The sequence below is a fragment of the Choloepus didactylus genome, chromosome 13, assembly GCF_015220235.1.
Source record: "Choloepus didactylus isolate mChoDid1 chromosome 13, mChoDid1.pri, whole genome shotgun sequence".
NCBI lineage: Eukaryota > Metazoa > Chordata > Mammalia > Pilosa > Megalonychidae > Choloepus > Choloepus didactylus.
This window is the reverse complement of record NC_051319.1, coordinates 38,582,343-38,718,097: the sequence shown is the minus strand read 5'-3', so window position 1 is coordinate 38,718,097 and position 135,755 is coordinate 38,582,343. Positions and strand designations below refer to the sequence as shown.

The window sequence follows — 135,755 nt, the reverse complement described above, 5'->3', positions numbered from 1 at the left end:
ACAATGAGGTACAATTTCACACCCACTAGAATGGCTACTACTTATAAAAATTGGAAAATAACAAGTGTTCAAGAAGATGTGGAGAAATAGGAATAGTTTTTGTTGTTGATGGGAATGTAAAATGGCACAGCTGCTGTGGAAAACGGCTTGGTGGTTCTTCTGAAATTTATTTACAGAATTATCATGTGACCCAGCAATCCCACTTCTATATACCCAAAGAATTGAAAGCAGGGACTCAGGTGTTTACAACCTGATGTTCTTGGTGGAGTTATTCACAATTGCCAAAAGAATGATACAACCCTAGAGTCCATCAATAGATAAATGGATAGACAAGATGTAGTGTATACATAGAATAGAATTTTGTTCAACCATAAAAAGGAATGAAATTAACTTGGATGAATCTTGAAGCTATCATGTTGAATGAAACAACCAGATACAAAAGGACAATATAGTATAATCTCACTGATAAGAAAAATTAGAATATGCAAATTCAGAGTCAGAAACTAGAATACAGTTTACTGTGGGGGTTGGGAATGCTTAATTAGTACAGAGTTTCTGCTTGAGGTGATGGAAAAGTTTTGGTAATTGTGCTGGTTTGGATGTATTACATCCCTCAAAATGCCATGTTCTTTGAAGCAATCTTGTGTGGGCAGACATTATTAGTGTTGATTAGGTTGGAACCTATTGATTGAGTGTTTCTATGGAGATATGACTCAATCAACTGTGGACAAGACCTTGATTGGATAATTTCCATGGAGGTGTTACCCCACCCATTCAGGGTGGGTCTGAATTAAATCACTGGAGCCATATAAAAAGCTCAGACAGAAGGAGCTCACTGCTAACTGCAACTGAGAGAACATTTTGAAGATGGCCATTGGAAGCTGTGAGTGACATTTTAGAGAGCAACTGAGAGTGACATTTTGAAGAGGAGTTGCAGCTAGGAGAGGACAAAATGCCCCAAGAACAACATTTTGGAGAACACCATTTTGAAACGAACCTGGGGGCAAGCAGATGCCAGCCACTTGCCTTCTGAGCTAATAGAGGTTTTCTGGACACCAGTGGCCTTTCTCCAGTGAAGGTACCTGTTGTTGATGCCTTACCTTGGACACTTTATGGCCTTAAGACTGTAACTGTGTAACCAAATAAACCCCCTTTATAAAAATCAATCCACTTCTGATATTTTGCTTAATGACAGCATTAGCAAAACAGTAATGGATGGTGGTGATGGTAGTACAACCGTGTGGATGTAAAACACCACTGGATTCGATATTTGAAAGTGGCTAAAATGGGAAATTTTAGTTTGTATGAGTGTTACCAGAATAAATTTAAAAAAATCATAGAACTGTACAATACAAATAGCAGACAGTAATTTAAACAATGGGCTAGATCTCATATTATAATTATAATAATATTTTTCATTGATACCACACTAATGCTTAGTATTAGAAATAGGAGAAACTGTGTGAGGGAGGATATTTCTCCCATGATTTTTCTGTAAACCTACAAATTCTGTAATTCAAAAAAAAATGAATACAAAGAAAAGATGGTAAGACCAAAGTGGAAAAAAAGTGAGTAGTTTAACAGACCTGTGACTCTCAAATGAATTACTTTTTATTAATCTTGGTGTTCATTTATTTACATTTTTGCTTATTGAATTTTATTCTGGAAAAATAGTTACTAAATATGTATTGCTATAATCTTAAATAAAATGTTTATATTTATGATGCACAACTTTGGTTCAATATGGCAGGAAACAAACAAGAGAATAAAAATAGCCTCTATTGTTTGTTTATTTGTTTAGTTCCTTTTAAAGTCTCATCAAAGGAAAGTTTTCAAAGCCTAAATACTTTGCAATGGGTTATTTGTTCTGCTAAGTAAGAGATGTCTTTACATTTATATTCTTAATTAGACGACTTTGAAAGCCTGCTGCAATTTGTTTGAAAAGCCCTTGAAAGTGTCGCAGCTTATGCTTAGTCCATCCTGAAGCTATAGATGTGTAAGTACCTATTTGCACAAAGGGCTCTGCTAAGGACTGTGATCCATGTACCTGATGACCCCAATTATTAGATGATGTCAAAGAGAATCACCAAACCAATTACTTGGAAAAAGGAACAGAATAATTTTAACAGCAGGAAAGAACAAAGGAGGAAGCGATTATTATGGTCCTATAGTACTTATCTCAGTTGTAAAGAACAATTTGTTGGCTGTTGTTGGAACAATGTGCCTTGTTTACTTCAGTCTTAATGGGCGCAGGTTAATATGTCTGAATTCATGCCAAAGAAAACAAGCCTAGCAATACTGAAACAAATGTCCATCTACTGACATTAATGACTCAATGGAAGGCACAATTATTTGAGTCCAACAAAAAATGTTTAGAATTCATAGTAAAAATCATAAAGTGTTTATTTGTGTATGTAATTGTGATTATTTCTCACTAAAAATATTATTTCCTATTTAAACATTTAGACATAGTCATCAATTGCTTTGCTTTTTAAAATATGTTTACATTAAAAATGAAGATTAGACTATTTGTTTAAAACACAAACACACAAGATATTATACTGCAGACCACAGAAAGATTTCAAACATTTCATTTCTGAAAAATGAAAAGATGTGTTTTAAAATGTCAGGCTTTAATGTATAAGCAAGCTTCCCATAATCCATCATTCAAAATAAGCTACATTATTTAGCAACTTGGTGAAGGCAAACAAACTAAAATAATGTTTCATAAATGAAAAGGTTTATATTGGAGCATTAGTCTGTCAAGAACTGAAAATGATTTTTAAAGATGTGTATGTGAGATGTTGCTTCTTATTTAGTGCAACCAAAGTAGCTTCATATTTTCAAACTCTGCTCCCAAGGCCGACTCCAATTTCCATTAAAATCACCTGTCCAGTTACAGAAAATTGATGGGAATCTATATAAACAGTAATGATAAATGAAAAAACAAACAGCTGAGCGGCATGTACAGGGTGATCCAACATGGAGGGAGATGGTAAACATATGTTCATAAATAATTCTGAATTAAAGGAGACTTTCATGTTCAATGTTAAACATGCCTATGGTTTTTGAAATTTTTAGAGAATGCGCCATTTTGAATATATTATGTCCCCCAAGAAAAAGCCATGATTTTTAAATCCAATCTCAGGGGATATTGGGATTAGGTTGTTTCCATGGAGATGTGACCCACTCAAATGTAAGTGACACCTTTGATTAGCGTGTGACCTCTGATTGAGTTTCCATGGAAGTGTGGTCCCGCCCATTTGGCCTGGGTCTTGATTAGTTTACCTGAGCACTATAAGAGCTCAGACAGAAAGATCTCAGAGAGCTGCAGCTAAAACAGACGTTTGGAAGAAGGCTGTTGGAAGCTGACATTATGGAGAATGCCATTTTGAAACACAACCTGGGAGCAAGCAGACACCTGCCACTTGCCTTCCCAGCTAACAGGTTTTCTGGATGCCAATGGCCTTTCTCCAGTGAAGGTATCCTATTGTTGATGGCTTACCTTGTATACTTTATGGCCTTAAGTGTAACTTTGTAACCAAATAAACCCCCTTAATAAAAGCCAATCCATTTCTGGTATTTTGCATTCTGGCAGCATTAACAAACCAGAACAGAGGAATTTGCCTAAATTATTTCTGAAATTAGAGGAAAAAAAACATTTTCTTTGTTGTTAAGAAAGAAAGCTCTCTATATACATAAATATTAAAATATGGTACTTCTCAGTAAGAGCTTTTCTGGCCAGTCCATCTAAAATCTACTCCCTTTAAATATCCCTCCTTCCTTGCTTCATTTTTTTTTTCTCCTTAGCATTTTGTACTACCTAAAATACTGTATATTTTACCTACTTACTGTATTTACTCTCTGACTTCTCATTAAGAATGTTACTCCAGAAAGGCAGAAATTTTTATCTGCTGTTCACTGTTGAATGTCTAGTGCCAAAACATTGACATACAATAGGTGAATGCTCAGAAAGTATTTGTTGAATATATGAATAAGTATTGTGCTATTCATTTATTTATCCATTGAACAGGTATTTATATGCATAGTACCATACAAATATATATTATATAGAAACACTCATGTCCCTCAAGTTTTGTCTGTTATCTTAACTGCCTTTTTAAAGAGGCTAAAAAGAAGATATAAGGACCTAAACTTCAAAACCCCAAAGAAAGCTGTTTATGTAAATAACTGCTATTTTTAGGACACTATGACAAAGTTGAAAGAATGCTCCAAGAGAACATCTAAAAAGTAATCTTTGAAACAACACAAGAATAAATGAAGCATTTAATATATTTATGATTGGAGGCATAATTGTTCCTGCCAAGTATGCATATATCTGGGTTTTCAAGATTCATTTCATTTCATTTCTATTACAGTCTTTGACAACAAAGCAATTTTCTATGATGGATGCACTATTCTCATCCTGCTGAGGAAGAATGTGTATCCTGAATGAAAAATATGCCAGAGATCAGGAAAGTTGCCCTTTGTCAGGATCTTGAGCCTTTCAAAATTAAAATTACTTTTGATTCACAAGTAATTTATATGCCAACAGAATTAAAAGGCTGCAATGAGTTTTTGAAGTTAATCAGATGCTGATCTTTATATATGTACATGAAGAAAACAATACCTGGTCCTCCATCCTTGAGAGATAACAGCACATAATTTGAATAGTTTAGTGAAGAATTACTAAGAGCAAACTATATTCAAGGTACCATGATAAACTCTAGGGAGGAATACAAAGGTAGGCAGTACATGGTCTTTTCCCAGTGAAAACCAATGACAACATATCCACAACAGCTGCCATTTATCGAGCACCTACCACGTTTGGCTCTATATGATGCTCGTTATTATTACACATCACTGCTCCTTAAAATATTACTTTGAGAAATGTATTGTAATCACCACCTTACAAGAAAAGAAATCGAGGTTCAGAAAGCTTGAGTAATTTGTTTCAAAATTACTGAACTCCTGATAGTAGTCACTTCTTGATGTATGTATTTCTTTCTATGAGAACTGCCTTCACCCAAAATAGATACTTGCCATGTGTATTACTTACCTAGGTTTGCCACTACAAATTACCACAAAGTAAGTGTCCTAAAACAACAGATGATTATTCTTCCCTGTTTCAAGTCTGGAAGTCTGAAATCAAGGTGACCATCAGGTCATGCTCCTTCTGAAGGCTTAGAAAAGAATCCTTCCCTGTGTCTTCCAGCCATTGGGGGCACCAGGTGTTCACTGCCTTGTGGAAGCATGACTGCAATCTCTGCTTCCATCTGCACATGGCCACCTTCTCCCCTGTGTAGCTCCACCTCTAGTCCAGATTTTCTTCTTCTTATAAGGACATCAGTCATATTGGATTAGAGCTCACCCTCATCCAGTATGACCTTGTTTTAACTTGATTACATCTGTGGAGGTGTTATTTCCAAATCAGTTCCCATCCACAGGTACCAGGGACTAGGACTTGATCATATCTTTTTGGGGGACACAATTCAATCTACATCACCATGTTGATAATACATGGCAATTTGCCAGTGACAATTTATTGGACCAGGCATAGACACTAGAATCTATCTGAACTATAAATAATCCTTACAAATTTGAAGTTAGGACTGAAAGATTCCAGTTTATCTGCTGAGAATACTTGAACTCCCTTGTTGTAATCTCAGGAGCTGTTGGATGGCACTTTATCTGCAAGGAGAAGCACAAAAAACCAACTCCATCAATTTGGAATGAAGCAAGCCTATAAAGCAAAGGAGACATGAGCCACCTTTTGAGAGAATTTTTATTTCCTTTGGTGACAGTAAGGTGGGGATTTTATTCTTTGAACACTGTCTTCTTTTGGTAAAAATCCAAGAAAATTTCTGTGATCCAGTACAATAAACATCTGCAACCATGTGGAAGTAATTTGATAGTATACAAAATATATGACATGAGTCCTTATTACTTCAACCAAGTTTCCAAACTAGTGTGCTTTAGATTTTATTCCTAATTACTAGTAATTTTAATAAGAAATTTATTTATTTAGCATGCTCACTACTCATGTTTCTCTATGTTGGTAAATGTTCATCATTATTGCTAGTTTTGTTTCAGAATTTTACCACAAGCATTCATAGACACCAAACATCACTATGTTAAATGTGTATCCTTCTATCATGTATTTTCAACCTAATATCTTCTTTGATTCAAGCACTATTATATGTATAAGTTCCACATTCTCATGTGAAACAGAGAAATTTATTATAATGCTGAATCCAAGGATATATTAGAAATGAGTGGCTAAAAGATTTAAGAAAGATATATTTGGAAAGGAGTAAATAAACATGTATTCAAGTTGACTAGAAAAATTAATGCTGCAAAAATAGCTTTCAGTTTGCAGATACCTTCTCAACATTGTATATGGGACAAAATGATGCAGTGGAAATACTTCCATTCCTACCTACTATCTACTACTTCTATTATGATTAACACTACTTCTGCTACTAAAATTATTTACTGCTACTTCTGTGGCTAACAGCTACATAATGCTTACTATGTATCAGCACAGTTATAAAAATTAACTCATGGCTCTAGACATAAAATCAGGCAGCTTTAGTTCATTTAAGCTATACCTTCAGTTGGTAATCCTTTATCTGTGAGTTGGGCAAGTCATTGAAATTATTTGAAAGAAGTCTTCCTCATCTGCAAAATTTCAGAAGATTCATAACAAATGATACGATGCACATGAATGTTCTTTCTGAAATTTATAACATCATATACTTTTAGACATTTGTATTATGCTTTAAGTATCTGCCTTTGGGGTTATTAAATGTAACTAAGAGTAAAATTACACTCCTGATAATTGGGAGGTCATGTACATCAATCATATAAATTGCCCTCCAGTTATCAATTATGAATGGAAATTCTTACCTTTTTAATCATTCAGTGCCTTTGTTTTTTTAATCACTGAAGTGATCATGCAATCACTCTGGCCATATACTATATAACTACTATTATTTTGGTATATTTTACGTATGTGATAGCATATTTAAATCCCCACCTCTGTGAATGTACTAGAAATCAACATTTGGCATAATGGATCCCTGAGTTTCTTCAATATGTTTTGCATCTATCCTCATGAAATGAGCAGCTCTTTTCCATAATTAATGGTGCAATATACTCCTTTGAAATAAGGATTTTATCAGCGTACATACTAATGACAGAGTCACCTAAATGATCAGTTGGCATCATTAAATTTACCAACTACTGTGCTATCATCAATTCCAATTAAATCCTAAGTATGTCTCTCACCAACATGTAAACACATTTTCTAATTGGGAAGAATCATCATGAATAAATTTAGCGATGCCAAGTTGACCATTTAAGTGATTTAGTAGTTTAGTGGTGAATCATTTGGCTTTGAAGGTATTCCTCTTTTTCTATCTCACACATTTGTTGCAGTTGGGAACATCCATGCAATAAAGATTTCCAGAAAAACCAATAGTATTCTCAAATAAAGCAGGTTCTTTGCATTTGGGAGTGATCATGGGTGTTTTCTGTGAGGGTGTGGTAGCCTATCAGCTGAACTGAAGTTATGAAACCCCAAAAGGAGACAGTGGATAGCCAACCCAAGAGTATACGGGACAAGTAAAATCGTCAGGGATTTGACTGGCACTCCTGATAATTTTACTTGTCCCATAAGCTCTGGGGTTGGAGAAATTACTTTTCCTCATCAGGTATAAAAAAAAAAGTTAAAATAGATGGGCAAGCATCTGGCCTTTTCTCATTTTATCCTCAGCTAGTTTATCCTCAGCACCTTGAATGCTTTCACATACACAGCAAGTGGTTCAATAGAGATAAATTGAATGAAAAAAATAAATTAATGGATCACAGGCATAGTGCAATGACAATGCCATTTTCTGTGTTTGAGCAGCTAAGTAGGGAATTACAAGTAAAAATAGTAGCATCTAATATTTATTGAACTAATTATGTTCTGGATATTGGAATAAGAACTACTTACATGTTGTATAATAGTTTAATGGTCAAAATATATAAATAAAAATGGAATCAGCCAGAATTTGGGGCAGAAACCATACATCACAATAGATATTTAACATTTTTTAAAAAGATTAAATATAAGAAATTAGGTCTCTAAAACATTATTCATGTCCACGATGGAACGTAACAGCAGCTGACCATTAAAACAGTCATTATTCTATAACAGCTGCCTTCAATAGCCACAACACTGGAGACAACATGGACATCTCTACATTATTACTTGCCAGGAGAAGGTACCAAAGCAGCTTGAAGATGGCCTTTGCTACATTTCTGCCTTTCAAATCCCAAAGATGTGCATTTAATTTATATTACCTTTTTTTCATCCAAAATTCTACTTGTAAGGAAGTTTAGAAAACATTGTTTTTAGCTTTTGTAGCATCTTCCATACAAGAAGGAATGAGAGAAGTAGACAGGAAGAGTTCAGAGTGTAACCAGTTATATTCATTGCAGAATTTGTACTCCCATATCCAGATATGGAAATTGTGAGCCAGAGAGTTTAAGTAATTTGATCAAGATCACAAAACTAGTGGGCAATGAAGCAGGGTTCAAATCCAAGTGTATTAGTCAGGATAGAATATCATATGCTGTAGAAAGAACAACATGAACATTTCAAAATTTTAAAGGCTTATATCAGTAGCAGTAAATTGTCTTCTTCATTCTGGAGTATCAACAGCTTGGGGTATTTAGGTCACAGTTGCATAGGAAAAAAAATGGTGAGCCCAATGTTGGTTCTTAAGCTTTTGCTAGGACATGACCTTTTTCTCTCACATTTCATTTGCCAAAGCAAATCACAAGTATACATCCCAGTTCACTAGCATAAGGTTTGGGGAAGGTTATGTATAATTTTCCCTCAGCAAGGGGAATACAATATTTGTGAACAACTTAGTCTATTTGGCTAATCTGTCTAACTGAAAACTCAATGCCCCTCTTTACTGGAATTCTTTTCTGATTCTCCTAATGACACTGTGGAAAAGATCCAGAAAATGGAACTCCTGGAATGATAGAAAGGGAGACCCAGGATATTCTTGGCTAGCCCCATTCTTGGCTCAAAATGTTACTTTGAGGCTGGTTGAGAATCCTACACCCATGGGGTATTATGGCAAAGGTTATTTGTATTCCCCATCTGGGATCCCTATCCCCCAGGGAACTGTATGCATAGCTTTGCAACCCCAAACTAACTATAGACTGACCCCTAAGGGCTCCCCACAGGGGAAGAAAATACGGCATTTAAAAACCCCATCAACTGGAACTCTTCTATCCACTAATGAAAACTCAGCTTATATATTATTCCTACATGTGCTATGGATTCTGGTTAAAAAATTATATATTAATGTTCCAATAATGCATTAATTAATGTGTTTTAAGCATTTATCATTATTCCAACATGTTTCAATTTTAGTGGTAATTGCATGCTATAGAATGTCTGCTTGAAACGGGTTCCAAAATTATTTTGGTAACTTAAGTAAAAGAGGTGTAAAGGATGTTTTGTATTAAAAAGAAAAGGAAGGTAGTTTTGTCCTAAATGACTGGTTGTTTCAGAATGAGAAAGAGAAAATGTAGCTAAAAAATCTGTATGGATATAATGGATATAGAAAGTTGCAGAAAGTTTGCAGAAAGGGAAATTTATTTCTGTGGACAAAGTTAGGATATGGTTAAAAAAACAACAAAAAAACTAGATATAGAATAAAGCAGACTGCCTGGTAGTTTTATCCTTTAGCTATTTTAGCCCCAGGTGTACCTGTGCTTTAATTAATATTCAATGTTGTGTATATGTACCTGATAACTCACAAAATGTAACACAAGTCCTTGAAACTCATATGCCAGATCATATACAAAATATTGAACATTTATCTGATGATCCTTTGTCCAAATGGTTTATTTATTTCACTTGACTATGGTGCCACTTGCTAATAGGATTACTGTCCATATGTACTGGCCTACTTGTACTCTGCTGTTCACGGTATTGTGAGTTACAGATGCAGTGTCTGTCCCATGGTCAATGCAAATTGCTGTGTGGGGGTAGACTGTGGGAGCCCTGGGACCCCAAGTGTCTTGAAGATTGCACACAGCAGTTTGCTTGACCTAGGACAGTTAAGGTTTGACCTAGTCTCCTTGTAATATCAGTTGCTAACTGTAATCTATACCTGAAACTACCTCCTGCCTGAGACTCCCTGAGATACTGTTATCTACAAGATAATCTATAATCCTCCCCTCCTCCCTGTTGATTACAATCAACCCCTCCCTATGTTGCATGACACCCACTCCCTGCCTTATGCTCTCATACCTATTGGAATGTCAAGCCCTTATAATCAGTTTCTTCAGCCCCCTCAAAGTGCAGACTACTTCCACGTTGATCTCTGAACTCACCGCCATTCAGAGCACTCCTGAATCCATTCAGAGAAGCTTCTGAATTCAGGGCAATATGACTGAGCTTCCCCACCCTGTAGGGAAGCCCCATAATAAAGGCTCATGTCTCAGAATGTGAAAAAAAAATGTTACTTTGAGGTGCTACCGACGGTTAATTTTTTTCTTCTTGGGGACAATTATTTTATCACAAGACTCTCTTGGGACAATCAAGGCACTAGATGGTCTTAAATAAGGCTGAACTGAGTTGAGAGAAATGTAAGTGCTCTTAGGATCTTTTGTGAACTTGTATTGCCCCTTTCCATATGGAACATAGCCTTCAATGAAGCTGAGAAGTGACTATCAGTGATTTTCTAAGCACTTATACATATTCAATTTTCAAACAACTTATAAGATAGGGAATACTATCAATTTTTAAGTCTAGAGATATGAAAATGGTGGCACAGAAGAATGAAGCAAGTATTTTAAGACCACCCAGACCAGTGACAGAGCTTGTACTTGAACCTAAAGACTTAGCTCCTCAGCTTACAGCCTCAAAAACTGTTCTTTACTTCTTTTCCTCTTGTCAGGCAATGTTCTAGGTTCTGAACATAAAATAATGGGCCAATAAGACACAATCTGTGCCCTCATAGAGCTTAGAGTCTAAAAAGGAAGATACGTATTTATAAAATAATCATAGGGTCACATAATTTTCAACTTGCACCACAAGGAATATGTGTGACACCCATTGTGTCATAGAGGCAACTACCTGCAAAGATTTCACATTGCTAGTGCAGTTATCCTGGAATTTTAAATAGGACAATGAGGGAGACAGAGGAGTATGATTAGAATTAACCAATATAGGACTTTGACCCAAAGCAGGAAGTCAATTCCCCAAAGCAGCCCAAACAAGTTTTAACTGGCAACCAAAGAGTCACAACTTTTAGCTAAAAATGGAGATACATGATTCCTTACAAAAAGAAGTATAAGTAGTAGCTAGAATCAGGCCTCAAATGTTAAATTAGGGTTAGAGACCATCCTAACTTAACTTTTCTAAATCCACTAAGTATATCCTAGCAGATGCTATTTCTTCAGCTTGGAATAGTTTCAACAATCTTTCTCCTGAATTTTGATTGCCAATAAAATAAAATAATTTGATTTTTTCCTAGTGGAGGGGAAAAAAGTGAAGTTATTGGATAATGGAACTCAAGGAACAATTATAAAATAAAGACACTAAGAAGGCATGAAAGCTACTATGTCTATGTAAAAACTAACCAAAGAATCAGACACTGCCAAGATTTAGCTTCGGTTCTTACCACCCCTGCTCTCTGCTTTGCAGACTGTCTTTCTAAATTTGACAGGAAATACAACCACCAGTCATATTACATCACATTTTATCCAATTTCAACCATTGAAAAGAGACTTCCTTGTACTAGTCTCTGATGGCAAATCTCAAAATTTGGGGGAAGGGACACTGTCAAGATTGGATCAGTAACTACAAACTGTGACCATGGGATCAAGTTCAGAAAGATATTTATGGGGATCACAGTACCCCCGTTAGTGGTATTTTGGGGGGAGGGATATTTCAGTTGTGAGGGTCATGGGCAGAGAAATATATGGGTTTCTATCTGACCCAGATAGCTACGATTCAAACTTCATATCTTAATCAAGACATGTAATCTCTTTCTTGATCATCAAGACTAGAATACATGTCTCTTCTATTTTCCCTGTATTCCCCACATCATAGTAAATATAAAATGTATTCCATTTGCTTGTTTCCTAATCTATATCCCTTACAAAACTTTAAGTTCTGGAGAGATCTAAGATGGCAGCATAGAGAGGAGTGGAAGTCAAGTAGTCCCCCTGGAACAACTAAAAAAACCAGAAACAACTAGTAAATAAGCTGGAATAACTGCAGGGGGACAAACGTGACTGTCCACTCATCATACACCAACCTGAATTGGGAGGAATGCCCAAGATCACAGCATAAAATCTGTAAATAAAAACTGTGGATCCAGACCTCTGGAAGATGGCAGTTAGGAGAGACAGGGCAAAAAAACACCTCTGTGAAAAATACTAGATCAAGGCCAGAGGGTCATCCAGAACACCGGTTCCAGCAATGCAACAGTTGGATGGGGTCTGCTGAACCCTAAGAGACTGTGCACATGGTGAGGCCAGGAGTCTGTGTTCCGGGGCAAGTGAGTGGGCCTGCTGAATGTCTGGCAGCCACGCTGCAGTGTGGGGAAGCTGTCGGTTGGCATTTGGAGTCAGACTAATTATTTTTAAAAGCCCAAAAGCAGCTATGGATACAGTGGTGGGGATTGCACAGTGAAGCGTGGCAGGAATGGTGTCTCCACAATCTGTGGGTATGCCTCAGTATCTGGCATGGATGATAGCCTTTCACGTACCTGCTGCTAATTGTCTTGGAGTGAGGCAGACAGGGTTTAGCCAAAAGGGGAGAGAAAGCATGCCCCTTGAAACTATCTTCTTGACAGGCTGGGAATGCTCCTGCCTAGTGCCAGTGCCACAGCCCAGAGCTGTGCCAGGACACCCAGTGTGATGGGAAGTGTTTCCAGCAACACACGCACATGCTATGGTGTCTGGCATGGACAGTGACCTTTTGCATACCTGCAGCTGGTTGTCCCAGAGCTGAGGGGAGCAGAGTGGTGCTAAAGACTGTCATGCCCCATTCAGCAATCCTTTCAGCAGTCTGGGAATGCCCCTACATGGCCCGGCAGCCCAGAACTTCCCTTGAGGGATGGTGCACACTTGTGACATAGCACAGCCTTCCCTCAGCAGAGGCCCTAGAAGGGCACGGCTTGGAAGAGGGACCCACTTGGAAGTCCCAGGGGCGTATGCAAATATCAAGGACTTGTGGGTCAGTGGCAGAGACAATATGTGGTGAGACTGAACTGAAGGTTTAGACTCTTGGAACAGCCTTAATCTCCAGGAGCACTGGGATGTTTGATTTTTAAAGCCACCCTTGCTCCCTAACTGCTCAGACACACACCCCACATTCAGGGCAGACAACACCAACTACACATGCAAAACTGGTGCACCAATAGGACCCCACAAGAATCAGACCCCCAAACACCACAAAGGCAAAGTTGGGGAGAACTGGCTTGAGGGGAATAGGTGGCTCGCAGATGCCACCTGCTGGTTAGTTAGAGAAAGTGTACGCCACCAAGCTGTAGATCTGACAAATTAGAGAGAAGTCTCTGAATTAGCATACATATCCTAAAAGAACCCTATGAAGTTAAGCTAATGCCAAGAGACCAAAAACAACAGAACATTTTAAAGCATATGAAAAAACCAGATGATGTGGATAACCCAGACCCAAACACCCAATTCAAAAGATAAGAGGAGACACAGTACTTGGAGCAATTAATCAAAGAACTAAAGACAAACAATGAGACCATGGCACAGGATATAAAGGAGACAAAGAACAGCATGGCATAGGATAAAAGAGACATGAAGAAGAGCCTAGAAGAGCATAAAGAAGAAATTACAAGAGTAAATAAAAAAATAGATGATCTTATGGAAATAAACTGTCAACTAAATTAAAAAGATTCTGGATACTCATAGTACAAGACTAGAGGAAGCTGAACAATGTATCAATGACCTGGAGTATGATAAAATGGAAAATGAAAGAACAAAAGAAAGAATGGGGAAAAAAATTGAAAAAATTGAAATGGACCTCAGGGATATGATAGATAAAATGTCCAAATATAAGACTCATTGGTGTCCCAGAAGGGGAAGAGAAGGGTAAAGGTCTAGAAAGAGTTTTCAAAGAAATTGTTGGGGAAAATTTCCCAAACTTCCTACACAACATAAATACACAAAGCATAAATGCCCAATGAACTCCAAATAGAATATATCCAAATAAATCCACTCTAAGACATATTCTGATCAGACTATCAAATATTGAAGAGAATGAGCAAGTTCTGAAAGCAGCAAGAGAAAAGCAATTCACCACGTACAAATGAAACAACATAAGACTAAGTAGTGACTACTCAGTGGCCACCATGGAGGTGAGAAGGAAGTGGCATGACATATTTAAAATTCTGAGAGGGAAAAATTTCCAACCAAGAATACATTATCCAGCAAAACTCTCCTTCAAATTTGAGGGAGAGTTTAAATTTTTCACAGACAAACAAATGCTGAGAGAGTTTGCTAATAAAAGACCTGCCCTACTTGAGATAGTAAAGGGAGCCCTACCGACAGAGAAACAAAGAAAGGAGGGAGAGACATGGAGAAAGTTTCCCTAATATTAGATGAAGATGCATTTTTAAGCCATATAGTGACCACTGAATATAAGTTTGGCTTTATTATCATCATAGTCTTCATAAGACACAACCCTATATTAAATTAGTTTTATTTCTGTATTTCAGAGAGGAATAAAGAGACATTGCAGAATGGTGACATTATGAAGGAGAAAACATACTTGGCATCACATCCTATTCCATGCTACCATTTCTTTCACTCTATTTCAAATGGATAGCTCAGGTTTATGGTATGACATTCTTTCTGAAACACTAGAAGTCAGAATATGAAGATACTTCCCTCACTTTTCTGACTTGCTGACCATAAATGTGGTCATCTAACAACTTGTAACATGACTCTTAGTTTCCTAATTGATAAAACAGGAATTAGACTAAGAATAATTAAAAACTATTAAATATAAGTCTGGAAATATCAGCTTCTTTTGAAAATCCAAAGGAATACTCTTACACTTTTTGAGACTATTGAAAAATGTGTATTCTCAATTATGTTTTATTGGTTCTTGTAGATGAGATTCCATTGTCTAGAGACAGGCATGGGATATATAGAGCAAAGGCATATAGAGAGCAGTGTTGGTGAAAATGTCTATTTATATATGGAGAGACATCTGTTATTGTAGTCATTGAACCACTAAATTTAAGCGGCAATTATTAACTTCTATTTCATACACTGAAACAAAAGAATATTAATTGTGGACCCAAGATTTGCTATTTATTGCATAGTTAATGGAAAATACTGAATGATTTTTAGCTTCTGAGTTCAGATAGAGGGTTTGGCAAAATAAATAAATCAATAAATCAATAAATCTATTTACTCTCTGATCCCTAAGCTTGTATAGTTTACAGTGAGAATTCCTATAAACAAGACAAAATTATCTCAACACATTTAGTTCCTTGGTTCAGATAAAAATAATTTGAATAGCAAGGATTATGTGTAGGCATGTTTGTAAATATACAAAGGAGAAAGAAGGGGAAGTATTGATCTGTATTCAGATTTATTCTTCAAACTATGTATGCTGAGAATAGTGCAACAATATCCTCATCTGTAAAATTTATAGCACAGCCACTAATTTGTGATATCAAATAAGATGACTATAAATATCTGAAAATTAAATACTATTCTGAAACTTAAAAAAAATAGTAGAGGACCATATAGGGAAAAAATATACCTATTGCAAACTAATTACAGTTAGTAGTATTTTAACGTTCTTTCATCAACAGTAACAAATATACTATACTAATACTATGAGTCAACAATGGGGGGGCTAGTTAGGGGTATGGGAGGATTTGAGTTTCCTTTTTTCGCCTGTATTTCTCTTCTGGAGTAACAAAATGTTCTAAAATCTGAAAAAAAAATTAATTGTGGTGATCGATGCACAGCTGTATGATGGTACTGGGGGCAACTGATTGTTTGATTGTACACTTTGGATCTTTGGATAATTGTATAGTATGTGAACAATCTCAATAAATGAAAAAAAATTAAAAAACAAGACAAAACAAAAACAAAAAAACTTCAAGTTCCTTGAGGGCAGGGACTCTGCTTTGCTGATATAATCACACAATGATGGATAACAGAATAGCACAATAACTGGCACATCATCATCATCATCATCATCATCATCTTTACTCTAATTGGATCTTTTTTGCAGGTACTGCGCTGAGAAATGTTTATATGGCTGATCACATTGATTCTTCACAACAACCCAATTAATGAACTGCTATTATTATCCCCATTTTATATATAGGGAAATTTAGACCATAAAGGATGTGAAACTCAAAGTCATGACTAGAGTGTATTAGAGCTGGAGTTTGAATCCAATAGCCTAACATTTGAGCACTTATGTTTAATCATGATGCAAACTGCATTCTTTCAGCTCTAAGAAACATGAAAATTATATGACATGGATCTTAAACATTTCATTTTGTTTTATGAAAGCTTTAATCATGAAAATTTATTATTTATTCAAAGAAGAGAACTTGATTAGCTCTGAAAAATGATGATAATAGCATCTGTACAAAGTGAAGAAAGAAAACAATTATTTGCATAATATGGGAAAAGAAAATAAAGTAATGTGAAAGGAAGTCAAATTTTTTGAAGCTTAACTATGTCAGTCATGTTACAAGTTTAAACATGCATTATTTCCCTAATATTCGCAGCAAAACTGTTGATTTAATGATATTTAAATTGATTCTAAAATAGACATAGTATCCAATCTAAAAAATCAGAACTCCAAAAAGATGAGATTGCAATTATATCCATGTTTCACCATTTTCAAAATTTGTAATCCTTCCATTATATCACACTAGTTACAGAACTGAGATGCATTTATATGCAAAGCTCAAATGGGATTAGATAATTTCACTTTGTGAGCAGAATGTTAGGCAACAAATGCATATGGTAAGTCAAAATATGTTACAAAATATTTTATATATAATTCTATGTCTCAGTAATCACTTATTTGTAAGTAAACTTCTGATTACAGACTTAATCATAGTAAATAAATTTTCATGCCAGTAGTCATTTTTCTTCATGAATGGGCATAGCAAAGTCCTAAATTTGTTAGCGTACTTAAATTGTAAATACAAGATAGTTGTCTTATATAATATGGTATTAATACCAGTATGTTTGTGTGTGTATATGTGTGTGTGTGTGTTTTTAACAGTTATATATATAAATAAAATGGTAGTAAGTTTCTCCAAAGAAAATCGTCTTTGTGAATAGAGGATGAAATAATTTGATCAACTAACCCATATAGCATGATGTATATCAACACTCAGTTTGCTTCATAAGTCAATTCATCTTCTATAATGTCCTTTGGCACTAATTGTAAGTTTACACCCCTTAAGAATCCACAATTATCAGATAATGAAGTCAAACTAACTATATCTTTAGATTATTTTGGTAGAATTTTACCAAGACGAGGTCAAGAATTTGTAGCAGCTTTTTGATTAAATTCATTTAATCAGAGTTTTCAAAATCAGAATTCAGGTTTTTATAAGGTAAATGGAAACAATAATTTATGTGGTTTTTAAAACAGATTTCCTGTAAAAAAATAAAAATAGGAAGTGAGTCATCTTTCTCCCGAAAGCATTAAGGAAAAAATGTACTGATAATATGGGATCTGAGGACATAAATTGATCCCTCATATACAATATGTGGTCCTGCCTATTCATATTTGTTGTGGTTCTTTAGAAGATTCTATGAGCATTCACTATCTTAGTCTTTAAAACACTTCCAAATACATTACAGACATCTGTGGTAGAATTACTTAAAGCTTTCTATAATTGTTTACAATAAGATGTCCTGAATTTGTACTTTAAAAGATGTCATATTTAGTTCCACAAATTGCTTGATTATTGGCATAACAGAAAATATAATACTAGTCACTTCTTGATGAGTGTTAAGCCTGAGAAATTTTTTCCACCAATTGTGGGTTTCACAAAGACAGTGTACACTCCAGGCTCTGTTCAGAACTAAATATTGTTCCTGCTAATTTTATAAAAATAAAATATAGAAACAAGTACTAACAGCTCCTTTTAGGGTTAGGTCTTTCCCATAGCAATATAATATCACAACCCTTATGCTTAAGAAAATAACTGTCATAGATATGGAAAATTCTATCTCTCTTCCTTTCTAAATAGACTGAGCTGCCAAAGCTGTAAACTAGGTTTATGTCAGGATGCTCACTATAAAATGCCTTCAGAAGCCTGGCAAGTAACAGTAATGCAAATAAGTGAAATGGAAAGGTGTTAGAGACGATGGGGGATGGGGCAGTGGTGTGGGTGACTATAGGAAAGTTAAGAGTTGATGATAAACTAAAAGAGGGGTGCCAATATTGTACTACAGTCAAATTTTGCTTCTTGGGACTGTAGGCCTAATGTTGTCACAGTTTCTGATTTACTGAGAGAATCTACAAATACATTATCTGTGAATTTTCTTGATTTTTCAAATATTGTATGGAACTAACATGAAACACCTATGGGCCACTGGGTTTATAAACTATGAGTTATGAGAAGGACAAAACACTAAGATACTTATATTCATCCCTGAATTGAATCCACAGTTTGGAACTGGGACAAGTGAGGGGCAAGAAGGAGGAGAAAGGAAAGACAATCATTTCCTTACCTATTTTAGCTAAGTCTCTACAATTAAATTAAAATGCCAAAGCTATACAGAAAATGCCATTTTTTTTTTTTTCCTAGAGGATATGATTCCAAGTTAACTCCTGGACATCTTTCAAGGTTTAATCATTTTAACTCCTTAGAAAGATTTTTGTTCATGCTGTTGATTTCCTGTACCTTTTTAAATGAATTCTACATTTTTCCTCTGTACCAAGTCATTTCTTTGGGGGACAATTGAGAAAATAAATAGCTTCTGAGGAGATTCCTTACTTAGAGTTGAGCTTAGGATGAGTCTCTTAAGGGCAGACCAAAATAGCATATAATCCCCTGTGGTGCTTTTCCAATCTAAGCAACTATTTGGGTTTACCATTTGCTGCCTAGGGGAAAAAAGACCACAGAGCTATCTGGACATAGAGTGAGAATATTTATTTACCTGGTGCATGAGAGAGGGACACAGCTGCTAGGCTATATAGTTTCTCTTCCATGAAGTTGACTATAATGCAGTCAACTGGTTATCCAGAAGAAACATGGAAGAATCTTAAATACTAAATCTCCTCAAATGTAATCACAGAAACTTAAGCAATTGAAATATTTAAGTCATGCTTCAGAGATTACTATGCTTCTTCAACTTTACAGACAATTTTCCTGATAGTAACAATAAGATTATTACATTTTAGTTAGGCTTTAGAGACTTGCTATTTCTTAATGCATGGGATGTTGAATCAAAAATCAAGTAAAAAAGAAAAACAAGCCTAAAAAGGCAAAAGAGAAAAAATGGATAGGTAAAAAATGGAATAGAGAGTCATAAAACTCATTAATGGCAAAATTTTATTGATCATGACTTCATATTATCCTGTAAAATCTAGGTGTATTCTTTTGAAATTAATCTAACAATCTCTCTTGAACGTGACCTCAGAGACTTATACTACATTTGTGCCCTATTAGGGAAATGACCACAGCATAAGTTATAAAATAAACATTCAAGCAATAATGAATGCCTCAGTGTGGGTCAAGGTATATAGGTTATTTGGGGCTCCCTCTTCTGACAGTAATGAATATACCCAGAACCTGCCACCACTATGTATATCTATGAAAGGAAAAGCATATATAATCCTGCATTAATAGGAATGAAATTTTATTATAGGACCATAACACAAAACCTACGGTAGAGGAGACCACAAAATGCAAATTATTGACCCTTACTCCATGGGCCCAAACTTTCCCTTCCATAAATGCATTATCATGGAAAATAATTACATACCCTTTTTCCCAGACCTATAAAAAGAACACAAAAATGCTAGTGTATGGAAATTGAGAATGCGTTTTTCCTCATGTATTTGTGTATAATAAATATATATGATGCCAAAAATAACACCCAGTAACAATGAGTAGTACTAAACAGTCCTTTATATTGAATTGAGGACACTGTTAAAACAGTACATGCTTTTTGATTCCTGAAAGGGTACTTGGACCTGTATTTGGCCTACTATATAGCTGCCATGGTGATGTGTTAAAACACCTTACGACCATAGCAACCAGCCAAGTTGAAATTTTTAAAACACATTTGAAGTCTTATATGCATAGAAGGACTTATTCTACAAGTTCAGCAGTAATTGGGTGCTTTTAGGAATGAAATGTTACTATAACATTTATCAGAATTATGTTTGAATGCGCTAACTTTTCTTGTTATAAAAAGATGAAACATAATTCAGAAATTGTGTGTCAAATAATAAAAATCCTTTCTTTTCAGTTTCTTGCAGTCTTGACACAGGATCACGTACTTTATGTGACTAATTGAAAATGATATAATATTTTTGAATTCTGAAACCAGCATGCAATTCAACTAGGTATATATTTCACAATGTCTTGGATATTAAGTTGAACATGTTTTTTTACTGGTCAGATGTAAACCAATACAACACATCCCTACTAAAGCATATATATTTATCTGGCTGTATATCACTGTTTAATGCCTAATCTGTACAGCTTGGTTAAACAGTTAGTAGTCATAAAGTCTACAACAGAATGGACTCCAAATATTTTACTCATGCATCACTACCAATAAACTTTTTGAACACACTCACAAGTACAAACACATATAAAGTCTGTTTGTCTATCATCTATTTATCTATCTATATCTATCTACCACTATACTAATAAAATAGACATTATAAAACCATATATAAAACAGAAATTAAAATGAATGGGCTAAATATGAAATAAAATTTTATTGGATTTACTTTAATTATGTTTCAAAAATCTTTTTTGCTCTCACTATATAATTGGATATCATTATATATGTATCAGTTTTCTAGGGCTGCCGTAACAAACTACAATAAACTGAATGGATCAAAATAACAGAAATTTATGTTCTCACAGTGCCGGAGGCTAGAAGCCTGAAATCAAAGTTTCAATGACCATGTTCCTTGTAAAATCTATAAGACAATCCTTCTTTGCCTCTACTAGCTTCAGGTGTATTCTGGCAGTCCTCCACATTCCTTGGCTTGTAGATGAATCTCTGTCTTCACATGGCCTTCTCCCATGTGTCTGTGTCCAAATTTCCTCTTCTTTTAAGGACACTAGTCACACTGGATCATTGGATTAGGTTCCACCCTAATCCAGTTTAACCTCATCTTAACTAATCACTACTCCAAAGGCCCTGTTTCCAAATAAAATCATATTCATGGGACCAGGAGATAAGGCATGTATTTTGGGAGAAACAAAAATGCATCATTATTTTTGTGAATCTTGTTTAATATCCTGTGGTACAGCAATTCAAAGTTTAGACCAAATTTATTTATGTCTATACTTGGTTTTAATGACTATCATACTAAACAAAGCAAACAATACTTCAAAAAGTCATCATAGATCTAAATGGAAGAAATGTGTCTTTTCTTTAAATCATAGTATAAATTTTTCAACCTCATCCTCTAATTATGCTAAATCTTTTGTCAAAAGTTGGCTAGTATTTTTCTCTTGAAATTATATTATAGTCCTTACAGTCTAATTAGAAAGCTATGAGTTTAAATGTTATTAATAAATTAAAAGTTTGCTGACACTTAGCTTTTGAAAATTTTTATACAAGTTAGAATATTTTTCTTTTGCTATGTTTACAGGTTACAGAGATTTTACAGTTAGATAAAGTGTTTTCAAAAATGAAAGGATGAAACTAAGAATCCTGTCCTATACTACAAGATCCCATTTGAAAAACAGTTATTTTCTGATATATTGTTAAAATATCCCTTATATAATGAATGGATGAATTTTGTGTTAGTGCTTTTCAAAATTATCTAGGTAATGCTACTTGTACCTACTATTCATCACAGCAAAGGCCATCAAATTTGGAGTACATGATCTTATTGTATTTTATTTTATTTTGGTAAGAGAAAACTGTATCAGGAAGATGGAATAGACATACTTCTCCCTATTACTCCTACTAAGTACAACTAAAAACCCTGAACATTACATATAAAACAAACAAGAAAACACTAGAAGATGAAAAGCTGAAAGCAGACTGGCTAAGGAACTTGGGACCCAAGGAAACCATGACTGTCAGTTCCCTTTTTTTTTTTTTTTTTTTTTTTTTTTTTGCCACATTTATCCCAGACTTGAAGCAGAAGAAACTGGCAACATAGAAACACCACCACCCCAATCCCTAATCTTGCTCTTTGTAGCCAAGGGACCAGGAAAGGGACAGCCTAGCAAGATAGAAAGCTTTAGACAAGTCACTCCTCTCCAGTTAAACATCACAGAAAAAACGGTAGCACCTCCCCCATACACACAACAAAAAGCCAAATAGGAATCTAGACTTCCATACTTGTGGGGCTATAATGAGGCACGCAACATTCCCACCATTTAGTGACAAAAATGGTCAAGTAGAGAGTCAGTAAGTTGATCCTTGACAGCCAGTAATGAGACTGCCTATCTAATTGTGAATGGAGAACATGTGGGTAATCTTAGCCACATGGGGCCCCTGTGTAATCAGTAGTGGTATAAGAAGAGGCCTAAAGGAGAGTCAGGAATTTCACTATGGCTCAGTGGTAAGGAGACCACCCCCACCACAGTGTCATTGGAGACCTTGGGAGGAACCAGAAGAACCACCTCCAAACAATAGTAATAAAGAATCCCCATATTGTGTGTCAACAAAGGCTAAGAGATGTTTGTATCTCCACGTGGTAGTAACAAATAAACAGAGAGGGAAATTATACAAGAAAAGGGTAAATTCACCAAGAAAACATGACAATCCTAAACCTGTGTGGACACAACAACAGAGCTGCAAAATATGTCAAGCAAAATCTGACAGAATGAAAAGGAGAAATAGATAACCAACAGCTAGAGTTGAAAATTTCAACACCCCTCTCTTCCTAATTGATACAACAACCAGATAGAATATCATCAAGCATATGGAATAACTAAAAAAGGCCATCAACCAATAGGATCTAATAATCTATTATAGAAAACACTATCATAAAAAGAATACACATTCTTTTCAAGCACCTAAGAAATATATACCAAGATAGACCAGATCCTGAGCCATAAAACAAACCTCAATACAATTAAATCTTGAACTAGAATGATGTGAGGAGAGTTTTACAAATGGATTACTTACAAAATTTGTGTACAGACATTAAGGAAACAACATGAGACAGGAAAATGTCCTAGGGATGTTACAACTGTGAGGCAAATGAGACAAGAAGATCAAGTGGTTGCTGGAAATTGCAATGTGAAAGTTATGTACAGAGGGCCAACTTAAGAGATGATGAATTTTTTTCTTAAGGGACACAGCCAGCCAAAGGAGATCTCAGAGGGAGAGATCCAGGAGATTACTAGTTCCAATGGCACTCATTCTTACCTTCATCATTCTGATGCTCCCCATTGACCAAATCCAACAGAAAGCCAGAGAACAAGGGTACCCATTGATGAATATTTAGAGGTCATCCTCCTGTGGTGAGCACAAAAGAACAAACCAAAGATATCTATTACACACACTGAGGTAAATTTTAAATAAAAATATTATTTAAAAATTTCCTTCCTGTTTTCACTGTTGTCATGTGCAATTTGCTCAAATTCTAGAGTATGGGAATCCCATTTTATATACCATCTTAAAATGTAGTTTTCTCTATACTGGGAGCTACCCTGTAGTATATGAATAGAAACCACCTGACATTGTTTCTGCAAAGTTTTTCTCTCTTTTCCTCTCTCTCTACACATACAAACATATTATATATTCAATGTACATGCCTATGATATATAAGTTTATCCACAAAGGTTTATGTAAGTAAGTTACATACAATATGCAGCCTTGACAAGGTCATGGGAAAACAGACTCTGGTGTAATGGTTGGCAGTGTAAATCATGATAACTCATCTGTAAGTATATTTGATAATGTGTGTTTGTGAATTTAAAAATTGGTGAGTGTATAAAATACTTTCTATGCAGTGTTCCCATATCAATAAGCATATGCTAATGATTTGTAGATAATGGAACTAGGCAGGGCAAGATGGCAGCACAGGGAGGTGTGGAATTTAGTTAGTCCTCTAGAGCAGCTGGTAAACAGCCAGGAACAACTAGTAAATAGTCTGAAACACTTAGGGGACAACTGCAGCTGGAAACACATTATACACAAGTCTGGAATGGGTGAAAAGACCAAGACCACAGCATAGAACTGCAAGTAAAGCCCCCAACTATGGAGTTGGTTGCTCTCCCCACTGGCACAGTAGGCTGAGTAGGAACACTCCCCTGTGGGAAAAAGAAGTGGTCTCTACTGGTAGCAAGGGAAGGTACTTCAACCAGCCTCCAATAATGGTTTTAATTAAAAAACTTGGACTACTAAATACAAGCTATGAGCACAGACAAATGTGGAGTAAGCAGGAAAAGAACCCTGAAGTCTCTCTCAGCAGAGGAGTAGGAGGAGGAGATGGAAAAAATAAACAAAAACAAAAACAAAAACAAAACAGAGGCTTTTGAAATCAGCCAAGCTCAGAATATTGGAAAATGGCTGTGCCCCAAGAAAAGGGACACATAGACATGGATACCAACTCCAGCTCTTGACTGGTGAAACTGAGGGGCTGGGGACTGGCTCTGAAAAGGGGATTTTTTTTCTCTTTTTTTAAACCATTCACATAGCTCATTAGAGAAAACCTCAAGTATTTTCAACTGTCAGCACTGACCCAGGCAAGGGTGGAGTTAAGATAGATCTGAGAAACTAAGGAGTCAAGTTGAAGAGATGATTCTTAAAAAGGCTTATCTTCCCCAAGAAAAAGGGGGCTGGACCTAGCTCAAGTGGTGGCCCTCTTTCAGAGAATTCAGACCACAGGAGCTGGGAAAACAACAAACAGAAACAGCTTAAGCTTGTCCTAACCACATCCCTGACAGGGAGAGGCACTGCACCTCTTTATGACAGTGGGGAACTGTGGGCTGACAAACATCACCTGCTGGGCAGGACAGGAAAAGTAGAGAGTCTAGAAGCCTCATAGGAAAGTCTGAAAACCTGCTGGGTCTCATCCTCAGGGAAACTCAATACCAATTACACCCTCCTCCTGAGACCTGGACCTGTCTGGACTGAGAAAATCTGTTTGGGGTCAATTATATGTAGGTAGACCCTCCTCAGAAAAAAAAGGTTCTAAATAGGCAGAGTAAGAACCAGAATATCAAGAGTTGAAAAATTCTGATCAGTTAAACAGAAGCTATGCTAGAGGTCTGGAAGAGGTTGAACTGAATGCCAAAGAACACTTACAGGACAAAGCTGACCAACAATGAAACCCTAGGTAAAAGAGTGACAATGACCTCTAGAATAAAGTAATCCAGGAAACAAGATGTATAAACACCAACAAAAAATTACAAGTCACACTAGGAAAAACAAAAATATGGTCCAGTCAAAGGAACAAAATACCACTTCAAACTAAGTACAGGAGTTGAAACAACTAATTAAAGATGTTCAAACAAACATGGTAAATCAATTCAAAAATCAAATCCATGAGTTGAGGGAAGATATGGCAAAAGTGATGAAAGATATAAAGAAGACATTGGGAGAACATATGGAAGAACTCAAAAGTTTGAAAAGACAATTTTCAGAACTTATGGGGATGAAAGGCACAATAGAAGAGATTTAAAACACAATGGAGACTTATGGAAGCAGATTTGAAGCGATGGAAGAAAGGATTAGTACACTAGAGGACAGGATATCTGAAATCCTACAAACAGAAGAACACATAGGGAAAAGAATGGAAAAATATGAGTGAGTCTCAGGGAACTGAATGGAAACAAGAAGCACATGAATATATGTGCCATGGGTGACCCACAAGGAGAAGAGAAGGGAAAAAGGGGAGAAAGAATAATGGAGGATTCAGTCACTGAAAATTTCCATCTATTATGAAAAACAAAGTTACAGATCCAAGAAGTGCAGCATACCCCAAACAGAATATACCTGAATAAACTTCCTCCAAGACACTTACTAATCAGATTATCAAATGTGAAAGAAAAAGAGAGAATTATGAAAGCAGCAAGAGAAAATCCTTCCATCCCATGCAAGCAAAGCTCAATAAGACCAGGTGTGGATTTTTCAGCAGAAACCGTGGAGGTGAGAAGGCAGTGGTATGATATATTTAAGATACTAAAAAAGAAAAACTGTCATCCAAGAATTCTATACCCAGAAAAACTTCCTCAAAAATCAAGGTTTAAAATAGTTTCAGACAACAGATATTGAGAGGGTTTGTGAACAAGAGACCTGCTGTACAATAATTCCTAAACAAAGCACTACATGCAGATTGGAAAAGACAGGAGAGAGAGAGAGATTTGGAGAAGAGTATAGAAATGAAGATTATCAGTAAGGGTAAAAAGAGGGAGAGAGGAAAAAATAAAAATAAAATGAGAAAGAACATATAAAATCCAATAGACTAAATGGTAGATGGTGTCACTTTGGTGTAAGTACACTGAACAAAGCTGAGTGTGATTAGGGTTGGAAGAGGAAGGCTAGGGGCATGTATGACACCAGAAGGAAAGATAGAAGATAAGGACTGGTACTGCATAAACTGGCAAAACTTATAATGGCCAATGATGGTAATTAAATGTAAAAATATGAGAATGATTTTACCTGAAGGAGAACAAATGAATGTTGTGACAGTCTGAATGTATTGTGTCCCCCAGAAAAAGCCATATTCTTTGATGCACTCTTGTGGGGCAGACATATTAGTGGGGATTAAGTTGGAACATTTGTATTAGTTTGTGTGCATGGAAATGTGCCCCGCCCAACTGTAGATGATAACTCTGATGAGATATTTCCATGGAGGTGTGGCCCCACCCATTCAGGGTGGGCCTTGATCAGTGGAGCCATATAAATGAGCTGACAAACAGAAAGAACACAGTGCAGCTGAGAGTGACATTTTGAAGAGGAATGACAGCCAAGAGGGACACTTTGAAGAATGCACTGGAACTGAGAGAGGAGCTTCAGCTTACAGAGACAGTTTGAAGACAGCTGTTGAAAGCAGAGTCTTGTTCCAGAGAAACTAAGAGAGGACAAATGCCCCAAGAGCAATGGAGAGTAACATTTTGAAGAGGAACTGTGGTCTAGAGAGGAATGTCCTGGGAGAAAGCCATTTTGAAACAAGAACTTGGAGCAGACACCAGCCACGTGCCTTCCCAGCTAACAGACACCATTGGCCATTCTCCAGTGAAGGTACCTAATTGTTGATGTGTTACCTTGGACATTTTATGGCCTTAAGACTGTAACTTTGTAACCAAATAAACCCCCTTTTATAAAAGCCAATCCATCTCTGGTATTTTGCATTTCAGAAGCATTAGCAAACTAGAACAAATGTCAACATTACAAGGTGTTAAAATGGAATGGTAGAAGGTAGGGCAAGATGGCAGAGTGGTGAGGTGTAGGTTTCAGTTACTCCTTCAGGGTAGTAGGTAGAAAGCCAGGAACTGCATGGATCGGAAACCACAGAGAAATTTGACTTTAGGCATACCTCATACAATACTCATGAATGCATGGAAATGCTGAGATCAGTGAAATCTGTAAGTTCTTATAGCCAGAGGACCTGTGCCCCTCCCTGCCAGGCTCAGTCCCATGGGAGGAGGAGCTATCAGTGCTAGGAAAGAGGAGGGAGAATTGCAGTTGTGGCTCTGACTGAAAACTCAGGCTGCTGATCGAAACTCCAAACTTAGATAGACAGAGAGCAGACACTGGAAAATCTGTGAGCAGTCAGCCCAGTGGAGAGGAGATAGGGCTAGAAAAACAGCAAACAAACAAACAAACAAACAAACAAAACAGAGACTTTTTGGAGTTCTGGTGAACATAGAACGGAGAAGGGCAGGGCTCAAACAGAGTCAGACTCATATGCAAATCCAGAGGGCGAGTTTCTTGTCTGAAGAGCTGGTTTCTATGCTTTCTTGATTGTTCCTTAATGGCCCTAATCTCCTTGTTACTTAGCATTTCAATACCCTATTAGATCTGCAAGGATGGCCCTTCTTTTTTTTTTTTTTTATCTTTTTCTAAAACAATTACTCTAACAAACCCAATATGGAAAGCCTCAAAGACTTGCAATTTGGGCCCATACAAGATCAGAGCTAAGAGAGCTCTGAGGCACAAAGCAATAAGGCCAGTGACTGAGAAAATTCACCAAACACCACAACTTCCCAAGAAAAGGGAGGCATCCACTTACAGCCATCTTCCTGGTGGGTTGGGAATGCTCCTGCCTGGCACCAGCACCACAGTCCAGAGCTGCCCCAAACAACACAGTGTGTTGGGAAATGTTTCCAACAACACATGCACACAACACAATATCACGCATGGAAAATAGCCTTTCCCACACCCTCAGCTAATTGTCCCAGAGCTGGGAAGATGGAGCTGTGTGAAATTGGGGAAATTAACACACCCCATTCAGCCATAGTTTCAGCAAACTGGGAACACCCCTGCACAGCCCTGCAGCCCAGAACCTCCCTTGGGGGATGGCACTCACCTGTGAGATAGCTCAGTCATCCTTCAGCAGAGGAATTAGGAGGAATTAGAGGAATGTGCCAATACCAAGGACTTGTGGGTCAGCAGCAGAGACAAACTGTGACAAGACTGAACTGAAGGATTAGACTATTGCAACAGCTTTAAATCTCCAGAAACACCTGGGAGATTTGATTATTAAAGCTACCCCCATCCCTATCCGCTCAAACACACACCCCATATGCAGGGCAGGCAACACCAACTACACACGCAAGCTTGGTGCACCAATTGAACCCCAGAAGACTCACACCCCCACTCACCACAAAGACACAAAGTGGGGGAGAACTGACTTGAGGGGAATAGGTGGCTCACAGATGCCACCCGCTGGTTAGTTAAAGTGTACTCCACAAAGCTGTAGATCTGACAAATTAGAGATAAGGGTTTGAATCAGTCTACATATCATAAAAGAACTCTATCAAGTTAAACAAATGCCAAAAGGCCAAAAACACAGAAAATTTTAAAGCATATGAAAAAAACAGACAATATGGATAACCCAAGCCCAAACACCGAAATCAAAAGATCAGAGGAGACACAGTACTTGAGCAATTAATCAAAGAACTAAAGATGAACAATGAAAGCATGGTGCACGATATAAAGGACATGAAGAAGACCCTAGAAAAGCATTAAAAAAAATTGCAAGAGTAAGTAAAAAAATAGATGATCTTATGGAAATAAAAGAAACTGTTGACCAAATTAAAAAGATTCTGTATACTGATAGTACTAGACTGGAGGAAGCTGAACAGGGAATCAGTGACCTAGAGGATGACAGAATGGAAATGAAAGAACAGAAGAAAGAATGGGGGAAAAATTAAAAAAAATCAAAAGGGGTATCAGGGATATGATAAATAATATAAAATGTCCAAATATAAGACTCATTGGTGTTCCAGAAGGGGAAGATAAGGGTAAAGGTCTAGGAAGAGTATTCAAAGAAATCATTGGGAAAAACTTCCCAAATCTTCTAAACACCATAAATATACAAATCATAAATGCCCAGTGAACTCCAAATAGAATAAATCCAAATAAGCCCACTCTGAGACATATTCTGATCAGACTATCAAATACTGATGAGAAGGAGCAAGTCCTGAAAGCAGCAAGAGAAAAGCAGTTCACCACATACAAAGGAAACAGTATAAGACTAAGTAGTGACTACTCAGCGGCCACGATGGAGGCAAGAAGACAGTGGCATGACATATTTAAAATTCTGAGAGAGAAAAATTTCCAACCAAGAATTCTTTATCCAGCAAAGCTCTCCTTCAAATTTGAGGGAGAGCTTAAATTTTTCACAGAGAAACAAATGCTGAGAGAATTTGCTAACAAGACACCTGACCTACTTGAGATACTAAAGGGAGCCCTACCAACAGAGAAACAAAGAAACAAGAGAGAGATATGGAGAAAGGTTCAGTACTAAAGAGATTCAGTATGGGTACATTAAAGGACATTAAGAGAGAGAGGGAAAAAATATATCTGACAAACATAAACCAAAGCATAATATGGCTGATTCAAGAAATGCTTCCGTAGTAAAATGGAATGGTATATAGAAAAATACAATCAATGCAAATTAGAGTCTACAGTTAACAATAACATTGAAATATACTTGCATTGAAATATACTTCCATGAAATGTAACAAAGGCAATATGCAAAAGCTAAATGTCAATAAGAGGGGTGTATAAGGGAAGGATATGGGACTCTCAGTGTTATTTTTTGTTGTTCCTCCTTTTTATTTTATTTTTTACTTGTTTACTTTTTAGTTTTCATTTTTCCTCTCTTCTTCCCTCTTTGAGGATGAAATGTAGATTTTGGTGGTGAATGCATAACTATGCAATTATACCAGGAACCACTGATTGTTTACTTAGGATGCATTGTATGGTATGTGAATAAAACTTTAAAAAATAAAAAGATAGCTATAAGTCCTGGAGAAAATGTGGAGACAGAGATGTATCTGTTCACTCTTTGTAGGGAAGTAGAATGGTGGAGCCCATTTGGAGGGCAGTGTGATGGTTTCATAGGATGCCAAGTATAGAGCTGCCATATGTTCCTGCAACCCCATTGTTGGGTGTTTATTGGAAGAACTGAAAACAGGGACATGAATGGACATTTGCGCATTGGAATTTATGGCAGCAGTATTCACAATTCGCAATAGGTGAAGGTGGCCTAAGTGTACATCTACCGAAGAATGAAAGAGCAAACTGTGTTGTATGCATACAAGGGAATATTGAACAGCTGCAAGCAGGAATGAAGTTGTGAGGCATGCAACTTTATGAATGAAACTTGAGGACAGTATGTTCAGTGACATAAGCTAGGAATAAAAAGACTAATATTATAATGCCTCACAAATATGGACAAAATGTAATGTGCAAACTTTGAGAATTGAATTTGAGAGCCTAGGATATTAGGGGAAGGCTAATGGCAAAGTCTCCTAGGTTGTAAGCTTTTATAGCAGTCACATCTATTCATAAATTGTAATGTTTATTTCTAAATTCAGAGATGCTGGGCTTTTTGTGTACGAACTGGTCATTTCTGGAACTTTGGGTATATGTGTGACACCTGAGACTCAGAGCTAGAGTTCTTCAGCTATGAAAGTCAGTATTACCCTATACAGTAATTGTTTAAAAAAAGCTGAAAAATATATCAGACTTCAATTAAATATATGAATGAAGCTGATCTGGTTAGGCCTGAGGCAAATCAGACTAAAGAGTAAAGGACAATATTCACAATGTTTTAAAACTTCAACTTCTGTGAGAGACCAAAGGAAGAGACATTTATTTTATCCAAAATTTATGTCTTCTGTAGCACACTATCAGATTTAACTTGTATAGTCAATTTATTCAAACCTCTCTAATTATTGTTCCATTATTACATGGAACCTTGAATAGGGAGTGAAATCTTGCTGGTTTGTACAGGTTAGTGTGATGCCCCAGTTCATCCCAGAGTAATTTGGGCAGAGAATAAAAAAGTAATTGCAAATCCCCCTTGAGGAACTGGGGGAAAATGTGGAAATATTAAACTTCCCCACCTGGGGAAATTCTGATATTCTTGGAAGTATTGAGGACTACCAATTTAATAGGCCAAGCCCTTAATCTTGGGGCTTGCCCTTATGAAACATATTCCTTCAAGGAAGTAGCCAAGCCTATTTATAATTATGCCTGAGTCACCCCCAGAGAACTTTTTATGTTGCTCAGATGTGGCTCTCTAGCCAACACTACAGGTAAATTCACTGCCTTCCCCTTATGTAGGACTTGGCTCCTAGGGGTTTAATTCTCCCTTGCAAAGTGAGACATGACTCCCAGGGATGAGCCTGGCACTGGCATCATGGGGTTGAGAAAGCCTTCTTGACCAAAAGGGGGAGGGAGAAATGAAACAAAATGAAGTTTCAGTGGCTGAGAGATTTCAAATAAAGTGGAGAGGTCATTCTAGAGGTTATTCTTATGCATTATACAGACATCCCTTTGTAATTTTTAGTGTATTGGAATAGCTAGAAGGAGATACCTGAAACTGTTGAGCTGTAATCCAGCAGCCTTGATTCTTGAAGATGATTGTATAACTATATAGTGCTTAAGATGTGGCTATGTATTGTGAAAACCTTGTGACTGACACTCCTTTATCCAGTGTGTGGACCGATCAGTAAGAAAATAAATACAATAAATTAAAAAAAAAATAATAGGGGGAATAAAGGGTATGGGATATTTTGGATGTTCTTTTTTATTTTTATTTTTATTTATTTTAATTTTTGAAGGAGTAATGAAAATGTTTAAAAATTGAGAGTGGTGATGAATGCACAACTATATGATGATACTGTGAACCACTGACGATACGCTTTGGATGATTATCTAGTATGTGAACATATCTCAATAAAATCACTTTAAAAAAGAATATTAATGAAAGAGCCATTGATGATAAAGAAAGATATGAAAGAACTTAAAAGTTATAAAATATACAGGGGCTCATGAAATGAATGTACATCTATACAATAAAATATTATACATTTATAAAATTATATTTCACTGTATTATTTTTTGATAATGAAATCTTTTCTCTATTACTGAGTCTGAAACCTACCACATACTTTATTTTCATGTGTTTATTTTCCTTAAACTTGAAATAATATATTTATTTAGTTGAGAAATTGAGTCAAATTTGGTGAGCCAAGAGCAAGTCATTTTCATCATCCGTTAGTGAGTGCTATTTTAAAAATATTATGGGGATAAGTTACCTCCAACAATTGGATTGCTTTGTTGGTTTGTCATCCACTGTGATTGGATTTACCCCTCTAATTATTGTTCTGTTGTTAACTTAAGTGAGAGCTTGCAGGCAGGGAAGAAGCAAAATGAGTATCTTACCTGAAAAAAGTATTTAATGCAAAGAGTAACTAACTTGTATAGTAGTTCTAAGAAAAAAGGGAAGCCTATTTATTTAGAGGAGAGCTGCCTAGTCATCTAATACTGCCAGAAGACCTGCCAACAGTAAATACTTCGAATTGCAGAGTTAAGATCCAGGTTGAAAATGAGAATTGTTAAATAACAATTCTCAACCTGTGAGGTAGATAGAGCAGACATTCATTTTATATATAAAGAAAGCAAGTCAATAGAAAATCAGAGACTTGTCCAAGGTCAAACATTAATTTACTTCTGGGATCATGACTGAAATGAGCTTCCTGGACTTCCAGTCCACCATTCTTTCTATCATATTGTGTTTAATATCAATAGACAAGATTATCAACCAGCCATCTGATAAGTTTATGCTCTTGTTCAATTGATTACACTAATATAAAATTTATGTGTATTGTAACTATTTTTCCTTGCTAAAATGAAAGATACTGGCCTATGTAATGATGATTCTGATTTTTGCAAAAGTGATTCCTTTACAAAAGATTTAACTTATTGCTCAGCATAATAAACAGGCCATTGAATATTATATATAATTGAATTTAAATAAATTACTCTTTGTCTGGGTTTCATTAGTCTTAGATTCAATTGGCTTTATTAATAAAGACAATTTGTAATATTTAAGGATGAAAGTGTGTAATCTAATTCTTCCCCATGAATATTTAACTAATGCACTAATTGAATATTTTGATTTAATGACAAAAAGAATTTAGGATAAATGTATAATTATTTTATAAATATGCAGTTAATAAAATTAAGATAACAGATGATTTTAAGTGCTTTCTTTTAAAAAGTATGTCATTGAGTGGCCCTCTGAGGGATTTTTGTATTAAAAATACACTTAATTATAGATACAGAGAAATGGCAGAAAACAAATGAATACAAAATGGCAAGAGGAAAACTTTCATAGCCATGAAACCTCTGAAAAGAATGGAGGAGCAGGTAGTAGGACAAGAAATTAACACTTTTCTCATTAGTGATCCTGCCTATGATTAGGTAGGTGGGTGAAGAGAGTATGGGAAAGGCATTTATGATTTTTAGTGAAAATAGTTCTAAGGAACTTAATCTTTTAGCATCATGGTTTGCAATTACTATATTTCAACCCATAAACTGTTTGCTTTATCAATTTCCCAGGAAGATAATTTCAACTGGTATTTTTAAAAATTGAATTATTGTACTAATAATGTAAATTTCTAATAATTGGGGGGCAAGGTGAGTTAAACTAAAATATTCCCTTTAAGGATAGGTAAAAACTATATTTTCTTAATTAATTAGTAGAAAATCATTGTAAACATAAAATATTCTTTCCCAACAGTACCAAATTAGATACTACGTCATACTGAAAATTATATAGATGTAGAATGAGTTAGATAAAAGGTTAGTTTTACTTAAAGTTGTGACAATAGCATCAGAAAGATTTTGCGATTAAGCAGAACAATCATTTTCTATAAAGTATCCCTTAGTTTTGTCTAAACACTTTCTGAAATATGTATATTACTTTTGAATTAATTTTGAAATGTTCACAAATGTTCAGTTATTCTTATTTTGAGAATTTGATTACTTTCTACTGATCCCTTTTTAATATAAGGTATCCAAAGCCACACATTTATTTTGACATATTGATTTTCATATACAGGACAAAACAGTATATATTATATGGGTTTGAATATTAATTTAAGGAAATCTTTTTTTAATCAATCATCCTTAACCCCTCTCATTTAAACTAGCCAAATTAGATGAGAATGTTTCTTATCTTGAAAGTCCCAATTCAATAACCTGTTTCCAACCATTAGAAGACCTTAGGAACCATATTTTTATCTTGTAATTCAGTACATCATCTTTCTGCTAACTACTATTTATTGATAAGGTTGAATATTATTTTCCTCAACTTTCTTTGGCAGAAAAATCTCTCAATCCTTTTTGGGCCCATATTGTATCCATAATTCATAAGTATAGAGAAAGTATAAAATATTTATCTTTCTTTTTTCATAAATTATATTACACATATTAAAAATATTTCAGATGCTTTGTCAGAACCACCAGAGTTCCTAAACCTGGGTTTTATGAGGAGACTTCAAAAAGACTTCTATACTTGAAAGAGAAAGATTTTACATTTTTATTTTCACTAACCTATCATTGAAATGCAGCATTTCATTTATTTATAAATGTGGACAACAATACACAGTAGTGTTAGCAGTACCTGTGTCTTTCATTTCACATTTGGCTATAGCAGAGAACTTGAAATACTACTTATGATGAACATATTTTCACAGTTATTCACCTAATTGCAGTCTTCCTGTCTAGATGCACACATGAAATGTCCAATGCAGTGGGCAATTATGTACCTAGATCATCTTCCAAAGGTTGACATTTCAGATTCTCACAGTGAAGATCCAGACATTTACATTTCTTTTGTCTATTCTATATCTTCCTTCATTTGATAATTAATATTTGGAAGGAGGCAAGCCATTGATTTTAAATTCCAATGTTTTTCAAAACTAGATAGCTCAAATAAGAATTCTTTACTCTTTGTCAAAAATTTTGTGACATGGATAAGTATAGCTGCTACAAGAATAGATTGGGTCAGTTCAAATATGTCTAACTGTTAAGTATACTCTCTACATGTTGGAGATTTTAAAAGACATAGGGAAAGAACAAGGTTTTCCAAAAGTTTGAACTTTAACCATATACATGTTTTATAGGGCATGGTTACAATATACTGAACTATTATTCTGATATAAGGGCTTGCTATTTACTTTAAGACAGCAACTTAAGAGTTAGAAGCATAAGGGTTGACAGCTAATAACCATTCATCAAGTTCTAATGTGACTATCATTAAAACAGACTTACTTTTGGTACATGTAGCTTAACGATTCAATTATTTTCAATTGCCAAAGCCTGTCAAGCAACCAATCAAACATGTAGGAAGCACATGCTTATTTTGTCCCTAACAAGTTTAGCTAGCAATTAGAGTTAAAAGTAAGAAAATTAGTTTGGTCAGATTCTAAGTAAGGTAACATATAAGGCATATGTTAATTCTGAAAAGAAACTAGTCTCCTATCCTTATTTGATGTTTTGATAGTGCACTGCTAGATTAATATAATGAGAGTATAATGCCTGCAAAATATTGTCAAGAAATAATAGTATAACAGAAATGAGAATTGAATTGAGATTCAACAGAACGGAGTTCCAGTCCCAGCTCTGTATCTGTCACAAGGACTAGTCCGTTTACCTCTCGGCCTTGCTTTACTCAAAAATAAGAGAAAGTTAGATAAGAAATGTGCTTATTATTCTGGGATCAAGCTCCTCTTTAAGGATCTGATAGAACTATAGATGATCTACTTATATAAGTGCACCTATGAAGGCATGAAATTTTGCCAACAATTTTAGGTAGCTTAAGGATAACCAGAATGATGTGCATCACTTGAAAAAATAAATATACTATTCAGTTTTGGAAAGAATGTAGGTTGGCTTTCATTAAATGAAACATCAATATGAAAAGTGCTTGGTAGAGTCCATAGCTGTTGAAAGTTACTAAAACTTCAATGTATCCCTTCATGTGTTAGGTTTTTATTTAAAGGCACCAATTTGTAGTGACTTTATACAGAAAAAAATAGAATCTAATAAAATAATCTTTAAACCTTATGAGATATTAGCTTTTGGGATATGATAGTTATTAGAATGATGTGAAATATTTCCCTAAATATAGTAGTCACAGCATATTTTTCTTACTACATGTTTCCACTTGTGCACAAGAAAATCAGTTTCATTTTTCCCTAGTCATATATCCTAAATTATGTTATTACCTAAGTGCTGAGTTACAAAGGTGAATAATAAGTTCAGAATGAAGATATTTTCCCTTTAAGAAAAGGGAACTGTGCCTGCACATAGTCTAATACTAATAATATTAGACAGTAAGATTTATCCTTCTGCATCCTCCCATCCCTTGCTTATAATCTTCATCAGCTTACACTTTTCCCACTCATTCTTTGATGGGAGAATGTTACTTTTTCTCAATCTAACCTAAAAGAGTTATGAAATACCTTCACATTTCTCCTTTACAAGTTTATTGATAGCCTCTTTTATAAAACTTCTGGAGACACCATTGACAAAAGTTTGAATTATATGTCTTTTGGATTAATAAATCTTATTAAGATTTCTGCATCTTAAATTATTCTAAGTAGTTGTCAAAATCAAAAGCGACATAGATGCTGTCATTTTTGGAAAAAGAATTCAGAAAGAAAGCAGAAAGGCACAAAACTTAAACTTAAGTTAGGAAAGCTTTTTTCAATCTCTTTTATTTTAGAAAATTCCTGAGAAATTTTAATAGTTCAAAACTTATCTGTCCACCCCTGTGTAAAAGTGTGAATCATTGACCATGCCTACACACAGACATGTACACATACACACATCTTTTTAGTGCCAAAGGTAACTGATGATGCTTCCTGAGCCTTTTGAGGATTCTGAATTGCTAGTTTGACTCTCAGTTTTCAGTTTTCACCACTGTTGGTTTAGGATTAAATTTCAGGCTTATTTCAAACCAATTATTTATTCATTTTATCTGCTTTAAAAAACAGTATTATTTATTGTCATACAATAAACTGCATGTTTGAAATTATACAATTTGATAAATTTTGACATATATATATATATATATATATATATATATATATATACAAGGAAACCCCACCACAATCAAGATAATATATCCATCACCCAAAAAGTTCCCTCAATATTGTTTGAAATCTGTGCTTCCTGCCCCTTCTCTCTCACCTTATCTCTAATAACTAATCTACTTTATGTCTTGTAAATTAGTTAAATTTTCTAGAATTTTATATAAATGGAATCACATTTTATATTATTTTCTCTGGTATCTTTTACTCAACATAATTATTTTTAGAGTCATCTATGTTATAGTGTATATGTATAGTTCAATCCTTTTTATGGCTGAGTAACAATGATTATATACATATGCCACAGATTTTTTTTTTTTTAATGCATTTGCCTGTTGATGGACATTTGGTTTGGGTGGTGGTTTGGAATTGTATATACCCCAGAAAATCATGTTCTTAAAGCTAATCCATTTATGTAGTTATAAACCTATTGTAAGTAGGTTTTCATGAGGTTACTTCAGTTAAGGCATGGCCCAGTGTGGGTCTTAATCTTATTACTGGAGTCTTTTATAAATAAGATGAAAACACAGAGAGAGGGAAAGCCACAGAAGCCAGAAGCTGAAAGCAACAAAGCCAGGAAGAAAAGGAGAAGACCAGCAGATGCCACCATGTGCCTTGCAATGTGACAGAGGAGCCTAGGATCGCCAGCAGCTGGTCTTTGGAAAGAAAGCATTGCCTTAATGATGCCTTGATTGAACGTTTTTCTCAGCCTCAAAACCATAAGCTTGTAAACTAATAAATTCCCATTATTAAAGCATTTCATGGGTTATGCTTTTAGCAGCCTAGGAAACTAAAAAAGGTTGTTTTACAGATTTTGTTTTACAAATGAATCTTTAATGAACATTCATGCACAAGTCTTTTTATGAACATGTTCTTTCATTTCACTTGGGTAAACACCTAACTGGATAACACAGTAGGATTGTTTTAATTTTTCAAAAACTACCAAACTATTTTCTAAAATGGCTGTACCATTTAATTTCCCACCAACATGTATGTGAGGTCCATTTCCTTGACATCTTAACCAACAATTATTTTCAGTCTTTTTAATTTTAGCTATTTTAATATATGTGTAGTGATATCTCATGGTTTTAATATGCATTTTCCTAATGGTTAATAATGTTGAGCATAACTTCATATCTTTATTTTGCATCCATCTTATCTTTAGTGAAATGTTCATTCAAATATTTTGGAAAATTTATAAATCAGGTTGATTGTTTTATCATTATTGATTTTTGAGTATTCTTTAGGTTCTCTGTTTCATTATTTTCCAGAAGCTATGAACAATATCACAAACTAGGTTAGTTTAACAACAGGGATTTATTGGCTCATGGCTTCGGAGACTAGACTACTTGTTTATATATGGGGTTGGCAGCATTCTGGCTAGTCAGCAATCTTTGAGTTCCTTGTCCTTCCCATCACATAGTGATGTCCTCTGCTTTCTCTTCCAGATTCCACTTGCTTCCAGCTTCTCTCCTCCAAAGGGCTTTCTCTTCATAAAGCCACCAGTTACAGGATTAAGGTCCAGCCTCATTTAGTTGGACCTCACCTTAACTAAAAATAATATCTTTAAAAGGTTTTATTTACAGTGGATTCACACCAACAGGAATGGATTAAGAACGTGTTTCATCCCTGCCCTGGTACATAATTCAACCTAACACTCTCTGGTTACAACTTCTTTTTTAGATATAAGATTTGCAAATATTTTCTCCAGTGTGTGGCTTGTCTTTTTATTCTTTCAACAATGTCTTATGAAGAGTGTACATTTTTGATTTTGATGAAGTCCTATTTATCAAGAGTTCTTTTATTGATTTTGCTTTTGGTGTTCTATCTAAAAATTCTTTGCCTAACTCAAAGTAATAAATATTTTATCTTATATTTCCATCAGATGATTTACAATTTGGGGGTTTACATTTATGTCTACCATCCATTTTGAGTGTGTGGTGTGAATTGAAATTCTTTTGTTTTAGATGTTTCATGTACAAATCTTTCTATATAAATAGGAAAGATAGCATTTCTTCATGAATTGCCTTTGTATCCTTGATATATATATATACATATATATGTACATATATATACATATATATACACACATATATATACATATACACACACAATACACACACACAGAGACACACACACATATTGCCTGCTGGATTTTTGACTGGGATAGCATCGAATGAACAAGATTGACTTTTCTGACTCATAAGCATGTATATCTCCCATTTTAGGTCTTTAATCTCCTAGCATTATTTTTCAGATTTATCCCCAAGTATTTCATATTTTTGAAGGTTTTATAAATGACATATTTTAATTTCAACTGCTGATTATTTATTGCTGGTGAACAGAAACACAATTCTTGAATACTGCAATTTGTGATATTCATTTATTAGTCCTTGTAGATTTTTTATAGATGCCATTTGATCTTGTACATAGGTGATTATGTCATTTGTGAATAAAAATGGTTTTACTTTTCCCTTTCCATTCAGATGCTTTCATTTTTCTTAACTTCAGTAGAAATATTGAATAGATATGGTAAGAGTGGACATTGTTGTCTTGCTCCTGATCTTCAGGAGAAAATAGTCTTTCGACATTAAGTATGCTTTGGCTGAGGTTTGCATAGATGCTTTGGTTGGGTTGAGGAAGTTTCCTCCTATTCCTACTGAGAGTTTTTAGGACAAATTAATGTTGGGATTTTTATCATATTGTGCTTGATTGCAGCTGCTGAAGAAATGTGTCCTTAGAAAGTAAACTCATTGAAGACCATTAGCCTTCAGTGACACAGTTACTTGAAGAGTTGATGACATGAGGAGAAATATTTATTGTTAATTTAAAAATAAGGCAAATGATTTTGAGTGGTTTTCCCTGGGTCTTGATGAGTCAGCAGGTATTATCTTCATGCTGACTTGTTGTTTCTTCAAAGAGTCAATGCTGAGTTTGAAATGACTAAAGAATTAGTAGTTCAATTGATTAGAAGAGGTAACATTTTATTGTGATCTTTTCAGCTCAAGGCCAAGATAGAAAATTTTCTGGATGAGAAGAACTGCCCTTAAACTTATTATTGAGCACTGAATATCCTGGAAATTAGCTTTTGCTACAGACTTAAAAATGTTTGTTAACTTTCAAACTAAATTTAGAAGGCAAAATAGAATCTATATGCAAAAGTTATACTGCCGTAAAGTCATTTCAAAGACAACTAATATTGCTGGAATCACAAGTAATCACAAGCTGTTTTATACACTTTCCATGCTCTCAAAAGATAAAACAAGAAGTGAGCGATCCATTCCACTTTGCAGCAGATTTGCAACAGATATATTTTCCAAGCACAAACTATAGTTCCAACAGCATTTTTAGGGCCTTGATGCAAGTGTAAAGGAAATTTCTCATTTAAAAAGCCATTTAACTGTGCAATTTACATGCTTTCATCTAACCTTCATTTGGAAGCAATTAATATACAATGTAATGACTGACATGCCAAAATACAAATATTGAGGAAAAAATCCAATACAGGGTCAATGAACTTTTTCTATAAAGAGTAAGATAATAAGTGCTGTAGTCTTTGCAGACAACATATTGCCTGTATCAAATCTTCTTTTTCATTTATACAAATCTTTAAAACTGTAAAAAAACAAAAATAGCTTGGGGCTATACAACAAGAGACACGGGGCTCAATTTGGCCACAGGCTCCTGATAGAATTTTGTAAACACTTTTCAGATAACAAATATGCTAAATTAAAATCTCATGTTCAAGTCTTGATATCATTATTTGAAAGCTCCTATCTGCATAAAAAGATATTTTCATAAATGAAAAACATAAAATTTTGTTATATATCAGCATTAACAGTTGATACAGAACACTAGCTTTGAACCTCAATTAAGTGAATTGTTATCCCTCCCCACCAAATTTATTTTTCTCATTAGTAGACCTGTATGCCAAGAGTTTATTTAACTATTATTATTTTTTTTAATTTGTCCTTAACTTTTTCTGCTATTTGAAACCACCCAAAGAGTTTAAAAATATATCTAATATGTTTTTGGAACTAGATTGGATGGTAGTTGAATATGTTGCAGTGTAATAAGCAACACTGAATTGTTCACTTTAAAATGGTTGATTTAATGTTATATGAATTTTCCTCGATGAAAAAATAGCTAAAGCCTGTGTCTGGGGCAAGACATTTGAGTATAATTATTTTGGGTCATGGGCTAGGCATTGGGTCATTGTCCAGAGACATTTTGGAAAACACCATTTTAAAGTCTCCAGAAATGATTCCAATGTGCTGTCAAGGTATGGAAACACTGCATTCAACTCTAGAATAATATTTAGGGCCATTACTTAAAAGGCTCCTATTGGCCTGCAAGACTCTAGAAGGGCAGATGAGGAAGGAAGTTTTTGGTCTTAAGAAGATCCAGTGTTGATGGTCCTTCCAAGCGGTTCACCTTTGTAATAGCTCTATGTGTGTGAGTGGTAGGTTTGCCTGCTTCTTTAACTGTGGTTCCTCATGATCCAGACTCATAAAAATATCAGTACTTCACCAAGAAAAACATTAACTTCTGCAGATATGTAACATGGAGAAATACTAATTATATACTTAAAAGCACATTAATTCAGTTTTGGTTATAATTAGAATTAAAAGTGAGCCATAGGTCATAAATCATAATGACATGAAATAAGAAACTTTGAGTGATCTTAAGAACTTTAAAATCAATATTTTGTTAATTAAGAGTATCAAACTAGTCATTAATAAATATAGATAAAGAATGCTGAAGAATATTTGTTTACATACCAATTACTATAAAGGTGCAAAACGCAAAGTGGATTAGCTAGACAGGCTGAAAATCTTATGTAAAAGAAATCAAGTACACACAGTATCTTGCCTTTGTGAAATAGAGATTGTGTCAAGTTTTATCTACTGAAATGGTAAGAAGCTTTCCTGTGATATTTTGCCATTAACAGAAAAGGATCTCTTTTTGCCAGTTATTAAATGTAAGTCTCAAATAGTTGTCATTGTTAACCAATTTGTTTAATTGTACTTGCTATAGAACTTGTTAGTTATTATAATTTTTTATATTTATAATACATAACATTAATATATTTGCATATTTATAATATATACTAACATTATTATTTAATGTTATAAATAGCTTTTTTCCTAAAAAAATTGCTTACTAACCTTAGGAAAATTACCATACTGTCCTCATCTATTTTGCTATGACTAACCATATCAATGGATAAACTGGCAAATCCTCCAGTTGGGAAACTATCAATACCAGTAAGTCTAGACATTTTTCCCTCATCTATTTTGCAACTAAACAAAATGGAGTTTATTGTAGCTTACTTTTCAAAAACGTAACTCTTCTCTATTAAGAATCTGTATTTTTGAACTATTCCCACTTGTGCTGGTTTGGATATATTATGTCCCCCAAAAGTCATGCTCTTTAATGCCATCTTGTGGGAGCTGACTTACTAATCTTTTTGATTAGAGTGTGACCTCTTGATTGAATGTTTCCATGGAGATTTGACACCACCCATTCAGGGTAGGTCTTGATTAGTTTACTGGAGTCCTTTAAAGGGAGCTCACACAGAGAGCAGAGAGATAAAAATGCCCCGGATATGCTGAGCCAGGACACACAGATGTTAGATGCTTGGAAGCCGACAGAGATGCAGAGATGCTTGGAGATGCAGACAGAAGGACATTTGGAGATGCTAAGTGATGAAGCCCCAAGTTTGCCTGGGAGAAACTAAGAGAGAACCTCCATATGCTTAGTGAAAAAGCTATTGGAATCAGATGCTGAAGGCAATGCAACCCGGGAGCAAGGGCCAGCAGACACCAGCCATGTGCCTTCCCAGCTGACATAGGTGTTCCAGACGTCATTGGTTATTCTTCAGTGAAGATATCTTCTTGTGGATGCTTAGTTTGGACACTTTCATGGCCTTAGGACTGCCAATTTGTAACCAAATAAAGCCCCTTTGTAAAAGCCAATCCATTTTTGGTATTCTGCATAACAGCAACGTTAGCAAATGGGAACACCACCTCTATAAAATCCAATATTTTCCTTCAAGCTAATGGAATTTTTTATAATCTAGTCCTTACCATATCTACCGAACATAAAATTTCTCAAATTTTCATGTTTACTAATCCTAAAAAGTCTCTGCAGGAATTTTGTGGGCAGAGACCAGGAATGTTTTCTTTTTCTTTTTGTCTTTGGTAGTTAATCATCTATCAACTAACACAGATATTTGTGCATACTAGGAATGCTGGATATCTTTCCTGTCTACTTCTGCGCTTTAACGTAAAAAGGAAATTTCTTATTTCTCACTATCTGTCTGAATCCAATCTGCCCTGCAATGTCAGGATCAAATGTTAGCCATGAAATGCTTTTACTACTTGCCTATATGCATTTCCCCTTTTCTTGAACTCCTTTAATACTTGCAATAAATGTTACATAATTTATTACTATGTTTTTTACACAAGAACTTATATTTATTGCAAAAAAAACAAACCAAAAAAGAGACAGGGAGAAAGAGAGAGAAAGGGAAAGACAGAAAATGGTAAGAAGTACAAAACATAAGGATCAGAATTTAAAAGCATCTTACATTTTGCCCTGATGACAGCATAATTAATAGGAACAAATGGTCGTCCTGCTGCCTGCTGCAGCCAGAGGGTATTTTTGGCGACCTTATGAGCAAATTTTGTGAATGTGTAGTGTGAAGGAAGAAAGCTTGATGGGTCTTCACTGCAAACTTTGGACTCCTAGAGTTTTGGACTGGCATCCCCTGCATGGACTGGCAGGACATGTGACTTCTGAAACAGGGATCCTCTGTGGTTGGGCTGGGAGATAACTTCTCTTCTTCTGACTGGGTGGGCATTTTCAAGCCTCCATATTTTTTCGAAGGTAGCCAACAAATTGCACATAATCTACACTGCACATTAAGCGGACCCCAAGAATACCACTGATGAGTCTGCACAGCATAGCAGCTCTCAGAAGCTCACCCTAAGAGGGGATTCTGAGGCTGCAATGTGGTCGCCACAGCTCCATTCACAGAGCCAGGTTTGCGGTTGCTGGTGGATATTTGGTTGGTATCTGGTTTGCTGTAAGTTGGGATATATACTTGTTTCAGTTTACTCACAGTTTCTGCTGTTTTTAGACGTTTCTGCTGCACATATATGTCAGTAGTTTTCCACATGTAATAATATTCAATGATGCTAGTCAATGATTCCCAAGGGAGAATGTCTTGACATTTATCCTTAGTCTTTGCTATATTTTTCCAGTGCCTCTTTAAATAAGCTTGCTTCTGAGGCTGACCATTCTTCCATTTCATCTCTGCATAAAACAGGTCCTCCAAGTGGTACTAAAACACTAATGGCGCTGATCAAATCATAGTTGTGTCAATATAATGTATCCATACCGTGAAACAGGGTGGTGTCTTGGGAGGCTGCAGCTGCACTCATATGTAAACAAGGCTGCCTCACAGAACTGCTGCCGTCAAAGGCTCCGGTGAATGTTCCAAAAGCACGGTGCTACAACTAAAAACTGGTCAATCAGTCAATCTGTAAGTGGGCTATTTGGATCCCAGACTTTAACTTCCAATTTTGACTGTTCCCTGTCATCTGATTCTCCAGAGCACTTTTGGAATGTCTGCTTGATATCTAGGTCCCACTCTGATTTCACCTAATATTTCAGCTAATAGTGTTTTCATTGAAGGGTGATAAACCAATGAGTAGAAAAAGGTATCCTCCTTATCAAGATATGACAGTACTGACTCCATCTCATTCAGACGGGCAACAATGTACTTTCCCCCTATACCATACGTGTTGCAGGCAGAGACTCATTCTGACATGACAAAAAGAGTTCCTGTTTCTGCTTATCTGTCAAATAGGCCTCAGTTGTAGTTTCTGATTCTTCTTCAATTTCTTTTGCATATTTGTCTGCAAGCATTATAAACCTGTTGGAAATATCTCATCTTCTATAAAAGCACACTACTTTTGCTTCCACATGCCACTTGAGGTCTTGTTGAGTTCTTCTATCCTTCTGCTTAGTTATGGGGTGCTGGAGGAATTCTCAAAGTATGTGTAATCTTATTTCTCTCTTCTGCAGAAAGCTGGGAAGGAGGCAGGCAGAAGAGCAAACCTCCAGGCAGAATTCAACTCCCCACCTCTGGCTGCGGTTCCCTGACCCCACCAAGCCCCATTCTTGATGGACTCTATTCCGGTATATGTTAACCACCAGGTCCGTCCACCAGCTGCGGAGACGGACCCTAGCCTTGCCACCACTGCAGCTGTTCATTAACAGTTATTCTTTAACAGTTTCATGTCAGTCTACTTTGATTCCCTAATTAGTTTTTGATAGTTACGACAAGAGAAGAAGCCCACTGGGGCCTGGTAAAGAAAAGGAAGTGAAGTAAATGCAAGCTGGTTGATGTATGTTTACAGCAGGGAGGTTGTACAGTGTAGGGTTGAGTCTAAGCACTGGAAACTGTCTGAAATGGGTTGAAAAAGTTATTTAAACTCTTTGTGCCTGGTTTTCCTCATCTATCAAATGTTGATAATAAGTATATTCATCAGGATTTTGGTAAGGATTGAAAAAATTAGCAACTAGACGAGTCTCTGGTTTAAAGCCAACACTGACAAAATGTTAATTTTTTTATGCTGAACCAATAGCCAAAGGAGTTCTGTATCTGAGAAAGAGATGAGAACTGAAATTTCATGACAGACTGATGATTGGGCTAGGTTTGACAAGATAGGGCACAGAAGTTATGGGCATAACTGTGACTGTGTAAACCTGTTATTCAGATAGTAATATCAGAAAAATAATCCTACCTATGGATTGAACAGTTCTCCTTTAGCTATACTGAATTAAATAGATTAAAGGACTATTTAAAGCTTTTCTTGTCTGATATAGCCACATCATTCTGGGTCTTCAGAAACACTTATAGCTTAGAGACTGAGCCCATCAGTAAATCATACTGGCTCTGGCCATGTCTTTTCCTCCAATCTCATTTCTTTTTACAACCAGCAAAATGTTGGGCTAATGGTTGATAACAAGAGATTGCTATAGTGATTGGTTTGGTTTATCCTCAAATAACTTGCTAAAACAATGCATTGTTACCTTCATTTTCATTATATCTTAAAGAATCATTCTCCAAAATGGCAAAAAGTTATTAAAATAACAGTGAAGTATGCAATTTTACTTGATATTATGAACTCCAAGAAAATTCTACCTAGTTAGGGCAACTCAGACTTCTCATGGACTAGCATTAATGGCAAGGCAAGGCATTCTTAAAAATTCATGATTGTCATACCATGCAATTTCTTCCCAAGCATTCTGTTAATCACCAGGTACACTAATTAGCATCTTCTCTATTAATCATTGGGTAAATACCTCCAGTGCCATATGGAAAGCAAGATAGACAGGATCCAATTATTGTGTCTCTGTTTCAAATATTGGGATGGTCAGCAGTCAGAATACAACATCTAAGTAAAAGAATATAGTCTCCATTGCTGATTTTCTTTGACTTCCTTTATATGAGATTTATAATGCTGTTTTTCAAAGTAGAAAAAAGTCTTTTGGAATTCCCAGTTGAATGTAGACTGTACCTTTTCTTTTCAAAGGACTGTATCCATTTTGTTGATGGAAATAAACAAAAATTAATGACCCATTTTTCTTTGGGAACAGCAGGGGACTTTTGTTATAATAGAGAACTTCAATCAGTCTAGAAATGACAGTGTTTGGTCAAGAAATATATGAGAACTTTGTAAGTGTTTGGATCAAGCATTTAAAATATGTTGCTAACAATGTAGCAAAATTCAATTATTTTAAGAACTACCAGATGGATGATTCATTTTTACATCAAATTTTAGGTGGGGACATGCTATTCTTTGGATTCTTTAAAACCACAGCAGAATAGAAAAATGCCTTCTCTACAATTTTTTTCCTAATCCCTGACATGTAAAGTATTGTTTGAATATAAGTTCATACATGAAGATGTTGTATGTAGATTTCTTCAAGTCAGTAGAATACTGTTTAATGACTTATTCCTGCAGTTATCTCATTGGTTTTAAAGAATTCATCCAGCTCCTAAAAATCCAAAATTTGCTCCCAGAAAAAAGTTTTTATGTTAGATTTTAGTGCAATTTATCTTTAAAGTAAAGAAATGAGAATGAGAAATATTCAGCTTAAAGTGGATTTATTTTTAGCTCAGTGTTACTGAATCCATGTTTTCCCTCCATCAATGGAACTAAAATTTATGTTAATACTTACTATAAAATAACTAGGTCAAATTGAAATCATTTAATCTAATAATTCAGTATAAAAATAAGGTTGAGAGATTAATAGCTTTTCTAGATGAATACATCATGCTGGTTGTATTCCTGCTTTACTAGTTAAAAAAAAATCAATCTGTCATTCTGTCCATACCTCCCTTATCACTACCCCATCTCACCACTCCCAATTGCCAACCAAATTATTCCTTAGAGAAAGATCAGTTTTCACCATCATGAGATATAACCAGGTCCTCTAAGGACTATCCATAGTTCTGTTATGAAATTGGACCTTCAGTGCAGGAATGTTTAATCAGTTCCTTATCCAGAAGCCTGAATTTCATGGTATATCTGTGGACTGGAAGCCTTTTGCTGCATGATGGCTGGGGAAGAGAGGAGTCACAGTGATCACTGCCCCTTTCAGGTAGTTGGCTTCTTAGCTGGCTCTCCCTCTGAAGGTGCAGAGGGCTGCAGGAATAAGAATGCCCACCAAGGCATTTCTCCTAATCAACAAGATAAATCCAAACTCAGGCCATCCAGGTGTAGATGTAGTTGATTAACAGAGCCCAGAACTCCCTTTATGTGCCCACCTCATTTCTAAAGAGAAAGAGGAAGAGTGGGACTTGAAAATGTGGCAGCTAATCCTGGTGGTGGCAGCTAAAGATATTTAACTGTAGTGTGAGGATAGGTCATTATTGCTGAACAGACTATGATGAACTGGCTGAAAACTGCCCAGAAATCATTGTAGAAGGGAGTATAATTTTGCAAAATGCATTTTCAAGTAGTGTGTGTATGTGTGTGTGTGTGTGTGTGTGTGTGTGTGTGTGTGTGTACACTGTGAAATTTCAACTCTAATAATTATTCTTTATTTTGTATCAATAACTGCAATGGACAATATCAAATTCAATTCTCATGACAACACTATCATCAGGCTATTTTTATTCCACTTTAGAGGCAACTGGGGCTTAGAGAGGTAAAATCAGTTTCTTAAGATCTAAGTTGAAAGATGTCAGAGAAGGACACTCTAGGAAACAGTCCCTCTACTTGAACAACTTCTAAACATGCAGGAACATCTGAATCAACTATTTCAAAACTCTGGAATCCAGCAGAACACTGTATAGCATCTAGGGATGAGTGGAAAGAAGAAGCTGGTAAATTACAGTAAAGTCCAGGAAATTGCTCTATCTATGTGGTGGTTCCCATTGTCCACCCCACCCCCCTACCCTCACAGCACACAGCAGTGGAATCTGGCTGCTGGCATAACTTACTGGACCAGAAAAGGACAAAAACTCCCTTTCCCCAAGACTCAGGTGGGGAGGATGCTGGCCAATCACTAATCATTGCTTTTGATAGCTACTTCTGATCACTGGGGACCTGTGTCTGAGGGAAGCATTGTAATAATTTACACAGGAAAAAGGAGGTAGAAGAGATCTAAATATCATACACTTCCTCAGAGCCACAGTTGAAGGGCTGAGTCAAAAAAGTGCTGCTTTGGGGGCTGTGGAAGAACCTCTTGGTGCACTTCCTAGCTCCTCCCTCATCTCCTCCCCAGGGCAGTTTGGAGCTGGCACTCTTTTTGTGGGTCCCTGGCCTCTTTCAAGCTGGGAAAGACTGACTTGGGAAACTGCTCTCCGGTGTGCTCCCCCTCCCAGAATTTGACTTTCAGGCAATAGCAGCTTGAGAGGAGGAAAGCAGTTTAAGAAGCATTTGACATGGATAGCCTGAGGCAAAAGCTACCTCTTTATGTCTGGCAGCAGAAAACCTGGGAGAGGGAGAAGGTCTATTTCCTGGTACATAAAGGGGAATTTAAACTCCTGTAAAGAGGGGAACTCCTAAGGCCAGTAACAAGCACCAGCCCAGGACAAGAGGAAGGCCCAGAAAAGACAGGGAGGCCCCTTTAGTTTGCATTTGCCTTAGGCTGACATCCATGTAGGAGGTTGAACTCTGATGGAGAGCACCAGCCAACACAAAGCCAATTTGCAAAAATGGTGAAAGGTGTTTTTGGCTTTGGTTTGCTTGGTTTTGTTAGCTCCTAACACTTATGAAAATCTCTGCCATAACATCAGCTGGTTACAAACTCAAGAAACAGACCTATCAGGGAATAAATCCCAAAATTAAAGTTTAAAAATATTAAAACTTACAGTGCATAAGAAAAGACTATAAGACAAACAGAGAAATAGGAAATGATAGCCCATCAAATAGAAGAGGGTAAAAATCAAGAAAATATCAATAAAGATGATTAGATTGTAGACAACAGAAAAAGACTTAAAAAATATTTTCAGTGTGCTTAAGAAGATAAAGGAAAATTCAGAGAAAGAACTAAAGGATCTCAGGAAAATAATTAATGAAATACATGAGAATCTCAAAACAGATAAAAATTTTAAAAGGAACCAAATAAAACTAGTGGAGTTGAAGACCATAATAACTTAAATGAAAAATTCCCTGTAGGGTTTTGACAGCAGCTTGGAGCTAGAAAAAGACAGAATCAGTGAACTCAAATACCAGACAACTGAAAAGAGTCTGCTAAGGAGCAGGAAGAAAAAAGAATTATAAAAAGCAAAAATAGCCTAAGACCTCTGGGCCACCATCAAGCATAACAATACACACATTATGAGAGTTCCAAAAGGAGAAGAAAGAGAAAAAGAGCAGAAAGAATATTCAAAGAAACAATGAAAGAAAACTTCCCAAACGTAGCAAAAGAAGTGAATATGCACATCTAAGATGTCCAGAGAACACCAAACAGCATAAACTTGAAGGAAAAAATGCCCTGTCACACACTGAAAAAACTAGTGCAAAGGACAAGGAAAGAGTTCTGAGAGGTGCAAGAGAAAAATAACATATTATGTACAGGGAGTCCCAATTAGATTAATTACTGATTTTTAAAAAAAACCATGGAGGCAAGATGGCAGCCATTTGAAATGATTAAAGTGCTGAAAGAAAACAATTGTGAACCAACAATTTTATATCCAGTGAGATTTTTCCCCTCAGAAATGAGGGAGAGATAGACATGCCCAGAAAAACAAAAGCTGACAGAGTTCATCACCACTAGATCTTCCCTATAGGCAATGCTAAATAAAGTTCTTCAGACTGAAAGGAAAGGACAACAGACAGTGGTCAACATGGCCTAAAGAAATAAAGACTTCTGATAAAAGTAACCTTTTGGGTAAATATAAGTGCCAGGACTATTTTGTTACATTTTTGGTATATAGCACCACTTTTTACTTCCTTACAGGTGCTAAAATGCAAATGCATAAAAAGTAATGATAAATCTATGGTTTTATACACACAATGTACAAAGATAAAATTTGTAAGAAGCACAAAAACTGTGGGAAATGAAAGGGTATAGAAATAGTGTATGTGTATGCTATTGAAGTCAAGTTGATATCAAATAATATACAATTGTTATATATTTAGCATGTTGAATTTTAACCCCATGGTAACCACAGGAAAATATATGAAAAATATATCCAGTTAGAAATAAGAAGTGACTCAATACATTGCTATACAAAAAAATAAAATAAATATGAAATAGGCACTAAGAGAAGAATTAAGGGACAAAAAAAGCATAAGCCTTACAAAGACTAAATGGCAAAATGACAGAACATCCTGCATTTTCAGTAGTGGTTTTAAATGTAAATGAATTGAACTTTCCAGTCAAAAGCAGAGATTGGCAGAATGGATAAGAAAGTATGGCTGAACCAAATGCTGCTTATAAAAGATGCAGCTAGAATTCAAGGGGATTGAAAGTGGAAGGATGGAAAAAATACATAGTTCCATACAAGAAGTAACCAAATCACAGCTGTGGTTAAGATTATTAATGTTAATATCAGACAAAATAGGCTTTAAGTGAAAAAAAAAAACTGTTATGAGGCACAAATACGGTCTTTATATACTGATTAAGGGGTCAAATCAACAAGAAGACATAACAAATATAAATATATATCTACCTAAGAGAAAAGCCCCAAAATACAGGCAGAAAATACTGACAGATTTGAAGGAATAAATAGATGGTTCTACATTAATGGTAGGAAACATTAATATATCACTTTCAATAATGCATAGAACATCTAGATAGATAATCAATAAATATAAGATTTGAAGAATACTCTAAGCCAACTAGACATAGACACCATAAACATTTGTAGAACAGTTCACCCAACAACAACCAAATATATATTCTTCTTGAATGCACATGGATCATTTACAAGGAAAGACCATATATTGGGTCACAAGAAAAGTTTCAATAAATTCAAAAATATTGGAATCATACAATGTATCGTTTCCAACAATAAGGAGTTGAAGCTAGAAATCATAAACAGAGGGAGAAATGGAAAATATGCAAATATATGAAAACTAAACAATATATTCTTGAGCAACCAATGGGTTAAATAGGAAATCACAAGGGATATTAGGAATATCTTGAGGCAAGTGAAAACAAAAATACAATATACCATAATGTATGGGATGCAGCAAAGGCAAAGCTGAGAGGGAAATTTGTAGTTCTAAATGTTTACATTAAAAAAGAAGAAGTATTTCAAATCAGAGACCAACATCAAAACTGAAAGAACTAGAAAAAGCAGAGCAAACCTAACTCAAAGCATGAAGAAGGAAAGAAATAAAAATTAGAATGGAGATAAATGAAATAGAGAATTAAAAAATGATAGAGAGTAACAACAACAAAACCAAGAGTTGCTTCTTTGAAAAATCAATAAAATCAACAAAACTTTAGCTAGACTGGCAAAGAATAAAAGAGAGAGGACACGAATGAGTAAAATCAGAAATGAAAAGGGGGATATTACTACTGACCCCACAGAAATAAAAGGACTATAAGAGCATACTGTGAACAGTAACCTCAATGAAATGGACAAATTCTTAGAAACCCACAAACTACCTACACTGACTCAAAAAGAAATAGAAGATCAACAAATCAATGACTAGTAAAGAGATTAAATCAACAATCAAAAATCTTCCAACAAAGACAAGCTCAGGACAAGATGGCTTCACAAAGGAATTTTACTAAACATTTCAAGAATTAACACCATTCCTGCTCAAACTCTTCCCAAAATTGAAGAGAAGCGAACAATTCCTAGTTTATTTATAAAGCCAAACTCACCCTCATACAAAAGGCAGATAAAGATTCCACAAGGAGAATAAGTTACAGCCTAATATCTCTTATGTATAAAGACGCAAAAACCTTCAACAAAATATTAGCAAACTGAATCCAACAGCTTATTGAAAGAATTACACACCTTACTGAAAGGGTAGTTCAGCATAAGAAAATCAATGCATATAATACAAAAACATTAATAGAATGAAGGTGGAAAAAAAAAAAAAAAACAATGATCATCTCAATTGATGCAGAAAAGGCCTTTGACAGAATCCAGCACCACTTCTTGATAAAACACTTAGAAAATAGTAATAGATGGACTCTACCTCAAAATGATAAACAGCACATATTAAGAACCCTCAGCTAACATTGAACTTAATTGTGAAAAACTGAAAACTTCCCCTCTAAGATCAGGAACAAAGAACAAGTCGAGTTGAGTACAATGTTGAGTAACTGACACCAATGTTACTCAACATTGTACTGGACATTCTAGCCAGAGCAATTAGGTATAAACAAACAAACAAACAAATAAATAAATAAATAAATAAATAACATCCAAATTAGAAAGGAAGAAATAAATTTTTCCCTATTTGCAGATGATATGGTCTTATACACACTCAATCCTGAAAAACTCCACAATGAATCTCCTAGAGCTAATAGATGAATTCAGTAAAATTGTGGGGTACAAGATCACCATCCAAAAATCAGTAGTGTTTCTATAACTTAGAAATCAAAAATCAGAAGAAGTCTAGAAAAAAAATTTACAATAGCAACTAACAGAATTAAATATATAGGAATAAATCTAACAAAAGACGTAAAGGACTTGTACACAGAAATCTACAAAACATTGCTAAAAGAAATAAAAGACCTAAATAAGTGGAAGGACATTCCATGCTCATGGATTGGAAGACTAAATATTGTTAAGATGTCAATTCTACCCAATGTGATTTACAGATTCAGTGAATACCAATAAAAATTCCAACAACCTTTGCAAAAAAATAGAAAGGTCTATCATCAAATTTGTATGGAAGTATAAGCAGCCCTGACTATGCTAAGTATCTTGAAAAAGAAGAATGAAGTTGGAGGACTCACACTTTCTGACTTTAAATGTAATTCAAAGCCATAGTAATCAAAACAGCATGGTATTGGCACAAAGACAGATGTATAAACCAACGGAATAGAATCAATGGTTCAGAAATCAATCCTCACATTTATGGCCAACTGATTTTTGACAAGGGGTAAATGTCACTCACTTGGGAAAGAATAGTCTTTAACAGTTGGTACTGGGAAAACTGGATCTCCACTTGCAAACAATGAAGGTGGCCCCCTAACTCACAGAAAAGCAACTCAAAATGTCACAAAGACCTAAGTATTAGAACTAGAAATATAAAGCTTCCTGAAGAAAATGTAGAGAAGCATTTTCATGACCTTGTGTTAGGCAATGTTTTCTTAGACTTTATACTAAAAACATAAGCAACAAAAGAAAAAATATATATCAATAGGACCTCATCAAAATAAAAAAAATGTTTGTGGATCAAAAGACTTTATCATTAAAGGAAAATGACAACCTACATATTGGGAGAAGATACTTCGAAATTACATGTCTGAAAAGCATTTAACATCTAGAGTATGTAAAGAAATTCTTCAACTCAAGAACTAAAAAACAAACAACCCAATTAGACATTGGGCAAATGACTTGAACAGAAATTTACCCAAAGAAGATATATAAATGGCCAAAAAGCACATGAAAAGATACCAATATTATTAGCCATTAGGGATATACAAATCAAAACCACAAGATGGTACAATTTCACACAGAATAGAATGGTTATTATTTTTAAAATATGGAAAATTACAAGTCTTAGAGAGTTTGTGGAGAAATAGGAACACTCATTCATTTCTGGTGGTTATGTAAAATGGTGCAGCCACATGGGAAACAGTTTGGCAGTTCTCAGAAAACTAAGAATTATCATATGACATGGCAATCCCATTTCTAGGCATATACTCAAAATAACTGAAAGCCAGGACTGGAACAGATATTTTCACACTGGTGTTCATAGTGGCATTATTCCTAAATGCCAAAAGATAGAAGCAACTCATTTGTCCATAAACCAATGAATGGATAAACAATATGTGGTATATACACATAATGAAATATTATTCAATTATAAAAAGGAATGAAGTTCTGATATCTGTGAAAACACAGACAAAACTTGAAAACATCATGTTTACTGAGATAAGCCACACAGAAAAGTACAAATATTGTGCGATCTCACTGATACAAAGCAATTAGAATAAGCAAATTTACAGAGTCAGAATCTAGAATATAGGTTACAAGGGGATGGGTGGGGATAGGGAATAGAGAGTTATGGCTTAATATGTACAGAGCTTCTATTTGAGAAGATGGCAAAGTTTTGATAATGGATAGTGTTTGATGGTAGACGAACATTGTGAACATAATAGCACTGAATTATATATTTGAATATGGCTAAAAAGGGAAATGTTAGGTTGTATATATGTTACTTTTTAAAAAAATGCAGGAAACGTCACCAAAAAAACTGAACCCTAACTTAAATCATAGACTATAGTTAATAGTACATTATAAAAATATGTTTTTGTTAGCAATAACAAAATGAACCTGTATAGGCCTGGTTCCAAAGTCTGTGTAGCCACTACTCTGACCTGATATTCCTCCCTCACAGTATGGTATATGAGTATGGGTGGGTGAAAGCATGGTTAAAGAGAGTGATTCGAGGAAAATACATCCATCTCATCAATTTTTCCCCTTCAGAATTCAGACTGTTAAACCTCTTACAGCTAGGGCAATGATTCTTTTGCCAGGCAGCCCAAGAGGTGAGTTTTAAATTTTTTAACTTTTAAAGATACCATAGTTCCTTGTCACAAATTCTTTTTTTAGAGCACAGAAAAAGAGTGAAAACTTTTCAATTCCTTCCATGACACTTGCACAACCTGAACAAAAATTTGAAAATGAGGGCATGTGAAACAAAAATATTTACCTATCATTCATTTCTTTATATCCTTTAAAATGCTCACATCACATTCAGCAGGAATCTTTAAAGACTAATCTACTATGGCCTAATATATGCAAAGATGAACCAATTTAGTAAATATCTGTTATAATATTTAATGTCATCTTTAGAGATGATGTGGTTTATTCCCAAAATTAAAAAAACAAATCAATTTGGAGTAAGAGTTCCTAGGAAACTAAAAACCAAAAGTGTAACTATTAATGAAAAGTAACATAAATTTAAAATAATAATAAATGTATTATTTTTGAAAACTAAAAGGCATCCCCATAAAATTCCAGAATAAAACAAGATTCCCTTTATTACTCTTAGTATTTTCTTCATACTGACAATTTTAAATAATGCAATAAGACACTATCCAGACATAATGAAATAATGGAGCCAAAAAAATTAATAATACACAATTAACTTTATAAGATTCAGGAAAATATTTGATTTAATATACATTAAACAAAGGCCACATTATTCCATAAATGGGGCAACAATGATTGGTTATGTTAATTATGAGATTGTCCTTCTAGATTTAAACAAAATATATTTTAGATGGATTTAATACTTGAAATGAAATAGTACAATAAATAAAAGAAATATAACTGAATTACTCATCTTGGAATGGGGAAAGCATATATAAGCATAAAAGCAAGAAAGTAAACATAAATATTAATAGATGTGAGACTATAAAAATTTAGTATTTCTGTATGTCAAAGATACTATAAAGATAATTAAAATGCAAGTGGCACCCTCCTTCTAGCTGCCAAAGCGTTGCCTTAAGTGTTCTAATAAGCCAGGCCTGAGAAGCATCTACAGAACTGCAAAATCATGGAAAAGGAACTACATTTGCTCTGGGGCACTTACTTTTGTCATTGTGTAAAAGGAAGAATTGTTCTTGGAATATACTGAATAGTACTCACTAATTTTAATGATAAAAATTGGATCCAAAGCATGTTTGAAGAGCATCTGAAAACTCAATGGTTGTAACAAATGGGAAATTGCTGAAAGTCATGTTCAAGGACAAAGTGAGACAAACATCCAAAATTATACAATCACTAAACATGATTTGGGATATATAAGTACCTAAAACTTCATCTTAGAAAAATAAATAATAAAACTTGCCTCCTTCTAGAAAAAAACAAACAAACAAACAGGAAATGAGTATATAGAATGAGGACTAAATATTCACTTTGGCTCATTATACCTAAAAGTCCATAAATTAATAAATGATACAATTTTTTTATTTCCTTAATATATGTATTAATTGAAAGAAACATCTAGGCTTTATTGTAAAACAGAAGTTGTTTCAGTAGAACTAATTTAATAATGATACACTATAGAGAAATTTTACTATCTTAGCAGAGCTTTCTGTTCCTTTGGGGGTTGAATTACTTTCTCTGGGCTTTTGAATTTGAAATTTCATTTGATTTGCTATATAATAATTGACACATGCTAGAGCAGTGATGGATAGGATTCTTCACCAAATTCAAGAATAATTAGTAAATCTCCCTTAAACACCGTAATGTCAAAGGCAGACAGTTTTCATTGAATAAAAACTTGTCAGTTTCATGGCAAAACCATATTTAATCTAACTCCAAGAATTATTCAGCATATGGAGAAAAATTTGAATTGTTTAAATATGGTCCATTTTGAAGGTACATTTGAATTTTTTGATAATGAGGGAACATCTGGAGGAGCCTAAAATAAGGCAAATCAAATATTTGGAAAATGAATATTGGAAGCCCTCTAGTATCATCAAGTTAAAAAATTCTGGTATTATACTCTTTCTGTAAATAGCATTTCAAGGCAAGTTGCAATTCCTGGAATCCATGAAAGAAATTATATGAACACATGTCTCATAAAAATTATTGAAAGGGAAAATAATATAATATAAAATGCAAAATGAAGAGGAAATTTTGGTATGAATGATAGACTTAATATAGTAAGTTTGTACAAATCAAAAATAGCAAAAGAGTAACAGCTAAATATATAAAATATACAAAGAACATGATTTATATTAAAATGAGAATGAGGCATTACTTTTGATCTGTCACATTGTTAGTTTGATTTGTTTGATCACGCAGTGTTCCAAAGGTATAGGCAAACAGATATCCTTAGCTGCCATTGCTAGGAATGTAAATTGGTCTGACAAGATTGGAGAACAATTTGGCAATATCTATCAAAACATCCAATCACAATACCTTTTGATCCGGCAATTTAAGTTGTAGGATTATATCCTATAAAATATCTGTGTATATTGCTTTAAAAAAAAAGTTTTAAAAAAACCACTTTGCATTGCTGCAGTGTTTGTAGTAGCAAAAGACTGAAAAAAAAAAAAAAACATATTAATGCTATGCTAGGGGCATAGCATTATCAAGCTGGCACATAAAGCACTAAAGGATATTGGTTATTATAAAAATCTCAGTAAATAGTAAAACCAAGAGCTGGAAGCCTTTGCATAGCTATTCCCCCCACCCCTTAGGGGATAACTAAGAGGAAATGTTGAAGGTTTTTTTAGGGTCTGAGGTATTTGTTGGAAAACTGTGGTTATTTTGTGAAACACCTTGTTTTGTCTGCTAGGCTGCCGAAATGCAATATACCTGAAATGGGCTGGCTTTTAACAATGGGAATTTATTACTTTACAAGCTTACAGTTCTGAGGCCATGAAAATGTCCAGATCAAGGCATCATCAAGATACCTTCTTCCTGAACACAGGCTGCCAGTGATACTGGGCTACTCTGTCAGATGACGAGGCACATGGCAGCATCTGCTGGTCTCTCCTTCTCTTCTGAGTTTCATTGCTTCCAGCTTTTGGCTTCAGTGGCTTCCTCTCAGCTTCTGTGTCCTTCTTTCTGTTTCTCTCTTCATATTCATCCAGTTTATAAAGGACTCCAGTAAGAGGATTAAGATCCAGCTGGGGCATGCCTAAACTGAAATAACCAAATCAGAAGGCTTAAAAAATGGGTTTCCATCCACAAGAATGGATTAACTTCAAGAACATAATCTTCTGGGATCCATAAAACCTCCAAACCATCACACACCTTGATCTCTTGAGCCATATTTTGTAAGTTAATTTTGACCAGTCTCAAGTTATTGATATATAATGCATTTTTTTTTCTTTTTTTTTTTTTGTGGCACATATACCCCTATTTTTGGCCAAGAGGTAATCTAAAGCTAAGCTGTTATCTGAGACTACCTGGGCTAGGCAGTCTATTTGTTGTTGTGTTAGCCTTTATCATGACAGCAAGGAACAAATAAGGCAAAGGAACTTAGGGCAAATGTGTGGGCCTGTAGCTGTTGGAAGATTGCCCTTAATATGTGATGCATGTTTAGCCTACCAGTAGGATGCAGCAGAGTGCAAGGTGGCTTTACCACAGTGGGCACTACTCGGGGTGATGAGCATTGCTTGAGAAACACGGGCCCATAGTTAGGCAGCCTATCATTTTAGCCAGGTAGTATTCTGACTATTTTCCCATTTCTAAGGCAGCATCTGGGTTTATTAGCTGGCATAGGTATGACTCTGGTTCACAGGGTGTCCTCTCCATCAGTGACCTCGTGGGCTGGGGGATGTTGTCTGAGGTGGTAATCGCTGGGGCCAACCCAGGGCTGTATATCTCTCCCAAGTAGCAATCCATAAAGGATGAGGAATTTAGTCATGAGCTTTTAAATACCATTGGCAGCTTAGCCATTATATCTCTGTAGGTTTCTGTAAAATTGTTGCATCACAGAAGTCCATGAACTTTAGGGGGTCAACTAAGACTCACGTAGCAAAGGCTTTGGCTGTGTGTTCCCACAAGGCCCCCTACATTTCTCTCCACAGGGAGAGCATGTTTTCTCCACACTAAAATGCCAATTGGGTGTTAATTCTTTGTAGGTCCTCTTTGCAATCTAAACTCTTAGACAAGTTTGTCTGGCAGGCTGGGATAGAGGACAATGACCCACGCAGGTTTGATTTGATTATACTCATGAGGCCATTGGTGCTGTATAAGAAGCATATGTAGGTTATGCCTGGATTGAGAATCATTTATGCATTGGTGTCAGTGGATTCATTCGATACATAGGTTGTATAGCTTTGGGTCATCAGCCATGCTCAATAGTATGCTGGGTGCAGGTAGTTGGAAAGCAATAGCCAGCAGTCTCCTCTGTTCCATCCCTGAATAATATTTTAGGATTAACCAAATACTGTTTGAACATTCTTGGGCCTGCATGGTGAGGACTTGTGGGACAGTAATAAGTTTATGACCCATGCAGTCAGAAAAAATACTGCAACCCAGAGCCAGGGGGAACATTGGCTTTGCACCAGTCAGTGAGGATGGCCTTCTGGGGCTACAACTTATATTATGACAGCCAGATTGTGTGTTGTTTCTCCCTTGCTGAGAGATCGCATAATGCTTTCTCTCAGGACCTGCTGTATGTTGTGTTTGTTAGCCAGTGCTGTGCCTTGTGTAGGTAATGGACACTCATGGCAGGGTAAAAGGAGATTATTTTTTGATGTAACTGGAATCCACAAGGCATAGCTTTCCTTCAGCTCTAAAGATGACCCAGACCATTCCCATGCTTGGTTTGGGAACTATAATCTGTATTTCCTGGTGGCTCCAACAGTTCTGGGAGGTGGTCCCAGGTAATTAATATGGCAATGGGAGAAAGGTTTATCACCACCCCATGGAACATGGCTCCATCTATGGGATGCATAAGTAACAGCCTTTTGTAACTATTTTGGCCAGTCATGGGCCTCAAGGCAATCCCTTTTTGCATGCCAATCCACCAAGGCAGAAGAGCCTCTGAGGCCTGAGGTACTATGGGCCCAGACCACCAGTTGGTAGGGGAAACTTGTGGAGCCTGAGTGGGAAGTCCCAAGAGATCTATTGGTTATGCTGTGAAGGAATGAATTTTAGGTAGTAAATTGGCAGTGTCTTTGTGCAGTGACTCCGCTGTAGTGAGTTGCATGTGTGTGGAAATGGTGAGGCTGTGAGCTATTTTCAGATGTAGAGTGCCCCACAAGTGCCTTTTATGTATGAGAAAATTATTTTGTTTCCATTGTTATGAACCTCTGTCAGGCCTTTGGCCACTGCCCATGAATTAGGGAAGATTTGGAGATTGGGTAACTTGCAGCTTAGAGCATCCTGGAGGGCTAACTGGGCTGTTTCTAGCTCTGCCAATTGTGCAAACCCCAAACAGCCATCTTGATTAAGCAGGTGTTTGAGGCTAAGTGCATATCCCTCCAGGGAGCTGTGTTGAGTACAATGATAGCGTCGCCATCAGTGAGATACACCAACTGCCTTTCCTTGTCAGGCAGTTGGTCACAAGGGACTTGCTATTTGGCTAGAGGAAAGGGCAATGAGGGCACCATTTCCAGCATCTCAAGATCCATGGGCAAGGGGCTGAGCATGGGGAAGCACATCCTCCTGCAATTTGGAAAGGCTCTGTCTGTCAGCTTTAGCCCTCACCTATAGATGCCATTTCCATTTTACACGTGAGGCTTCAGTGGCTTTTCTGAGGTCTTGCTGGGAATCATCTCTCATCCATGGCATTATGGGAATCTGGGTGCACAGACTGACTGGTTGTGGCCCTGTAAGCACCTCTGTTTTTGAAAGAGCTGAATAAGCAGCCAGGATTTGCCATGCCTAGTCCAAGGACTCCAAGAGGCATATTTGGAGGTAGCCAAGGCCTCTAATTTAAAATCCATTCCTGCTGGGACTAGGAGCATGACTTGGGAAGTGGCCTGTTGTTCCAATTCCTAAATCACATTGTTGGGGCTCTCCCCAGTGAAAAGCCGCAGATAGATGTACCTGTGCTTTTGTGTATGGGTTGTAATGAGAGTGAGGGATGTGGGATGTGTTACCTTCAGAACATGAATAATCCTAGTAAGTGTTGTGCATGTCTTAGTGATTGAGGTAGGTTTATGTTTGATGGTGGTGGGACTCCAGTTGTCTTTAGAGGACCAGATGATGCCCAGGATTTTGACAGACTTTGATTGCCTTTATATTTTACCGGGTGCTATTGCCCAGCCTTGATTCTGTAAATGATGTGTGAGTGTGGCTAGGTCCACTCAGAGGCCCTCTTCAGAGGTGTCCCTTACTCAGATATCAGCTATATAGCATCAGTATTAAGTGGCTTTTTACAAAAGACAATTTTTTAAGGTCTTGGGGGTAGTGGATAGAATTTTGTTTTTTTCTTTCTTATGAATAGGGGAGGGGCCCAGAGACTTTAATTATACCAGCCAATTATCTGATTTTGGGGAAGATGAGAGTGGTAACTTGGACCTCATATTAAAGAATTTCAGCAACAAATCTGTCCCTTTCTCCTTGTTCCCTTGAACAAAATCTTTAAGTAGGGTTTGAATCTCCAATCAAGTTTAGTTTCCAGTTTGGGCTTCCTTTTGGGGTCCTGCTTGACTTATGCATGGTCATGGGGAAGATTTGTGGTTCCCACCACAAGACTCATAAGCAACTTTCTCTGTCTCTCTAGGGTATCCCAATCAACCTCACGGGAGTTGGGGTTTATTTTCGCTAGCATGATATTGATGAGATCATTAGGCATAGCCACCAGACTAAGGGATGCAATACCAGAGCTTTGACATGCTGATATGCAACAGTACTGAGTAGCACACATTGCATGGGAGTCTTACATTTCTTAAGAAACTACTTCTAGTGTCTTATGGGGGTGATGGCACAATATGATCAGGCCCCCTTTAGAATTTGTTTATTTATTTCTTTTGCCTAACAGTTCCTTACCCAACTCATGCTAGGGGTTAGATTTTTGTATCCCATGAGGTCTGGGGAATGCAGAGCGAAAGTAGTGGAGACAGCAGCAACAAATTATCGCAGACCCTAGCAGCATCATTGCTTGCAGGTGCCATTGTGCATCCTGTGGAGGGGATGCCCTTCATGTTAGGGCAGGGCTTAAGACACAGACACATGGTTCACAGATGCAGTGGTTGGAGTCTCCTGCAGCATTTCCTCAGCTGTTGTGGTCCAGGTGCCAGGAGATCTAGCACTGTCCCTTTTGACCCACATGTGTTTAGCCCTAGGCTTCTCACCTTCTGAGTCATAGCTTGGGGAGGGAAATGCCTGTCTACTGCCTTATAGGTTCCCACTGTGGGAATGCAACAAGACCTTCTTGATGTAGTTGTGGTTGTTTGGAACTATGTACTCCAGAAAAAGAAGTTCTTAACCTTAAACCATTCCTGTGGGGTGAACCCTTGTAAATAGGATGAGGTCACTTCAGATAAGGTGTGGCTTAGGATGGTCTTAATCCTATTACTGAAGGCTACATAGGCAAGGTCATAGAGAGAAAAAATGACTCAGGGGGAGCAGCCAGAAGCTAAAAGTCAAAGGAACCTGGAAGAGAAGGGAGAGACCACCACATGTGCTTTGGCATGTGACAGAGGAGCCAAGGACAGAGGATCACTGGCAGCCAGCCCCAGAACACCAGTCTTTGAGAAGAAAACATCACCTTGATGCCATCTTGATTTGGACATTTTTCTAGCCTCAAAACTGTGAACCAATAAATTCTCACTGTTTAAGCCAACCCATTGCATGATATTTGCTTTAGTAATGACAGAACTAAAACAGTGGACACTGTTATTCAGTGTTGGTCTGGCTTCAACCCAGATGCCCATTTGGGGGAGCTCTAGAAACTACCAAGTTTCCCCTCTTGCTATATTAGGGCTAGCCTTTTGCAGTCCCTAGGGAGGGCTCAGATCTACAAGATCACCAGTTTGTGTTGGGAAGCTTAGGCAACAGCTGGCAATTGCAAAAGGCAGTGTTGTAGACATAACTTGGCAATTCATGGATTCTTTCTGGATAGTATTAGCCACCAGGGGGAGCCAGTTAGTAATCCAAGAGAAGCCAGAAGGTTTTATACCTTATTTCCCAAAACTGTGACCAATATACCCTGCTCACTGGACCACTTTTTCCAAATTAAGTGTCACTTTAAATTTGGCTCCAGAGGATGTCAGGTGTGTCAGTGGAAAACTGGGGCCATATTGCATGAGAAAAGATAGTTTGTTACTCACAGGCCCCAGAGAGAGAGAGGGGTGCCATGAGAGGTTGACAGGAAGTGTTACCAGCTGCTTTCCACCAGCAGGTGGGGAGCACACAGACAGAGAGGGATCCATGAGCTTGTGCCTTTATTGTGTGTGTTCCAGAGGTGGAGGTTAGTACATTTCCAGTGGGAGTCAAGGATTAGTTAGTTTAAGCAAACACAAGAGAAAAGGGAAATGGACTGGGGGTATGAGGGTGGTGAGAATGGTTAACTTGTCAGTTGGGGTCATCTGCAGGTTTTGGGTGAGATGTGTGGGTGATACCTGCAGATGTGGGTTTGGGCTCTTGGGAATTTTATGCTTCAGGGGTGGAAAGCTGTTTATTAACTAGGCCAAAGGTCAGCATTGAGGTAAGTGGTTTAGCCAGTGTAAGATGGATGCTGATGCAGCACACACAGATTATTGATAGTTACATGTTCTAGCAGGCCTCCTCTGACACCGCTCCAGATTGGGGGTGGAGGAAAGGAGGGCACTTAAATTACTTCCAGGTATGGTTGGAATCCCAGTTTTCCACTCACCCTCCTTAGACCCCATGGCTGGGGTGTAGGGACAGCAGCTCCTGTTCATATCTGGGCAGGCTTGCAAGGTCTGGCTCCTTACTAGACCTCTGTTGATATCACCCTGTTTGAGAGAGGGCAGGCACCTCATTACTCCTGGGTGGAGGTGGAAGACTAGGTTTCCCCACAAGGTCTCAACTGATATCACAGTGGCCTCATTCCTACCTAGCTGGGAAAAAAGAAAACAAACAGGGAAATCACCAGTATGTTCTTCCTTAAGTCCTGAGATCACTTTCTGGTCTGGTTTATTCTCTCTACCTTTCAGAGCCTTATGTTTGTGTGTGTGTGCGTGTGTGCACAATTTCTGGGTTGTTAGCTCTCAAAAATTAACAGAAAAAACAAAAACCATAAGAACTAAAATAATCCAATTAGATAATGGGCAAAAGGCACGGAGGCATTTCACTGTAGAGGAAGATAAGCACATGAAAAGATGGTCAACATCATTAGCCATTAGGGAAATGAAAATTAAAGTCATGGTAAGATACCACTTACATGTCTATTAGATGAACTAAAATAAATAATAGTGACAATATAAAATGCTGCCACAGTTGCAGAGAAATGGGATCACTAATATAATGCTGATTAGAATGTAAAATTCTTTAAAAAGCACTAACCTTACACTTACCATATGACGTAGCAATCCTACTTCTGGGCATTAATTCCAGAGAAATGAAAACTCAAATATCTGCAAAATCTTTTACACAAATATTCATAGCAACTCTATTTGTAACAACCAAAACTTGGAAACAACCAAATGTCCCTCTATAGATGAGTGATTAAACCACCTCTGGCACATTTATACCAAGGAATGCATCTCAGCAATAAAAATGAATGAACTCTTGATACAGGCAACAATTTTTATGGCTCTCAAGAGCATTATTCTGAGAGTAAAAGCCCATTTCAAAGGCCACATACTATTTGATTCCGTTTATGTAACATTCTCTAAATGATAAAATTATAGCAATGGAGAAAATCTAGTAAGCCAGGGGTTATGGTAGTCAGGGCTTAGGGATGGGATATTAGTTTCCTAGAGCTGCAGTAATGAAGTACAATGAACTGGGTGGCTTGAAATAGTAGAATTTATTTTCTCACATTTCTAAGGGTTATAAATTAGAAATAAAGGTGTTGGCAGTGTTGGTTTCCTAGCTTCTGGTGGCTGCTGACGACCCTTGGTGTTCCTTGGCTTTGGTTTGCAGAATTCAGATCTCTGCCTCTGTCCTCACATGGCCTTCTTCTCTGGGTCCTCACTGCTTCTTACAAGGCTACAAGTCATTGGATTTAAGACCCACCTTGACTTTCATCTTGCGATCCTTAACTAATTACACCTGCAAAGACTCTATTTCCAAATAAGGTCACATTCTGAGGTTCTGGGTGGACATGAATTTTGGGGGGATGCTATTCAATCCACTATTGATGGTAATGGGGAACAGGGTGAGTGTGACTGACTATAAAGGGGTAGCATGAGCTGTATCTTTCTGGTGATGAAATGATTCTGTATCATGATTGCAATGATGGTCATATGAATTTACATAGGTGATTAAATGGCATAGAAATATAAACACACTGTACTAACGTAAATTTCTGGTTTTGATATTCTGTTTTAATTATGTAAGATGCAACTACTGGGAGATACAGGGAAAAAGGAATTTGTAAACTGACTGCACTACTTTTGCAGTTTTTTTTGAACCTGTTATTTCAAAATAAAATTTCAAAAAGAGGCTTTAATAATTTTCTTGAAGATGGCAGCAACTTTTTACCTCATTATGTGCAAATAGTGCTTGCTTTCCTTTGTGTCTAATACAACAGATGATCTTTGACTCTTCAGAGACAGAAAAATAAAAGATAACTGCTAAATTGTTGCATGAGTCATGTGTCCGGTATTATAATAGATTGCTTATATTGTCACAGAGTTTATATGTCTGCTCAAAGGCTGTAGAAATGAGATCCAGTAATTGTTTTACTGGCTCCTCCTGAATTTAATATCAGGCTTCCAGTGTAATTTTCTATATAATGAAGCTGAGTTAAGACCCAAATTAGCTATGAAGTGTCATATTGCATCTTATGTAGTCAAAACTCCTTTTTACCCTAAAACTGATTTATGGATAGTTAATGAGTTTAGTTGAAAAGAAGAAGATATAACGATTAAAGATTTTTAAAAGCACAGAAGGTTTTCCCTAAAGATAAAAGGGGAACATATGCAATCTCTGTATTAGCATAAATCTTTTACAAAATGGATGAAATAGAATGTTGTCCCGGGGAAAATCATTAGCACTGGAAATTTACCAAGAAACCCCTCAGTGGTAAATGTGTAATATAAAGTGATTTAAATATGCTATTATTAAAAGAATTATTTGAAAATAATTTTTACTGCTAAAACTTTTTGAATTCCTACAAATACAGAAGGATTTCTCCATGGCTTAGGGCTACATGATAGCTGTATTTAGGCAGCCGACTGGCAGGTGTCTGAATAGAATTGAATTTCCTCCTCTTCTGTCCACCTCAATTTTAACATAAAATATTTTACCAAGGAAAATCTACACCTGATATGATTGAGAAACTTTTTCAGAGAATGCCTTTATAGATGAAATAAAAAATGTCATAAGGGAGATAAAGCTAGAATGGAATAGAATTGCAAAGAAAGAAAAGAGAATCATAAGTCAGGTTGCAGATTGTTTGTAAGAATGATGAATGATATTTTCTAATTAGACATGAGTTTCAAAATTTATATTTATAGGCAGAAATGTGTGAAATATACTTATGAAAAATCATACTTTATTTCACTGTAGCTAACTTCCAGCTCAAAGTGCTTTCCTCCCTTATGCCCTCCCTGAGTTACCATGTGCGGAATAACTCTCTTAAATCACAGTGTTCTGTTTAATACTTATTTTAATTTCATTGTAATACAATTATTTATGTATTGTCTCCTTCACTAGTCAGTTAGCCCTTGAGAATAAAGACTATGAATTACTCATATCTCTTTTCCCCAGTGCCTAGTGCAATGTCTGGTGCCTTTTGTTCCAGACTGCTTTCTCAAAGATGTTTTTATAGCAAACAGCCTTGGAAGACAGAGATAGCGTTTGCCACCACAAGCAAAGGGCATATATTTTTATTGTACAGCATAATAATGATAATATCTCTTTCCCAGGCAAAGGACAGCTCTGCTTGCAGTCCATTATAAGTATTTGGCACCCCTAAATCTGGGATTCCTTATCTATAATTCAAACCTACCGCATGCACATCTACCTGGACCATTCTATGCTGAACTTTTGGGACTTGTGGATGAGGTTAAAAAAATGATACAAAAATGAAGTTCATGCTTTTCTCTGTGCCATGAGTAATAAAATCCCTATGGCAGGCTAACTTAACTTTCAAGAAGGGTACAGTTTCAGACTCTGCACATTTCTTGCCATTAAGTACTCGATAGATGTATGTTAAGTGTGTTTCATTGAATTATGGATGGCAAAAGGAAAAAATAAAAGCCTAGTCACTCTTTCAGCTTACACTTCTATTCACCCATTTTCCACTCGAGGAATCCAAGATTCAGAGCAGTTAAATGACTTATTTTATGATAATTAAAACATATTTTGTGACCCCTTAATAATCTATAGGTAGTTTAAAAATTTTGGTATCTTAACTTTGATAGTTAATGAATATTTTGATTGTGTAGAAAATGACTAAAAATGAATTCTACCATATGACATCAGTGCTGATATTTTTCCTTTGTATTTCTATCATATTGGCAGCATCATATAGTTCTTTAGTTGTTTCAAATAATAGGAAAAGGACAAAGGAAGACAATTATACATAATGCATTCATGATAAGACCATATGTCTTCACATCTATATAAATAAAAGTTTTTTTTGTAGTTTAGTAGAAAAAGTTGGAGAATTAATTTTTCACATGATCCATGTAGGATAGGCATGTCAAAATTTGGCAAATCAATATTATCCAGCACATTAAATCAATGCTGTTGATTTGCATTTTATTGATTTTTAATTGATTTCAATTGGTAATTTTTGTTGTTTTTAGATATATGTGAGCTATGAACATGAGACATATATACTTATTGTATTATAAAAATGTAACATTATAATACAATAATTTAAATTAACAGGGAATGTTTACAAGAAAGTTTTCTTAAGAAATTTGTACCTGTACATTAACTTAAGTTTGAGAGACTCTGCTCCAAGCCATAGAGCCAATTAAGGGCAGAATCCAAAGGATATTACAGCCAAGCTTTTTTTGTTGTATCATTTTAGCCCCTTGTTATTCACACTTTATGTAGAGATAAGTAGAAACATTTCCCTCTTGTCTAATAAACATTAATTGAAATCTTTAATTTCAGAATCTAGACTTCTTTGGTTCTAAAGGCTGCAAGGATCCAATATTTGTGATTCAGTGTTTGAAGTTCTATTGACAAAAGATATGGCAAAAAATATTGATTACTCACCTATTTTTATCAATTCTATATCACAATATACTTGAAAGCAGATTTGTGAAAATTAACACCTGTTGTATACAATCCCCTTATTTTCTTATGAGAAAATCATGACTTAAACATATAATTAATAGTCTCCCCTGTTCTCGGACATTCAGTGTATCTAAAGTTAACGGTAATATTTGAATATAATTTTGCTTTCAAGAAAAGTGGGTACATTTTCTCTTTGTTTCATTTATTTAAATTGTTTATCACATGTTATATTAGTTACTCCATGCTCATTCTTGGTGATGCAGCTATATCCTCAGACTACTTTCTACATATTCCTTGTATTCTTCTTATTTTTGATATTTACTACAATTGTAAATGACAGAATAAAGTAAAATATGCTGAGAAATGATTCTTAGAGTGTAGAAAAATGAACATGAAATATAAATTTCAAGTTCTATGTATTTGAAATTGATTTTATCTACTGAAATTTAATCAGTAGCTTTGTTAACATGATTTGCCTCATACCACTGATGACTCTTCTGAACTGCAGAGTCAGAAATAATTGAACTTTTTGGTCAAATGTTCAAGTTGAAAATTTATTTTCCCTCAGCAATAGTAACATTTCGTCACCAGTAGTTGAAATGCTGTCGTCTTTTAAGCAACATAAATCATAACAACAGAACCCTGGCCAAGAAACCTGGATTGACTTAATGTTGTGTGGAGAATAATTCTGCTGCCTGCTATACTGGATTAAATCTGGGTTTCTTAAAGAAACAAGTATTGGTAACAATCAGACAGCATATAAGAGGAAAATAAAATGAAAATATTTGAAAATTCTGATTGTCTAGCTATAAATTTGGTTGACTAATAGTAATAATATAATAATAAATTAGCAACCCCAAATTCCACTAATTGTTATTCTAATTCTATTGATTGCCTCATATTGATTGTAGAAATCCCCCCAACCTACTGTCAAACAGAAATGATATAAATATTAATATTTTGCAATCCTCAAGGGCCAGGGGCCAGGCCGAGGAAGGAGGTGGATACCCTGAGGGCTCAATACGTTTTTCTCTCTCATTTTGGCATTTGGTGGAAAACCTCTCAAAAGGTCTGAGGAAGCTTAGGAAAAGAATAGGCTGATGTCAGCAGCTGTGTTCTGTGTTTTCCCAGGCCATTCTCTCTATCTGGGAAGTCCCAATGTCACACATTCACATTTCCTCTGCTTTCCTTCCCCCAGTCAATTCTTATAAATATGTAAAGTATTCTGTGGGTGGGGTTCCTGTTCACTGGGTAGTTGGTGGAGGTCCATGTGTACTGTTTGGGCCCGGCATAAGCTATACAATAATGAGATTCCCTGGATGAACACTCCAAACTTCTCTACTGTCTGTTTTCATCTAATAAGCCTCTCTGATATCTTCAGTCCCCTTCACCACACAGGCAAGAAAAGCAACAAATACTGACTGATACTATAATGTGAAAAAGATATAAATGTAATCTTTAAATGTATATGAATAAAACAATAATTTTACTGGTTTCATCTATCTTTATTTATTATGCTCCTGGGAAGGAAAGTCTTAACAGCTGCCCAGTAACTCAGCCTCCCTGGAGATGTCCGGGGAGAAATAATGAAGTCAAATTTCCTTGTAAACATACTAATCAGAGTTTCAGATAGTATTTAGTAGGGGAAAGGTTACTTTATCCTAGGAATTCTTTTAGTGGGGTATGTCCAGTTTGCTTAAGGTAAATAAATTTGGAATTAATGGCTTATGGAGCATGACCAAATGGAAAAGATCAGCATCTACTTCATAATTGCATAAGAATACAGTAAAGACATTCCATGCCTGAAATAGCCCTTTCTGTGTACATCATGCCCTTCATGTATTACTTAGAGTCCTCAAATGTTAAATCTGGGCCAGATCTCACTCCGAAGCATCAATGGAGGATCTTGGCAATTGCAGACTTCTGCATGCATTGCTTGTGCCTCACGTTTACTTCTATTTCAATTTTTAGTAAAGTTTGATACTGGGTACAATATCTATGTTTGCAATTGGGAAATATTGCCTATTATATTTTTTCAGTTATAATTTGAAAGAGACTTCTTTCCTTTCCTCAGAGAAATGATTAATGTTGGTATTCTAGTCTCTGTCGCAGCCTAAGGGGAAGACTTTTGGCATGGAGGATGGCAACTGTCCACTGACATGATCTTAGTTGTCTTGAAAATCCTCCAACATGCTGAACACAGTATCTTCAGTTTATTGAATCCTTACTAAGTATTTGGCATGGACCAAGTCCTTTGCCTACACTAAACTATTCATTCATATTAAACACACATTGGACACATGAGGAAACTGAGACTTAGAGATGTAAGCTATCTCTTATTTGGAAGCACCAGTTGTTGTTAGGGAATGGGAGTTCTCTGAGCTATTTATTCCAAAATATCTATTGACTAGCACTGCAGTATAATGTTCAAAACTATTAAATTTTATGCATGATTCATAGCAATATATTTCTTCCTGTAAAATCTTGTGGTTTCTCTTGGCAAACTGCAGTGGATAAGAAACATGCAAAATGATATATTCTTCCTTATACATATAGATTATTAGATGAATTGTTATGTTTACTGTTATAGTTTTTCCAAAAAATTTTCAAGCAAAAATTTCACAGTGGAAGTGCAGAGGTAAAACCAAGGCAGAATTGTTTGCCTATGTCACCGAGAAAGATGAGACACTGAGGTAGGTGATTTTTACTATCTTTTCTAGCTCTAAATATTTAAAATAAATACTTTATGAATTTCAGGAAATTGCAAGTAGTTTTAAATAAACTTACTGTACTTCTGAATTGCTGTACACAGATAATTTAAGGATACTGAGTGAAACCCACATATCTATCTTTTAGCCTACATATCTCTCTACATACAGAACAATCTATGCATTTATATACTTATTATATTCTTAACTCATTCAAAATAAAATTTGTGTTAACTTAGATAAATAGCCAATCAGCAAGATAAAACAAATATGGTAGTTGGGCAAAGAGAACAGTCAACTAAAAACTAATGCTAATATAAATAAATAAATGAATAAATAAATAAATAAATGAAAAAAAAAATAAATGAGGAAGAAATTGTAGTACCAGAAAATAAATGTACTAATAATTCTCACACAATTAAAGACTTGCTACTAAATATTTGGCTTTGGGTTTTTGAGTGAATGAAGCACAACGATCAATGAAATATATTAGTTTTAATGTCCATAACCTGAAAACAAATGATTTGATTAGGAGAAGAAAATATAAACCTGGAGGGATTTTGTTGTCCTCTAAGGCACTCTAAAGGAACCTTAGGCGACGTTAAGGAAAAAAATCTTCAATAGTAAAGGGCAATTTCTAAAGTGTAAAAATCATGATTCTCATGCAAGTATAAAATTAAACAGTGTCAAATATTTTATTCCACTCATTACTTAATGAGGAAATCATTAAGATGTATGACAGCTTCAAAGAGCACTGCAACAACTAGGTATTTATAGGCAATAATGTTATTGGTTAGATAAATAAAAATGGCTAACATTCAGGAGGGCCAAGTAATGTAACCTTTGGGATTATCTCTAACACAGTCATAAATCTATAAATTAAACATAGCCCTTAAGAATTGTAAGATAACCCAGAAGCTAGAAAAGTCAAATTCAGCATTATACTGAAACAGCACACGGTGATCTCTTTGTAAATCATTAAGTCTCAAGAAGCATTAAAAATGATTGAAGATGCCAGTGGAAAAATAATGAGTAAAATAAAAATAGATGAAGATATCATTAAATCTAGATGAGCAACAGTAAAATAAATAAAAATAATGTAATATTGATGAAAAATGTGAGCAGAACAAAAACATTTTTAAAAAAGGCTGTCTCAGTTAAAAATTTGTGTGTAAGCTTTTTCAGTATTTAATATAGTTTATCAGAATTATTACATCTGTGAATCTTATAGTGAAATACATTTAATTAAAAAAGGCTTCCCATGCATAAAATCATTTTCCTTAAGAAGAGAAATCAGGAAATGCAGATATAAAAATTCAGAGTTTTTTGGAGCTAACAATTTTAAATCCCTTAAGTCACTTTGAAAGCTCTAATCTCTAATTGTATTTAGCTTATGATTCTGTGAGTTCTCTACTCATATTTGATCTTCAGTAGAAGTACTTACACGTATGCCACATGAAACTGAAAAAAAGTCATCAATAATTATAAGTGAGATGCATCTCACTTATAGTTATTGTGATTTAACAAGGGCTATCACAACATATTTCAGGCCCAAAGCCCAAGAAATAGTGTTTTAATTTAGATACTTGTGACATCTCTCAGTATCAATCATTATAAATATGATAAAATTCTAGAATTGATAATGTCCTTGGAAATTGTAAGGTTGCATATTCCAAACAGTAGAGAAATATTCCTAAGAGATTTTCTTTAAATATATTCGTGCATATACTCAGTCTTCGGAAATTTACTACCATATAAAGCACCATTGAAATAATTTTCTCACATTCAGATTAAATCTTTAGCCCTACCATTTCTATGCACTGGCTCTATTTCTGTTCTAAACCAAAATAAATAATTTATCTTCAACATGACAGACCTTTAGATATTTGAGTTGTTCATATAGACTTGCCTTAATTCTCTGTTCTTTGCACAAAACACATCCAACAGTTTTAGTTTTTCTTCACATGATTTAGCTCCCAAAACCCAATCCTATCTGTTCCCAAATTTTGATCTGACTCAACTTCATCACTTCATCCATAGCCCTCTTAAAATTCATTGCTTAAATCAGAAGAAGATTCCAGTATCTTTTCAAAATTCTGTTGATTTGCTAGACATTCATATTTAGAATTTAGGCAATAGTCTTTCCACTGCTGATGGAAAGAACTAATAGCCAACCTGCTGGAAATACTAATTTTTATTAATTATACATCAATATTTAAGGCTGTGAATCTAACAGGCATAAAGGGCTCAAAAGAAAATATTTTAAACGTTATTATTTTATAGAAACCTGCTAAATTACAAATGACAGTGAACCCCTATGAATGATATTGGAAAAATAGTAACAAAAAGCCCAAAGTTAAAATCTCATAAATTATAAAACAGAATGTTTATCCATGCTTTGAACTATTTCGTGACTAATTTTCTTAAAATCTTCCAGCCAAGTTTTATAACAAAAATATTTGGTGTAATTAATAGATCCTGAATGCTATTCAGTATATCGAATAATAGGTACGGAATGTGCAAAGCAGTTACTGATATTACTCATGCTATTCTCAGACACTAAACAAGCAAGGGTATAATTTTTTATGGAATAATTTGCAGTCTTTTCTTTAAGCTTGATTTCTTTCATATTATTCTGTATTTCAGAGATTTGTTTTTCATAAAATACATTTATCCACAAAAAAAAAAAAAAGATTCAAAAGTGCCAGGCACTGTTGTCTTTATATCAATTTTTAGTCTCCTTAGAAAGAGCATTATGTCAGCTTTTCTTAATGCCTGTTTAAAGTATGTTAAAACAAGAGGGTATTAAGATAATTAGAAAATAAATAATCTGAAGTTTCTTAACTACAAGAAGAAAATTATTTTGCATATTTTTACCTGGATATAAATGCTTTTTCTCCCCAATATTTCATCACTAGTATCAGGTAATTTGTTGTTTCTACACATTATAGTAGAAACAAAAAGGCGTATAGGATTAGACTCCAGAACTGTTTTCCCCAGCCCACACAAAATGTCTGAAAAAAGTTCTACACTGCTGGGGAGATTTAACTTCAAACTTATGAAGATAATGAGAATTAAATACAGAGGAAAATAATTTCAGATTAAATAAGATTTAAAAAGAGGAACTACAAATGCATTTTCTACTCAGCTTTATTCTTCACATTTATATTCATAATAATTAAGGTAGAAGACCTCAAAGGTGTAAATGGTAGGGGATGCAGATTCTAACCCTGAAATTTCAGCTACAGCCACTCTGTGATCTTGGGCAATAATTTAGACTGTAGATATTGTTTTCCTTATGTGTTAATTGAGAGAATTCACTACTGATCCCTATTAACTTCTCCGGGATATTTTAGGTACATTCTAATGATTTCAGGTGTGTATTATCAATATATGTGAGTAATCATTTATATTATAATTTTATAGTTAAAAATACAGTGAATTTTTCAATGTCCTGAACATTTTATTAATTTATTAGGTAAATTGTATTCAAGGGTAAATTAATACATGGCAATAGTTAAATGTAAAGATATCTAGTCAATGAATAGGATAAAGTTTCTCATTGATATATTTGTGGTGTAGTGTGCTAGGCACATAAGAACACAGTAAATATTCTCTATTATTTGAATTATCGTTAACCCTAAAAACTCTCATATGAGCCCTGATCCAGTGCGGGTTTTTGATGAAACTTCCTTTTGAGAGAATAGCTTATTTCATTTCATATCCACAAACTGGTAAATACATCAATGACTGATGACTTAAATTAGAATCTAGCCAGTGACCTTGAGCTAGAAAGCTTAGCATCCTGTTATAAATCAATTTCCTGAGCTTCTTTCTTTCCATTTGGGTTTTGTTGCTGAATCCACTGTTATGTGCATGCCTGAGTACTGTTATTTAAAGATATATTAGTGCTCTTAGGCGCTACTAAGCAACTCCCAGTTGCTCTCTTGTTTCCAGGAGAATGCATATTAAATATTTATCATTAGAAATAAAAACTATTTACATGCACCATAATTGTGATTCCCTTAAAAAGAAGTTTATCATGTAAGTATACTCAATTATCCATCAGCACTCAGAGACAAACTTTTATCTCAAGATTAAAACCTAGTTTGTTAATATAACAGCATCTTTGAAAATATTATTTTATTCAACAAACAAGTTTCTGTCATTCTTTAGCTAAGTTAGAAAAGGAAAATTCTGGAAACATGTTTTGCAAACAGTAAAATCACAGTATATAAAGTTTTCTTCTGGAAAGGAATCATTCTTTCATTTATTCACTCATCCATCTATTCGTCAATTCAAAAAATATTTGTTGACTTTTACCATATCCCAGACAGAGTTCTAGGTGGGGGAACAAAACAAAGCCTCTGCTCTTAACTAGCTCATATTTTATTGCAGAAAGAGGAAAAACAGGCATTATTTGAAAAAATAAGACAGGGACTGGGTAACTGCAAAGAGACTGAAGTGTTTGTGAGTGAGGATATATTTAAATATATGCTCATGAATATTTGCAATTGGGTGGTTGAGAAAGGTGCCTCCTAAAAAGGGCCACTTGATCAACAACCTAAGACATAAATCACCAAATACATGGAAGCAGAACTTTCCAGGCAAAAGGAAAAACCAAGGCAAAGATCTGAGGTAGGAATGTGCTTAGAATACTCAAGAAAAAAACAAGGAGGCCATTGTGACTGGAGCAGAGTTAGAAAGCTGGAAGTAGCAGGAGACGCAGCTAGGAGACCTCTCCTGAGCACAGTAGGTGGGGGTGGGCCTTCGGTAGTCATCCTCTGATAGCAGGAAGTTGGTTCATAAATTTGGTGTTTCTATTAAATAATTTTTCTAAGCACATGGATTGGGGTATGTTCTAGTTTGCTAATGCTGCTGGAATGCAAAACACCAGAGATGGATTGGCTTTTATAAAAGGGGGTTTATTTGGTTATACAGCTATAGTCTTAAGGCCATAAAGTGTCCAAGGTAATACATCAGCAATTGGGTACCTTCACTGGAGGATGGCCAATGGTGTCCAGAAAACTTCTGTTAGCTGGGAAGGCACGTGGCTGGCCTCTACTCCAAAGTTCTGGTTTCAAAATGGCTTTCTCCCAGGACATTCCTCTCTAAGCTGCAGTTCCTCGAAAATGTCACCTTTAGTTGCACTTATGGTATTTGAACTCTCTCAGCTTCTCCAGAGCAAGAGTCTGCTTTCCACGGCCATCTTCAAACTGTCTCCCATCTGCAGCTCTGTGCTTTCTTCAAAGTGTCCCTCTTGGCTGTAGCTCCTCTTCAAAACATCACTCACAGCTGCACTGAGTTCCCTCTGCCCATCAGTTCATTTACATGGCTCCACTGATCAAGGCCCAACCAATGGACGGGCCAACACTCCATGGAAATTATCCAATTAGAGTCATCACCCACAGTTGGGTGGGGTGCATCTCCACAGAAACATTCAAAGAATTACAATCTAATCAACACTGACCATCTGCCCATACAAGATTACATCAAAGATAATGGCGTTTGCGGGACACAATATATTCAAACTGGCACATTCCACTCCCTAGACCCCAAAAGACATTATCTTTCCATATACAAAATACATTCATCCCACAACAATATCACGGAAATTTCGATCATTTCAGTAACAATAGTTAAGTACAAAATTCAATCAAAATCAATTATAGGTATGGTCAGTCCTAAGGGATAATATTCTTTTAGATGTGAACTGAGAACAAGTTATGTGCTTCCAATATACAAAGGAGGGACATTCATAGGGTAAACATTCCCATTGCCATAAGGAAAACCTGAAAGGAAAACAGGGTTCACAGGACCAAAACAGTTCCTAAAACCTGCAGGACAAACTCCAGTAGATTTCAAAGTCTGAGAGTCATTAACAGAATGACGTTGCATCTTTGGGGCTTGAGAGAGCAAGAGTCTAACCCTTCCTAAGGGCCTTTGTGGCAGCCCTTTCCTCTCCAAATGCTGGGGTGAGTTCTCCAACATATCCACACATTGGGGAGACCACCTTCTTGGCCCCACCTTCCTCAAACATCAGGGCAGCTCCCAGATTCCCTTCCATCTCCGGGGCACATGCTCAACCCCTTCAGAACAGTGTGGTGGCAGCCAGGCTCTCCCCAATTCCCTGGGAATGTGCTCCACCCTCTTTGGGGTTTGAGGTGGCAGAACATTTCCTGAGCATCGAGGTGGAAGGCCCACCCTCGACCTCCAGGGCAAACTCACCGTTTCCATGCATGTGGGCCACTCCACTCTCCCAGCCCAAGGCCTCTTGACTCCAGACCTCAACCTCCATGGCTCTGTCTTTGAAGAAATTTTTCCTTCAATTTGTTCCTTGTCTGTCTCCTCCAGTCCAGACAGGCAACAGCTCTGTCTATAAAGATCTCGCAAAAATTCTGTTGGCTTTGCATGAAGCACACAGGGGTCAAAGCTGTCAGGCAATAGGACTTTCCACAAATCCTTTCTGCTTAACTCCATCCAATCTTGGCTTGTACTGAAATGGTGGCTGGGTTCCATATTGATTAAATCCTCACGTTGGGCTGTAGCTTCTGGGATTCCACCCCCTGGAAGCCCATAATTTTCCAAGCCATCAGCTTTTGGTTCCTTTGAACCCAAGAGTTCAGTTCTAAGTTTCTCTCTCTCTGCTCACATTTTACTATAAGCTGCAAGGAGAAGCCAGGGTACATCCTCCACATGTAGTCTGGAAATCTCCAAAGCTAAGCATTCCAGGTTGTTACTTTCAAATTCTTCCTTCCATCTGATGACAGGACTCAATTTTGCCAAATTTTCTGCTACTTTAAAACAAGGATCACGTTTCTTCCAGTTCACAACATCACATTCATCATTTCTGTTCAAGTCCTCATCAGAAGTATCTTTAGAGTCCATATTTCCACAAACAGTCTCTTCAAAGCACTTTAGGCCTTTTCTATCAAGCTCCTCACAATTCTTCCACAATCTTCCCTTTATCCGTTTAAAAAGCCATTCCAACATGTTTGGTATTTGCAAACTCAACAGCAAAAGCATCCCACTTCTCTGGTACCAAAATCTGTTCTAGTTTGCTAATGCTGCCGGAATGCAAAACACCAGAGATGGATTGGCTTTTATAAAAGGGGGTTTATTTGGTTAACACAGTTACAGTCTTAAGGCCATAAAGTGTCCAAGGTAACATATCAGCAATCGGGTACCCTCACTGGAGGATGGCCAATGGCATCCAGAAAACTTCTGTTAGCTGGGAAGGCACGTGGCTGGCCTCTACTCCAAAGTTCTGGTTTCAAAATGGCTTTCTGCCAGGACATTCCCCTCTAGGCTGTAGTTCCTCAGAAATTTCACCCTTAGTTGCACTTGGGATATTTGTCCTCTCTCAGCTTCTCCGGAGCCAGAGTCTGCTTTCAACGGCCATCTTCAAACTGTCTCTCATCTGCAGCTCCTGCGCTTTCTTCAACGTGCCCTTCTTGGCTGTAGCTCCTCTTCAAAATGTCACTCACAGCTGCACTGAGTTCCCTCTGCCCGTCAGCTCATTTATATGGCTCCACTGATCAAGGCCCATCCAATGGGCGGGCCAAGACTCCATGGAAATTATCCAATTAGAGTCATCACCCACAGTTGGGTGGGGCGCATCTCCACAGAAACACTCAAAGAATTAGAATCTAATCAACACTGATAACGTCTGCCCAAACAAGATTACATCAAAGATAATGGTGTTTGGGGGACACAATATATTCAAACTGGCACAGGGTAGAAGTCAACAAGTCTCTTGATAGCGATTCAGAGATTTCAGGCCTGGTGAAATAACATTTTACAACTCTTTCACCAGTAGCAGTGTTGATATTTCAGGTGGGCTAAGATTTCCCTTTTCAATTGACGACACTTATGGAAGATGGAGTAAGGATACACATTTACATGCCTTGGTCATCTTTTCTGCCTTCCTTTAAATTAATTGCCAATTTTCAAAGTTCCTTCAAACTTTAAAATTATAAAAAATACAGTATAATTTTTAAATATTACTATAGGTTCTGAGCTTTTAAAATAAAGGGATCAAAGTTGAGTACTAAAAAGTATTTGTCCAGAGGCATACATTTCTTAGCAAGATTGTGTTGTTAAGCATGAGGAGAACTTTTCTCCAGTTTATGTATGGATGTCAGCTATGTGTTTCTGAGCGCCAAAGGAACTGTAAAAATCATTGTGCCTTTGCAATTTGTCTGAAGGCAAGTGTATTGAGTACAAAATGAAATTCATCGATCATTTTCAGAGCCACATTTCCCTGCTGAGAATGTTTCAGCCAGGGATAGCTTGACACCATATGGCAATTGATTGTTTTTACTGGAGAACAAATAGGAGGATTCTTCTACTTCTCCAAAGAAATGTTTAAATAGTTTATTTTGGGCCCTCTATGCCCATTAAATTCATGACCTTCATATTGCTGTACAACTGGTAAAAATTAATAATATTTCCAACAGTTGGCTATTAGATAAATCCAAGAAAAGTATGAAAACAGAATACATAATTCAAAAATTATATGCTACCTTTTGCTTTCTTTGGTGAAATTTGTGAGAGGAGACCTTAAAAAACAATACTTTGCAAAACTTTATAAATTATATGATTCTCATTTCCAACGAAAATTAATACATGTACTTCCAAATACTGTTTCTGTTCTAATAGGAAAATGTGTCCATTTTTTAGTATCATTCAATTCAACATTCTTCTGAGACTATCTTATTTGCAGATGCTTAGTTAGCCCTTAATTTAGGTGTATGGAAATAAAAATAATCTTTAATGATTAACTTGAGGCACAAGCACATTATACTTAAAGCCATAAAGCAATATTGAAAGGAAAAGTAGATTTCAGTTGCCATCTTTATTATCAGTACCCACTTTAACCTATCTGAAAACAACCTTATATGGTGCTTAATGTAAGTTGATACTTTCAGAAATATAGTCTTTAATTGTAGGTAAGACTACATGGATTAAACATGTTTTTTAAATTTAAACCATGAAGATGTTAGTAAGTATCCCAAATGGCTACCAGGAGACAACTATACTCGATATTATAGGTAAAAACACTATTCAAATGAAAAAATAAAGAAGATAGATTTGTCTAAACTCTCTCATCTATATTAATGTGAAATAGTTTGTTTCCCAATGAAATATTAATGCCAGGATTTGCCCATACCTCATGCTCTAAACTCAGCAGTCTAGCCTGGTTTGAGCAGATAATGTAATGGCCATCTCTGGAACAACCTGCACTAAATTAAACAGGTAAGCTCTGTGGAAAAATCAATTTCCTCTTCTTCCTGGTCACCCAGCTAGGTACTATTTCTCAACTTCCTTTTTTAGTTAGATGTGGCCATGTGATGGAGTTTTGATCAACAGAATGTGAATTTAAGTGATGTGTCTAAAATATATAGTAGAACAGGATGTATACTATCTAGCACAAAATTATCACTTGTATTAAGATAGGGTTATGCTTTCACAATTAGAATTACCCCCCCAAAATAAAAGTGTAATGACACTTCATAGACTTCTCACTGCGTAATTGTTCCCATTCTTGCAACCTGGTACAGACAATGATAAACCCTCAGAGGATGGTGGGTCCCACCAGAAAAACACGTGTCTTTTAACTGAGAAGAGGATCCCTTACATGTATGACTTCCTTGTTGTAATTGTCTGCATCTTTACTACCATCTGTTTACCAGCTTCTTGTTTTCTAACATAACTTCACATCTGACACTTCATTACCTGTTTTCTGATTACTTTCCTGGTTCTTCAATGATTGTCTTATCTTATGACTTGCATGCTCCTCCTATCTTCTGGTAAATGATTAATGGTGTACTTACACCTTCGTAGCTGTGAACACCTTGACTCTAGGCAATATCTTCCTCTGAACTCCACAGTGAGTTCAAACTTCTAGAACTCCTCTCAATTTAGCCAGCTTCTATGTTTGGTCAGTATATTTGTACCCCACCTGGCCTCACAGTCTAGAACAAGAGTTAATGTATCATTTTATAAAGTCCTGCTGACGGGTATGCAATATCAACCACAAAGATGCAATAAGTATCTAGTAGAGTCTGTCTGTGACCATATGGAAGTATGGGAAGGAATCAGTGTAGTGTTCTGCTTAAGTAAGTGTTCAAGCCAATTGCTTGGGTTCCAATTCTGGCTTTACCACTAATTGTTGTAAATGATGAGTTATAAGAACCCTTGGGAAATTTCTGAACTTCCTTGCTTCTATGACTTCCTTATGTCTGAGTTTTATTATCTGTAAAACGAAGATGATATTATTGTATAGTTCATGGGGCTATTATTAGGACTTAATGAAGATTTAATACATTAAGTACTCAAAACAGTGCCTGACACAAAATATTCAATAAATGCGAGCTATAAGTATTAGTGGTAATAGTAGTAGTTAATAGTATTAGTAGTACAACCAGTAGCAGAAGTGGTAGTGATAGTAGCAACAGTAATAGTGGTTATAGCAGTATTACTTTTATTGTTATTATTAAGTATGATAAACCATGGTAATAATTTGCTAATATCTTAGTCAAATCCTAGAATATCTGAGGCCTTAGGTTTCCTTCTGTGTAAAATGAAGCAATACTATGTGATATTGCTTTATCCCGTTATTTATTGTCTCTACCATTCTACCATTAGAATGAAGCAATACTATGTGATATTGCTTTATCCCTTTATTTATTGTCTCTATCATTAGAATAGAATTTCCTCTTTATCTTAGGTCTGGAAAACTCGGTCTTGAAAATTGCTTTACACACTAATTTGTTGAAAGAGTTCAATGTATCAGCAAGGTCTCCTCTATCTGTATTCTTAAAAATATTTATTTCAGTCAATCCTAATGATTATCTGATGTTAATTATCTCTCAGTTTTAAAGATGAACATCTATCAGCTTCTTTAATATCTTAATAGTTAAAGGTTTGTATAAAGTAATAGCATAGCAATGAGAAAGCAATGAAAGATAATTTGAAAATAAACACTTCTATTTGTAATTCTCAGAATATTACTCTGTTTCCTTTGGAGTCTTCCTAAATATTTAAATAAAATATTGTATCTGAGAATTCCTAAGAAATTGATTGCCACATAATTGACCCCTGTTATAAAGTAAGCTAAGATCACCCCATTATTGCAAAATAACGAATAATACATTCTTACTGAATGTGTAGGTTAAAGCATGCATATTGAAATTATTATATACTTACTTGTTTGTGGGCAGGATCAACCTGTAAGTACCAAAACAAGTAGAAATACAAAAATGAGAATCACGTTAAAATATGTTGTATTCATTTTCTGTTGCTATATAAGAAATCACCACAGACTCTGAGGTGTAAAACACCATACTTTTATTATCTCACAGTTTGTGTAGTTCAATAGTCCAGATATGGGTTGGTTAGGTATTTTACTCAGGCATCTCATCAGGCTGAAACTGTGGTTTTTCCTGAGGCAACATTCCTTGGGGTGTGTGGGGGCCTTTTCCAAACTCACATGGCTGCTAGCAGAATTTGATTCCCTGAGGTTGAAGGACTGAGGTACCTGTTTTTTTGCTGGCTATCAGCCAGGTGCCCCTCAGGACCCAGATTTTGCCCATAGTTCCTTGCCACGTGGCCTAGACAGTTCACAACGTGGCAGTTTGCTTCCTTCTTTGAGGCCAGCAGGCAGTGTCTCTCCTTCACTTCACCTTCTATTAAAGAGTTCACTGTCTTCGATTAGGCCCACCCAAATAATATCCCTTTTTCTTCACTCAAAGTCAACTGATTGGTTTCTAATCACAGAAGTATTATTGCATCAGTTTCACACTCAAGGTGAAGAGATTATAGAGAGTGTGTACATCAGAGCCAGGACTCCTCGGTGCCATCTTAGAATTCTGCCTATCACAACTGTGCACAAATTTTTAAGAACTTTATATGACACAATTCAAATTTGATAGTAGTGTAAATATGTACATAAAAGATACATGAAAGAATGACCACAAAATGTCAACAGTAATTGAGTTGGGGTAGTGAGGTTTTTTCCCTGATAATTATTACTCTCTCACCTATGCTTCCCTATATCATCTAAATTTTATTCTTTTTACAATGAGTATCTATTATTTATATAATCAAAAATAATATAGCAATTTTTATTAGTAAAAATAGAAAACAGCTCCATGTAGGACACTTTCAATTAGATTACAAACAAATGATTTAGAAAAAGCATTTAATGAGTAAAAGAGAACATTCTGAGAAACATCCTTTGGTGAGTGGTATAAACATATTATACATTTTATTTAATGCAGAGGAAATGAAAAGTTTAATCAAATTCTGACCTGCTATTTAGTCACAGTGTTTCCCTTCCACATCCGAAATTCTGATCTGTATTATTCATTAATATTTAAGGACAGAGTATCATTGAATTGAATCTTTTCTTAGCTTGTTTTGATATTTTTTGGCAGAATGGTGTTAAGTGTATTATTTCCTTAAAAGTGTGACTATTTTGTTATTTATAAACTGATAGCAATTATTTATAAACATGGTAATTGACACTATATACAGAATTTTGGTTATAAAATTCTATTCATGTGCATGCAGCTAGAATGTTAGTTTGCAGTGTATTTAAAACTTTTATCATTACAGAGACATTATATTGATTAAAATTGGCCTTGTGTAATACATTTAATAACATAAACGTTTTCTAGGATGCCATGTACAGGGAATGAACTTGTAGGTTAAAATATTTTTTTTCTGAGAGCAAATGATTCTTCTTCCTGAAGTGGTCAAATAATGAGATTGTATTTAAATAATTAGCAAATTATTTTTATCTGTGTGTGTGTGTGTGTGTGTGTGTGTGTGTGTATGCATATGTGTGTGTGTGTGTAATGCCTAGATAGATAGATAGATAGATATTTTTAAAAATCAGATCAGGTGAAAATTTGACATGGGTTTATCTTCACATTATTTTCAATCTGTATTTACAATTTTATTTTCTTATATAGCAAATAGATAATAACTGGAGTAGTGGAAAGATTTTCGGTCATCTGTTGATTTATCTACTCAACAACGTTTCCTCACTTTTTGGTAACAGAACCACCAGTTTCGCTTTCTGGAAACACTCCCCTCTCCTATAGAGATATTTTGGAGGGACCATAAACCAAATATCCTCTCTTCCCTTTGCCAAGGAGGGACATGGGCATGTCACCCTGGTTAGTCCTAAAAACTCACTGCAAAAAAGCTGAAAACCGTAAGAACTCATTCTCCCTAACTCATTCTCCCTAAGGTGACCCTGTGGGTCACAGTCCATTGCTTATTGCTTTTCTGGTTTCTGTATTTTTGAAAAGCCTGGTTCTTCAGCTTCTTCAGTGGCCCCATAGCCATAATTCCCTTTTTGCTTATGTTTGATGGTCCATTTTGTTATTAATAAAGAATCCTATTTGACAGAGGAAGATGTGCAGCAGAAACTTTTGGTTTAAATAAAACACAGAAACGTGGATATACTTGTTCTCTTCTGAGTCAACAGAGATCCAGGGGTTGACTACATTTGTCATACTATAAATGTCACCACAGTAGTAAAGCAGGCTTGATTTAGATTTTTTGATTTCCCAAAAGCTTGTACATGTTAAATTAATTTTAGCCATTTCTTTCGTGATAATGTATGGAAATTACTGAGTAATTGTAGCACTTTTCTATCCCCAAGCTTTGCACTTGTAACTGTGTACAGCCTTGTTTTGTTCTATTAGCATTTTTTACTATGTTTCAGGATATTTTGTAATCATTCAGCAGCATGGCAATCTTCAAATGAGTCCCCTAAGGATGCTTTCAAATAACTTGTGTTGTTTTCTTATGTTGCATATTATTCATTAGATGTAACACTTACTAAAAATAATGCCTCATTTTATTTTAGAAAACCAGAAAGAATAAATGTATTTTTGAAAGAAAAATTACAACCAAGAATCCAATAAAGAATATTTCAGATGTTCTCCATATGGCAGGTCAATGGACACAAGAATTTAAATTCAAGCAACTCACAATCAAAGCACATGTAGCAATGATATTGTTTAAATAAGAATTAACTTATGAAGACAATATATTTTAGAAATTAATTTTCCAGTACCTCTCAACTAAATCATTATTCTAGCCAGACTCAACTGTAGAAAGGCATATGAACATTTTTGCTACAATCAAGAAACTTATAATATTAACAGAGTGCTAATTCTCTTCAAAAGCATTTAATCAAAGAAAGATGAGGCAAGCAAGGCATAAAAATTGCAGAATAATTTATAATGTTGTATCTCTTCCTTTCACTATCTTATTTTATACAATTTTATTGAGATATAGTCACATACTAAAATCATCCAAAGTGTACAATTAGTTGTTGACAGTATCATGTAGTTATGCATTCATCACCATAATTTTTGAACATTTTTGTAACTCCAAGAAAAAAGTAAAAATAAGCATAAAAATAAAAGTGAAAAACAACACTCAAAACATCTCATACTTCCCCCTGCCCCACATTATTCATTTACTTTTTGTCTCCTTTATTCTACTTATCTGTCCATACACTGGATAAAGGGAGTGTGGGCCACAAGATTTTCACAATCACACTGTCACCCCTTATAAGCTATATAGTTATATGATCCTCTGCAAGAAGCAAGGGTACTGGATTGCAGCGCAAGGGTTTCAGGTATTTCCTTCTAGTTATTCTAATACACTAAAAACTAAAAAAGGGATATCTATATAATGTATAAGAATAACCTTTAGAATGACCTCTCAACTCCATTTGCAATCTCTCAGCCAATGAAACTTTATTTTGTTTCATTTCTCTTCCCCCCTTTAGGTCAAGAAGGCTTCCTCAATCCCACAATGCCAGGTACAGGCTCATCCCTGGGAGTCGTATCCTATGTTGCCAGGGAGATTTACACCTCTGGGGGTCATGTCCCATGTAGGGAGGAGGGCAATGAGTTCACCTGCAGTGTTGGCTTAGAGAGAGAAGCCACGTCTGAGGAACGTAAAAGGTTCTCTGGAGGTAACTCTTAGGCACAATTATAATAGGTTTAACCTCTCCTGTGCAGTAACAAGCTTCATAGGGGCAAGTCCCAAGATTATGCGATTGGTCTCCTAAACTGGTAGTCCCCAGTGCTTGTGAGAATATCAGAAAATCTCCAGGTGGGGGAGTTTAGTATCTCCAGTTATTCCTCAGACCCTCAAGGGTTTCAGGGTTTTGTGATAACCTGTACAAACCAACCAGAGCTCACCCCCTATTCAAGGTTCCATGTAATTATGGTGTTTGAGTAAAGTGACCATACAAGTTACATTATATAGCATGCTGCAGAAAATATAGATTTTGCACTAAATAAATATCTCTTCCTTTGGTCTCACACAGAAGTCAAAGTTTTAAAACACAGTTAATATCATCCATTTCCCTTTATTCTGGTTTACCTTAGTCCTAACCAAGTCCATTTTGTTCATATCTCTAATTAAAGTCTGATCCCTTTTTCAGCTTCTTTAACATTTGCTGAATTGGGTAATGCTGGCATTCATAGTTGCCGAACTCTGGCTCTGAGTTTCAGGTGTCACACAGATAGCCAAAGTTCCAGGGACCAACCAGGTTATACACAAACAGCTCAGCATCTCAGAATTTAGAAATAACTGTCACAATTCATGAATAGATGTGACTGCTGTACGGGCTTACAATCTAGGAACCTTTATCACAACCTTCCCCTGATAACCCATGCTCTCAGATTTAATTCTCAGAGTTTACACATTATATTTAGTCCACATTAGTAAGGAGTTATAATGTTTATGTTTTCAATTCTGGCTTCTTTCACTCAACATACTGTCCTCAAGTTCCATTTACCTAATTGCATAACTCACAACTTCATTTCTTCTTTCCACTGTTCAATATTAAATTGTATGTATACACACAGTCCACCATTCCATTTATCAGTCAATGTACCCTTAGGTAACCTCCATCCATTGTGAATCGTGAATACTGCTGCCATAAACACCAGTGTGTAATGTACATTCATGTCTCTCCTCTCAGTTCTTCCAAGTATATACCAATAATGGGGTTGCAGGACCATATGGCAACCCCATAGTTAGTTTCCTGTGGAACTACCACACTGCCCTCCAGATGGGCTGCCTCATTCTACTTCCCAACCAACAGTGAATAGGTATATCCCTCTCTCCACATTTTATCAAGCACTTGTATCACTCTGTTTATTTTTTAAAGAGTTTAATTCACACACCATACAATCCATTCTAAGTGAACAATCAATGACAAACTATATGAGAACATTTCCATTTCTTCCATAAAGAAAGAGGAAAAGGGAAAAAAATTGAAGAATAAAAATATGAAAGATAGAAGAAAAATAAAAATAAAATAAAATACAATGAAAAGGTCAGAGGACAACACCACCACAAAGAATCCTGTATCATTCCCTTATAACCCACTCTTATAGACATTTAGCTTTGGTATATTGCCTTTGTTACAATTAATGGAAGCATCTTACAATGTTACCATTAACTACAGACTCTAGTTTGCATTGACTGAATTTTCTCCCATACCATCCAATTTTCAACATCTTGCAATGTTGACATTAATTTATTCTCCCTCTTTTAAAAACATTCTTATATTTGTACATTTATTCACTATTATTGTACACTCTATATTTCACAAAGTATAAAATCCCAGTATTTATCTTATATCTTTCCTTCTGGTGTCATACATGTTCCTAGCCTTCCACTTTCAACCATATTCACACTCATCTTTGTTCAGAGTACTTACAATATTGTGCTACCATCACACAGTATTATGCTATCCATTTCTGGATCTATATAATCAAACCTGTTGAAGCTTATGTACTCCTTCAGCATCAAATGCCCATTTTCTAACTTCTTTCTATCTCCTGACAACCTGTGTTCTCAACTTTAACTCTCAAATTTCACTCATCAATGATAGTTCATATTAGTGAGTCCACAGAGTACCTGTCCTTTTGTTTCTGGCTAATTTCAGTCTACTGTTTTCTATTATGTCTTTTTGATTTTACATGTCATATATTGTTTTTATTTTTTTCTCTCTCTCTTTTTCACCTTACTGATAGTCTTCATTTCTACTCTCTTATCCATACCTCTCTCCTGTCTTTTCCTATCTGCCTGTAGTGCTCCCTTTAATGTTTCTTGTGAAGCAGGTCTCTTGTTCACAAACTCTCTCAGTGTCTGTTTGTCTGAAAATATTTTAAATTCTCCCTCATATAGGATTCTTGGTTGGCAGTTTTTCTCTTCCAGTATCTTAAATATATCATGCCACTGCCTTCTCACATCCATGGTTTCTACTGAGAAATCTGTGCATAATCTTATCAAGTTTCCTTTGTATGTGATGGATAACTTTTCTTTTGCTGCTTTCAGAATTCTCTCTTTGTCTTTAACATTTGATAATCTGATTATTAAGTGTCTTGGCGTAGGTCTATTCAGATCTATTCTGTTTGGAGTTCAGTGCGCTTATTGGATCTGCAATATTATATATTTCATATGAGAAGGGAAATTTTCAGTGATTAGTTTTTCCAGTATTCTTTCTGCTCCTTTTCCCTTCTCTTCTCCTTCTGGGACACCCATGACACATATATTCATGTGCTTCATGTTGCCATTCAATTCCTTGATACCCTGCTCATATTTTTCCATTCTTTTCCCTGTCTGTTCTTTTTTGTTTTGGAATTCAGATGTCCTATCATCTAGTTCCTGAATCCTTCCTTCTGCCTCTTCAAATCTCTATTGTATGTATCCACTGTATTTTTCATCTCTTCTATTGAGTCTTTCATTCCTATTAGTTCTGTAAATTGTTTTTTTAAAACTTTTAAGTTCTTCCTTATTTTTTCCCAATGTCTTCTTTATTTGCTTCATCTTTTTAGCCATATCTTCCCTCAACTCATTGATTTCATTTTTGAATTTATTTAGCATATTTGTTTGAAGATCTTTAATTAGTTATTTCAACTCCTGTATCCCATTTAAAACATGTTTGTTCCTTTGACTGGGCCATATCTTTGCTTTTCTCTAGTGTGATTCATAATTTTTGTCTAGGCATCTGGTTTCCTTGATTGCCTCAATCAGATTTTCCCAGACCAGATGGGCCCAGGTCTCAGGAAGAAGGTGTAATCAATATCAAGTTTCCCTGAGGATAAGACCCAGAAAGTTGTGAGGCCTCTAGATTTTGTGATTTTCCTATCCTGCCCAGCAGATGACTCTTGTCAGCCCACAGTTCCTCACTAGTATGAAGAGGTGTGTTGCCTTTAGTTCTCAATAGACCCTGTCATTCCAGGGGCTGAGAATGTCAGAAGTCAACCTTAAGCTGTTTTTTTTTTTGTTTGTTTGTTTGTTTTTTGTTTTTTTTTCCCCATGCCTTGGGGTCTGAGCTCTCTGAGGGAGGACAGTCACTTGAGCTGGACCCTGCCTCCCCCTTTTCTTATGGAAGATATACCTTTTAGGGAAATCTCCTACACTAGACTTCTTCTTTGACTCTCTATCTTAACTCCAACCTTGCCTGGGTCAACACTGACAATTGAAAATGCCTGAAGCTTTCTCTAAAGAGCTACTTAGAATGAGAGAAAAAGAAAGAAAAAAGAAAGAAATTCCCTTTTCAGAGCCTCCCCAGCCACCACCCCCCACCACCCTCCACCATCACTAATCAAGAACTGGAGTTGGTGCCCAGTTCTATGTAGCCCTTTCCTTGGGACACAGCCCTTTTACAGTATTCTGAGCTCAGCTGATTCCAAAAGCCTCTATTTTTATTTCTTTATGTATAATTTTTTTCCATCAGCCCCACCTCCTCTCTGCTGGGAGAAATCTCCACATTCCTTTCCTGCTTGCTCTGGGTTTATCTGTGCTTGTAGCTTGTAGTCAGTAGTCCAAATTCATTAATTAAAACTGCAATTGGAGCTTGGTTGAGCAACCTTCCCTTCCTCCTAGTTGACTGCTTCTTTGTTCCACAGGAAAATCTTCCAATTCTGCCTGCCGTGTCAGTGGGGAGGGGCACCAGCTTTGCAGTTTGGGGAGCTTTACATACAGTACTTATGTTGTGATCTCAGCCATTCCACCCATTCCAGACTGGTGTACGAAGTTTGTCGCATCACAGATGTCCCCCAACAGTTGTTCCAGGCTATTTACTAGTTGTTCCTGGCTATATGCTAATTGTTCCAGAGGACTAACTAAATTCCACACCTCCCTATGCTGCCATACTGCCCCACCTTCTCATTATCTTTTTAAGAGCTTCTCATAATTCATTAGATCAGTTGATTAAAGAAAGAGTTAGAAATCAAGATTGCTGTGATCCAGTTCAAGCCAAGACTTTCTTTTCAGATGGTTAATCTTTTTTCAGTTCTTTTTTTCCTTTAATATATACATATTTTTTTAATCCATGAACTTGTAAACTTACGTAAAAATCATGCAGAAATTAAGAGTTTCAATATATACACCTCCCATTGTTAACACCTTGCATTAGTGTGGTATCTTTGTTAGAATTGATAAAAGAGTGTTATTGTAATTATATTATTAACTGTAGTCTATGGTTTACATTATAGTTTTCTGTGTTGTACAGGCCCTATGCGATTTTTAAATTTTTGTTCTAGTAACATATACAACCTAAAGTTTCTCTTTTTAACCACATTCAAATATATAACTCAGTGGTATGAATTACATTCACAGTGTTGCACTACCATCACCACCATTGATTACCAAATTTTTCCATCACAGTCAAAAGAAATTCTGTACCAATAAAGCATGAATTCCCCATTCCCTTCCCCCACTCAAACCCCATAGTAACCTGTATTCTAATTTCTAACTCTATGAATTTGCATATTCTAATTATTTCATATCAGTGAGATCATACAATAATTGTCCTTTGTTGTCTGCCTTATTTCATGCAATGTGATATCTTCAAGTTTCATCCATGTTGTTGCATGTATCAGAATTCATTCCTTCATATGGCTGAATAATAGTCCATTGTATGTATATACCATATATTTCCTCCATCATCTTCTTATATATCTTATTTCAAAGAGACTCAAAGCCAGAAGTTAAAGGAAGGGCAGAGGTGTTTTAGCAAATAATGGTTTAATATATCTCAAAAATAAATTTAAATTCTTATTCTTAGTTTCAGCTGTAATATAGGAAGGCAAGAACTGTTTATAAAATGCAAATCAATAGACAACATGCACATTTTTTCAAACAAAAATGTTATCATATTCATCTTCCATGAACTTGTCCCAGAACTTCCTAAAATGACAATAATGTTAGCAACCAGGCACAGGGCAAGAATCAAAGGATGAAGACTAAGTTACAATGGATGATAAAATGTTCTGGACATTTTGAGGACTCATAATAATATTTCCTCACTCTGAGTGACTATCTCTATTTTCTTAGTGGGTTTAATATTTAGGGTGTCTTGTTAATTATTCAGAATGTTAGGATCATAAATAATAATAATGTGACAAAATAATTCAACTTACTTTCTAAGTTTTTCATAATGTGATGAAACTGGGCCAGTGCTGGTAAGTAAACCAGATATTTATGGCTAAATTAGAGAAAACAGCCTTCTATTTTCTATATGCTATTCAGAGAGGAGGTGCTATTGCAGGTGTGTTTAACACACTTTTTAATACACACTATTTTGTTTCCTTATCCAGACTTATACAAAGCAAAAACATAAATAGGAAATTAAAACTTTGTAATTTTTTTCTTTTATTTTTTCCAAATTAAATATATGTTTTACATATATTTAAAATGTAAATTTTTTAAAAAGTAAGATGTAAACCAAAATTAAAAGTAAAATAACATGTAAATTAGAAGAAAAGTTATAGATGCAGATTTTCAAAACTTAGTAGACAATTGGTTACTATGATTTCCGGTTTTCAAGCTTTAATCTTTTTATGTTAGCAACAGTGTTTATTAATAAATATCAGATGTTTCTTTGACTCTGACCCTACCTTTCATAGGACCAAAAATGGTTATTTTCTCAGGGGGGCAAAATTATTTTACATAGCTCCATGGCTCTTAAGAGATTTGACAAAGAGTTTTTTGTGCCAATTTGAACCTGCAACCAGGAAAATGTGATTTGCACTGCCATGAGGGGAAGCCACAAAATGGGCAATTCTCCTTTAATGTCTTGCAAAATCACTGAAGGACACTGGTATTGCACTGTGGCATATATAAAAGCCACTAGTAGGAGGTAGATAAATATTGGTTAGAACTAAGAAGGAAAATCTATTTCCAAATGGCGGTAAATAGAGAAACCTCACGAGTCACTAATGCTTCCTAAACTATGTAGAATAGATTACTGCCCACAGAGGCTGTGTAAGATATTTTATTATAATATTGCAGTGTGCAATATAATAAATACAAAGAGCTAGCTGGATGAACCAGATTCACCAATCTCATATCAGGTTGTGGGCATATGGGTTAAAAAGTAATTAAAATAAGCAAAAGGTCTGAGGTCTTCTTAATCTTTCCCACAATTTACAGTGATTTCTTTAAAACTTTCACTATCTCAAACTGCATAACCTGGTATTAAATGTCAAGTAGTTAAGAGTTTCTTGAGGGTTCAGAGGCAAATACCTAGAATAGTGCTCAATGTTAATTTGCACACAGTCAACACAAAGTGATAACAAGCTTTTACCATACTATAATAACAACTTTCATCTATAACAGTTGTTTTACATATGATTTTCATTCCAAAAATATTTTACTACTTCTAGTAATGCTCACAATTGTCCTGTTACCAGTCTTGTCTCTAGATAAAAGCTGAGATAGAGGTCACCACTTACACTGCTATTCAGTTACAGCTTTTATTTGTACAAGGGTATTCAGGGAGAATAACAGAAGAAGTAAACCTGATGACTATCTTTGTAATTGTGTTTCTAATCTTGCTTCATACATCTCTGTGATATATGAAGTCAGATTAAAACGTGAGTTATTAAATTGAAGACAAAAAGAATAAATAGAAAGACATAAGTCGTGATAACCACATTGCTGTTTCCTTTTGAGAGATGGTTTTGGAGTCTTTGTGTCCCTCAGAATAGGTTTTGAAATCTGCTTATGATTCTTTGTAATCAGCAGAGTACCCCAGAGAGGAGGAAACATCTCAAGAAGAGTTCTCTTCATCTTTTATGGGCAATACTTTCATACCAACAACTCCCTACCCATTTTATTTCTATTATATTAGTGAAGATTTCTTCTGACTACTGTCACCTTGTCAAATGACTGCTCTCCCATCAAAGCACAATCCATTTTCTTTGTCACATAAGCCATCCGTGAAATTCGGTCAGAGTTCATTATACTACTTGTGCCTCATTTAGGCCCAGGCGTACAGGAACATAAGACTAAAAACTTAGCTTGAGGCACAGACAGAATGGATTTCAGTATTGTAAGAAATTAGAAATTACTTTAGGATAGATGGATTCTATACAGGTAGGAAATAAATGTCCTAGAAGAAAAACTAGCCAGTAGAGGGAAACGCCATGAGAAGGGACAAGCACACAAAGAATGAAAATGACAAAGAGGTGTATATGAAAAAAACATTAAGAAGGAATATTATGAGAGTTTGCATATGAAAACAAAAAGCAAATGCAGCACTAGCAGTCTGAAGGAAACTAATGCTTGTATATCTGGCCAGAACTGCAAAAGGAAATAAATTTGAGAAAGGCAGTTATTGAGTACACGTACTAAACAAAAAAGGCAATAAAAATATATGAGATTTGGAATCATATGCACTTTGGTGCATATGATATTGTGAGAGTAACTGAAGTTTGACAGAAAAATAAATAACTGGAGAATCAATACGACAACATGAAGCTGTTTTGGAAATACTTGGAGAGGTAGTGAGAGAATAGAACTCAAAGAAACACACACTCCTCCGGTACAATAGAAAAGTATATTATAAAGTATATTATGCAAAAGTTTCATACTCAGGTGTTTGCCTTACTAAATAAAAACTGAAGTTAAATTAAATCGGTGTTTTTGGTGAAGGTTAGAAAGTAAAATTAATCAATACTGTGTGATTCTAATGGTGTTGAATTTTTAATGTTTCCTAAATGCATAGTGTAATTTTCCTTTTCCTGTAGCAAATGAATTTTTTTCAATTACCTTGTGACTATTTCTCCCACTCAGTGTAACATCACAATCACTGCCACTTTTTTGTGGTGCTCAGCTCTCTTGCTCTCTCTTAACCTCCCTCTTGCTCTGACCTTATCTCTAATCTTTCTATTGGTTTCCTAATTCTATTCACATTCATATATAGAGACAAAAAAAACATATATCCATTATATATCTACAGTTTTCTGGGTGTTTTTTGTTGTTGTTGTTGTTGTTTATTTCATATTTTCTTATTCTACTTGTTCTATGACAGGCTGAGGGCTTTCAAGCCCTTTCCCAAAGGAATTTCAGGGCCAGACTTGGAAGTTTCTGGAGTTCCTGAAGCAGATCTTACTCTAATTTGCTATTTCTCCATAACAGCATTTCTTCACAAATTGACAGATTCTGGTTCAGAGGACTGGAAAGTGGATAGACTGGTTTTCTGTCACACTACAATTTCTAATTTCCTGAGTAGTAGATCTTTTAAAATTATCCATAGAAATAGGGATCTAGAGGCTTTTTTTGGATAAAAAAAATTGAAAACAAAGCTCTATGTATATATACATTTTGGAATCTAACATGTATATCTGGTTTAGAGCTCCAAACCACCTTTTGTAGATAGCTGAATGAGGCAAGTAACTTCATCCTTCTAAGACTATGCTTTCCTCATAAGTAAAATAAAATGTATAATAAAAACTACTTTGTAGTATTGTTTTTTTTTTTTATTGAGATTGTTCACAAGCCATACAATTAACCAAAGATCCAAAGTGTACAATGAATTGCCAAGGTACAATCATAGGCTGTGCATTTCTCACCACAATTATTTTTTTTCAATTTTTAGAACATTTTCATTTCTCCAGAAAAGAAATAAAGGCAAAAAAAGGAAACATAAATTCCCCCATACCCCTAATTACCTGTTCTAGTTTGCTAATGCTGTCAGGATGCAAAATGCCAGAAATCGGCTTTTATAAAAGGGGGTTTATTTGGCTACAAAGTTACAGTCTTAAGCCATAAAGTGTCCAAGGTAACGCATCAACAATCAGGTACCTTCACTGGAGGATGGCCAATGGTGTCTGGAAAACCTCTAGCTGGGAAGGCATGTGGCTGGCATCTGCTCCAAGTTCTGGTTTCAAAATGGCTTTCTCCCAGGACATTCCTCTCTAGGCTTCAGCTTCTCTCCAAAATGTCACTCTCAGTTGCTCTTGGGGGCATTTGTCCTCTCTTAGTTTCTCTGGAGTAAAAGTCTGCTTTCAAAGACTGTCTCCAAAATGTCTCTGTAAACTGCAGTTCCTCTCTCAGTTCCTGGGCATTCTTCAAAGTGTCCCTCTTCGCTGCAGCAAGCTTGCTGCTTCTGTCTGAGCTTATATAGTGCTCCAGTAAACTAATCAAGGCCCATGCTGAATGGGCGGGGCCACACCTCCATGGAAATTATCCAGTGAAAGATCTTGCCCACAGTTCAGTGATCACATCTCCAGAGAAACATCCAATCAAAAGTCTCCAACCTAATCAACACCAATATGTTTCCTGCCCACACAAGACTGAATCAAAGATAATGGCATTTGAGGGGACATAATACATTCAAACCAGCACACCACCCTCCTCCATTATTGATTCATAGTATTGGTACAGTGCATTTGTTACTGTTGATGAAACAGTGTTAAAATACTACTAACTGTAGTGTATAGTTTGCAATACGTATATATTTTTTCCTACATGCCTCTTTATTATTAACTTCTAGTTATAGAGCCATACATTTGCTCTAGTTCATGAGAGAGATTTCTAATATTTGTAGAGTCAGTCATGGACATTGTCCACCACAAGATTCTTTGTTTTATACATTACTATCTTTTAACCTCCAACTTTCCTTCTGGTGGCATATGTGACTCTGAGCTTAACCTTCCCACCACATTCACAGACTATTCAGCACTGTTAGTCATTCTCAAAATGTGCTACCATCACCTCTGTCCACTTTCAAATGTTTAAGTTCATCCTAGTTCAACATTCTGCTCATAATAAGCAACTGCTCCCCATTCTTTAGCCTCGTTCTATATCCTGGTACCTTATATTTCATGTCTATGAGTTAACATATTATAATTAGTTCATATCAGTGAGACCCTGCAATATTTGTCCTTATGTGTCTGTCTTATTTCACTCAGTATAGTGCCCTCAAGGTTTCTTCATCAACCCTTTTTTTTTAATACAGTTTTGTTCACACACCATACATTCTATCCTAAGTAAACAATCGATGGTTCCCTGTATAGTCACGTATTTATGTTTTCACTATCATCACCACTATCTATATAAGGACATCTTCATTTTTCCACAAAGAAGGAGGAAGAGTCAAAGAAGGTAGGGAGACAAAAGAAAAAAAAAAAGAGAAAAAAAGCATGATAGCTAGGAAGCTACAAAAGGCAAGATAGCATTAAATCAAAGTAGAATAAAGAGTCAGGCAACATCACCAATTCCAAGAGTCCCATACCACTCCTCTTTGTCCCCCATCCCCTATATGCATTTAGCTTTGGTATATTGCCTTTGTTACATTTAAAGGAAGCATGATACAATGTTTCCGATAATTATAGTCTCTAGTTTGTATTGATTGTATTTTTTCCCCAATACCGCCCCATTTTAAACAACTTCCAAGGTTGACATTCATTTGTTCTCCCTCATGTAAAAACATAATTGTACATTTTATCACAATTGTTGAGCACTCTAGGTTTCACTGAGTTATACAGTCCCAGTCTTTATCTTTCTTCTTTCCTTCTGGTGTCCCACATGCTCCTAACATTCCTCTTTCAACCATTCTCACAGTCATCTTTGTTCAGTGTACTTACATTGCTGTGCTATCTCCTAAAATTGTGCTCCAAACCTCTCACTCTTGTCTTTTCCTTTCTGTCTATAGTGCTCCCTTAAGTGTTTCCTGTAAAGCAGGTATCTTATTCACAAACTCTGTCATTGTCTGTTTCTCAGAGAATATTTTAAGCTCTCCCTCATATTTGAAGGACAATTTTGCCAGATAAAGGATTCTTGGTTGGTGGTTTTTCTCTTTTAGTATCTTAAATATATCACCTCACTTCCTTCTTGCCTCCATGGTTTCTATTGAGAAATCTGCACATTGTTGTATCAAGCTTCCTCTGTATGTGATGGATCACTTTTCTCTTGTTGTTTTCAGGATTCTCTCTTTATCTTTGATGCTTGATAATCTGATTATTAAGTGTCTTGGCATAGGCCTATTCAGATCTATTCTGTTTGGGGTACACTGTGCTTCTGGGATCTGTAATTTTATGTCTTTCATAAGAGATGGGAAATTTTCATTGATTATTTCCTCTATTACTGCTTCTTCCCCTTTTCCCTTCTCCTCTCCTTCTGGGACACCCATGACAAGTGCATTCCTGAATTTTGTGTTGTCATTCATTTCCTGGAGATGTTGCTCATATTTTTCCATTCTTTTCTCTGTCTGTTCTTTTGTGTGTAGGCTTTCCAGTGTCTTGCTCTCCAGTTCTTGAGTATTTTCTTCTGCCTTTTGAGATCTGCTGTTGTATGTCTCCACTGTGTCTTTCATCTCTTCTGTTTTGCCTTTCATTTCCATAGATTCTGCCAGCTGTTTTTTCGAACTTCGATTTCTACCTTATGTACACCCAATGTTTTCATTATATGCTTCATTTCTTTTGCCATATCTTCCCTAAACATTTGAATTGATTTAGCATTAGTTGTTTAAATTCCTGTATCTCAGTTGAAGTGTAAGTTTGTTTCTTTGACTGGGCCATAACTTTGTTTTTCTTGCTGTAGGTTGTAGTTTTCTGTTGTCTAGGCATGTGGTTTCCTTGGTTACCCCAATCAGGTTTTCTCAGACCAGAACAGGCTCAGGTTTCAGAAGGAGGCAATAGTATCAGGTCTCCCTGAGGGTGTGTCTTAGAAGATTGATACACCTCTAAGGCCTCAAGCCACTGTGCTTTACTGCTCAGCAGGTGGTGCCTGTCAGCCTGTCACTCCAGACTGGTGTAAGGAGGTGTGGCACATAGCTGTTTTCCCCTAGGCTCTGGGTTCTGGTTCTGAATGAAAGGCAGATAGCAGAGTTTAGCTTCACCTCTTTTCTCTTAGGGAAGATACACCCCCTAGGGAGACATCATTTGCATTTGAATCGTCTCTCTGACTCTGCTATCTCCAACTTTGTCTGGGTGAGAGCACTGGGAGCTGAAAATGGCTGAGGCTTTCTCCACTGAGCCAAAAAAGGGACAGAAAGCCCCCCTTCAGGACCAGTCTGCAGCCACACTTAGTTTCACCTATTGCCCAGAGAGAGCACCTGGTCCTCTGGGTTCCCCGTCCCTCCCAGAGAGGTCCTCCAGCTCTCCAAGGTCAGTCATCACCAAAAGCCTCTGTTTGCTTGTTGGAGATTTGTAGCTTGTGTTGAGAAGTCAACATTTGTTAATTAAAACCTCAGTTGGAGCTGGGCTGAGGTATATTCACTTCTTTAGAGAGTGCTGCTCTCTAGCACAGCAAGGCTTTGCAGTTTGGGCTGCTGTGGGGGAGGGGCTCTTGGCTCAGATACACAGTTTTTACTTGCAGATTTTATGTTGTGATCTCGGGGATTCCTCCCAATCCAGGTTGGTGTATGATGTGTCGACAGTCACGTTTGTCCCCCAGCAGTTATTCCGGATTACTTACTAGTTGTTCCTGCTTGTTTATTAGTTGTTCCAGGAGACTAACTAGTTTCCACTCCTTTCTATGCTGCCATCTTCCAAAGTATTGTTTTTAATAAAAATAAATAAAAGTGTTTAGTACAGTATCTAACATGAACAAAGTGCTCAATAAAGCTATTATTTTAAAATATTACAATGCATACACACATACATATGCATATTTAGCCTCATAATAATATTTCAGGACATTCCATTTAGTACAGGATGGAGGGAGTTAAGAAGATAGTTTGTAGACATTGAAAGAAAGCAATGGTGGGATTGATACAGTAGGAACAGAATGTGGAAGGCATTATTAGCAAAAATAGAAGTGGGCCATGCCACAGAGTTAGAGATTAACATGTTGCAATTCTAAAAGAGCCAGGGAGTAGAGTACTATGATATTTTAGCTTAATGGATTAATTTAGATAGTTTTATGTGCAGTGATTTTCTGCATCATGACACTCTTGAATTTTTTACTTGGACTTAGCTGGAATGCCATGTAGTCTGTTTGATTATGTGCTTTTTCCTGAAAGAGAGATGAAATCATTCTCCACCTGCTGCAGCAATCAGATTTTTTGTTTCTTAAATGATTTTTGCCTAGTAATGTCTCCAAAAACATGTTACATAACTTTGCCCTTTTGCCTATCTCTAAAGTTAAAGAAAAGTTCACATTTCAGCTTTTTGCTTACCGTTATATTTGTTTTGTCTTCCTGAAACTCTCCTTAGACATTTCCTAGGGTTTTAGTGAAATTCACAACTTTGTGATGAGTAATATTTGTCAGAGTGAGAATCAAAACGGTAATGCTGAGTGTTAGAGATTTATAGTCTCATCAGAGATGATAGGTGATACTGAGAGGAGATGTAGGCAACATTTCAACAACCTCTGTGGAATTTTCTGTTTCCTTTGTGATAAGAAGAAAGCTGTTCTTTAGAATCATGGCTGTAGCCCATATTTCCCTCTCTAAACTTCAAGTTTAGGAATTTTAAGAGTTTGTTTTTCCCTGGTTTGCACTCTTGTGTTGCTTTAGTTGCAAAAGCCTTAAAGTTGAAAGCCAATTGAGAAGTATTGATTCAAACCAGGCTTAGAGAGAGCAGCTTAGGAAAAAACAATCATATGGTTGTATCTTACATCTTTGTCATAAAGCAGTTATTTTTTTTCTTTGAACCAATGAACTTTCTAAAACAGGTTTGAAATAGTTTTTAATATAGGCTTCAGAGACTGTTTTTACAAAATATAAGTACACTGTATTACACTGAATAGATTACTAATGATTACAGACAATATTTAAAATACAGTTTTAGAAATTTGCATTTCCTTTTTAAAATAAAAGTGGTTTGTAAAATGTATGGTGAGCAACTGTCCTGATTTGTCTTGGGCTGAGGGGTATCCCACATGGGGCTTTTAGTGCTCAAACTGAGATATTTCTGGAAAAACCTGGATGATTGGTTACCCTAACTGTATCAGACAACAATGCAGAGTCAAAAATTAGATAAACATCTCCTATGTGGCTGGCATATTCCACATAACCACACTTTAAATTTACCCATTGATAATTATTCAGATTCATAGACAGAATATACATTCTGACTACTTTCTGATTTTATTTCTGTAAAGAGCAATTGTTGTTGGAATGCCTATGGTCATACTTAAGTAAAACATACATGGGTGAAGGATATCACCATTTTGCATTAGTGAAAATATTCATAAAATGCTTTCTGCCTTAATTAAGGTGGGATCATAATTGAATTTTGAATCAGATTAAAAATAAAACTGATCAGTGCTGTAATATGAGACTGAGCAGATGGTGGGTCAGAAATACTGACAAAAGAAAACAGTAATAAGAAAAACATGCAATAGAAACCTATTCTTTTCCGTTTTATTCCTAAAACCTATTTCATTTCTAGAGTCCATTAAAATTTAAGGTGGCAATTTGGGAAAACCCAACACAATCAGATGCTAATCTAGGATAATTTGTTTTGGCTGGAATAATGATTGAACCAAACAATATTTGTAGGAAAATACTTTGATTATTTATGAGCATTTGCTAGTACATACTTTATGTACTGCATCAACTATATTAACAAGGAAAAAAAACATCAACAACAAAAGCATATGGTTAGGAAGTTATGAAAGTCATTTGGGACAGAGGTTTTTTTTTTGTTTTGTTTTAATTTAAAACTTTAAAAATCCCCCTTGACATTACCTTATTATCCAGCTATTACTCTATTGCTTTGCTTTCCACCACAGTAAAACTTCATATAAGTGTTGTCCAGATCTGCAATCTATACCTCTTCATGTATCAAATCTTCCCTATGTATATTCTTATTTATATTTCCAGCATTGAGTTTTCCAGTGCCTTCCAAATAATATAACAAACATAACAACAAAATGCTCATTTACATCTTAGCATCTTTATTTTGTTGTCAAGCTGGCATCATGAGCATAAAAAATCAGCATGTAATTTCTTAACTCCAAACTGTGCTTCAGTAAAAGGCATCAGCATCCACTTAACTGAAATCAAAATCCAAGAGGCATCACTGATTCCTTTCATTCCTTGTGCCTTATAATATTTCCTGGTACTTACTTAGTGCTCCAGAAATATTCATTAAATCTATTAATAAATATTTAATTATATTTAGAAAAAATTAAAAAGAGGAAAAAATAAGCACTTCCTTTGTGTAAGAAACTTTGCACATGTTACTTTACATGTCTTTCATAACATGAAACATTTGAACAGCATGATATAGTTTATAAAGCACATTTGCAAAACTTATTTACTCACTTGCTCATACTTATCGTATGAAAATATTAAAGATTGTAAACTCCTTGAAAGCAAGAACCACAGCTTCTCTATTCCTTTATTCATAGTACCTCATGCTTATCTCATGCTTAGCACAAAGATGTTAAATGAATGTTTCTGAAAGAGTGAAATGTCTCACTAAAAATATCTATTTCATGAAGAGTGGTCAGGAAACAATCACAGACCCTTTCATTTCAGATCCTTTTTAAAACTGACAATATTCACACACAATTAAGAAACATATGTCCTAAAAACAATTATTTATATTGAAAGGAATATTTATAACTTTTTTCATCTAATGCTTTTGTTTATCAGTTAGTTTCTGCTTCAGCTAGTTAGCTCAAGTTATATCCCATTCAGTGTGATGTAAAAACTTGGGGATTAGTTCATGATCTGCCAGTAACTAGTTATGCATCTTTCAACAAGGCACTTGCTCTGTCTTGCTTCTTCATAAGGAATTGCGTTCTGTTTTGCTAGAACTGCCATTATGCAAAATACAGGAAATGGATAGATTTTCATAAAAGGGACTGCTTAGGTTACAAATTAATAGTTCTAAGCATAGAAGTGTCCATACCAAGGCATCAGCAAGAAGATACCTTCACTGAATAATGGCCAATGGCATCTGACAGCTGGGAAGGCACATGACTGGCATCTGATGGTCCCTTACTCCCAGGTTGTGTTTAAAAATAGCTTTCTCCAAAATATTTCTGGGCATCTGTCTTAGCTCCTCTCTCTCAGCTCCTGTCTGTCCTTGCTTCTTTCTCTCAAGGTGTTTCTCTCTAAGCATCTGGGTGTCCTCTCAGCTTCTCCAGGCCAAACTCCGGGCTTCATCTCTTAGCTTAGCATCTCCAAACCTTCTTCCGTCTGCAACTCTAAGCATCTCTAAGCATCTACAGTTTCTGTGTGTCCTGACTTAGCATATCCCAGGGTGCTTTCATAGCTCTGCTTTCTGTGTGCACTCCCTTTAAAGGGCGCCAGCAAACTAATCAAGACCTACCCTGAACATGGGGGGTCAAATTTCCATTGAAACATTCAAGTAAGAGGTCCAACTCTAACCAAAAAGTTTAATAAGTTTGCCTCCATAAAATTGCATTAAAGAATATGGCTTTTCTTGGGGACATAATAGCTTGAAACTGGCACAAATGGGAAATTTGGTCTAGAGAATCTCAAAAGGTCCATTAGAGGTTAGATGATTTTTTTAAAAAATCAAGTGCTAATGCAAACAGAATTTCATATTTGATTCCTATCAGTCAATTTTATTGTCTTTGGTATGCAATTAAAAGCTACACCTTCAGAACTTGCTATGTATTATATCCACTCATGTCATTTATCTTAAGGAAGCCTATGAAGTAGAAAGTAATAAATCAGCTCAAATATTTCCTTACTAATGAAAATAAATCAATGTATATCGTAATTATTGTGGGTTTTATATTCTTTTATGATTATTTACAATTATCATGCCCATATGTTAAAACAATTTCAAAAGCTACATCATTCAAGTTGAGCTAAATGTGATTTAAATACGGAGGTCTTCTCTGACAGCCTTGTTAAAGCTGCCAATCCCCACACCCCCTTTCTCACATTATCCCAAATACAGTATCTCAGTTATTAATTGAGTGTTTTATTCCACCTTCCCTCCACTCTAGTCCTCACAAGAATATAAGGGACCTTGTCTGTATTCTACATCACTGTAACTCGAGAATCTATAAAAAACCTTGTCACTTAAAACTACATAAGAGATATTTGAAATAAAGAATAAATAAAAATTTATAAATATTGGTCAAGGCTGTGGAGAAGGTTGGTAAGAGGACTATATACCTAGCACAAGGTAAATTTTAATTGGATAATTTTGGAAAATTTATTACATAAGCAAAAACAAAACAAAACAAATCCCTTTCAGATGTGAGATCTGTAATTCAGAATGTGATTTTAAATGTATAATCTTACTTCTGATCAAACAAATTTATTCTCGAATTTAAAATAAGAATTTTTTTAAAGTTACAGTGACTCTATCTTAAATACTTCATGCTCCAAATTATAAATTCTTTAATCGGCCAATTTTACAACAACTATCCATAAAATGACAACATTTTCTGATAATTTACTCTCTTTTTAAGGTTTTATACCTTACAGAATCTTTTTCAGCAAGAATAATTAGAAAATTTAAATGACTTCTAAAATATATAATAGTTAAGAGAGGGGTAAGGATGGTAGTCTGAAAGAGGGGTTTGTACTTTCAAAGGTGCTGCGTATTCTCTCAGCAACCCATGAGTATCACTGTCATTTCACCTTCCATAATTATTTATTGCAATTTTCTGTGTACTTGTCTGTCTTCCCATTACACTGAAATCTCTTTCGAGCATCAGCCTGGTGCAAGTGTGTTTTCAGAATGAATGCCTTTTTATTTATTTGTAACAGTATGGGGAAGGAAGCAAGAGAAAGAGATGGGGAGAGGAAAAGAGCGAGCCTGGAAATGACAAGCAATGATTACCCTTGAAAATTTTGTGTGCAAGTGTTTTGCAGTATTCTACTCTGGTGACATCCTTTTATGGGTAGCATAACACTGAGCTTTGTGTCTCTCTCCCTTGTGTCTTCTAAGTCCCAAATGCAGCTCATAATTCTTTGCTTAGAGTAATGTGTGTATGTGTGTGTGTCTATATCTATGTCTATATCAACCATATCTATCTATCTTTATATCTTACTATCTACCATCTGCCTATTTGTTTTAGTTTGCTAAAGCTGACAAAATGCAACAAACCAGAAATGGGTTTATTTTTAACGAGGATTTATTAACTTACAAGTTTACACACTCAGGCCATTAAAATGTCCAAATCAAGGCATCAAAAAGATGATACTTTTTCCCTGAAGATCAGCTACCTGAGATCCTCAGCTCCTCTGTCACTTAGCCAGGCACATGGTGATGTCTTCTGGTCTCCTTTCTCTCCTGGGTTCTGTTGCTTCCAGTTTCTGACTTCAGTGGCTTCCTCTCTGTTTTCTGTGGTTTCTCTCTGTTTCCTTTATGTCCTCTCTAAGCTTCTCTGGCTTCTCTCTCTGAGCTTCTTTGGGACTTTTTCTGTTTCTTCTCTCTGATTTCTATCCTCTTCTAAAAGACTCCAGTAAGAGGATTCAGACTCACCCTGAATTATGAGGGTCACATCTCAACTTAAGTTAAGATCCTACTCACCAAAAGATCCTACCTACAATGGGTCCACATCCACAGGAATGGATTAGCTTTAAGAATATGATCTTCTCTAGGGTACATATAGCTTCAAACCATCACAGTATCTATCTAGCCATCTATATCCCTCCTCTTGTTTAATCCCTTGCTTTCAACTAGATTTTTAAAGATGTGGGAGCATTATGAGTAAGTAATCACAGACTCAAAATACTTTCCTTCACATATTTATTTAAGTTAGAAAAATAAACTTGTACTAATTCATTCTGTTAGTGGTTTGACAAAGTATTGCCTTTACTCCATATTAGCATTCTTATTATCTGAGTTTAATTGAAAAATTACAACTTATGAAATCAATTATTTATTTCATTTTTAAATTATTCCAAAAAGTACATGTGATTCCTTTAACCAGCAAAGATTCTGCTTTCTAGTATTTTCACTATAGAATTTCCATGCCAAAATTCACCATAGTTTAGCTTACAAAGAGCAAGACAAACAATGTTATCAATCCACCAGCAACCAATTAACAAGGAACCTGGATGCTTTTACTTATTTGACTAATTTACTAAATCTGCTTTTGGCTATAATAGTATCAACGTTTTCTCAGTACTTCATTTTCCCTCACATTAATATGCTTTTTCACCCCTAAAAGGCCAAGTTTCTTCAAAAAGCAGGATAATGTCTCCACTTTCTCACCTTATAGCTCTTCGGTATTTTTCAGCAATGTCGGTCACCCACCATCCTAATGTAAATATTTTGCAAACATAACAATGTCCTTCATATCACAAAATCCAATGGAACCTGTTCTCTCTCGTTCATTTTTTATTATTCATCATTACTTTTCTTGGAAACCTATTTTGCCTACATGAAATCCCAGTTTCCTTTCCTCACCATGTCATTTCCTGGTCCGCTTTTTGATGCTTGCCTCTTAAACTTCAGACCTCTGTTCTCTGATTTCTATTTTCTTTACACTTTATATTATCTTCTGAATGTATATACACCATTTTCTTTCATCTTCCACTTTTAATTCTACACATAATACATGCAAGTGACTTTTCCTGAGTTTCAAATCGTCATATTTTCCTGTCCAGTGCACATCTACAAATGGCTATACTACAGAAATTTCAAACTAAATGTAAACAAAAATAAACTTATTACCCCCAAACCATTCTACTTTATAATATATTCAGGTTGCTTTTATTAAACTCACATTGTCATCCAAGCTTACTTAGGATTTTCTTTCTGTTGCACTCTGCAATTCATTTTTTTCCTCATAAGAATTGCTAAGATATAATACATAGTTCAAATCTCCATTATATTTCACTTGAATGTTATAATCTCATAATTATCCTCTTTGCATCTGCACTTTAATCCATCTTTTCAAGTCTCAAAAAGACAAGTCTTATTATTTGACCACTTAAAAAAAAATCTTGTCTTCCTTAATTTTGAACCCAAAAATAATTTCTTCAGTCTAGTAGTAAAGAGTCTCTCAATTTGACTATTTGTTCATTCTCATTTTCTTGTGTATCAACCACTCCATACTGTGCTATAGAAAGATAAAACACACATTCTCCTATGTTGTTTCTAACGTATATTTTGATTAATATGCTCTTTCTTCTTTCTGAAATGCCATAATTTCCAATGCCTTGCAAAACAACCAAACTCTTCTCAAAAAAATAAAGGCACTTGTACCTTGGTTAAGTATTCCTTAACCTTTCCACATGGCATAAATTATACTCCTTTTTATATCACTAAATTTAAGTTCTGATTTCATTAATTCTAGCCTGGCACTCTGTTGCCTCCCTAAGTATGCCAAGATATTCAAGTTCAGAATGTGGTCTTATTTATATTAGTGTTTCTATCATCTGACATACAGAGTTTTTGTTGAAGGAATGAATTAATGAATGAATTAGCATGTATCAGCTATTCAACATTTTGCTAGCATCTTTTCAATACACATATTAATTGGAAAGTCCTGCTTTCAATGTTTTTAAATTTAGATCTAGCTTGGGGTTCACTGAGCATTCTGGAACTATAGGTTCTTCTTCTTATTTTCTTTTTAAATAGTATTTGGAAAAAATTTGGCCAATATTACTTCAAATATTTTTGCAATGAACTATAAGTCATGGCAATAGAAATCATACAAATTGGTGCACAGAGAGAAAAAACAATAGGAAAATAATGATTTGTCTGAAACCTTATCAAGAGGTCTAGTACACCAGTAACTGAAGGATAGGAAAAAGATAATGGGAAAGAAAATTATTACTATAAAAATACAACTGCAGACTTGAAAAATAACAAAACAGAAATTTGAAAAATAGCAAATATTATAATAAAGAGTAAAAAAAGCTATGTAATTATTTGGCAACAGTCTAATACAGCAGAATAATCAGTGTCTTGGAAGAGAGATCAGAGCAAATTATTCAGGAAAAAAAAAGCATAAAAATGAAAAAGAAAATATGAAATCATGATTTTATTTACTGCCAAACTGTCTTTCAAATATTAAGGCTAAAAATAAAAAACAGTTTTGAGATACCTAAAAATAGAAAATTTTGTGCTCATGAGCCTTTCCATTGAAATTGAACTATCAGTATAAAGTTCAACTTTCAAAATATATATAACAAAGTTATATGAGGGTATAATGCTAATATAAAAGTATTATATATCTTGTAAATGTATACAATTGACATAAAAACAAGAATGGAAGAAAGAAGAAAGTAAAATGAAATTATTTTAATTGCTTGTTGTATAAGCAATAAAAGTGAAGTAAATTTAAGTAATCAAAACTAAATTAGATACAAAGTGGTTAATGAGAAAGCAAGCACCTACAGGTGATATATGAAGCCATAACTACAAAGGATAAGCTTTTCTAGCTACCAAAAATTTTAATTAAATAACAAAGAATACACATCTGATAAAGAAAAGAATATAGAAAATATAACAAAATGTACATAATCATGAAATATTATGACTGAGTGCAGACCAAATTTATCAGTAATAACAATAAAAGAGAATTAGCATAACTCTATTAAAGAAAAATATCTTCATTTTCACTCTAAAAATATGACCCAAATACATGTTAGTTGATGCAGAGAGGTCAAAGCAGAGTAGAGAAATCAACCTTAATATCAAAGAAAAAATCATTAAACATGACAAAGTTTCCATAGTTCACAATGAAGATAGAGCCTTTATAAATATTTATGTGCCAGTAGCCCAGAAATCACCTTTCTGAAGCAAAAGCGATAGGACATGCAAGGATACATAGATACAACCATACCAATAATAGGATACTTTATTACAGCATTATTAATAAAAATTAAGTGTAGAGATAAAATTCCTAAATAACACAATTCAATATATTGATCTTGTATAGTTTGAGCTCTCTACTCTGATAATACAGAATAAACATTATTCTCAAGCACCCAGGGAATATTTACAGAAACTGATCAGATATTATGTCACAAAGAAAACATCAGCTATTTCCATAAAGTAAAATATTACAAAAAAACTACTTAAATTACCAAGGAACAGAACTGTAAAATACTGACTAAAATGAAATAAACTGACAAACCAAACAACTCAGAAATGTCATTACACCTGCAAATTAAAAAATAAATAAAGAAATAAAAGCAAACACACATAAAAAACAAAGAAAAACATTCCATAAAATGTCTCTTGGATGAAAGGAGAAATACAACTAAAATGATAGAATTAAAAGTAATAATGAGAATGAAAACCTAAGATATCAGCATATATCGGATACTTATAAAGCAATGATCAGAGGAAAATTCATAGCACAATATACTATGATAATGTATCTGAGGAAAATATAATCTTACGGCTATCTGCATAATACTGAAAAAGCCTTAAACAAAAATGAACACCCATTTCCAATTAATACAGCTAAAAAATAGGAACTGAGTAATACCTTCTCAACATGAAAAAAATGTATACGTATTACTCCTAAATGTTAATGGGGAGAGAGGTTTCCACTACGATCAGGAAGTAAGGTTGATCTGCCTACTATCTCCAATACTATTTAATGATGCAGTAGTATTAGCAAATGCAATTGAACAAAAGAAATTGGATAGAAACATAAAAATGGTTAAAGAAATAAAGTTGTCTATATTTGCAGACGATTTTAGCATATATCTGGAAAACCCTAAGGAATCAATAATAATAACACAAGCAATAAAATAATTTAGTAATATAGCAGGTTATAAAATTAGCATGTGAGAATCAGTAGCTGTCATATACAAAAACAACAGTAAGTCAGAGGTCATTATGGTAAAGACAACCTCATTTATAATAGAAACAAAGACACTTAAATACTTGCAAATAAACTTAAGAAATATTCAAAACCCATGTGAGGAAGACTCCTGAAAGATGCAAAAATAGATATGAGAAAATAGGAAGGCATTCCTTAGTCTTAGGATAACCCAACATTATAAAGGTAATGGTTCTCTCGAAATTAATTTTTAAATTTAACTCAATCTTGATAACTGGCATACAGATATGCCAAGGGATTTTTTAATGGCGTTAGACAAACTGATATAAAATTTCATATTGGAAAACAATCAGGGAAAAATAGAAAAGCACTCAAAAAGAAAAGTTATGTGGAGGGATTTGCACTCCCAAGTATTAAAACATACTATAAAGTCTCTATACTTAAACAGTTAAGTAGTGGTACATAAGGAGAAATATAGAGCATTGGATTAAAAAACAAAGCTCCATCTACCTGCTTACGGCTGCCACCGGTTGCGCCCGCCTCCTCCGCGTCGCCACCTCTGCTCTCAGCAGCGCCTCCCGTCGGTGGCTGCTCCTCATCCGAGCTCGCGTGGGAGCCTGCGGGCTCCTGGGGACCCAGAGGCCCGGCGGGAGGGCGAAGGCGAGCCAGTCGCTGAGCGTGTCGGCGCCGGCGTGGAGCAGAAGATAAAACAACAATCCAATATATAAACCGTGACGGTGAAACATTAACAACCAAAGGAAAAATTGGTGACTCTCTCCTTGATGTTGTGGTTGAAAATAATCTAGATATTGATGGTTTTGGTGCATGTGAGGGAACTTTAGCCTGCTCTACCTGTCACTTTGTCTTTGAAGAGCACATATTTGAGAATTTACAAGCAATCACTGATGAGGAGAATGACATGCTGGATCTAGCCTATGGACTAACAGACACATCACGGTTGGTCTGCCAAATCTGTTTGACACTCTATGGACAATATGACTGTTCCAGTACCTGACACAGCGATTGATGCCAGACAATCCATTGATAAGGGCAAGAACTCCTAAGCTAGAATAAATAGGAATATTTTAATGAAATTTTACCTATTTTTATAATTATTTCTTAAAGTAATTAAATGAGATGGATATATATTTCATATATGATGTAGGTGCAATCTCAAATTATTTTGGCAAAAAATGTACTTTTTCAACAAGTTTTTCTGGGACCACTAGGTAGCCATTGATAAAAGATAAATTTATATCTATATCTCACAGAATATATAGAATAAAGTACAAATGAATTAAGGTTCTAATGTAAAAAGAAAAAAAAAAAAACCACACAATTGAACCATATAAGAACAATAATAAATCATGGGTGAGGTTTTATTTAACATTGGCATAGGACAAGGATTTCTAGTACTCAAAATACAGGGGAAATACAATAAAAGATCGATATATTTGAATGCATTTTATAAAGTTGCATTGCAAATAACATCATAAGCAAAAGTTTAAAAATGACTGAAAATTGGAGAAAATAAAATTGCAATATTTTTCGTGAAGACTTCATATCCCTAATATATAAGAAATTCTTAAAAATGAATATCATCTGCTTAATATGTAAGCAAGATTTAAAAATTGAAAAAGACTTGATAGAAAAGTGGATAAAAATTGGGAACAGAATATTTACCAAAAAAAGAGCTATAGAAATAGCTCTTCGAATTAAAAATCTCTCTCATTTATCAGTTTGAAGAAAATTTAAAAGTATGACAATTATGAGGCCATAAGGAAATAGACATATTTCACAATGCTGGTGGGAATGTAAATTGGTAGAACCCTTTTGGAGTGATTTGTTGGTAACCTGCTAAATTGTATGTGCCCTTACCTGAAGAAACTATATATGTAATTCCACTTGCATAATTCTTACTGTTAGAACAGTGGTAAAGTTTCATGTTTCACATACTATCCTCATTTATAAATCATTAAAATGAAAGAGAAGGGAAGATTGTGGTGTGATCTCATATCTCTACATTTCATCAGCTACTTCAGATCACTGGGAGCTGCTCTGAGGGTGGTCATTGTTCTAAACCTCACTGGGCAAAGGCAGCAGAGGACTCTTAAAGACAATAACCTTCCTCAAGACCACTGAAAATAATTAAAGGACCACATTAACTGACCAAGTTCCAGAATCAAGAAAACAGTTTCAAAAGCCATGGAAGAAGCTCCCTTGCTGTTCCCTCCATTTCCCATCTACAATACTGGGTGGAGCCAGCTTGCACTTACATTATGGTCCCCTGGCTCCATTCCAGAGGGAGCAGAGTGAACCCTGTATGCATACAGGAGAGAAGAATGAAGTAATTTCAACTTGTTAACATGGGTTTGGTAACAATAAAATATTTGCCTGATATTTGATTGGTTCTTGCTACCAACTCCATATCTGAAAGAGATCCCAGATCAGCAGATAAATGTCTTACATAGCAGAGTATTCGGCTGAAAGCATAGATATGGTAGTTAGCGTATTTCTCACAATTATAGGGCTTAGTTTTTTGTGGTGTTTCCATTTCTGTGTAAAGATTGAAAAACTATTACAGTGCACCAAAATATGGTATTACAAACAATGGTGGCCATAAAATTCATGTAAAGTGTAAACTATCCAATTTAGCTATGATTTCATTTTTTAAGTGTACTGGGTCTTAGGTGAGTATGTTGTAAATTTAGCATTATTCTGTTTGTAACTGACAAGTAATACATTTAGGTACTGTGGTTATGTGAAGGTATATGTACCCCAGAAAATCATGTTCTTAAAGGTAATCCATTCTGTGAGTGTAAACCTTTGTAGTAAGGTTTTTGATTAGGTTACTTCAGTTAAGGCATGGCCTAAGGTGGGTCTTAATCTCTTATTCGAGGCCTTTATAAACAGGATGAATATGAAGGGAGAGAGAACACCACAGAAACAAGAAGCCAAAAGCAACAAAATCTAGAAGAGAAGGGGGAGACCAGCAGAAGCCATGTGCCTTGCCATGAGACAGAGGAATCCAGGATCACTGGCAGCCAGTTTTCAGGAAGAAAGTATTATCTTGGTGATGACTTGACTTGGACATTTTTTTCAGCCTCAAAACAAACTGTAAGATTGTAAACTGATAAATTCCCATTATTAAAGCCAATGCATTTCATGGTATCTGCATTGAACAGCTTAGCAAACTAAAATGGGTACCATACTGACAATTATTATAATCCTTTGATTACACAGGGCAATAAACCCAAAGCATATATAAGAAGAAAATCTGTCAATAAACTGCTAATTTTTATATAGTTGGTTAAGACCTTACTTTCTTACCCTGACATATGCTGTGAACTTGTAAAATGATTAAGGCATCTTTTATAATAATTTAAGACAAATCATGAGTTTTAATGTTCTAGAAGATTTTATTCCAATTTGATTAACAAGTGTCCTTTTCAGATTATTTTTAAACAATTTTTCCAGAAAATTCTCTTAAAATAATACACATACACACATGGAAAGTACTTATGTCTCTATTCTAGTCCTATCCTGGGTCTGCATGTTCTAGATTTCACCTACACTCAAGGTATTCTCATGCAGTAAATCTAAGACATTTTTTCTCCCAATTGGTTAATGAATATTTTTTCTTTAATCTGCTATGAATAATATTTGTTGAATTTTGTTACCAATTTCCTATCTGATAGGCCCATTAAAAACTGACTTGCTCTCTTACATTGCTTCATAAATAAAAAAGTAATAATCAAAATAAATAGACAAAATTTATATATTCAAATATGAATTGAGTGCCTGATACGTGCCAGTCACTCCTGTAGCTTTGGGATGTCACTGGAGGTGGGGTGAGGTGGGGTGAGTTGGGGGAGCCATAATGATATTAGGTGACATCCCACCTCTACAGGACATCATATTGCAGATGTATTACATCCTATATCTTACATATGCAGCTCACATCATGGTCTTTTATATCAATGTCATTGAACAAGGGATGTACATAAAAATTTCCTTTAGCTCTTTTAAAAAGTAAATTCTTGAAGGCCCAGATCGGAGCTGCATAATCATAAATTCTGTGGGTATGAATCCCAAAAATAATTTATTTAAGGAGCTCTGATTTTATTATGGCTCCGTTTATAATTTTAATTTCTTGTGTACTTCCTAAAGATTATGAATGAGTTTTTAATGGAATTTAGAATTACGAACTCTAATGCACCTTGTGTATTTTGGAAATTAAGTATGTAGTGTTGCATTACTGACCAATTGCTTCATATATGCTGGAGTCTCTTTACCCATTTAGACTGCTAGTGTCTTGCAGAAGAGCCAATGGTTTATATTAAAATAGAAACACTGAAATATCTAACAAAAGTTGCATGTTCAATATTCTTTTAATAACTTTTCTTGATTGAGTGATGCAATCTACTTGATAACTAATTATACTCAACCTCCTACTTCTCTATCCAATTTCCCTAGCTCCTCCAACTTTACACTCTTAGGTGTAGAGTATAGAGACTCTTAAAAAAACAGTAAGTACTGGCTCAGTAATTAGTGGGATTTTGGGCAGACGTTCATGGGGAAGATGGCAATAGCTATTAGTCATCCCTCCCAAAATATTTGCATAGTTAATATCTAGTGATTTGTTGGTCCTGCACTGAAAAAAATGAAATTATGGTTTTATCACTATGGGATAAATATAGTATTTTTAATACTAGTGAGTTAACAGCAAATCAATCCAGCTCTAAAAAGTATTTTTATGGTTTTGAAGAGCTCTCTCATCACAAATGATTGGACAGGCAGAAAAGTATGTTGATTCTCATTCCTTTGTAGTTGCTATTACAAAATCACTTTCAATAATATTAATACTAATAAACAACAATTTTAGGTTCAAGTATTTAATAGTCTATCATATGTCAGGACTTGTACTAAATTCTTTACATGTCAGGCACATTGTATACTGACAATATGTGGTAGGTAGTATTATAGCTTTTATTTTACGAGAATTTGCTCATATGTGATAGTGGCATGAATTTTATAAGAGAAATTGATCATAAAACATAGATTCTACTCATTCAACAAGCATGTACTATACTCTTCTAAGTAAAATAGAGTTAAAATAATTATAAGCACTTGAGACAACCTCCGAATATGGGCAGTACCCTTATCTCTCAAATTAACTAGTGATTGCATCAGCAACAATAAATACATGTCATAAAAGAAAAACAGAATGTTGATCTATGTAGTCGAATTTGGGTCATGTTTTGTATCAGGCATTTGGAGAAGCAATGAGAAAACTCAGAATCAAGATGTTGAAAACAAGTTAAGGAAAATCAATATAAAAATTTACAGATAAAGTGATAAGATGTGCAAGACTTTTTTCAAAAACTCTGGGTAGGGTGGTTGGAGGCATTGGGTGGCATTTAGATGAAACACTATTGGCCATGACTTAATAATTATTGAAGCTGGATACTTGGCACATATATTCCATATTAAAAAGTTAAAAATTAACAAAAAGGGATCAATATGCAATTTAAAACTCTGATGAGTTCACAAGTTACCAAACGGTTATTTCATCTTAACATTGTAGTTCAATTCAGCAAGTGCATGAATTTTTCTTCCTCAACCAAAATGCAATTAGCATCCATGAAACTATACAATTTTCCATTTGCCTTTGCCCACCTATAATAATTGTGGCTAACAGCCATCTAAATTATTCATTTTATGTGGTGAACAAGTGATTATTCTTAAAACAGATCCTGTGCTCTTTTAAATTGCTTTTTTTCATTCTCCAGTTGGCCCAGACCATCACTGAGTTAAATGTTTCTTAATGAAGAATACTGCCTCACTGAACTCTGCTTTGTCTGGGAATCAGAGGAATAATTTGAAATTCCTAAAGTCCAGTAGTGCATCGCAAAGTGATATGTTTAAATACTAGAATTTCTATCTTTTCACTAAGGGCCTTTTTCTGAAATGCGTCTTTCTTTCTTTCTTCCTTTCTTCCTTTCTTCCTTCCTTCCTTCCTTCATTCCTTCCTTCCTTCCTTCCTTCCTTCCTTTCTTTCTTTCTTTCTTTCTTTCTTTCTTTCTTTCTTTCTTTCTTTCTTTCTTTCTTTCTTCTTTTTCTTTAGATACAATACACTCTCAGAGGAGGAATTTAAATCTATAGTCCTGGCTATAGTCTGTATGCTGATTATGCTAGGGAAATTGATTTTATCTATGAAGACATAAACAGAAAATATAACATAAACAGAAACATGCTGTGTGAGGGGAGACGGAGAAATAGAGGAAATGGCAAAACTGAGGCATAGAATAATGTTCTACTTCTTTCTACAAACTCTCTCTTAGTGCATCTCCTACAGAGGAAAAACTGCTTATCAAATTGTCTGAATCCAAAGCATATTAGGGTTATACTTGCCAGAAGGTGAGAATGCTGTGCTAAACCCACTGTGCTTCTTCCATTCTTTTTTTCTTTTTTTCTCCCTACTTCCTTTGCGCATCACCCACCTCCACGTGGAAGATATATGGTTGGCTGTGCAGACTTGATTGTCTTGCTTTTACTCTTGCTTTGATTCCCTTCAGTGAGGCAGATGAAAGAAGTAAAGTCCAAGTTTAAGAAAAAGAGGTAATAAGGGTTTCCATTAAACTATATGCTGTATCATGGCCTTTCCAGACCCTGCATTATGGTGGGGGTTTAACCCATCTGCTAATAATGTGGAATTTTAATTTGGATTTTGTTCCTTTTATCTAGCCCTGTCTTCATGGGGTGCATGCTTTTAAGCAGTGGGGCTCATCAGAGGAGTTTGGTCAGAAATTCCAGTATCCTGGGTCAAAGTAACATAAAACTACCATTAGAAAACTGTAATTCTACAGAATGTACATGCACACTTAGCAAAGGCATTATTTTAACACTAAATTATTTTCTGATTTACTTGCTAAAAACTTGGTTTATGTTATAAAATTATTTCAATAAGAAAATAATTATTCTTAAGCAAGTATGCCTAACTCGATGGCTTATGTAAATAGTAGGTGCAAACATGTAAATTTAGAACTTGAATGTCACAAAATCCAGAAACTTTTACTTATATTTCACCTGTTTCCTTGAGCTTATGGTTGACTCAGCACGTATCTAAAATATGGAAATCCCTTCTCCTTCTTTGCTCCCATCAGGTGCCAGGAATTTATTTTGCAGCCAGCGGGATCATCATGCCCAGCTGTGTCCTTTCTCATTTCTGCCTTTCCCTTGATTTTATCTTGCAGTTAGTCAGAATGCAATCACATAACACCAACAGTGTCAAAATTGCAGTATTCTAAATGTCTCAGCTATGCACCTCGAAACTTCAAAACCTCCTGACTGTTCTTAAGGTAAAGAACCCATATTTTCTTAATCAAGTGTCTTCATACAGAAATACTCATTTAGCTAAATGGTTATTGTATTACAACAAAAGTAATTGTTTTAATATAAATTTTTTTTACCCTAGTGCTAAAATGAATGTTCATAAATTTAAATGTGAAATGAAATTAAAATATAAATACAATTCATTTTAAGCTGACAGGTGCAAAAAAGTTAACTTTCTTTGAGTACACGATTTTTAATTGGAAATATTTTCTCACTGCTTTGATTGATAGTGATAGATAATGACTAAATTTTTGTAAAAATTAAAATATTAAGGCATAATCAAGTATAAAGTTTGATTTCTATACTTACACATTTCTTCTATTCACAATCATTCTCACTTATTGCTAACTAGAGCAATTGCCTACAAAAACAGACCTAAAATAAACTATTTGCCACTAACACAGACAATAATACTGAAGATCCTATGGTGGCCTGATGTATGGAGCTGTTTAAGGCATTTTGTAGACATACTTGGGGTGGGACATATACCAGGTATGGAACAGTAAGTTCCACAAATTGGGTTTCACAATCTCTGAGGCACACAGAAGCCATGTGTGAGTGAAGTGTGCCAATGAAAAGTAGAAATGCAGGGCAAAGGAAGCCACAATTGGTAATCCCTGTGCCTCAAAATATTGTACCAAGTAAATCTTAACTCTAAACCTACTGCAATAGCTGAGTGGGAACTTGTGCTTTCTGTTTCTGTATCTTCTGATTTTTCAAAAAAGAAAAGTCTGATTAATCGGTAAATAAAATATCTGCACCTAGGGACACATTCTAGCCTTAGAGCTTACCTAGCTTTGGAATGGAATATCAGGGTTGTAGGTATGATGGAAAGAAAGAGAAGTAATGTTTACTGGGTACTTATAAAAGGCCAGGCATCATGATAGACATTTACATATTTTATCTCATTTGGTCCCCTCCAAAAACCATGGAGTTAATATTAATATGTTTATTATACAGATAAGGAAAATGAAGCCCAAGAGAAAAGAAAATTTCAAGGTTTACAGCACTAGTATAAGTGAGGTCAAAGTGAACTCCATTTAAATTTAAAGCCCAGTATTTCTGCCATGGTAACTTATTCCCGGTTACTAGACTAGGAATGTGTATGTTGACCTCTGGTACCTGCTATATAATCACTACACATGTGGTTGCAAAGATAGGAACACAGAGGAAGTCTACTATTAGCTAAAGTAATTTCCTAAGTCTAGAAATATAATGGCACTTCTGAAACTCTCTAGGGATTCTTTTTTTAAAATAATTTTTAAGTATTTTTGTCAAAGTTTATTTATTTTCCAATTGTATTACAGAAAATCAGAAATGCCAGAGTTCCAGAAATATCTTCCTTTATTGATTGAATATTTCATAAATCTCTGTTACAGGAATAACTTATGGCAAAAAAGAGATACAAGAGTTTTTAGATGTTTTAAATTTTAAACTAGGAATAGATATTTTTCTCTGTCAATATTTGTTTTTATATATGCATTCATTCATTTATTCATTCATTCAACACATTTATTAAATGCCAGCCATATGATTTATTGTGGTAGGCACTAAGAATAGTGTGCTGGTTTGGATCTGTTATGCATCCCAGAAAAGTCTATGTTCTTTTAATCCAATCTTGTGGGGGCAGACTTATTGTGTGTTATTTCCACAGAGATGTAGCCCCACCCTTAAAAGTGGGTCTTAACCTCTTGCTGGAGTCCTCTACAGGAGGAAGCCCAGAGACATTTTGGAGAAAGCCACTGAAAATAGAAGCTAAACCCTAGAGAGAAGGATCAGCAGAGCCAGCCACGTGCCTTTCCATGTGACAGAGGAATCCCAGATGCCATCAGCCTTTCTTCAGAAAAGGTATCACCCTACTGATACCTTAATTGCAACAGTTTCATGGTCTCAGAACTGTAAATTTGTGAACCCAAATAAACCCCCATTGTAAAAGTCAATCCATTTCTGGTCTATTGCATTCCAGCAGCTTTAGTAAACTGAAACAAATAGTAGAGCAACCAAATATAAATACTTCTTGCCTGTATAGAATTCAGAATTTTAGAGTTGGTTTAGTGTCAATAGGAAGTAAATTAACACATTCTGTATCACTTCATTTACTAAGGATAGTCAAATGGTAATATTCTCGGTTGATTATTTGATTTAATATTTTCTTATCTTTATTTGCCAAATTTTGGAAACTGCAGAATTTCTCACTATTTTTTTAACTATTAATTAATATTTTTCACTATTCATAGACTATGAGATCATTTCTTATTATTAATACAATAAGAAGATGTTTGAAGTGTTGAAAATGCTCATGTTAATTGATATTAACAATGACTAATTGATGGACCCACTATATAACAGACATTTACCATCATAAAATTACAATTTTAGTTACCTCTTTATTATTGATCTTGAAAAATTTGTAAACAAGAACTCATTTCATTGCATCTATGGTTCACTTGCCCCTTATGTTAAAAAAAAAAAAAAAAGAAAGTAAAAGGAAAGGAGAAAAGAAAAGAAAAACAAAAACAAAACAAAAACTATAGAGCTATGTGTATGGACGTGAAAGAAAACTTGAGCACAGGTTTGATCTGTTTTTATTACAACTGGAAAATATTTTAGTTATTTTTAATTCTGCTAATGCTCCATCAGTTTAATCAAAATGCCTTGGGTATTGAAGCTTTAAGAACTGATATATTTGCCAGAAACTCACTGTCAGAGAAATGCTGCTTGATCTATGCACCTAATATTCCATTCATTTACATATTACTATGCCCATGTTTGTTCCCATCAGAGTATCATCCCATAACGATTTTATAACAGTAGTTTTTATAAACATTGTCTTAAATTGTTAAAGAAAATGACAGTTGTAAAACAGATAAACAAAAAGATGGTTCCTTCTTGGTTGTTTTCCTAAAAGTACTAAAATTTATTTTATGCCTATTGCTTATGAAAGGTGTATTATCTCAGAGGAAAACCTCTTCTTCCGTGCTGTGGTTAGGTCAGCTGAGCTTCTTTCAGACACCTTGCTTCTGGTCTGTTATCCTTCCACTTTCTCCATGCACACATTTCAGAACGATCATCTTTTGAAACCACACATTGATCATGGTACTTCTCTGTTTAGAAGCGTCTCGTGGCTTCTCATGAATTTTAGAATGAATTCCAATTCCTTACCAAGGCATTTAAGAGTCCTTAAAATCTGAATCTAAGCTCTCTTTTTTTATCCTAATTTCTTCTCTGTAATCTCATTATATTGGGGGAAAAAAAAAAAAAACTCACCTCATTTCCTTATCAAAAATTGTTTGAAGCTGTATCGGTCAGTATTCTGTGCAAGTAGAAAATGCTCCAGGTATTTTTAAAGAAATTCAGGCCAGGCAATTAAGAGACAACAAAACTAATGGAAATGCTCTACCCTGAAAGCCAGATTGTAACTTGAGGTCCAGGAATAATTCCCACAACAATGGCGAACTAATTCACTGGAGCGGCCACTACCCTGAAGCCACCACAGAAGCTAATGTTGGAATGAATAACCCACTCCCATAGCTGCCACCTGACTCAGAACACTGAAGAATGAGCAAAGGAACAGAGCTACAGAAAAACTATACCAAAATTGGGCTGAAAATAGTCTCTGCTTCACTTCCTCATCCAATTATTGTGCGGGAGTCCCATCATCACGCTGGGGAAAATTGCTTTCTTTCTTTGGGAAGGTATTGTGAAGTCTCTGGGTGACAGTGGTTGTCCTTCTTAAACTCCTTCTAATTTCTTTGCAGAGTTTCTTTCTCTGAACTTTTGGCATTTAATTGAGTGAGGCCCTCAAGTGTTTGTTGTATAATTTCATCATTTAGCAGAAGGGAAATCATTCTCTGGTAGAGTGATGGGATCACTTTATCCACGTTCTCTCTCAGTCCTTTCAACTACTTCACATCCAGCCTCCATATAGACATTCTTATCCCAATTTAATAGAGTAGTAAAATTTATCTCAGTGAGGTCAGAGATTTGCCCAAGTTTAAACAAGAAAAAATGTCAGTCCTCAAATCTACTTCTGACCACATCCAAAGTTCTTTCTACTATAAAGTAACACCCATTTTTTATGTTCAAAATGTATGCCAGTAGAAAACATTAAAAACTTATTGTGGTTTTACATTGTTTAAGACCGTAGAAGGAAGGCAAATGGAAATAAACATGCTTCAGTTAAACTCAATAAAAAGGTAATTTTAAATATATATTATTGTGATAGAACAATTTACATTATTTGAATGGTGTGGAGAGGATATTTGGCAAGTATTTAAGTTATTCACAGAGGAAAAGCAATAGTATTTCATACTGTGGACAATTATTTGTACAATATGTACTTTTTCCCCCTTAATAATTGCATGTTCCCTTTTGTCACATCTGCACAAGACAGAATAATGAAAGTACATTAGCTGCATTGTGGAAGGGACATTTGGTTTTAATTAACATTGGACCATAAGAAAAGCAATTTGCTTTATATTACCATCCATTATTTGCTGCACATGCACTCACACATACACACAGAATCAGCACATAGAGAAGCAACTGTGAAAATGCTGCAAAGCCTCTCCATCTGGAGTTACACTATCTAAAAATGTTCAAAATATATTATGCAGAATTGCTTTCTTCACTTAGATGTCTTAGATAATTGTGTGGCATTCTAATGTAAAATGATTTAAAAACAGAAGTTGATGCTATAGTGATTATCCCAAAGGTAAGTGAGACAATCTACACAGCCTCCTGGTTCTCATATGGCAGAAGCAGAAAGCCAGACCCATTGGAGGCTAAAATCACAATGCATATTTGTTTTTAGTTAGCTCCTACAGAAGCAGAACTGACATCTTTGACTCTTCCAATGTATTTTGGTGAAAAAGAGGTTCATCTTATAAATAAAATCCACTTCACAGAGGGTAAGCATACATTTAGATTGTCTGCATGGTAAAAGTAATATAACTTTATCCCTACACATCCACCTTAGGGAGATATTTCCCACTTGTATCAGTTAACTTTGCTGCAAAATGAACCACTCCAAAAATTTAGTGATTTAAAATAACCATTTATTTCACCCATGATTCTATGAGTTGGCAGGTGGGCAGTAGGGCTGGCCTCACCTGGGCAGTTGTTCCTGTGTCAGCAAGGCTCACTTATATGTTTGAGGAATAGTTAGCTGGGAAACGGTTGTCTAGGATGAGTGAAACTGGGAGAATGTCTCTACTCTCCCACTGTGTGTGGTCTCTCACTGTCCCGTAGGGCAGATGGAGCATGTTCACATGGCAAATGGGCAAGATTCCAAGAAAGGTAGAAGGGACTCTGGGCTCCTGCTAGGCTTGCTATTGGTGTAGTGTCCCTTACTCTGCGGTCTACTTACATTCTACTGGCCAGCCAAGTCACAGTGCCAGTCAATATTCAAGGGAAGGAAAATGAAACTCCACCCCTTGATGGAAGGAACCACAAAACCACATTGAAAAGGGTATGAACATAAGGAGAACTGAAGGATTGTAGCCAATTTTGCAATACATTAGAAGGCAAATTTTGTTGGTGCAATAGTTCTTTTGATAAAGAAGTGCCCTATAAACAAAAATATTTAAAGGAAGGATGGGTGTTTCTTTTCCAATCTTCCAAAACCTTGTTTTAATGTCACCCCTGTCTCAGATGAATATCTCCTACCCCAGAAGTTCTACATCTTCCACCACCTTGTTTTATTTTAACATCTCAAATTTCTACATCAGTATTTCCAAACTTGGTCTTTTGGAACCAAAGAAATTAGTTTTCTGATAATTTCTTATGAATAATCTAATTATTCTGTGTGTGCATGATATTTCTCACATTGGTATTACTATTCTCAAATTTATATCAAATATATTCACTACATTTAAGATCTTTCTTGCCTAAAACTCATGGCCTTGAAAATATCTTCTCTAATTATCTCCACTTAATAATAAATTTTCCTTCGTTCGAATTCATTGTCTATATCACATGAATTTTAAATATTTGTAGGGCAAGGATGTGATTTTCTTTGTAGCCTTTATACAATTTACCATTATAGGTATATAATTATTGGGCTGAACAAATATGTCATATCTCTCTCTGTATTCACATACATACATATATATATACCTATATACACATGTATATAGGTATATATATATATGTATGTATATACATGAATGTGGTTAGGTAGGTAGTTAAATATATAATAGACAGATAGAAACTCACTAATACTTTAAATTTCCTTTTCAATTTCAGATATAATAACCAACATATTTTTCATATTCCAATATATTCATAGATTCAGATGAGGCACTAAATCTTCCTCTTTTCACACCTTGATATATTCCTGATTAACAGTAATAATTTATATGTATGTGCATAGCAGTAAGAATATTTGTCTATTGCAAAACATGCAAAAATAGTGCCTATGGCAATATTCCACAAATTATTTTTGACAAGAATGACAATACAATTTACATCCTACAATAAAGAATTAATGAAAGGCAATGAAATATGGAATGAGAGTAGTGAGACTTATCAACATAAATATACTGGTTATTTTAGGTTTATTTATTTAATGGATAGTATGAAAATGAGAATAAGAATATAAAAAGTTATATTGTAGACTCTGCTGGAAAAACTATCTTTGGTTAATTTCAGTTCTACATAACAACAGAATGTAATTTTTATAACAGTCATGACTTTGTTATACCTTGAAGCAATGTAAGTAAAAGTCCTAAATTCCTTCACATATTGGAGAGATTAATTTACTTTAAAATTGGATGGGGACTTCAATTTGATCTTGATGCAGTGCAGTTACATATATCAGATTATGCTTAAACCACTAAACTTTGCCTCCTTCAGAGGTACTAATGGAGTCATTGTCAGAAGTTGAATCCCTGCTCTATTACTTAAAATTGCTTTTCATCATAAAATACATAAGCTCTTTGCATCATAAGATACTTAAGCTCTTTGGTGTCCAGTTTTCTGTTCTGTGAAATATGAATGAGTCACACCTAGTTTTTCAATTGTGACTAAAGGCATGTATTATATAAGTGGTGAAGGGTCAGCATTCAATTCAAGATCCAGGGTTCCAATGTCCTCACTGTCATTATTATCAATCCATATGTCTCCATCTCAAGTTTCTGGGTCCCATTCTTTTCCAATCAATGCCTTTACTTTAACAGCAGACACCCTGAGAGGTTGAGATTTTAGTTTACGCTGTAAATGTTCTACTCGCACAATAAGAGACTGCGTCTGATTTTCAGAAACCTCCAGTCTGCGGGCACAGAAAATAAGATTTTCTTTCAGGGCACAGATGGAACTCTTTACATCTGTCATACGGCATTCAAGTTTTGAATTTGAAGCCTTTAGCTCATCCCTTTCTCTTACAACTGTATCCAAAGTATCTAAGAGCAGCCAGCCAACATCATTATACTTCTTAATACTGCAAAACTCTGTGAAAGTGTCGAAAACGCTGTCACCCAGAGCCTCGCTTTGTACTAGAGCACAATTAGGAGAATAAAATGGTGCTATTTTGCGTATTTCCTTTGCCAACTCCTGCCATGGACTCTTAGTAACCTCTTGATTATTGGAAATAGAGTCATTAGTGCCTCTGAATCTAATCAGAGTAGAAAACAAGTTGTAAAAGCCCATTTTAAGATTCCGTTTCTCAAGAACCACTCTCGGTACCAAGTTGTATTAGTTAGGGTTCTCCTTGGAAACAGAATCAATGAGAGATGTCTCTTATTATCAAATTGTAAAAGTGACTCACGCAACTGCGGGAGCGCACGAGTCCAAATTCTGCAGAGCCGTCAACAAGCTGTCAACTCCAAGGAAGACGTCCGACGAACTCCTCGGGAAACGAACCGACAACTTTGACAAACTCCTCAGGAAACGAACCGGCAACTTTGAAGAACTCCTCAGGAAACGAACCGACAACTTTGACGAACTCCTCAGGAAACGAACTGGCAACTTCGACGAGCTCCCCAGGAAAAGCTTCACTGAGCAGCTGAAGAAGAAGTGAAGGTTCTCTAACCGTCCAGCTTATAAGCCTCCAACTGATCACCCGGACCAAATCCAGCCAATTGCATTCTCTCACTGTGGAAGCACGCCCCTTGATGAATCATCAGTCAGCTGCAGTCAATTGACTGATGATCCGACAAACCAACCAGCCTCAAATAGCCTCACAGGAATCGTCAGGCCAGTGCCCGCTTGACCAGACAGCTAGGCCACCTAGCCAAGTTGACACATGAACCCAACCATCACAGTCCACCCCTTGTCAACTTGGCAGTCGTACACATCACCTAAAACCATATCTTCAAAATGAACGTTACAGCTTATGCCATATGATAAGGGGATAAGACAGAGAAGAAAGCAAAAATATTTTCTTCACAGACAAATACAAACATAATCATCACAAAATGAGGAGGAAATATTGATTCTGCTGGGTCATTGTTAGATTTACCTGTAGAGGGCTGTCCTGGGGAAACAGCTTCTCTGCCTCCAGTCTGCCCTAAGGAGTCTGCCACGCAACTCCCACCTAAGGAGATTGACCCTTCAATGCCTGCTAATCTTGTAATCACCTCCCCTGAGGAAGCAGCCCTCACTCTTTCGTCTGGAGAGACTAATCCTGTTTTGTCTCTCCAGGATTCAGGATTCTTAGAGGACAAAATGCAGGGACATTTTGGAGAGAGCTCAGAGATGCTAAGAGAGAGAGAAGCCCAGAGGCATTTTGGAGAAAGCCATTTTGAAACCAGAACACAGGAGAAGAAGGACAAGCAGTCTTCGCCATGTGCCTTCCCAGGTGACAGAGGAACACCAGAGGCCATCAGTGATGCCTTAATTTAGACATTTTCATCGTCTGAGAATTTCAAATTTGCAACCTAATAAATCCCCATTATTAAAAGCCAGTCCGTCTCTGGTATATTGCATTTTGGCAGCTTTAGTAAACCGGAACAGGAGGAAATAAAAGAAAACATGTTTAAATTATGTAAGTTAATTGAACAGTTCCTGACATGAGGCGTGGTCAGTCCTAAGGCATACTTTTCCTTTAGCTTTGGATCTGTGGATTTAGAACAAGTTATATGCTTCCAATATACAAAGGAGGGACATTCATAGGATAAACATTTCCATTGCCATAAGGAGAAACAGTAAGGAAAACAGGGTTAACAGGAGCAAAACAGTTCTTAAAACCTGCAGGACAAACTCCATTAGATTTCAAAGTCTGAGAGTCATTTACAGAACAATGTTGCATCCTTGGGGCTTGAGAGAGCGGGAGTCTAACCCTTCCTAAGGGCCTTTTCGGCAGCCCTTTCCTCTCCAAACGCTTGGGTGAGTGCTCCAACACTTCCACACATTGGGGAGACCACCTTTTCGGCCCCACGCTCCTCAAACATTGGGATAGCTCCCAGATTCCCTTCCATCTCCGGGGCACATGCTCAACCCCTTCAGAACAGTGTGGTGGCAGCCAGGCTCTCCCCAATTCCCTGGGAATGTGCTCCACCCTCTTTGGGACCTGAGGTGGCAAAACTCTTCCAGAGCATCGAGGCGGAAAGCCCGCCCTCGACCTCCAGGGCAAACTCACCCTTTCCATGCATGTGGGCTGCTCCGCTCTCCCAGCCTGAGACCTCCTGACTCCAGACCTCAACCTCCATGGCTCTGTCTTTGAAGAGATTTTTCCTTTAATTTTTTCCTTGTCTGTCTCCTCCAGTCCAGACCGGCAATGGCTCTGTCTGTAAAGATCTCATAAAAATTCTGTTGGCTTTGCATGAAGCATGCAGGGGTCAAAGCCATCAGACAATAGGACTTTCCACAAATCCTTTCTGCTTAACTCCTTTTCCAATCTTGGCTTGTACTGAAATGGCGGCTGGGTTCCATGTTTAGTTACATCCTCATGTTGGGCTGTAGCTTCTGGGATTCCACCCCCTGGAAGCCTGTAATTTTCCAAGCCATCAACTTCTGGTTTCTTTGAACCCAAGAGTTCAGTTCTAAGTTTATCTCTCTCTGCTCGCATTTTACTATAAGCTGCAAGTAGAAGCCAGGATATGTCCTCCACACGTAGTCTGGAGATCTCCTCAGCTAAATATTCCAGGTTGTTGCTTCCAGATTCTTCCTTCCATCTGACACCAGGACTCAATTTTGCCAAATTCTCTGCCACTTTAAAACAAGGATCGCCTTTCTTCCAGTTTACAACACATTCATCATTTCTGTTCAAGTCCTCATCAGAAGTATCTTTAGAGTCCACATTTCCACAAACAGTCTCTTTAAAGCAGTTTTGGCCTTTTCTATCAAGCTCCTCACAATTCTTCCAGAGTCTTCCCCTTATCCACTTAAAAAGCCGTTCCAACATGTTTGGTATTTGCAGACTCAGCAGCAAAAGCACCCCACTTCCAGTACCAAAATCTGTCCTAGTTTGCTAATGCTGCAGAATGCAAAACACCAGAGATGGATAGGCTTTTATAAAACGGGGGTTTATTTCACTACACAGTTACAGTCTTAAGGCCACAAAGCGTCCAAGGTAACACATCAGCAACTGGGCACCTTCACCTGAGGATGGCCAATGGTGTCCGGAAAACCTCTGCTAGCTGGGAAGGCAGCTGGCGTCTGCTCCAAAGCTCCGGCCTCAAAACGGCTTTCTCCCAGGACGTTCCTCTCTAGCAAGCTTGCTTCTCTTCAAAACATCACTCCCAGCTGCACTCTCTTTTCTCTCTTTGAGTCAGCTCATTTATATAGCTCCACCGATCAAGGCCCACCCCGAATGGGTGGGACCACGCCTCCATGGGAACATCTCATCAAAATTATCTCCCACAGCTGGGTGGGGCACACTCCAAGCAAATCTAACCAACACCAAAAACGTCTGCCCCACACAAGACTACAAAGATAATGGCATTTGGGGGACACAATACACTCAAACTGGCACAGGCATCTTGAGCCCAAATTGTAGCAGCATATGTTATGAGGACAAAGCTATGTGACTAGGAACAGTCTATGACAAGCACTATCACATATCTACTGTACCACCAAGGCCATAGAAATCTGTACATGGCCCCTTTGGCAAAACAAGAGTAGGCTTGTATTCTTCCATATTACAAATGAAGTTATTGACGTTTGCAAAGTTTGGCATACCCAAAGGCACTCAGCTAGTTCTTCTGATTTCAAGACTTATGATTTTTTTTTTCCTACTACAGTATTTCTTTTATTCACATACACACAAAACCCTTGGGACAATTTTGTTTGATGACTGATTTATAAACAAAAAAATTTAGTTTAATATTCAAGGGACATTAAGAAAGCTAATAAAAGTTTTATGCAAACTCATTGTTTTTATCATATTCATGGGTAACTTATGAAACTATCTAAAGTTTTATGAAAGGCAGGATAATCTTTTGCATTTCTTTTGGTTCTAGTACAAAGAGAGGAAATGAATAGGAGCTTTCTATTTTAAAATGTTTCTCCATCATTTCCTTTTGTATCTGAAATAGAAAATCCTGTTTCCCAAGCTCAAAAGGATGGAGATGTGGTTAGGTGAAAAAGGCCAACTGAAGAGACAAACTGCTTTATTGGATTTTTCAGAGATTCTGTGAGAATTGTCAAACATGCCCAAGGTGACCGATGTCCTCAAATAAAGATAAAATGGATGAAGGATAGTGTTAAAGAAACTTCCACAAAGATAAATGTTGGTTTCCCATTTTAAACTAATACTTCAAGCTTATTAAAAATTGAATTTCAAAATTAGTTTAGAATCTGAAATAACTTTATATATATATGAAAATTAATTTGTATTTTCTTATGAATGATATTCTTCTACATTTCATTACATAAACAAAGGCTTAAAATGAATAGCCCCTGTGAAATCTTGTGCCACTCATGGAGTAATCCAAGAACACATAGATGACAATAGAATTTCTCCTACATAATGGAGAACATTTAATTTTAATTTGCTTAATAAATGTAAAAATTGCCAAATTAAAGCTCTGAGAAACTCAATGATTCATTAATAACTGTATGACACATGAAAGCACATTGATTTTCTTCAAAAATCTTAGTTCCTTATTTTTACTAGATGTTTTTGTTGAATATACAGTTTGTCATTGTCTGTGGTTAGCCTCATTTTTGTCAAGTTTTTGAAAGGATGTGGGTAAATAGAGCTTTACCAGCACGGAATGCTTTTGCTATTTTTCTTTTTGTACAATTTGAAAGAAAAAGTCCACTAATTTTTCTTAAAAATAATGCCTTATCTTTATACCATTAACTTTATGTCAGTTTGTTCAGTGAGCAAAATAACAATCAGTTATATCACGTTTATCATTTTTTGGTTCTTTTCAAATAAAATCTATTTTGATTTCGCCTTCTAGGATCCCATTCTTTCCTTTGCTATCCCCTTCTTTTCCTTTATCTTCCTTTATCTTCCTTTCTTTCTCTTTTTTATAGATATGTGACTCTATGAACATTTTTAGAATGATAATTGTAATTCACTCATTTCTTTTTTACTTACAATATGGTGGCAATGGTTGAAAAAGAATTTTCAATAATATAAGTGCCAAGTCTCTTCTTTAATCCTTGAGGTCAAATCTATTCAGAAGGTGCTGTAAAGAATATTTCCCTGATACTTTCCATGTTTTAATAGTTCAGGGAATGAATAAACAGTTTCACTTTCAGTGATATCAGTTCAGGATGTATGGTGCACAATGGTAAAATGAAAAAAGGAAAACAGATCAGCTAAAAAGTTCATATGCCCATTTGATAGTGGTATATGTCTTTCAATATGCCAATTGACTTATTCTATTAAACAAGTTTATAGCCCCTGAAAAATCTACCAATCTTCTGCTATAATCTTCTCCCTAAGGTTATCATTTCCAGGACTATAATAATGTTCTATGTGTTTTCAGAAAATTTCTTCAACTCATAATTATGAAAAGCTAAGTCACAGGGACATGTGAGACTATGCAATTTAATGTGTCAGTGAACACTAAATATAAAATCTGTTTTTTGAAATTACCATCTTGAAGGTTCTTTTTAAAAGTTCGTAAAACCATGTCTGCATATGCCCGTTAGAAAAATGAATGCTTTTTCTGTCAACCACACTCTTAATACCTTGACCCCTTTGAAAAATTCCTATACCTCCTATTCACACATTATTTTCAGTTCTTCATTTTATTTGACCTTCCCCTCGTACCAATTCCTTTATATTCCTATAGAATTTCATAAGTACCTACCTTTGCACTTATATCACTATGCCATAATTATTTGTGTATGTTCTTGTATCCCTGTGTCAAGGTGAACTTGTTGATGGCAAAGGCCTTATATTATTATTTATTTTTCATATGTTCATTTGATTTGTGACCTGAACTAGGCCTGAAATAATGAATATTCTTCAAGGAGTTTTCCTAGAGAATTTGTGGTCCTAGCAAATTTCTGATCCATATTAGAAGTTCAATACATACTTGTTCAATTGGCTGTGTGTTTGATGATTCTTACTGAATGAAATATGAATTAGAGAACGGTTGATCATAGTGGCTATAAGTATTCTGTATGAAGCTGTTTTATTCTAAGGGAACATTTTCTTCTGGCCTCTCCCCATGCAAACTTCACATAATCTTGCTTTTCTTGAAACATTGCACCCCTTCAATTCTATGGGAAACACTTATTTGCATATATGCTATCCATTCTTTTTTTCTTTCTCATTAACATGCCTCCAATTTTGTCTGGGCCTGAATTGTGTCTGGATAAGTCTACTGACCTTCTCCAAATTCCTTGCAAGCTGGGGTGTCCCATAACTCAATACTGCCAAAGGGATGTAAGAAGGTATTGTTGGTTGGGGTTCAAAATATTATTCAAATGGAGGACTAAATCAGCTAGCTTTGTGTTTTGCTACTTGCAGTTAAGGATATTTGAATAGGAAGATAAAAGTTTACATTATGAAGGTGCCATAACACCCCAGGTCTGCTCTAAGCCTCTATTTTTAAGCCCCATCAATCCAATTTTTTTTAAAGACATACTTCTGTTGTATGTAAATAACACAATCCTAACTGATAAATGGGGAAGGGGAGGAGAAAGAGCAAGTAAAAGATTAAAAAATAAAAATTTTAACTGAATCTATTGTGTTAAGGAAAAAAATGTGGTTGTAAATGCTGCATTTAATAGAATGAGAAATTCTAAATCCACTTTACAATTTTCAAAAAGAAATCAGACTTACTGATTTCAGTGTGGTGCAGTAAGAACAGTGATAACAAAAGAGAAATTTTACAATTCTAATTTTATGATAATTTCATACTACTATAAGAAAAATTAATTTTTATTTCTGGAGTAATTATTAATGTTTAATAATATGAATCAAAAGTACTATAGAATGTGTAGTAGATAATACTTAAATGTATAGATATTTACTTTGTTGAAAAGATCCAGCATTTATACTAATGCAAAAAGAATAAAAGTTCTTGACTTTATTTAATAGAGAAGAAAAATTAAAGCACTGATCACTGTCATAAAATTAAATTGTGTAAAATATTATTTACCAATGGAGAAGTTATTTTGTTGGTAGTAGTATAACAGTAGTAGACCCAAATAAATATAGCACACAAGAGGAAATTTTCAGAGACCATGGCAATGGAATAAGAACCCTTGCAGAGATCATAATATATACTGTCTGGAACATAGATGGCAGGATTAGTGCCTGAAAACATCCAAATGAGATGTTGTGCCATCATGAAAGATCCCCTATGAGAAGAGTTTGATAATCTCTTTCTTAAGCTTATCCAGTACTTAATAATTAATAGGAGTCCATCTATTAGTCTGTTCTAGCAGAATACCCTTCACATTGTGTAAACCCATTGTCATACAGGAAACATGAACATCCAGAATAACCCATTTTGGAAATTGAGGATAATTACATCATCTCTTGATTATATCTTCTTTAGATTATATAATTTTGAATTAGATTTCTATAAAAAATTTTAAATAATTCTGCTTATTGTCACTGTTCACTCTACATTACTTTTTAAATGAGACTAATAGATAGCTACATGACTAATGGCTATAATTAATGGAATATTACACAGAACATTATTATCTTAGGTTTTAAAATAACTTGAGCAGTCATTTTTACTTGGCTATTATATTATGCAAAAAATATCACCAGAAAATTGATGAATTCATTATTGATGAATAAGTAGTTTCTAGTTTCTGTATAATTAGTTTAATGAAAGATTTTGTACTGGGGAAAATTGCTGTTTCAATTCTAAATGAATTTCCTTTTCCACATGACAGCACTTTACTTATTTGAAGAGAGTTATCATGCTCCCTTTGATGATTTCTTTCTCTTTTATTAGCTAAACCTCATATAGTTCCTTCAAATATTTCTAATATGAAGAGGGATTTAAATTTTCTCAATATAATTGTGGCCCTCCTTTGCACAAATACGGATTGTCAATATTGTTCCTTTTTAATGCTATACCCCCTCCCATCTCCAAGATAGAAAACTATTCATGTTTCAAGTGGATTTTTTTAACCCAAATATGGTACTTTATGTAAGAACTGTTTAAATTATTACTCTTGTCAGCAAATGGACTGCACTCATTAAGGATTGCTGAGTAGAGAAACGAATTGGTGAATGAATAAAAAAATAAATTTAGCCTTCCATGACCAACTCTACATAAAACTAAACTGGTCTCCCTTCATATCTGTGACCCTTTCTAGAGAGGAATATTTTAAATCATCCATTGTGTAATTATGTCTGAGAATAATGGGTACTGCAAAAATTTGGATTTTGCAAGGTACAATTCTTTTGTTTTTATCAAGGATTCCAGTCTTCCATTAGCTACCCCCTTCTCTATTGCCTTCTTAGTTTACTGTCAACAATTCAGGTTATTTTGTCTCTATATTAACATAGTATTTAAATCCATTTGGCTCTTTCTTAGAAGCATCTATTCTTCTTAGGACTCAAGTTCCACCAAATACCATTTGTCCCTTCCTTATAGCTTTATGATTATTCTTCTGAACAAAGCAGTCAGAAGTTAAGTGGGAGATGAGGAATTAATTATGTCTTCTCTGTCATTTCCTTCTATTACAACATTTAACCCAAGCTGTGGGTAGATGAGTTCTTTAGCTTCTTGCTTTTCAGGAAAGTAGCTTATTCTAAACTTCAGTTTTTCAGTCAATCCTCTTATGTAATAATGCTAATGGTCTATCTTGCATTTGAGTCTTAACATCTCCTTTTATATTCATTTAAAATGCTCACCACTGGTATGATGCTTTGGAGTTTCGTCACCTATAGCAAAAATATAGTTTATAGTCCCTCCAAATTAGTTGTGCTTTGTGACATTACTTCACATTCTCTATCCTTTTATTCCTACAAAAATGGCCTTCCGTGTTTTTCCAAATTCTTATTTTTAACATATGTCAACTCTACTTTTAATGTCATTTACCACAGTTTGCGTCACCATTGCCTTTTTTCTGTTCTTCTGTCTTCCATAGATTCGGATTCCTTTTGCTCATTTACCAGCATGCAATATGTATCTTAGTAAATATATATCTGCAATATTTGCCTATGTATGCATTCAGTGACAAATAAGTCAAAATTATTTATTCATTTTACATTTAACTCATTTAATAATTTTGATCAAACACCAACTATATGTAAACATTTTACTAAGTAAGAGGCATAAAAATGAAAATAACAAAATTCCTTACCTCACGTGGCTATGCAGAGACAATATAGAATTTGAACAATTATAATATGTATGCTGCCATCTATTAATAGAATGTTTCCCTTTACTCTAGACCTTAGTCTTGTTCGCCTGGTTTGACTCAGTTCTAGTATAAACATCTAGAATCATTCCTCTCCTAACCTGTTCGAAGATCAACCTCCACACTCCGGTAGTACCCCATCCATTAGTCAGCTGCTTTACTAATGAAATATAATGTCTGGGTCACTTGTCCTTTTCCATCAGGGCCTGTGGGCTCCTGGAACACATATATACATCTCTGTATTCAAAGTGCTTAAAGTGCAGAGTAGACATTCTATATATTGTTTTTGAATATGTACTACACTAAAGGTTGAAATATATACCATTAGTAAGATGGATGGATCATCTTCCTCTGCACATTTTTATTTGTCTCTGATTACAATGAATTCCTCATTTAGTTCATGATCATATTTCTATTATCCCATATAAAATTTAAGAAATATTTTTGCCTGTTGTGGAATAGAAATTCATAGATTTTTTTGTGCGTGTTCTATCTTTTAGTGTTAGCATGTGCTAGCTGAATTAATCCTGAGATATTGTGAATATTATTGCGTTATTCTATTAAATAATGACAAATAAATGTCTGCATTTAAAATTATATGAGCCCCAACCAATTACAATCATCTCTGTAGATTAGATGGATATCATGCTATTTGTTAAAAGTGAATGGAAATCTCATATTGATATCACCAGAGCAATTCCCATTATAACAAGGACTTTCTGGCAATTCTCTTATACATTAAAACTCTTCAGACATAATCCAGATTGAGCTTACTCTGTCCTGAATTGTGTGAATGTCCCTCCCCCTGTTCCAACCCAGCTCAGCCCCAAGACTGAAGAACACACCAGACACGGAGTTAGACATGAGTTTAATAGGACTTACGGACAGGACATGGTTCCACCAGGGCAGCCGGTCAGGAAAGATTGAAGTTAGCGCTCCACAAAGAGTGGGGGTTGCCAGGGGGTGGTTTATAAGGGTTAGGACAAAGACCTTCCATAAGGTTGAGAACAGAGGCCAGGGTCTTGTGACACAAGGGTGTGGAGACTTGTTATCACCAGTGATCAGGGGAGGGGAGTTTAAATGCTTTGTTTGTAATACCATTTGTACATCCCTCCCCCCCACTAGGGAGGTCTAATGGTCTTTAATATCTATCCCAGTCAAGTAGGCAGCTACATTCAATAACTTACTTTTACTGTCCGGGGGGGCTGGATTCAAGTTCTGGGCCCTTGGCCCCCACATCCCCAATTTCCAAATCTCACTAATAGCATCATTACATTACTGGCTCAAGTTTAACTTGTAGCTAGGCATTTTTATTAATGGCTCTTGTGGGACGTGCTGTATAATTTTCTGCTAGTGAGGTTCTCTGAGGCTCCTAACTGGAGTTTTCCAAGGAGCATGAGGGGCTAAATGTCTGCTATCTGGAGGTATCAGGCACAAAAGTTGCTAGGATGAAGAAATCAGCTTCTCCTTTTTGTAATGTAAATCTGAGAAATATATTTTAATTTTCAAGATTTTTATTTTTATCACTTTATGGTTCAAGTAATGAGCAAAATCAAATGATACTGATCAGACCTAAAACTCAGCTGTGTCCCCAAACTTCATGAAAAGATGTTGATTTAAAAACAT

The 135,755-nt window shown here is 35.5% G+C and overlaps 2 pseudogenes; one reads left to right on the top strand and one right to left on the bottom strand.

Annotated features, from left to right (window-relative positions):
- Positions 1 to 41,594: 41,594 nt before the first annotated feature.
- Positions 41,595 to 45,901, bottom strand: LOC119507671 (annotated as a pseudogene).
- A 10,029-nt stretch (positions 45,902 to 55,930) lies between these two features.
- On the top strand, positions 55,931 to 111,061 carry LOC119507670 (annotated as a pseudogene).
- The last annotated feature ends 24,694 nt before the right edge of the window (positions 111,062 to 135,755 follow it).